General features: G+C 43.2%; 4 protein-coding genes across 5 annotated transcripts; 3 read left to right on the forward strand and 1 right to left on the reverse strand.

Annotated features, from left to right (window-relative positions):
- The first annotated feature begins 1248 nt into the window (after positions 1-1248).
- Positions 1249-12441, forward strand: LOC306920313 (cilia- and flagella-associated protein 53-like). Its single transcript, XM_079497029.1, has 8 exons — positions 1249-1417; positions 2338-2569; positions 4114-4185; positions 4692-4910; positions 6193-6409; positions 7081-7177; positions 9830-10065; positions 11113-12441. Exons 1-7 carry the CDS (start codon positions 1254-1256, stop codon positions 10059-10061), a joined length of 1233 nt encoding a protein of 410 aa, XP_079353155.1. The 5' UTR covers positions 1249-1253; the 3' UTR covers positions 10062-10065; positions 11113-12441.
- A 43282-nt stretch (positions 12442-55723) lies between these two features.
- Positions 55724-85963, forward strand: znf280d (zinc finger protein 280D). Of its 2 annotated transcripts, XM_079497718.1 has the most exons (18): positions 55724-55881; positions 60723-60857; positions 61314-61540; positions 63093-63201; positions 64478-64714; positions 65140-65214; positions 67630-67727; positions 70914-71083; positions 79591-79748; positions 80096-80196; positions 80309-80455; positions 80865-80999; positions 81206-81462; positions 81791-81931; positions 82023-82094; positions 82642-82757; positions 82856-82877; positions 83945-85963. In XM_079497718.1, the coding sequence occupies exons 2-18, from the start codon at positions 60731-60733 to the stop codon at positions 84546-84548; spliced, it is 2796 nt and encodes a 931-aa protein (XP_079353844.1). In that variant the 5' UTR covers positions 55724-55881; positions 60723-60730; the 3' UTR covers positions 84549-85963. The 2 variants fall into 2 exon arrangements, with proteins under 2 accessions (XP_079353844.1, XP_079353845.1); XM_079497719.1 differs by lacking the exons at positions 55724-55881; positions 60723-60857; positions 61314-61540; positions 63093-63201 and adding an exon at positions 63520-63683.
- Positions 85964-87266: 1303 nt separating this feature from the next.
- On the forward strand, positions 87267-96403 carry ddias (DNA damage-induced apoptosis suppressor). Its single transcript, XM_079497720.1, has 5 exons — positions 87267-87801; positions 89484-89645; positions 90487-90601; positions 92917-93242; positions 93640-96403. Exons 1-5 carry the CDS (start codon positions 87674-87676, stop codon positions 95447-95449), a joined length of 2541 nt encoding a protein of 846 aa, XP_079353846.1. The 5' UTR covers positions 87267-87673; the 3' UTR covers positions 95450-96403.
- A 3621-nt stretch (positions 96404-100024) lies between these two features.
- On the reverse strand, positions 100025-112312 carry LOC306919715 (anti-Muellerian hormone type-2 receptor-like; the record flags this gene model as incomplete). The annotated part of the gene is made up of 10 exons (XM_079496269.1): positions 112184-112312; positions 108546-108737; positions 106481-106645; positions 105916-105999; positions 103839-103909; positions 103435-103656; positions 102730-102844; positions 102156-102283; positions 101247-101400; positions 100025-100161 (listed from the first exon to the last, which is right to left on the reverse strand). The coding sequence occupies exons 1-10, from the start codon at positions 112218-112220 to the stop codon at positions 100025-100027; spliced, it is 1305 nt and encodes a 434-aa protein (XP_079352395.1). The 5' UTR covers positions 112221-112312.
- Positions 112313-144179: the final 31867 nt, after the last annotated feature.

Raw genomic sequence — 144179 nt, forward strand, 5'->3', positions numbered from 1 at the left:
CACCGCTGCTGGACAAGTATAGCACTGTCGAAGGCAGCGCAACTACTCCCCCCCCCCCCCCCCCCCCACACACACACACACACACACACCCCAGAGAGGGAGGAGAGAGAAGAGAGCGACAGAGAGACAGAGCACACACGTCTTCACGTAGGAACACAGATAGACAAAGACAGCACTTTCCAGTCCTTACCTTTTCTCTCACATTGTTTTCTTAGCTTTGTGACTGACCAATGAGAAGCAGATTGTATTGTCTGCAAAGCAACTATGTGTCTGTCACAAATAAAAGTTCTGTCCTGCAAGCCCATGTCATGTCAACACAGACAAGGCAGCTGTGCGCGCGGTGACTCCTGCAAATTACACTGACCCAATATTATTTTGTACAACCTAGCAAAGCATAACATATGATGGTTTGGAGAATAGGCTGGTCTCTCTTTTTACAAGACATACGCCATTGCATACAGGTTCTCAACCTTTTTAATTTCAAGGACCCCCATAACTCTGACAGTAAAACCAAATGGACCCATAACAGTCCCATTTGATTCCATTTGTACAGTATCAGAGTTAAAAGTTATAAAACACTCCATTTGGTTCCATTTGTACACTCTCAGAGTTACACACCTGTAGGGTCCACTTGGTTCCATTTGTACACTCTCAGAGTTACAGACCTATAATGGGTCCATTTGGAACCCCCTCAAGGAACCATGAGGGTCCCTGGATCACACCTTTGAGAGCCACTGCTTTAAAAAAATACATAACTAATATAGAGCATATTTGCTCAATTTAATGTTAGGCTACAGATTATTTTGACATCTGAATTTAACAGAACCGCCCACGCACGACACATGCACATGCACGACGTGCACGCGCATGTCCACATCCACATGCACGCGCGCATGTGTCCTCTTTTTGCTCATTCAGAATATGGTATGCCTACACACTTAAAATAATGCAAACACGCAAATTGCGCAAACGACTGCATCGACACCTGGCGTGGAACAAACGGGACGAACCGAGGCGCATATATGGAAAAGAACAACAACACTACACGCGCGCGCGCGCACGCGCTGCAACACAAAACAGCTGCATAAAACGCGTGTCACTGTGGACTTCTGTATCTGTGGACTTCTGTATCGCAACGCGGGGCAACGCAACTCTGGGATGAGCGGGCCGAAGGCCCGCGAAATTCTAGTAATATAACGTTATGTTAATCTAATATAATGAATCTAATATTAACCCTTTCCAGACTGCGCTTCATGCTACAGACAGAGGAGCAGGACCTGCAGAGGGAAATGGAGGCCAAGCAGGAGACAGTTCTGGAGAGACAGGCCCGGATGAGAGAGCGAGCACGGACTCTGAAGGAGCAGAGAGAGAGAGAGAGGCTGCAGCTGGTGGAGGACAAGATGGAGCAGCTGTGCAGGTATAGGGGGCGTCCCTTTTGGAAACCCAGCCAATAGGAAGACAGAGGCTTAAGTAATTTCAGCCCGTCCCTATTGGTCGTCTAAGAGCTCCCCTGCACTTTGGGGCCTTTAGCATGCTGTGAACTGGAGTTGTGGCTGTTGAAAAGCCCAGCCAATAGGAACACAGGGCTTGTGCTCCCCGTAATCACGCACAATTAGCGACGTAGTCTTTTCTCACCAAGTGAGCTGAGTGCCATAAAAAAGTCATAAAACTATGCCTATACGCCTGACGTTTAAAATAAACGGCGACATCACGCTGCCATCTGGTGGTAGCAAGGGGTTTGGGGAGTCATTTAATGCGGTAGTTCCGTGTCCGTCACAGAAGGGGTGTCGCTAATTTGTTGTGTGTGATGTTTGAGGAGGAAACGCACCTTGGCGACCCTCTTGGGTCCCAGCTGATCAGACGCCACTCTGCTATGCATTTTATTTTTGTTTTCGCGCGTGGGTTTTTTTGAGGGGCGCTAGCCCCTCCTACATCCAGCTTTTGTCCCCACAAACCATGTCTTAAACAAACATTAAATTCCCATTGACAATGAATGGAGAATTTTACATCATAGTGTCTCAGCAAACAGGCATAGTGTCTATTTTACGTCATGATGATGTATGATGATGAGAGCGCCCCTCACTTCACACGGGTATGATTATTTTTGAGGGGTGCTAGCCCCTCCTATATACAGCTTTTGTCCCCCACACGTCTCGACATTTGCCAATGACAATGAAAGGAGAAATTAGGTCAAATGTCCGCCAAATATGATGTAAATTTAACCAACCCAATCACATAAATGCAGTTGTTCATGAGATAATGTATGATGATGTATAATGATAAGAGCACCCCTCACTTCACACGGGTGTGATTTTTTTTTTGTCATTTCCGCTCCAGAGAGCAGAGCGAGGAGCTTCGCGCGACGCAGACCAAGCGCTGTCAGGACCAGGTGTGCGTGGAGCGCGCCGTGCAGCTGCGCAGCGCGCAGGAAGAGCACCGCCAGCGGCAGGAAGAGGAGGAGCTCTACGCCGGCCTGTGGGAGGCGGACCGGCTGGCCAAGGAGGGGCGGAGCCAGGAGGAGGGGCGGAGACAGAGGCGGAGCAACCAGGAGGACCTGGCTCACCTGCAGGTCGTTATCACTTTTTTCATTTTTTTTTCTTTTGTGACTTAAACAGATCGTGACATTTTTTCATATTTGTTTTAGGTTTTCTGAGCTCAATTGCACCAAAAGAAACAGAACTTTTAACATTCAGTTGATTTTCTGTGGTCTGGGGATTTCTGGCTCAAACAAGAGCTCTGATTTGCCTGTGAACTGTGATAGTCCACAAATCCCATATATGACATGATGCGCCAGCAGATGACGCGCAGCAGATGTCACTGTTGAGGGCATTTTGCCTGTTTTCATTGCAGCTCAAAAGGCTTCAGAACACACAGAGAAAACCACAGAAAATCCACTGAACATTCAAAGTGCAGGTTGTGTGGGTGTAATTGAGGTCATAAAACCTAAAAGTTTAGTTTAGTTTTAACTGTATTTTTTCTTTTTCTTTTTTGTTGTTGAAAGGGTTAGTTTTGTTTTATATTGTAACTTCAAAAAGCAGAGAAAATAGCAGCTGATGGAGAGTTGATAACTAAAAGGTGTAAAATGAAACGAAATGGACCCTTTTACCGTTCCATTTAAATTATTGTTAAACATCTGCATTAATTAATTTACAAGAAGTTTACACAATACCCAGTTAGAGAATGTAGAATAATAATTGTTATTTTGAACCTGTTATCTCTCCTAATGGTATAGCAACATCAATACAGCATGGAATTGTGGACAAATAAAAAACGTTATCCAACGAGAACAAAATATTCTTTAGTTTTGGGTCTGAGAGGCTAAATGTCATCAAATGGTGGTCCGTGGCTCAAATGGATCTGAGAGGCTAAATGTCATCAAATGGTGCTCTGTGGCTCAAATGGGTCTGAGAGGCTAAATGTCATCAAATGGTGGTCCGTGGCTCAGATGGGTCTGAGAGGCTAAATGTCATCAAATGGTGGTCCGTGGCTCAGATGGGTCTGAGAGGCTAAATGTCATCAAATGGTGGTCCGTGGCTCAGATGGGTCTGAGAGGCTAAATGTCATCAAATGGTGGTCCGTGGCTCAAATGGGTCTGAGAGGCTAAATGTCATCAAATGGTGGTCCGTGGCTCAAATGGGTCTGAGAGGCTAAATGTCATCAAATGGTGCTCCGTGGCTCAAATGGGTCTGAGAGGCTAAATGTCATCAAATGGTGGTCCGTGGCTCAAATTGGTCTGAGAGGCTAAATGTCATCAAATGGTGGTCCGTGGCTCAAATGGGTCTGAGAGGCTAAATGTCATCAAATGGTGCTCCGTGGCTCAAATGGGTCTGAGAGGCTAAATGTCATTAAATGGTGGTCCGTGGCTCAAATGGGTCTGAGAGGATAAATGTCATCAAATGGTGGTCCGTGGCTCAAATGGGTCTGAGAGGATAAATGTCATGGTGGTCCGTGGCTCAGATGGGTCTGAGAGGATAAATAAATAATGCTGCATAAATAATGTATTAAAAATAGGATGAAAAGGGTTGAAAACCACTGGATTAGTTTGACCTGTAATGACCCTGGCTCACCTCCAGGGGGTAGTGTGTTAATGAACTCTTCTGCTCACCTGTGCAGGCTCAGGTGGAGGAGGCGGAGCAACAGAGACAGGAAGCCAAGCAGCTCAAAGAACAGGAAGCACAACGTGTGGTGAGAGAGAGAGAGAGAGAGTGTGTGTGTGTGTGTGTGTGTGTGTGTGTGTGTGTGTGTGTGTGTGTGTGTGTGTGTGTGTGTGTGTGTGTGTGTGTGTGTGTGTGTGTGTGTGTGTGTGTGTGTGTGTGTGTGTGTGTGTGTGTGTGTGTGTGTGTGTGTGTGTGTGTGTGTGTGTGTGTGTGTGTGGCAGGCAGAGGACAGACAGAGACAGTGTGTGTGTGTTGTGTCGCAGAGGAGAGACAGTGTGTGTGTGTTGTGTCTATCGCAGAGGAGAGACTGTGTGTGTGTGTTGTGTCCATCACAGAGGACAGACAGAGACAGTGTGTGTGTGTTGTGTCCATCGCAGAGGACAGAGACAATGTGTGTGTGTGTGTGGTGTCCATCGCAGAGGACAGACAGAGACAATGTGTGTGTGTGTTGTGTCCATCACAGAGGACAGACAGAGTGTGTGTGTTGTGTCCATCACAGAGGACAGACAGAGTGTGTGTGTTGTGTCATCACAGAGGACAGAGACAGAGGCGCTGCGCGCGGAGCAGCAGCAGGCTGGCGTCCAGAAGCAGAGGGACCAGGAGGCTCGTCGCAGACAGCTGGACGGATGTCTCCGCCTGAAGACGCGCCGTCTGTCCCGCGAGCTGCGCGACCAGCTGGCCGTTGACGCCCGTCTCCTGGAGACGCTCTTCTCCCAGGACACCGACGAGGAGCAGGAGGCCGCGCGCAGGAAGGTGACGATGGATGGATGGATGGATGGATGGATGGATGGGTGGGTGGGTGGGTGGACGGACGGACGGACGGATGGATGGATGGATGGGTGGGCGGGCGGACGGACGGACGGACGGACGGACGGATGGACGGACGGACGGACGGACGGACGGATGGACAAAAAACATTAAAAAAAATAAAAGTTGAATTTTATATTATCGGTCCTTTAAGGCTGAAAGGATAACACAATAGTTTATTAGTCATAAAGTATGTAAACTACACAGAGGTACAGTCAGACTCTTCAGACTCCACCTTAGCCTGTGGTACTCGCCCTAGCCTCGAAGACCTTGCAGACTTATGCAAAATCTAAAAATGTGATTTAGACAAGCAGCGAGCTATGTATGCTTAGATGATTTTGATTTATATTTTTTTGATAGATTTGCACGACTGAAAAGACGAAACGGAAGTGGGGAGCTGCTTCACTTCCGCGTTATCGCTTTGTTCATGATCAGAGATTCCGTTGCTCCAGACTGTATGACTGGAAACATTTGAAAATTGCGGGAGGCAACAACAGTCTAGGTGTGCGAGACTAATTTACAACTTTCAATTTAGGCATTTAGCAGACGCTCTCGAGAGCGATTTACAGAAAGCAAGAACAACACATGGTAATACATCAAATACATAGGAAGAGTCACCAGTAAGACGCCTCAGGCGAGAAGCGACCGCAGGGCTGAGACACTCTACCGGAAAATGTCAATTCATTATGTCAGCACTACAGCGGAGCGGACAGACGGTAAAATCTCTACCAAAGTCCTGATGTCACTCGCTCAGGGCCGTAGAAGTTTCATTTTAAATTGGCTCATATAAGCATTGTGGTCTAAAAATAAATAAACTGTCTCAGCGATATTGTCAGGGAGGTGTCTCTGTGTCGTCACAACAGTGATATTCATAAGCAACCTAAGAGCCTAACATCTGTCTATATCTGTATAATGAAACTATGAGCGGCGGTGGCTCAGGGGTAGAGTGGCTGGATGCAAGGTTGCCAGTTCGAACCCGGGCTCCCCCAGAGTTAGTGTCGAAGTGTATCTAAATTAAATGAGTTTAGCCTTTGCATACGCCTGTAAGGTCGTCAAGGCTAGGGCAAGTGCTACGGCAAGTGCTAATACATGCCTAAATTGCGTGCGTGGTGTGTGGTGTGTGGTGCGTGGTGGAGCGTGCGTGGTGCATGGTGCGTGGTGTGTGGTGCGTGGTGGTGCGTGCGTGGTGTGTGGTGCGTGGTGGTGCGTGTGTGGTGCGTGCACGCAGCTTCAGCGGCAGCAGGAGGAGAGACAGTACCGCGACTACCTCCAGGAGGAGAGAGACGAGCAGAGGAGAGATGAGCAGGAGGAGGAGCTCCGCGTTGGAGAACAGCTCCATGACATCTGGAGAGAGAGAGCGGAGCGGAAACATCTGGAGGGGCGAGCAAGGAGCAGGCTGATGAGAGACGTGACGGATGTGAGACGTCTTCAGATCCAACACCGATGTAATTATGATAACTTAATATGATAATAATAATACTTAGGGCTGTCAAACGATAAAGTAGCGTCGCTGCTTCTTCACCTGGAAAGGAGCCAGCTTAGGTGGTTCGGGCATCTGGTTATATGCCTCTCGGGCGTCTACCTATGGAGGTCCTCGAGGCACGTCCCACTGGGAGGAGACCCCGGGGCAGACCAAGGCGCATTTGGAGGAATCACATCGACTCACTGGCCTTGGAACGTCTCGGGATCCCCCAGGAGGAAGTCACTAATGTTGCTCTGGAGAGGGAAGTCTGGAGCTCTCTGGTGGAGCTGTTGCCCCCGCAACCTGACTACGGATAAGCGGTTGAAGATGGGTGGATGGATGGATAATCACAGCTTAAAAAATAATGAATCATGATTAATCACCATTCGAACTATGTCCAAAATATGTATGTCATGTTTTTCTGTATATTGTTGTGTCATACGTATGTATGTAGTATGTATTATTATTCTTCATAACAATTGTGTGTGTGTGTGTGTGTGTGTGTGTGTGTGTGTGTGTGTGTGTGTGTGTGTGTGTGTGTGTGTGTGTGTGTGTGTGTGTGTGTGTGTGTGTGTGTGTGTGTGTGTGTGTGTGTGTGTGTGTGTGTGTGTGTGTGTGTGTGTGTGTGTGTGCGTGCGTGCGTGCGTGCGTCAGTGGATCAGAACATGCAGCTGCAGTTGGATGCAGAGAAGACTGAGCTGACCAGAACTGTCCAGGAGGTCAAAGTGTTGGACGAGGAACAGAAGAGATGGTACGTTTTAAACCAGAAGCAAAGATTTGAGTTAAAAAACGTTCACTGGGAAATATATATTCAAAGATTTGCACATATTTTCAGGATTTTTGAAAAATAGCAGATCTACAAGCTCAGATCTTGTAGATCTGCTATTTTTCAATAGCTAAAGTATAACATAATGCTTAAAACACCAAAAGGGGTTCTCGCCCTTAATGGGTTAAAAAGATGTTTAATAATTAACACTAAACACGGGTGATTTTCACCCGGACGATTATATTTTAGTACTTTCATAATGTTGCTGATGTCAGAGGTGGGCGGGTCTTTCAGTACCTTCATGATGCTCAGTGACATCATAATGTTGCTGATGTCTGAGGTGGGCGGGTCTTTCAGTACCTTCATGATGCTCAGTGACATCATAATGTTGCTGATGTCAGAGGTGGGCGGGTCTTTCAGTACCTTCATGATGCTCAGTGACATCATAATGTTGCTGATGTCTGAGGTGGGCGGGTCTTTCAGTACCTTCATGATGCTCAGTGACATCATAATGTTGCTGATGTCAGAGGTGGGCGGGTCTTTCAGTACCTTCATGATGCTCAGTGACATCATAATGTTGCTGATGTCAGAGGTGGGCGGGTCTTTCAGTACCTTCATGATGCTCAGTGACATCATAATGTTGCTGATGTCTGAGGTGGGCGGGTCTTTCAGTACCTTCATGATGCTCAGTGACATCATAATGTTGCTGATGTCTGAGGTGGGCGGGTCTTTCAGTACCTTCATGATGCTCAGTGACATCACAATGTTGCTGATGTCTGAGGTGGGCGGGTCTTTCAGTACCTTCATGATGCTCAGTGACATCATAATGTTGCTGATGTCAGAGGTGGGCGGCAGTGACATCATAATGTTGCTGATGTCTGAGGTGGGCGGGTCTTTCAGTACCTTCATGATGCTCAGTGACATCATAATGTTGCTGATGTCAGAGGTGGGCGGGTCTTTCAGTACCTTCATGATGCTCAGTGACATCATAATGTTGCTGATGTCAGAGGTGGGCGGGTCTTTCAGTACCTTCATGATGCTCAGTGACATCATAATGTTGCTGATGTCTGAGGTGGGCGGGTCTTTCAGTACCTTCATGATGCTCAGTGACATCATAATGTTGCTGATGTCAGAGGTGGGCGGGTCTTTCAGTACCTTCATGATGCTCAGTGACATCATAATGTTGCTGATGTCAGAGGTGGGCGGGTCTTTCAGTACCTTCATGATGCTCAGTGACATCATAATGTTGCTGATGTCTGAGGTGGGCGGGTCTTTCAGTACCTTCATGATGCTCAGTGACATCATAATGTTGCTGATGTCTGAGGTGGGCGGGTCTTTCAGTACCTTCATGATGCTCAGTGACATCATAATGTTGCTGATGTCTGAGGTGAACGGGTCTTTCAGTACCTTCATGATGCTCAGTGACATCATAATGTTGCTGATGTCAGAGGTGGGCGGCAGTGACATCATAATGTTGCTGATGTCTGAGGTGGGCGGGTCTTTCAGTACCTTCATGATGCTCAGTGACATCATAATATTGCTGATGTCAGAGGTGGGCGGGTCTTTCAGTACCTTCATGATGATCAGTGACATCATAATGTTGCTGATGTCAGAGGTGGGCGGGGCTTTCAGTACCTTCATGATGCTCAGTGACATCATAATGTTGCTGATGTCTGAGGTGGGCGGGTCTTTCTGTACCTTCATGATGCTCAGTGACATCATAATGTTGCTGATGTCAGAGGTGGGCGGCAGTGACATCATAATGTTGCTGATGTCTGAGGTGGGCGGGTCTTTCAGTACCTTCATGATGCTCAGTGACATCATAATGTTGCTGATGTCAGAGGTGGGCGGGTCTTTCAGTACCTTCATGATGCTCAGTGACATCATAATGTTGCTGATGTCAGAGGTGGGCGGGTCTTTCAGTACCTTCATGATGCTCAGTGACATCATAATGTTGCTGATGTCTGAGGTGGGCGGGTCTTTCAGTACCTTCATGATGCTCAGTGACATCATAATGTTGCTGATGTCAGAGGTGGGCGGGTCTTTCAGTACCTTCATGATGCTCAGTGACATCATAATGTTGCTGATGTCTGAGGTGGGTGGGTCTTTCAGTACCTTCATGATGCTCAGTGACATCGTAGAAGGTATATTTGTTTTCCTGCCCACATTCCTGGTTATTTCTACAGGCAGGTGTTTGGGTGAATTTCACTCGCGTTTAGTGAGAAAAGAGGAAAATCCTATACACCCACAATGGACTTTTTTTATTTAATTTTTCTTCACTGGACCATTCTCACATGTCTTAGGAATGGGTGGACCAAAGGAGAAGTTCCCAACTTAATTTTTCACTGATTTTGTCCCCCTATCTATTTTTCGTTTTTTTGTGATTCAAGAGTAAAAAAATATATATTGTTAAACATCTGCATTACTTAATTTTCAAGAACTCTACACAATTAGAGAATATAAAATAACTGTTATTTTGCTTGTTGTGGACAAAATGTTATCGATAACAAAATATTCTTTCGTTTTGGGTCTGAGAGGTTGAATCTCATCAAATGGTGGTCCGTGGCTCAAATGCCGAATAAATAATGGGCCTTGACATTATTTCTTTGCCCCCCCCCCCCCCCCCCCCCCCGCCAGTCACAAGCAGAGCTGTGAGCAGTACCAGCAAGATCTTCTGGCTCAGATGAAGCACCGCCAGGGTCTGCTGGAGGCCGACCGGGCTCAGACGGAGACGGAACACCAGCAGGGTCTTCTGGTCCAGGAGCGCTACCGCCACAAGATGGACGACATCTTGTCTCAGCCTCTCTCCTCCTCCTCCTCCGCTGTCACGTCTGTCCACCCCTTTAGACGCTCAGCGGTGCAGTGTTGATTTTGTAAGGCATTTTTTATTTTAGTTTGCGTCATTTTATAGTCATTTTACTCACCTGGAATGTTTCAGTGTTCGTGTAGTCGACGAAATATCATTGTCGACCACAATGTATTTTGGCGGGCCTTGGCGAAGGTTGGCGAAAGGGCCTTTCTTGTGTGGAGTTTGCATGTTCTTCCCGTGTCCCCTAGTGTAGGTACCCTCACAAAACAGTAATCCTGGTCTGTAAACTACCTCCCCCTGGCCTTGCCGGGGCGCCTGATGGAGGGGAAAGGAACTGGTTGGAAAAACGTGTTCCTTCCACGCTCTACGTCCAACCAGGGAAATTCCCCCCTGTCAGGTGTAAAGGAGCGACTTGGACACTCATGCATGTAGGAAGCATGAGTTCAAGTCCGTTGCTCTCCCCAGGTTGGTGGAGGGCGTGTAGAGCCCAGGATCACATTAGATAATTGACAGAGGGGGTGAAAAATGGGTTACATTATTATTATTATTATTTTTAAGATATATTTAGTCTTGTACTTTTAGTGATCATAGCTTAGTTTTCATGTGGTTTCCATTTAGTTTTCGTCAGTGTAAATAAGGTAGTCGACGAACATTTATAGTTTGACTAAAACACTGCAGCGATGGCGGAAAGTAACTGCGTTTACTGTTTTTAGGTGCTTTAACTATTTCCAGTACTTTTACTTTACTGCTCCCACCTCAGATCCAAATGTTGTACTTTTTTACTCCATTGCATTTATTTGAAATCTTTACTTATTATAGTTACTTGGTTTTTCATCATTATTACAATACACGCTTAATTTCGGCCATTTGAAAATAGCAGATCTGCAAGCTCACTTTTCTATTGAAAATCCCCACGGAGAAGTCTTATAGATTGTGTCATATAAGAACCAAAAATAAATTAATAAATACATTGGTATGTGACTGTGTTGTGTTGTGAGTGAAAGTGGTTCTCTAAGTGTTCTAGTTCAGTCACATAACTCACAAATAGATTGAACCGATATTTAAAGATGGCGTGCCATAGTTTTGTACATTTTCTGTTTTTTTTTTACAGAACCTTTCCCACGTACCGATCAGAATACTGGTGCAACAACCAACCAAACAGACAACAAACCGCCAGTACACGCAACAGGAGAAGAAACCGATCAGGCCGCATTGCTTAGCCCAGTTGATGATGGGAAATACATTTAGGCCTGAAATTTAAAAAATGTCTTCTAAATCCTGACAGTTTTCTGAAATACTTATGTTTCTGTATCAGTGGTGCTCAATATTTTATGTCAAGGACCCCAGAAATTATATGTAATTGGCCACCGACCCTATCTGAAAATATGTTGTTCCTGCAGGGACCCCTCCCAGAAGCAAAGATTTGAGTTAAAGAATATGTATTCAAAGATTTGCACTACATTTTCACGATTTTTCAAAAATAGCAGATCTACAAGCTCGTAGCGTGGCACTCGGTGCCAGGCTATGAGCTTGTAGATCTGCTATTTTTCAATAGCTAAAGTATAACATAATGCTTAAAACACCAAAAGGAACCTCACCTCAAAAAACCTCACTCATTGATTCACTCGTGTAGGCTACCAAAATATGTTTTAATTGGGAAAAACAAATGTATAATTTCTCAGGTCAAATATTGATATGGTATTAAACATGAAATTAATTAATTACAAAGTCTAATTAATTAGATTATTTTTAATCCAGTCCTAGCCCTAGAAAACGTATACATTTTTCCCGCAGAATCATCTAACTCCAGCAAATCACTAATATTACTAACAAATATTTATCTTATGTCGTCATATTTAGGGCTTTAAAACAAAAAGTGAACCTTGTTTTTAACATGGGCGTCAATGGGAAATTGTGAAATTTGTGTGCCTATTTCAGCATTTTTCAATATGATCCCCTACTTGGATTTCTTAGGACTTTTGCTATGTTATTACTAACATATTTATGAAACAAAACAAAGTTTAATGAGTTTCTGTTGCAATTCGTTTGAGGTTGACCCCTTTCCCCCCCTTAGATTCCCTGATTTAAATGTAGTGCCCTCTGTAACAGAATCTGTATGACAAAAAAAGCACTACTTTTATTAGTTATAGCCAGGAGGTGGCAGTGTGACTCCACCACGTTCCAAGGATCATAAACCAACAATCCTAGGCTTTCATTTTTCCAATCTGTGTACTAATTCTGATATACTGCTGATAATATTTCAATATTTTCCATACTCATATAAGAGGAATTAAAAAGGATGTCAAAAACAGGTCTCATTACTATTAGTTTTTGGACTATCTGTGTGAATTATTTCACAGTGTATTGTTTCATTTGTGGTGTTTCACGTTTAAATTCCCTGAAGTGTACTACTGTACTAATTAAAAGATAATTATATGTATTTATGTGAAGTATGTTATCATCAAATGAGGCCAGAGAAAACAAAGAAACACACGTCTGTCTGTCAGTATTTTAGTATTTAAAAAAATCACACCCGTGTGAACTGAGTGGTGTAAGGTCTTATATAGACTGATCAGCTGTGGTCTGATGTAATGTCTGACGTAATGAAATAACACCCGTGTGAACTGGGTGACCATAGCAACCGTGCTCATTTTTTGAGCGCAGACAGACAGACACGTAAACTAACAAAGCCAGTTGTAGGAGTGGTTTACACCACTCAAAAATAAAGGCTTAAACTGTTGATGCATGACCGGCAGAGCAGCATATCTGCATATGGAGCTGGCCTGTTCTGACATCACAATGATGTTCTGACATCACAATGATGCGCGACCTCGCCCTTTATTAGCCAATAATTGATGATCACACCTGATCACCCCCCAACGGGCATGGATGACCCCTAGATCTCCATATATGGAGCTGGCTTGTTCTGACATCACAATGTGGAATACATTTTGGGCATTTATATGAATGTAAATTTGCATTGCAGTGCAAACTGAGACCAATGAAATTGGTCTCAGTTTGCTTGTACTTTCCTTGAACTGTACCCAGTCCCACTCTACAAACTTGATATAATTCTCAATCAATCAATCAATCAATCAATCAATCAATCAATCAATCAATCACACACAAGGCTTTGTTTGTTCTGTCACCAATGAGACTTGCTAGCCTGGTTAACCTGCACTCCACCTTGAATACATTTCATTCCGTTCTGCGAGGTGATCGACCTGCAGGCTACAGACTTCCCACAGATGATATTGTGTTATTGTAACTGGCGTGCCAAGTATTTTCTTCTTTAAGTTGCAATAAATCAGGCTGATAAGATATAGCCTGTCACAGTACTCTTATGTGTTGACTGTGGAATGCGGTTGGCATATAAGGGGAGATCCATGGAGTGGCATTCTTGGGCTGCATTATACTATTGGTATGGCCTATATGTGCCTAATTTCATAATACGTTGCATATTTCTGTGTGTGTCATGGGATTTAATTTTGAATACTGTACATTTTGTTTTAATACTTTTGCAAATTGCATCTAAAATTCCAGATATCACATCAGTTATAGGCCTCATATCGATTTAATTAGAACTAGGGTAAATATTAGTCTTAAAATAATGTACAGATCAATTAACTGTTTTTCTTTCAAGTCAAGAAAACGAATTGCACAACAATTGTTATTTCCTATACTGGACTATGGCGACATAATTCACGAGAACACCTCTTTACTAATATATAATTATATATATATATATATGTTTGTTTTGAGGTGTGCTTATACCGTACGCACCATTGTGTTATGTATGAGTCATTGAACTGGTTATCACGCCAAGCTAGGAGACAATTCCATTGGTTGCTTTTTGTGTTTAAATGTTTTTATTTTAATTATCCCACATACCGATTCTCATCTGTTTATTCTCTAAGACATACTCAACATCTTTATTTTATTTGCCCATAATCTCTAGAGAGATAGGTAGGCGTGCTTTTAATTTCACAGCACCAGCAGACTGGAATGTCCTGCCCTTGTCTCTTAGATCAATTACTTCTGTTGATGCTTTCAAGAATGCATTACTAGTTCATCTTATATCTAGCTATTCTTGTTTTTGATTGCTCTTTTGTGTTGTCTTGAGACTATATCCTATTGGCATCATACTTGTTTATTTGCATTGAATGTCTTATTTCTTGTATTAATGTTGTATAATGTATTTTTTTTTCTCCAATGAAACTCTGGGGTTACGACTCGAGTATACTGATGTAGTGGGTTTGTGGTGGGTTTGTGATGGGGAAGAGCCTTTGTGTAATGTCTTTTGTTTGTTTTTGTTGCTGTATTGTTTTGTTGTACCCTGAGGAACCCCTTGAAAACGAGTTGCTGCAACTCAAGGGAGTATCCTTCAGTGAAAAAGTAGTTAGTATAGCCTATAGTTTAACCTGCAACAGACAGGGTGGGAGGGGGGGGGGGGGGCGTGAAGATATGTTTTAACTCAGGGGTGGCCCGGGGCATCTCCGGGGAGTGTGTCGCCGACCTTTGTTCATACCGAGCTAACGAGCTTGGCGCAAGCGGCGGCAAGCCCTTCAAAGTAGTCAGCTGACATTTAAAAACTGAAAAGTCGATTAAACAACAGTTAACTAAAGACGAAAACTGAGAATTTTCACCGAAAACCCAGACTTTTGATGACTGTTCACGGCCAAGCTACACCAGGCTTTTCTGGCCCCCGTAAAATCTGAATCCCCCCCACCGCCCCCCCGCCCCCCTTTTTCCCTCACTGTATATGTTTCTTTTCCCTTTTTACCTCCTTTATGATTAATTCCTGTTCTGTCCTTTGTCTATATAGAAGTGTCTATTTGTACGTCTCTAAATGTTTTTGATGAATTGAACATGGTGGACCCTATTGGAAACAAGTGTAATGCTTAATTGGGTCGTCCACTCACAGTTAACAGCCTTTGTATTGAGTTTGTGCTTGAAATGTACTGTAATTCTGCAAACTGTTAATACATTTTTCAATCAATCAATCAAAAAAACTTGCGCGTTTACCTTAAAAATCCAGTCCTAAAAATAGGACTGGACCTAACGGCCACGCTACACGGCCACGTTTACCCCCGCGCGTGCGTTTAATTTAGGTCCAGTCCTATTTTAAAAAACACACGCGCGGGACGCGTGTGTGTTTTTTGCACGCGTTTAGGGTAAACGCACGCATTTTGTGCGAGAAAAGCCTGGTGTAGCTTGGCCGTCAGCCGTTAGTCCTATTTCAAAATGGATGTGTGCGTGCGTGCGTGCGTGCGTGCGTGCGTGCGTGCGTGCGTGCGTGCGTGCGTGCGTGTGTGCGTCTCGTGTGTGCTGGCTATTCAACTATAGGCGCGAGACCGGCAGAGCAGGTTGAGCGATCAATTAACTGGAAAAGAGGGCTATGAGTACTGCATGCACATGATGTGTGCAGTTCATCCCTACCCCAATTATTGGGCCAGGTTTGGGCAGGTGCTGAGCAACGAACAGTAAATGTATTAAGGAAGAACAACACACACAGAACAACCTAACCAAAAATGTATTATTAGATAAAGACAATTCATTTAAATAAGGGTTTCGGCTTTCGGCCCATGCATAATGCCTACGGTGTTTTTGTTTTCCTTTTGTTTTTATATTGATAGGTAACCTGTGACATATTACTGCTATGTCCTTTTTTTCCTTTTCTCTTCATCGTATCTATTTCTTTCGCTATGTCATTGTGTCTGGTTTTACTTGTCTTTATGTTGTCCTAAGTGTTGTTTTTGTATCAGTATGACCACACCGTGGTGTTCACATAAAATTGGGCCATCACAATGATGTTCTGACATCACAATGATGTTCTGACATCACAATGATGTTCAGACATCACAATGATGTTCAGACATCACAATGATGTTCAGACATCACAATGATGCGCGACCTCGCCCTTTATTAGCCAATAATGATGATCACACCTGATCACCCCCCAACGGGCATGGATCACCCAGTCCCACTCTACAAACTTAATATAATTCTCAATCAATCAATCAATCAATCAATCAATCAATCAATCACACACAAGGCTTTGTTTGTTCTGTCACCAATGAGACTTGCTAGCCTGGTTAACCTGCACTCCACCTTGAATACATTTCATTCCGTTCTACGAGGTGATCGACCTGCAGGCTACAGACTTGATGACAGATGATATTGTGTTATTGTAACTGGCGTGCCAAGTATTTTCTTCTTTAAGTTATACTGCTGGTTGCAATAAATCAGGCTGATAAGATATAGCCTGTCACAGTACTCTTATGTGTTGACTGTGGAATGCGGTTGGCATATAAGGGGAGATCCATGGAGTGGCATTCTTGGGCTGCATTATACTATTGTTATGGCCTATATGTGCCTAATTTCATAATACGTTGCATATTTCTGTGTGTGTCATGGGATTTAATTTTGAATACTGTACATTTTGTTTTAATACTTTTGCAAATTGCATCTACAATTCCAGATATCACATCAGTTATAGGCCTCATATCGATTTAATTAGAACTAGGGTAAATATTAGTCTTAAAATAATGTACAGATCAATTAACTGTTTTTCTTTCAAGTCAAGAAAACGAATTGCACAACAATTGTTATTTCCTATACTGGACTATGGCGACATAATTCACGAGAACACCTCTTTACTAATATATAATTATATATATATATGTTTGTTTTGAGGTGTCCTTATACCGTACGCACCATTGTGTTATGTATGAGTCATTGAACTGGTTATCACGCCAAGCTAGGAGACAATTCCATTGGTTGCTTTTTGTGTTTAAATGTTTTTATTTTAATTATCCCACATACTGATTCTCATCTGTTTATTCTCTAAGACATACTCAACATCTTTATTTTATTTGCCCATAATCTCTAGAGAGATAGGTAGGCGTGCTTTTAATTTCAAAGCACCAGCAGACTGGAATGTCCTGCCCTTGTCTCTTAGATCAATTACTTCTGTTGATGCTTTCAAGAATGCATTACTAGTTCATCTTATATCTAGCTATTCTTGTTTTTGATTGCTCTTTTGTGTTGTCTTGAGACTATATCCTATTGGCATCATACTTGTTTATTTGCATTGAATGTCTTATTTCTTGTATTAATGTTGTATAATGTATTTTTTCTTCCCAATGAAACTCTGGGGTTACGACTCGAGTATACTGATGTAGTGGGTTTGTGGTGGGTTTGTGATGGGGAAGAGCCTTTTGTTTGTTTTTGTTGCTGTATTGTTTTGTTGTACCCTGAGGAACCCCTTGAAAACGAGTTGCTGCAACTCAAGGGAGTATCCTTCAGTGAAAAAGTACTTAATAGTATAGCCTATAGTTTAACCTGCAACAGACAGGGGGGGGGGGGGGGGGGGGGCGTGAAGATATGTTTTAACTCAGGGGTGGCCCGGGGCATCTCCGGGGAGTGTGTATGGACACTCTGTCGCCGACTTTTGTTCATACCGAGCTAACGAGCTTGGCGCAAGCGGCGGCAAGCCCTTCAAAGTAGTCAGCTGACATTTAAAAACTGAAAAGTCGATTAAACAACAGTTAACTAAAGACGAAAACTGAGAATTTTCACCGAAAACCCAGACTTTTGATGACTGTTCACGGCCAAGCTACACCAGGCTTTTCTGGCACCCGTAAAATCTGATTCCCCACCCCCACCCCCCCCCCCCCCCCCCCCACCCCTTTTTCCCTCACTGTATATGTTTCTTTTCCCTTTTTACCTCCTTTATGATGAATTCCTGTTCTGTCCTTTGTCTATATAGAAGTGTCTATTTGTACGTCTCTAAATGTTTTTGATGAATTGAACATGGTGGACCATATTGGAAGTGTAATGCTTAATTGGGTCGTCCACTCACAGTTAACAGCCTTTGTATTGAGTTTGTGCTTGAAATGTACTGTAATTCTGCAAACTGTTAATACATTTTTCAATCAATCAATCAAAAAAACTCTTGCGTTTACCCTAAAAATCCAGTCCTAAAAATAGGACTGGACCTAACGGCCACGCTACACGGCCACGTTTACCACCGCGCGTGGGTTTAATTTAGGTCCACGGCCAAGCTACACCAGGCGATTTTGCGCGCGTGCGTATGCGTTTACTGCGCGCGTTTACTGCGCGCGTACAGTGCGTTTGGATAGGACCAATATATGTCAATGATACCAGCTACACCAGACGCACGGATACCGCGGGCCATCCTACGCGTGCTCTAAAAATAGGATCGGTTCTAATTTTTTTACGTGCGTATGCCCCCATGTGCGCGTATCTACATATCCTCCCGGAAGGTCCCGCACGAATCCGCCGCCCGCCACATATCTGGTGTAGCCGGGGCATTTCGCACGCGTACTTCATGCGCGCAGTGCGCTTACGTCAAACGCACACATGCCCGGTGTAGCTTGGCCGCCAGTCCTATTTTAAAAAACGCACGCGCGGAACGCGCGTTTACGGTAAACGTAAATTCAACGCACGCGTTTAGGGTAAACGCACGCATTTTGTGCGAGAAAAGCCTGGTGTAGCTTGGCCGTCAGCCGTTAGTCCTATTTCAAAATGGCTGTGTGCGTGCGTGCGTCTCGTGTGTGCTGGCTATTAAACTATAGGCACGAGACCGGCAGAGCAGGTTGAGCGATCAATGAACTGGAAAAGACGGCTATGAGTACTGCATGCACATGATGTGTGCAGTTCATCCCTACCCCAATTATTGGGCCAGGTTGGGGCAGGTGCTGAGCAACGAACAGTAAATGTATTAAGGAAGAACAACACACACAGAACAACCTAACCAAAAATGTATTATTAGATAAAGACAATTCATTTAAATAAGGGTTTCGGCTTTCGGCCCATGCATAATGCCTACAGTGTTTTTGTTTTCCTTTTGTTTGTATATTGATAGGTAACCTGTGACATATTACTGCTATGTCCTTTTTTTTCCTTTTCTCTTCATCGTATCTATTTTTTTCGCTATGTCATTGTGTCTGGTTTTACTTGTCTTTATGTTGTCCTAAGTGTTGTTTTTGTATCCGTATGACCACACCGTGGTGTTCACATAAAATAAAAGAGTGGTGCAACAGACTCCCCCCCCCCCCCCCTGCCTTTATTGATAGACCGACCTACTTGGGAACGAATTCCAGTTGTACAGTATGTTGAATGTGGAGGGACAGCATGCCAAAAAGGTTTCCTTGCATGTTGATTCGGTATGCGGGCCGTGATTACAGTTATTCAACTGTGAATGTTGAGTTTCCAGAAATTGACAGCACGGTATTTGTCAGTCACGATATACAGTATAAATAACAGCTGCAACACCTGCACTCTGGAACAGAGTGTATGGTGATTGTGCAGAATGTGCACCATGGCTTCCACCACTCTGGTGATGCTGGTCCTGATGGCATCGCTGGCCAGCGCATTATACGGCGGCATCAACACCTTCACGGCCAGGAGAAACCCAGATGGGACGTTCAGGGTGAGGGCACATTTTTATCTATTTAGACCTGAGGACGATTCTAAAAAAAATGTCTTCTAAGGACCCCCAGAATTATATGTATTTGGCCCCCATCTGAAAATATATGTTGTTCCAGGGACCCGGCGCCCAGAAGCAAAGATTTAAGTTAAAAACATTCACTTTGAAAGAATATATATTCAAAGATGTGCGCCACATTTTCACGATTTTTCTAAAATAGCAGATCTACAAGCTCGTAGTGTGGCACTCGGTGCCGCGCTATGACAACAAAAGGGGTTCCCCATTCCCGTACAGAATGGGTTAACCTGACTATGCACGGTTCAACTTCTGCTTGTCTGGAATGATGCTTCTATTAATGCATCAATTACTGTACTAAGCCATAAGGACATAGTTGGAAAACAGGGAATTATTCTATTCTATTATTATTACACTATTGTGCTGAATATGTAAGACTATAGTTTTTTTTCAATGGAAATATCCTAACAAATGGGGTCGTATATTATAGCCGGGGACTATAGACTTTTTCACATTCAATGTTCTTTTCCCACAAATGAGTCTTGTAACATGGGGGTTGTCTTATAATCAGAGTCGTCTTATATTCGACACAATACATATTATTATTATTATAATTATTATTATAATTATTATTATTATTATTATTATTATTATTATTATTATTATTATTATTATTATTATTCAATTCAATTCAATTCAACTTTATTAGCAGACTCAGGTCCATAGGGATACATACACGGGGTTAACATACAAGAGATTATTATACAATAATTATTATTATTATTATTATTATTATGTATTTATGTTTTTACCAAATTAAACTTTTTTCATGCAAGGTTCTTAGAAAAGCACTATATAAATCTGAGGTAATATTATTATTACAGGATGCTGCGATTTATGATTCACCTATTATAGCAAACATAACCTTATCATTACTATTAACAATTATTATTTCTATATTTACCATGCATCTATTATTAATCATTAGTTTCTCCAGTTTTTTGATTACTTACCTTCTGAGTACAACTTATGATACAAAATCACAATGAGAAATACCTTCTGGAATAGGACGGACATTTTCCTTTTTCACCGATTTCAGAAAATAAACATATTAATGGACTCTTATTAATGGCCGCAGGAAAATGCATGCATGCATTTCACGAGCATGCACGCACGGACGCACGCACACACGCACGCACATGTGCACACGAACACACACGCAAGCACACACGCAAGCACACACGCAATCGCACGCGCACGCACTCACACACGCACACACATTTTCCACCGAGGTTGAGCCGGTTCGGTTAAAAAAAAATAGCTGCCGGTTCTGTGAAAGCACCAAGGGTTCCAAGAATGTAGAACAGAACCAGTTCTAGAACCACGGTTATATTTCGGTGGAAAACGTGCCGCAGTGTACTATTGCCCCGGTTACATGTTCATTAGTTAGACAGAAGACTGTAGGCCTACTGTACATTCCTTGCCTTGCTGTACATTCCTTGCCTTGCTGTACATTCCAAACAAACAAATAAAACGTTTTATGTCCTTGCTGACCAAGGACATAAAAAGGTTGTATTTGTTTGTTTGGTTATGTGGAGAGCATGTATCATGTAAAGTATATATTCACTACATATAGTATGACTTTCTTCCACAGGTGGTGATTCGCACTAAAGTAACAAATGATTGTTACACTTGTAGCTACAAGGGTTGTTGTCCCATTAATTCTGGCCTCGTCAACTTGAAATGTTACAGTGGTGACTGTGGCAACAGATCCGTTATTCACAGTGGCAGAATCGACAATGGCACTTCAAAAAAATACACACAAAAATACACCGAAAGTGCGACCGTCGTATCAACAGATGTCTCAAGTAACCTACCTTTTCAAATGAGGTGAGTTATTTTACTCAAATTATGTTTTATTCCACTTATTATGACCTTCACTGGTCCAACATAAGTTTGCTTAGGCCCGACTCACACCTTTACATCTAGCATACAACATTGATGCATGCTTGTTGTATGAGATGTATAGCTGATGCAAGCTCGCAATGCATTTCCAATGGGAGTCACATGGTTTGACACAACATTTGTGTTGTATGGCTTTTGGCTGTGTTTCGACTGCCCCCCTCCCCCTCATACAACACAAATGTTGTGTCAAACCATGTGACTCCCATTGGAAATGCATTGCGAGCTATACATCTCATACAACAAGCATACATCAGTCTGTTGTAAAGGTGTGTGTGACACATCTTGCCCCAATGCATTTCCAATGGGAGTCACATGGTTTGACACAACATTTGTGTTGTATGAGGGGGAGGGGGGCAGTCGAAAAACAGCCGAAAGCCATACAACAGCTTGTAGTCCAAAATGTGGACTACAAACCATGTGACTTCCATTGGAAATGAATTGGGGCGGCCAACAAGCATGCATCAATGTTGTATGCTAGATCGAAAGGTGTGAGTGAGGCCAAGCATGCGGACGCGGTATCACTCAGTGGTGGAAAAAGTAGTCAATTGTTTTACTTAAGTAAAAGTACCAATACTGCAATTTAGAACTACTTCGTTACAAGTAAAAGTACAGAATTGAAAATGGACCTGAGTAAAAGTACAAAAGTATCGGCATCAAAATGTACTTAAAGTACTAAAAGTAAAAGTACTCATTGTGCAGTTCAAGTTCAAAATGTGTACAAAATCTATTGAAAATAGCATTGTGAGCTTATAGATCGGCTATTTTCAAATGGCCGAAATGTATAGGGTTGAAGTGGTTAATGTATGTTTTCTAATCAAAATTAAAATCTCCAAAGTTTTCAAATAATTGTAGTGGAGTAAAAGTACACATTTTGGCTCTGAGATGTAGTGGAGTAGAAGTAAAAGCATTGGAAATTGGAAATACTCTAAATACCTCAAATTTGTAGCCTACTTAAGTACAGTACTTAAGTAAAAGTACTTAGTTACTTTACACCACTGGTATCACTTCCAAGTGCAAGTCACTCACAATGGCTGTTGTTTCGATATGCCAGGTATAGAGACATGCTGACTCTGGTGGATTTGGGAACAAGGTCTGACACTGGAACACCAAACAGCTCTCCAGTCATTAACAGTCTGCCATTCCTGAGGTCAGTTTACTACCTATACTGTATATGTAGATCTCTTTTTTTTTAATGTTCTGTTTATTCATTTTTTGTTTTTTACAAATAGTAAGTAGTAAATTGAGAAATACAAACAGAGTAATACAAATACAAAAAACACACACAACAACAAAACAACACAAATTTCAAATCAAGACAACCAAAGAACATAAAAAAAAAGAAAAAAAGAAGATATATATATATATATATATATATATATATATATATATATATATATATATAAAATAAAATAACAACTCCAATATAGTCAATATACAAATCAGTTCATGGTCACAAACATCATCCAGACAAGACAGGTTGGCTAGTCAGGTGACAGCTATTCAGGTTCAATCGAGGGCACGAGTGTAAGGCGGTCAACATGAGATAGAAAAGGCTGCCATGCTTTACTGAATTTGGAGATTGAGCCACGCAATGTGTATTTAATTTCTTTCCAATTTTAAAAAGTATAGTATGTCAGATATCCAACGGGAATGTGAAGTGGGGTATGTTACTGTAGATCTAAATAAATAATATGCTTGCACTGCACACTTTTTGGTTTAAGAGGTTAACTTACTTTCTGTTCATACTGCATGTGTGTTATAGATTTCCTGTTAACTGCCCAAGGTCATACAAGATGATGTTGACCGCCTTTGATCCTGATGGGGACCAGGTTCGATGCAGATATGGTAAGACCGGCACTGGCGAGTGTCACATATGCAAGCTGCCCACAGGCGTCTACCTGGATCCGGTTAGTGGAGTTTTTTCTTTCTTCTTTTTTTAACCCATTCAGGACGGGAACCCCTTTTGGGGTTCTTGTTGCTATATGTATAAGTATATTAGCAGCATAACATTTTTTTACATTTTCTTTCTTTCTTTCTTATTTTCTTATTTTTCCTCAGAAAACTTAGTTCAGTATTCAGAAGGTGTTTTTACAATCGGCCTCAGGTCCTATAGGAGCCCCAGTTTTAATTGTTTGGGGCTTTTGCCTTTATTGATAGATTACGCTAGTCTGACAGGAAATGGGGGGAGAGATGGGGGAGGTTGGAAAAAGTGATGGAAAAAGTACTCGAGTAAAAGTACAAAAGTATTGGTATCAAAATGTACTTAAAGTACCAACAAGTATACTCATTATGCAGAATGTCTCGTTTCAAGTTTTCAAACGTATAGAGAATATTTAGAAAACTGACTCGGGTGTGATATAATATAACATTTAAGGATCTTGTCTTCTATCGTCGCTCATCAGAATTATCTCATTTTAGGGTTGCGCATTGCAAACTAGCACTTTTGCTACACCTGGCGTCTCCAATATGATCGAGTTGGTGGTTGAGGATTTCCCAAGGCGTGACATCACTCTGACCTACACGGATGGCTCTCAATCACAAGTCTCCTCCCTGTCCACGTCCTCTCGTCCTCTGAGCAAGATTCCTCTACATTTCACTCTTCAAGGTAAGTAAACATGGTTGATGGTTGACAGCAGTGTTGTTTTCGTCGACTAAAACTATGACAAAAAATGTTCGTCGACTACCTTTTTCCACTGGTGAAAACTAAAATGGAAACAAAATGAAAACTAAGCTATGATGTTTAAAACTAAGACTAAATATACTCAAATTTCGTCAACAAATAAAAACTAGACTAAAATGTTAGGAGGGGACTAGTGGACAAGAGATCCAGTATTAAAGCAATAAGCCACGAGAGGTCTCAGGTTACCGGGTATTTTACAATGGCTGGGGGCGTAGGCAGCCATTGTAAAATACCCGGTAAGCTGGGGCCTCGAGTGGCTTATTGCTTTTCTAAAACGGTTACAAAGATATAGCAATATTAACCTAATAAAACTATTACATTCACAAAAGTAGCTACGCTTTGCGCCACCAGAGCGAGCCGCATCACTTCCTTGTTTTGCTGCAAGTAGGCTATGTGACGGGAGAATAGCGTTTGATGTCTTTACGGGGCCACCTGGAGCCACACATTCACAGTCATATGCAGTCATTCACAGTACAGCTACAGAGATGCGGAATCAGCTGCGAATGATATAAAGTGATTGAAGGTGTGGGTTATCGGTGAAATTTACACCGGTCACGTGACGGTAACCAGCCAATCAGAATCAAGTATTGGGACTACCCGTTTTAGAAAAGTCATTTTACACTTGGTTGCTTCCTGACAGCTCAAACACACAAAGACTATTCGTTTTCAAGTCATACACGGTACCAATTTCAAATATTTGTACTTTTTCCCCACTACAAATAGTGCTAACTTTGTGTGATTGCAGTATCTTCCAGCAGTGAAGTACCCCTTTAATTTTCACCTCTTGTGATTGGCCCATAGAGCCCCATTGTGAACCCGGACATGAAGAACTTTTGAGTATGGGTCCCCAGGATGTAGAAACTGCCGGATGCTAACTTGCATATGTTGAGCAATTTTCATAATTGGCATAATATGTGACCATACCATTAACAACCTATAGAAGGCAAAACAAAATATCAAAATTTCATCATGATTTATGTAGCATGTGACGAGTCATACTAGGGGCTTTCCATGATGCTGAATCCATTCCAAGCATTAGTTTTGCAACAAAAAAAAACACTCCTTGGGATAAAAACGGCCACAGCCACTTTTGCGCCCAAATGTGCTGACATCATCGGCTATGTCCGTTTTTAGCCCAAGGAGTGTTTTTGTGCACAGCTAATGCTTAGAATGTATTCAGCATCATGAAAACCCTCTAGTTTGACACGTCACATGTTTAACTTAAACCATGATGAAATCAGTTTCTACATGCTGGGGACCCATACTCAACATTTCTAACATAAAACGTTGGTGTACTCAACATGCCCGGGTTCACATTCTGGCAAGTGGACTATGATGCCAGATCAAATGTGACCAGATTTGACTGAGAGCCTGCCATCGTGCAACCTCCAGCTTTTTGCCAGAGGAGAAAAACTGAATTTATTTATATTTGATCCTAAATGAGTTAATAGCACATGCAGGCAGACTCTTCACATTCTAGAGCATGTCTGAAATAAATATCAGAGCTGACATCGACATGTAAATATGAAATAATGTAGCTAGGTGTAATGTTAGAGTCCACAGAAGTGAACCTTTCAAGCCCGTTTTCTCAATTCGCTGTTTTCTGCAAGACATTACTCTATAAGCCATATCTCCAAAACTGGTGGGTCAAACTGAACAACCAATATGTCAATTTGAAGCTATATGATTCAAACGAAAATTTAAAAAAAAATCCAATGGCAGTCCCTCAGTCAAATTTGGCCACAAATGTCTCTCATTAGTAATTATATCTATCACATTACTGTTGAGGGTGAAATAGATTTTCATTTAAATTGCAGTGGATTCTCCGGCTCCCTCGTGTGTAGAGGGAGTATATATACCGAGGCTCCTGCTTCCGACGCCCAAGAACGGAGAGCAACTCCAAGCTGAAGTCAACAAAGAGACAGAGATCAGAGTCAAAGCACAAGTCACTTGTGCTAAGTGCCTGTAAGACTAACGGGCCAACAACCTGTTGTGTTATTGACAAAAGTGTTTCCCGTTTAACCCATGCAGGGACGGGAACGCATTTGTGTAGCTCTTGCGTTTAACCACCACCGTGTTAAACTTTAGCTGTGAAAAATAGCAGATCTACAAGCTCATAGCGCAGCACCAAGTGCCGCGCTACGAGCTTGTAGATCTGCGATTTTTGAAAAATCGTGGAAATGTGGCGCAAATCTTTGAATATTCTTTCACAGGAGGGGGGGGGGGTGTCCGGGGCCAGGGCCAATTACATATAATTCTGGGGGTCCTTGACATGAAATAGTTTGAGAACCACTGATATAGAAACATTGTTTTTTTCTGAAAACTGTCATGATTTAGAAGACATTTGTAGAATCTGGTTTCATGTCTAAATGGGTTTAAGCATTATGCAAGATGAAATGTGTTAATTTGTTTTATGCAGAATCCATGATCTGTTCTTCAGTGGACCGCTGAATGTCACTAAGAGCACTACTGTACCACCAAGAAAGAAAACAGACGAGTTTGTTCTACGATGGACTCCTGTTCCTGATGACCTGGGACAACACTTCCCCATTTGCTTTTTTGTTGAGGCACGGTTTTTGTAAGCCAGGCCTCACATTCATTCCTCAGAGCAAATGTTTTTAACTCAAATCTTTACAACATATTTTCAGATGGGGGTCCGCGGCCAAATACAGATAATTCTGGGAGTCCTTGACATAGAAACACAGGTTTTTCAGAAAACTGTTTTTTTAACTGTTTTTTTGGTAAATGGTAAATGGTAAATGGTGCATTTATATAGCGCCTTTATCCAAGGCGCTTTACATAGATTGTGCATTACATTCACCCATTCACACACACACACACTGATGGCGGCGGAAACCATGCAAGGCACCAACCAGCACATCAGGAGCAATTAGGGGTTCAGTATCTTGCTCATAAGGACACTTCGACACTAACTCTGGGGGAGCCCGGGTTCGAGAATCAGCCTCAGGTCTAAATGGGTTAATATAATATGGATTCTCCAGGAGGGATTGAGGTTGGTAGATCATTGCTGTTACCCAATACACAAATGCCCATGTTTTTTCAAGATTAATAAAATCTTATGCAATGCCCTTGCCCAGAAAGTCATCGCTCCCCTTTTTACAGAAATATTAATGATTGACAATTTGAGAGTTTGGGACAAAAAAATGTATAGTCCATCCACTAGCCTATAGACCAAGTGGTGCAACGTAATACATTATTTATCATCAATTATCATATTTAATGCCCTAACTTCCTCACAGAACGTATTCTAAAACCCCCCACTTTTTCAAGATAAACCTTTTTACTTTTTACTTAATCAGACAATTAATGCATTTTCAGGCCGGAATACTAATATGTATCAAGGGCCATTCACGATAGAGAACTCGCACAGGATACAGATTACACAAGTGGTTATTGATAGTCTGCATGAAATTGGCAGCCCACCTCAAAATGTATTGGTGAGACACCTAGTTACGGAACAAACACCATACTATCAGAATTTTGTGATTTAACCAATATAACGAAAACCTTTTTGTTTTAACAAAGAAAAGTATAGCCTACAAAGCAGCCACATTTTTACATCAGTGATAATGCAGTCTTTAGGTGCATGCGGTCCTGCAGACCAGCCAGGGCAGCAAGCTTGAGAGGACACCACATTATGTCTGGCTAAAAGTAGCCTAGGCTACATGTATTGCAATTAACGTCTCCGAACTCAGCTACAGCCTGAGCCTAGTCAGTGAAATGACACTAATGACAATAATTGGGGCAATAATTGGTTGGTAGTGCTGTCGCTTCACAGCTAGAAGGTCCTGGGTTCGATTCCCGCTCGGGACGCTGTGGGCGCTGGCGGCGTGTCTCCTCCTCCGCGTCATCGGTGCCCATACCCGAGGCGGGGTTGGCGAAAGGGCCTTTCTGTGTGGAGTTTGCATGTTCTCCCCGTGTCCCCTACGGTAGGTGCCCTCACAAAAAACATGCAGTAATCCTGGTCTCTAAACTGCCTCCCCCTGGCCAGCCAGGGCGCCTGATGGAGGGGAAAGGAACTGGTTGGAATAACGTGTTCCTTCCACGTGCTAAGTCCAACCAGGGAAACTCCCCCCTGTCAGGTGTAAAAGGAGCAACATGGACACTCAGGCATGAAGGAAGCATGAGTTCAAGTCCGTTGCTCTCCCCATGTCCCCCATATATGGGACTAGGCTGGTGCAGGTGTAGAGCCCTGCAGGATCACATCAGATAATTGACACAGGGGTGAAAAATGGGTTACAAAATCGTGGGATAAAAAAATATATTTAAAAAATAGAAATTACACTAATTGAAGATGACGGTTGTTTGTCAAAATTGTCACTCATTTCAGGGATAAGAATGTCGATGTGTATCAATCTGAGATGAGGTGTGTTGGTGTGCAGGTGGTACAGGGAGGAGGTGAGTCTTTGTTGCTGACACAACCACAATTTTAAAGACACCATACAGTAGCAACAACAACCTAAATGTAGAACATTTATTTGAATTTGAAGTGAATATCTACATTCATTATAATCAGAGGTGTCACTGTTGAGGGTCGTTAAAGGCTACTGGGCTGTAAGTAGGCCCAGAGCCTTAGATATAGACAGAGTTACGCAAACTGCGTTCACTCAATGGGGCCAGTCCAAGTCCTCTTCTACATAGACTTCTATTGAAAATGGGGACTCGCGACTGGGACAAGTCCTGGACCGGAAGTAGGCAGAAATGCATTGGACTCAGGCAACAGCCCAGATTTAATGATCTTAAATCCCTTTATTTTAGATTGTTTTGTAGTAATAGTACAACATAAACATTAAAGAGACTTTAGTTGTTACTGTACAATACAAAAACAGTTCGTATATGCACACATGCCTAAAATAGCTCTTATTTGCGCCATGCACCCTCGTTGAAAACAATGTATTTCCAACTCCAGCTTGTCTCAGTTCAGGCTGCATGAACAGCGATCAAGCGCTCGGTTTCTGCCCCCTCTATATCGTAACTCTTCTATTAGATGGCTCTGGAGCCATAGGGTGCGTTCGGAAATGTGCACCGGGAATGTGGTCAGTTTGTTGAGTGTGGTGGGCGGTGACGTCACAGAGTGTGTTCAGTGTGCCTTATTTACGAACGACCACAGCTGTGACGCATTCACACCGACACCGGACAACCCCAGCTTCAGGGTAGGGTCGCTCAGTGCGGGCACTCGGCACACCCGGTGCGCAGCGCACTGGATTTTCGAACGACAACGCACCGAGTGTACTAAATAAACGAACGACAAGAGAGTCCTGACATTGAGGGGGCAGAAAACAGCCTGGTCACATGGTTCATGTACTCTTGCGAGCCCATCCAATGCATTCCGTAAACTTCTGGTGTCCCTATTCGCCAATAGAAGTCTATAGATGTAGAAGTCTCCAGGAAGGCCCCATGAAGTGAACAGAGTTGTCGTAACTCTGTCTTGCTCTGTATAGACCCACAAAAGAACGAACGCCTCTGACCTTTTTTGAGTCCACATATATGAGTCCACATATTCTATTATTATATCAATTATTTTAAGCTGAGAATTAAGCCATCCAGGATGCTGGCAGTGGTGAATCATGACAACTAAACCTTTGATTCTGGATGGCTTGATTCTAGGCTTAAAATAATTGATATAAATATTTTTGTAAATCTCTATGGGGAAAAATGAATGGCCTATTTTTGAATGGCAACATAAATATGCAACTATATGCTCTATGAGCAAGATTGAACACATAATATAGGCTACATGATATCTCCCATTAAAATTATTATGAGGACACACATTCCTAATGCTGAGTCACATGCATTCACTCAAACTACTACTATTATTATTATTATTATTATTATTATTATTATTATTATTATTATTATTATTATTATTATTATTATTATTGTTATTATTATTATTATTATTATTATTGTTATTATTATTATTATTATTATTATTACAATTATTATTATTATATTTAGACTACTGTAGCCTACATTTGGCATTCAAACTATTTGTAGACATACAGGTTTTACTAAAATAATAATTTTCCTCCCAAAACCTCTTATTTCAGTGAAAGCCAATGTGATTTGTAACGCAACAGCCATGACAGTAGAGGTGGAAAAATCCTCGTTCAAGGGACACTTGGGTCATCTACGACTAAATGATGCAAGCAACGTAGCCTGCCTCGTGGACAGCACTGGAAACAGCACTCACATCACCGCAGTAGTCCCCCTCAGTGGCTGCGGCACTCAGCTTGAGGTACAGTAGTCCCCCTCAGTGGCTGTGGCACTCAGCTTGAGGTACAGTAGTCCCCCTCAGTGGCTGCGGCACTCAGCTTGAGGTACAGTAGTCCCCCTCAGTGGCTGCGGCACTCAGCTTGAGGTACAGTAGTCCCCCTCAGTGGCTGTGGCACTCAGCTTGAGGTACAGTAGTCCCCCTCAGTGGCTGCGGCACTCAGCTTGAGGTACAGTAGTCCCCCTCAGTGGCTGTGGCACTCAGCTTGAGGTACAGTAGTCCCCCTCAGTGGCTGCGGCACTCAGCTTGAGGTACAGTAGTCCCCCTCAGTGGCTGCGGCACTCAGCTTGAGGTACAGTAGTCCCCCTCAGTGGCTGTGGCACTCAGCTTGAGGTACAGTAGTCCTCCTCAGTGGCTGTGGCACTCAGCTTGAGGTACAGTAGTCCCCCTCAGTGGCTGTGGCACTCAGCTTGAGGTACAGTAGTCCCCTCAGAAGCACTGCTCTAGATTAAGAACATCTAGAACATCTAGATCTAGAACAGTGCAGGTTTTCAACCAATTTCATATCAAGGCACGTTATTTATTTTGCATTTGAGCCACAGACAACCATTTGATCAGATTTAGCCTCGCAGACCCAAAACTAAAGAATATTTTGTCGTCGTTGGATAAGATTTTGTGGTATATAGCGTATAGGAGAGATATGGCAATATATGGAATGATTTTACATGCTCTAATTAAGTAGCCTAATGCAGGTGTTTAACAATAATTTAACTCTGACGGGTTTATGTGGTTTCATTTTAGTTACACTGTCAAGAGTTAAATATCTAATAAGGATCCATTTGGTTACCAACTCTCCATCATTCAGCTCTAGAACAATACTACACACAACTCTCTATAGTAACTAGAGAGCTGTCTGTCTGTCTGTCTGTCTGTCTGTCTGTCTGTCTGTCTGTCTGTCTGTCTGTCTGTCTGTCTGTCTGTCTGTCTGTCTGTCTGTCTGTCTGTCTGTCTGTCTGTCATAAATAACTATTGCAAATTAAATATGACCAATAAATAAACAGACTGCACTGTTCAATGTCTACTATACTTTACAGTCCATTAACTTGATGTTAGATAGCCAGCCTGCTACCGGTTAGATTAAGTCTTTACATTTCCATGCAGGAGGATGACGACAACCTCATATTCAAAAACTGTATCACCAACGTCGACGATGCCAAAGCCCTGATCACTCACAAGCACCTGCTGGAGGTGGATTTATACTGCAAGTACCCCAAGACTGGCAACGTGACCTTCGCGAGCTTCACCGCACACCGGAGCAACCTCACCGTCCAGGAGAAAGGCTTCGGCACCTTCACCTACCAGTTTGAGTTCTTCCACAGCCAGAGTTTCGCCTCCATGATGGACCCCAGCTCCTACCCGCTGGAGTACGACGTGGGGGACACCATCTACATGGAGATAGAGGCCACGTCTTTGGTCAACAACACCGAGCTGTTTGTGGAGTCCTGCAGGGCCGCGCCGTACGATAACCCCAGCTACCCCAATACCTACTCCATCATAGAACATGGGTGAGTGGAAAATAATACTTACTTATGGATGGTCAATTTAGTATAGCACAATACAGGTTATTGTGGTATTAATAGTGTCAGGCCCATTTGATATAGTCACATTAGCAGATGATAATTCATTCACTGACTGCTTTAACCAATTCTCTCACAGTATACACAGCATTCTTTTTTCATGGCGCTGCCACCCGAAACCCTGTCACTCCCATTTCAGGTTGTTTAGAACCATCTGTATGTTCACAAATTCACTGTACACATTCAAATGTAAATTATACATTAACCAAGTCAACCTGTCCTCTCTCTTTCCTCTTTATTTCTAAAAAATGCCAATATACCTCATGGCCACACCATCTGGCAACTCCGCATATACCACTATTGGACTAATTTTCATATCAACCACTCCAAACTCTTTTGCTATATCATTCCCCACCCGAGTGACCCGACCAAAGTTATCATTCTTTCAATAATGCTTTTGTAAGGTGGGAATCCCTGTGACCTGATGATTTAAAAGCCCCATGCATATACCCCTGGGGCTAAAGCTTGCACCACCCCTTAACCCTTATCCCTAAACTAATTTGCAATTTTTACTATTTTAAAAAAACCTTTTAAAATAGTTCAAATAGCCGATCTACAAGCTCACAATGTCTCGATGTAGATCGGCTAGTTGAACTATTTTAAAAGGTTTTTCAAAATAGTAAAAAATGGCAAATACGTTTAGGGATAAGGTATAAGGGTGGCGTAAGATGGAGCCCTATGCCTGTGCCTGAATTACGCCCAACTTTCTTTTAAAGAGCTGCTGACCCATATGCTATACTTCATAGCCACATATAGTTGGCCTCAAGCATGCACCAACCGTTCTTAAGAAGTTATTATAAGAGGAAATTTGTTCTTAAGAAGATTTTGGCATCCACCAATGTTTTCTTGATGATTGATTGATGATTTGTCCGTAGGTAATCATGGAATCATGTTTGTTTCTTTGTTTCTTTGTTTGTTTGTTCAGGTGTGTTTTATGTCTTTTTGTTTGCGGTTGCAACGTACCAAGGTGTAATGCATTTGTATTGATTTATTTGTGTTTGGTTTCAACCATGCAGGTGTGCAGTCGACCCCACTGTTGCAATTCTGTCACCACGGCATGAGAAACATTTCCAATTCACAATGGAGGCCTTCAAATTCATAGGATTGCATGATCAGGTGAACCGAGGAGATATGTATTTGTTTAAAGAAAAAAAAGGCTTCTTAAAACAGTTTTCTGAAAAATCTATGTTTCTATGTCAGTGGTGCTCAACAATTTTCATGTCGAGGATCCCCAGAATTATCTGTACTTGGTTGCGGACCCCCATCTGAAAATATGTATAGTTCCAGGGACCCCCCCAGAAGCAAAGATTTGAGCTAAAAACTTTCGCTCTGAAACAATATACCCAAAGATTTGCACCACATTTCCACGGTTTGTCAAAAATAGCAGATCTACAAGCTCGTAGCACGGCACTCGGTGCTGCGCTATGAGCTTGTAGATCTGCTATTTTTCAATAGCTATAGTATAACATAATCCTTAAAACAACAAAAGGGGTTCCCGCCCTGGTTAAAGTGGTATTGTTTATCATTGATGTTTCAGGTGTACATCAGCTGTTCCGTTATCCTGTGTGAAGCTGGGAACAACAACACCAGATGCTCTCGGGGATGCAGTAACTCCACACAGTCAGCTAAAGTAAAGAGGGAGGCTGTCATTCAAACGGCCAACCACTTCATTTCCCAGGGTCCCCTGCGCCTGAGACGGTCAACTGCGACTGAGAGCACAGGTAACAAACGTCCTGCATCCGTTACGTAAGGAAATAAAGGATCTCTACAGTATTATGATGACGGTTATAAAATGATGTTGCAACATTTGAGAGATTGTAGATTTGATTTGAGCATTCAAACCCACTGAAATATGAAATAAAATAAAAATAAAACACAATTTAGGTTTAGGCATAGTTTTACTAAGATTAGGGTTAGGATTAAGGTTAGATTTTAGGCATATTTTACTAAAAGTCTTCTCTAGTGCCCATGTCTTCCCAAACAAATGCCCACCCTTCCTGTATTCACAGATTGAGTATAGTATATATAGTACAGAGTACAGTAGATACTGCCTCATTACAACAGTTTCATGACAGCTCAACTAATGATCTAAAAACAATGTTTGCAAGCTGAAACAGTGTGGGTTTTTATTTATTTCTTCAGCTACCAGCAGCCTGAACCTGAACATGAACCTGGTCTTCATCGCTGGATGTCTGCTCGCTGCCGTCGCCATGATCTGTGTAGTGGCCATTTACAGAGTCCAGAAGACTGGGGTGAAATATCAACTCATGTCATCCACTGACAGTTAAGGCAGCAAAGTGACTGCATGGTGTCTGATACACGTTGCTCTAACGGCCAACTTTTGTACTCGTTATGTTAGGGATAATATCTGGCTAGGTGGTTATTGTCGGGAGATAATTCACAGACAGAGAGTTAATCACCCTGAAGGTGAATTATATAGGCATATGAATATATATTAGGCATATAATATATATAGATATAACACACAGAAACATTGAAATTAAGCAACTGAAAATGCACAAGTAAAAACAATTACATATTGAGGTAGGGCGATTTAAAAGCAGCACCCAACTGAAAATGTATTTTCTGATTATTAATTTCACTGAAATGCTTAGATTAAGTTGAATTTAAATCGGCACAAATTATGTATAAATTAAGGAATAAATTACTTCCTGTGAATATTCTAAAATTGTTCAAGGATAGGGAGGGACGCTATCAGTTAAGATGGGACCTAAACTTTCAACAACCCTGTGTCAGCACCACCCGGAAGAGCATGTGTATTTCTGTCTGTGGGGTGAAAATATGGAATGGCTTGACCGAGGATGTGAAACACAGCAGACACATCTCTCGATTCAAGATACTATTCAAGCATATCCTTTTGGCTAAATACAGTATTTCATAAGATAATTTGTATAACATATTTAACCTATGAGGATGATGATGATGATGATGATGATGATGATGATGATGATGATGATGATTATGGTAATTAATTTATAGGGATCCTGGTGGATCTCTATGGTGACACGGGGGTGGGTGGGGTATGGTGTTGGTTCTCGTCAATTGGTTATGAATCTTCTTGACGATGGTATTAAATTGTTTGGATTGTTTATTGTAATTCCTTCAATTGCTGTAACCACGTGAGGATTTTGATGTTCGTAGGATAGGCATTTATAAGCTTTATAAGATTTGATTTGATTTGATTTGATTTGATTTGATTTGATTTGATTTGATTTGATTTGATTTGATTTGATTTGATTTGATTTGATTTTTAGCACTATACAGTATAGAGCAATAGAGGGTATGCGCGTGACATCATCATCAAACCAGGAAGTTATGTAGGAACGCCTACTGAGTGTCAAAAAACTACTTTCTGGCCTTCACAGCCCATACATCCACACAGAAAAGTCATATCTGATTGCATTAAACGACATTAAACAATGTTAAACTCACTTTGCATGTTGCTTTGCCACTCGATTTGCCACTCGATTGCCATTCACTTTAAGCATGTGCATACTCTATACATTAAAGCATAAAAATAAAAAAGGGAAAGTGCCAGGAGGAGGCAAGAAGCCCTGGAGGCTTATACGAGGCCTCTACCTCTAAAATACAATAAAGACATTATAACAAGATATAAATCATTTCCAGTATACATGATTGCAGTATATAAAATATATATATAAACTCTACAACATGGGGAGACCCCACCCCTGTTACTGAACAAACACTGTAGCAATGATTACTAGTAGTATAATAGTATAGAGCTTTACCCTGTTTTAACCAAACACATTATACTTACAGCACCTTTAAAATGCCACTGAAGTGTTTATATGATCATTGAGATGCCTCCAAATATCGCATCTTATATATGTACAGTACAGCAGGGATCTCTGCTGGATTCTGTACATAATGGCCAGCAGAGAACGCTGTTGTCTGTTGTAAAGGAAGCTGCAATTTAGCAATGTTTCACAGCTTCAGATTCTACCATGATCAGGTTCAGGAATGTATGGGAAACTCACTATACCAGCATGAGGAATGGGGCTGAAGTGAAGGATCCAGGAGTCGATCATTCCCATCAATTCTGACCAGGACTGCTCCTCAATCCTGGGAGACTGTGCTGCATTTGTTAGTCAGGCTGCATCAGGGTGGTATACGTGCAGCCTAGGGCAGTGGTTCCCAAAGTGGGGTCCGGCCTGGACCCCTAGGGGTCCCCGGACCGGGGACCCCTAGGTGTCCTTGAGAGAGTTCCAGGGGGTCCCCAGCAAAATGATAATTATGATACAATATACAATATTACAATAATGATGAAATGATGATGAAAAGGAACCAAATGAACCCTTATGGGTATGTAACTCTGAGAGTGTACAAATGGAACCAAATGGACCCTAATGGGTCCATTTGTACACTCTCAGAGTTAAATTAACATTGATTTTAAATTATAAATTGGGGTCTCAGAGATAGAAATGCCATTAAATGGGGGTCCGTAGACTAATGCATGTCAAACCGGGGGTCCTTGAAATTAAACGGGTTGAGAATCACTGCTAGAGCCGTAAAAATCTTCTCTTATGGGGGTCCCTGGCATATCTTTTCAAATGGGGATCTAACGACGAATTAGACCGTTCCTCACCCAGGAATCAGCCCAGCTCCTAATCCAGACAACAGTCTTGTCAAAACTTGACTATTGTAATTCGCTCCTTACTGGCCTACCGGCATGTGCACTTAAGCCTCTCCAAATGATCCAAAATGCCGCAGCTCGTCTGGTCTTCAACCAGCCAAAATTCTCACATGTCTCCCCCCTGCTCCGCTCCCTGCACTGGCTCCCAGTCGCTGCCCGCACAGAATACAAAACTCTGATGCTGGCATTCAAAGCAACCAAAGGTATGGCTCCCCCATATCTTGCAAGCATGATTGAACCCTACAAACCCTCCCGCGCACTCAGATCAGCCAACGCAGGAAAGCTGGAAGTACCCTCACTAAAAACGCCGGGCCAACGCTCCACACGTCCCAAACTCTTCTCCCTTCTGGCCCCAAAACTGTGGAATGCACTCCCCGTTGCAGTCAGAACTGCGGCATCACTCCCAATCTTCCGCCGTAGTCTGAAGACCCACCTTTTCAGACTCCATCATGGCCCATAGCACTTATCCTACCCCCTTAGATAGCACTTTTTAGACTTAGATAGCATTTGAAACAGACTTATAGCATGTAATGTAGACAGCACAATAATTGCATTGTATATAGTCATAGCACATCATAGTAGCCTACATATGTATAGCATAGTATAGTATATATGTATAGTTAATATGTATAGTGTCATTATATAGATATGTTCTAGTTACGTTCTTAGCTTACGCATGTTTCTTGATAAATGCATTTTATATATGTGATGTATTCCCATACTTTTGTTCCTGCCTAATGTAAGTCGCTCTGGATTAAGAGCGTCTGCTAAATGCCTAAATTGTAAATTGTAAATTGTTATGGGATAATTAGTGTCAGTTTGGGGGTCCTTGACATGAAAAACTTTGGGAACCACTGGCCTAGGACACATGAGGCTACAGACTTCCCAAAACAAACTGGTCAGGCTACTATACTTGGCCTCACTCCCCGAACGAACCCACCTCACCCCTGCCCATTTTGATATAACGAATTGAAGTCTGTTCTGATTGACCAGATAATTTAATTATATTCTTTGTATGTTGTTTGCATGTTGTAGTTATTTTATTTTAAATACTTTTTTTTAGGGATGCACGATTAATCGGTATAGCATAATCGGAATAGGCCATATCAGCCATAAAAATGCCATATCGGTATCGGAACGGTCTCAAAATATAATACAGATTATTTAATCGGTTTTCACCAGCAAAAAAATAAATACAATTAAATTGTGTACGCATCTCATTCAGTAGTCATTCAGTTGTGAAAACAGACACTTGGTAAAGAGTATATATAGGCTATTATGTATTGATTGATTGAATACTTTATAAACAGGCTTTGAGCAAAGCCCCTAGGGCTTAGGCTTGTTTTCATTGTGGTCCTCTGTATAATATCGGAATCGGTCCGAATCGGTATCGGCGGATATGACCCTGCAAATAATCGGAGATAAAATAAAATAAAATAAAGTTCAACAAACCATGTGCAACACAGATTCGGCTGAAACAAGGGATTAAATTAATTTCGCTCCTATGCCACTAAAATGTGGAACGCCCTACCAACAGCCATAAAGACATGTGCAGGGCCAGATCTACCATATGGGCACTTTGGGCACGTGCCCCTGGGCCCACACCTCTTTCTTCCCATACTGTTCATGTTTTTTCCAATTTTTACTTTCTTTATGATGGTTTCCAGTCTTTTTTCATAGAAGTGTATATTTGTACATCTCTAAATGTTCTGATGAATTGAACATGGTAGACCCTATTGTAAACAAGTGTAATGCTTAATCATGGTGTCCTCCACACTACAGTTTCTATATTGACTTGTGCTTTCGTTTGACATGTACCCATTCTACATACCGTGAAATAACAAATTCCAATCAATCAACATTGAAAACAAGTCATATCTGATGGTTGGATGTGAATGAACACCTTTCAAAACCACGGTAGGCCTACAGTTACAGTTAACAAATCTAACATTACTTCATTTAAATTTGGAACTTCAAATGGTCCTCAGACCTCTAATCCTGAAACACTGTTAACATTGTATGACTCTAATACAGGGGTGGGCGACTTTGACGATGGAGAGGGCCACTATATATTTCCAGACTCACTCCAGATGGGCCACATTGCATATACTGTCGTAGCAAAAATAGACGGTCTACAAGCTGCGACGCGTTTTGAGCTTGTAGATCAGATATTTTTGCTATATTTGAATTGAAATCCTGAATTTTCTTTTCCTTCTATTTTTTCATCCCTCATTTTTTCATGCCTTTTACTAAATACAAACACATTGGACATAAAAAAGACAATAACATTAAGCTACTAATATAGACTGAGGTTTTTAAAGCGGGTCTAGTCATGTTTGTAATTGTAACAGCTGAAATCAATAAGATATCAGTATGCCGATATTAACCTGAGGGCCACATTAAGTGAAGGTGGGGGCCGCATAATGGCCCATGTACAGTATGTATGCTCTAATATATTTTCCCAGAATCCTTAAAGGTATATTCAGTGATTTGACTTAATCTAAATATCACTTATTTTTTCTTTTTTTCTGGATAATCCTCCCTACTATAGAGTGTGCTGACCATATAAGGAGTTCCTCCCTGTCCCCAGTGAGCCCCTGGGGTCAAAAAACCCTAGTTTCAGTTTTGGTGGTGGGTGGCAAAGCCTTCATCCAATCAGGATGAGAGGGGCCTTCCTCCAATCATGATCGAGTGGGGCAGGCCTTGGTGCACGTGCTGTTGGTCTGTTGCACTTCCCCCCACTGTAGAGCGTGCATGTGCACATTTTGTTACCGGGGCGGACTGGGTGGTTTTCCAAATCACTCAAATCACTGAATGCTCCTTTAAGTTAATTATACTGTTGTTGTTGTTGTTTATATCAGTGGTACCCAAAGTGGGGTCCGGGGACCCCCAGGGGTCCTTGAGGGAGTTCCAGGGGGTCCCCACCTAAATGATAGTTTAGAACCAAATGTTCCATTTGTACACTCTCAGAGTTAAATTAACATTGATTTTACAATATAAATTGGGGGTCCCAGAGATAGAAATGCCATGGGGGTCCGTAGCCCTAATGCATGTCAAACTGGGGGTCCTTGAAATGTAACGGTTTGAGAATCAATGCTAGAGCCATCAAAATCTTCTCTCACAGGGGTCCCTATCGGTAAATGCATTTTTAAAATAAATTATTTTATTATATTATATTATTTTATCTTATTCTGAACTATCTATCTTATAGAGAACTATTCCTTGATCAGAAACGACAGAAACAGGCATGGTGGTGGCGTGTGTATGTATATTCACAAAGACACTGAATATGTTACTCGTACTGACTTACAGCATGATGAAATTGAAACTGTGTGGGTTGAATTAATTTTCAAAAAGGCTAAATCAGTATTAGTGGGCACCGTCTACAGACCGCCTGACCAACATGGGTTCTATGATATACTTGAGGGGTGCTTAGCTGAGGAGGAATGTGTAGAGAAAATCCTGATTGGCGACTACAATACAGACATGCAACGTAAGGAAGCACCTGTGTTTAAGTCATTCAGTAAGTTCTGTGATCTACATAGTGTCAGTCAGCTAATTACCCAACCCACTAGAGTGTGTGATTCTACTCAAACTGTCATTGATCTCATTCTGTCCTCGGACAAATCCAGAATCTCCAAGAAAGGGGTTATTGTATGTGGGCTTAGTGATCATTTTATGATATTCTGTACCCGCAAAATACAAAAACTTAAGACCGGCTGCCACAAAACAGTCATATCAAGGGACCTCAAAACCTACTCTAGTGAGGTTTTTAACCAAGTATTGGAGAGTCTGGATTGGTCCGATGAGCTTAAAAGCACACTTGTCGAAGAAGCTTGGCTTGGCTTCAAAACCAAATTTACATCAGTACTGAACAACATGGCTCCTTTGAGAACCACCAGGGGCAAAACCCGCTCGTAACCATGGATGAATTCGGACATACTGGCTGCAATGAAAGCCAGAGACAAAAAATGCTCTGAATTTCTAAAATGCAAGTCAAAGCTAGCCAAGCGCTTCGACAGTGTTCGCCAAGCTCGTTTGAACAACCTAAATACACAACGAATCAAGCTACGAAACAGTGTAACTGCCATGACCAAATCAGCTAAAAGTAACTTCATTAATGATAAAGCTCAGGAAAACAAAAACAATCCTCATGAGCTCTGGAAGCTACTAAACAATCAACTAAGCTATGGTCAGAAACTAAAAACCAGATTTTCGAACATAAACATCAAATCGGACAACACTCTCATCACTGACAACCTTGATGTGGCCAACTACTTGAATATCTTCTTTACAAACATAGCAACAACTCTGGTTAACAAACTGCCCTCCCACTCTGGGCTCTTTGGTGTAGAGCACATTACAACCTTCTACAGAAACCTAGGTGTTTGTAAAGACGATTTTAAACTAGTTATGGTAACAACTGATGAGGTAATTAAGAAACTGAGTGCCCTCCAACCCCACAAGGCCACAGGCCATGACAACATTCCCTCCAAATTTCTCAGAGACTCAGCCATCTCTATAGCTCCAATCATCACCCACATAGTAAACCTCTCCATCAAACAGGGACAGGTCCCCCAAGATTTCAAACTGGCCAAAGTAACCCCCTTGCACAAGAAAGGGAGTAAATTAGACCCCGGCAACTACCGCCCTATTTCTATTCTTAGTTCCATCTCGAAAGTGATGGAAAAAATAGTCTATGAACAGGTTGAAAAGTATCTTGCCACTAATAAATTATTGTACGAGTTCCAATCTGGCTTCAGAACATCCCACTCCACTGACACATGCCTTCTCTATTTGAGCGACCACATCAAACAAGAGGTGGACGCTGGCAAATACTGCGGCATGGTCATGCTGGACCTCCAAAAGGCTTTTGACACCGTGAACCACTCCATACTGGTTAACAAGCTAAAAGCAATTGGTTTCGATAGCACATCAGTGAGCTGGATGCAATCCTACCTGGAGGGGAGAGAACAGATGGTGGAAGTGAACGGAACACTGTCCCCCCCCCTCCCAGTGAGCTGTGGCGTTCCACAAGGAAGCATACTAGGGCCTCTACTGTTCCTAATATATGTAAACGACATGACTTCAGCTTGTGACTGCAACTTGTTCCTGTTCGCAGATGACTCAGCACTGCTGGTCTCGGACAGGGACAAACTGCAGGTTGAAAATGCCCTCAGCTCTGAACTCGGTAGAATCTGCACCTGGCTCGCTGATAACAAACTATCTTTACACCTGGGAAAAACTGAATCCATTCTCTTTGGCTCTATTAGTAATCTCAGCAAGGCAAATGGCTTCTTGGTTAGAGTGGGTGACAATGTTATCACACGTAAAGATGAAATTACCTACCTAGGTTCCATCCTGGAGGCTAATCTTTCCGGTGATAAAATGGCCACCAACGTAATCAAAAAAGTCAACCATAGAACAAGATTCCTCTACAGGATCTCCTCACTGGTCAACAAAAACACCTTGAAGACCTTAACAGGAGCCCTTGTACAGGGTTTCTTTGACTATGCATGCACCTCCTGGTACCACAGCACCTCAAAGGCCCTTAAAACCAGGCTCCAGACTTCCCAAAACAAACTGGTCAGGCTCCTACTTGATCTAGCCCCCCGAACCCACCTCACCCCTGCCCACTTCGACAGGCTGGAATGGCTTAGGGTCGACGACAGAGTACAGCATCTTGCAATGGGTCTGGTCCACAAGATTCAATACACCACCAAGATACCCATGTACCTGTCTAGATACTTCCTTAATGTTAACGAAGTCCACACCCACAACACCAGAGGGAGTGCAACGAACCATGTACAACCCAGATTCGGCACAAACAAGGGACTAAATTCTTTTCGCTCCTATGCCACCAAAATGTGGAACGCCCTACCAACTGTCATTAAGACATGCGAATCCCTTGACTCCTTCAAAACCGCTCTCAAAGGGCACCTACGGATGGCTGCAATTCGAAACTGGCCCCCGTAAAATCTGAATCCCCCCCCCCGCCCCCCCCTTTTTTCCCCTCACTGTATATATTTCTTTTCCCTTTTTACCTCCTTTATGATGAATTCCTGTTATGTCTGTCTATAGAAGTGTCTATTTGTACGTCTCTAAATGTTTTGATGATTTGAACATGGTGGACCCTATTGGAAACAAGTGTAATGCTTAATTGGGTCGTCCACTCACAGTTAACAGCCTTTGTATTGAGTTTGTGCTTGAAATGTACTGTAATTCTGCAAACTGTTAATAAATTCTTCAATCAATCAATCAATCAAGCAATCAAACACCAAAAAGTCCCATCCAGCCACTAGCATTCATTTTAGTTTAGTTTTAGTTTGTTTTGAATATATATATATTTTTAATTAAGTTATTGGCATCAAAATGTACTTAAAGTACCCAAAGTAAAAGTGTCCTAAATGTATAAAAATCTTTTGAAAATAGCAGATCTCCCCAAGCTCACAATGTGTCGCATCGCGGCCCATGTGAGCTTGTAGATCGGCTATTTTCAAATGCCCGAAATCTATATATGCTAGGGCTATTGTATGTAAGTTTTGTAATAATAATAATCAAAATCTACAAATTAATTAGTAACTAAAGTTTTCAAATAAATGTAATGGAGTAAAAGTAGGCTGCAATTTTGGGATTTGTAAAAGTATTGGTATTGGAAAATACTCAAGTAAAGTACCAGTAAGACCTCCTTGCACGCATCCGCCTGGGTGATGGCAGACTGCTGGGCGGCTGGCACTTTGGCATGGGGGGTCAGATCAACATATGGAATGAATTCTGTACTGGCCATATATGGAGCGTGTCTTGAGTGTACAGGGTTTGATGAGGTCAGAGGTCAGATCAACATATAGAATGTCAGAACAGGTCAACTCCATATGGAGATGTAAGGGTGGCAGCGGGGGCAGTGTCTTGAGTGTACAGGGTTTGATGAGGGCCCAGCAGTAGGGCCGGGCCTTAAAGGACCACTTCACCACTTTTCAACCTATCTTCATATAATAGGTCCTCACTAATATTAATCATGATAAAATGGCACGATTTTTTTCTACTCAGTCTGTGTCTCATAGGAGGGCTGTGGGCAGTTTAGAAACCGTCCTCCAGTGACATCATCATTAGGCAGATTTTTTTTTAAACAAGATTTTTTTACAAAAATGTCTAGATTTTCATTATCGCGAGAACGATGGCTTCCATTTTTGCATTGCAATTTTTCAGGACTAGAAAGCCTGCAGTTTCTATTAGCTTGTATTCCCCATCGATGATGTCACTGGAGGACGGTTTCTGAACTGTCCACAGCCCTCCTATGAGACACAGACCAAGTAGAAAAAAAGTGCGCCATTTTTTCATGATTATTAGTGAGGACCTATTATATGAAGATAGGTTGAAAAGTGGTGAAGTGGTCCTTTAATCTTCGGGCCTGTTGAACGGACAGGTATCAGTCAAAAGGGAGACGTCGAAGTGGAAGGACAGGTGGAGTAGGATCAACATATGGAATGTCAGAACAGGTCAGCTAAGGGTTTGAGGTTTGAGGTCAGATGTAGAGTTGCTGGCCGGCTCCATATGCAGATCTAGGTGATGATCCAGTCTTCTCTATGTATATATCCAGGGTTTGATGAGGTCAGTGTCATGATCTTCATATATGGAGATGGCCATATATGGAGACGTGATGTCACGAGGCGTGATGTCACGAGGCATGATGTCACGAGGTGTGATGTCATGAGGTATGGACTGATGACTATATATGGAGGCGTGAGCCGCGTGACGCTGACTGACGGGATATGCAGGTTTTCATAGTAAACTGTGTATATCTCAACAAATACCTCAAACTTGTAGCATACAATACTTAAGTAAATGTACATAGTTATTTTCCACCACTGCAAATACAATGCTAAAAATATTGAACACAAGAAAGGGTTTGATTGATTGATTGATTGATTGATTCAAAATTGTATTCACAGTTTGTAGAATTTGGGTACAGTTCAAACGAAGGTACAGGACAAAAACTGGTATGAGGATAAAATCAGAAAAAACACTAAGACTTGTTTACATCAGGGTCCTCCATTTTCAATTTATCAGAAAGATAGGTAACAGGGTTACAGGTCAAGTGTAGTGTAGTGGATCGACAGGTCACTTGTACACCTTGGATGAGTGGGCATTAGGGATATGTGGGCACTAGGTACAGGGTTGCAGTTTCTTCTGGCACCTTGGTCGATTACCTTTGACCTCAGTACATTTTACTCTCAGTAGTAATTCTCAGTGGGACAACTGGGCACCTAAGTTAAAGGTAACATAAGTTAACATAAGTTAACTGGGCACCTGGACAACTTTGCACTGGGTACAGGTGGACTATAAAGGTCCCCACACACCGAGCGCGTTTTTCGGATTTCTAGTGGCGTTTCTCCATCGGTTTTCCGAAAAACGCGTCCAGTGTGCAACCACTTTAAGGGTCTATTCTATTTGGTTCCAACTTCCAAACTATCATTTAGCTGGGGACCCCATGTAACTATAGAGCAGAGCATAGAGCAGTGCATGGTTCATCTCAACCAGAACCAGTGGTCCTTGAGGAGGTTCCAGGACAGATTGTCCATGTCTTGAGCTAAATGATGGAAGATTGGTAATGGTAACCAAATGGATCTTTAACTCTTTGAGAGTGTAAAATTAAACCAAATGGACCCTCTTGAGAGTGTAAGATTTTACATTTATTGTTAAACATCTGCATGTTTAATAGGCTAAACAAGAAGTTACTTTGTAGATTTAGATTATTACAAAACATAAATTAAAGTTAATTAGAACTGTAATGATTATATTGTTGTCTTTATTGTCATAATACTTGATCTAGCCCCCCGAACCCACCTCACCCCTGCCCACTTCGACAGGCTGGAATGGCTTAGGGTCGACGACAGAGTACAGCATCTTGCAATGGGTCTGGTCCACAAGATTCGATACACCACCAAGATACCCATGTACCTGTCTAGATACTTCCTTAATGTTAACGAAGTCCACACCCACAACACCAGAGGGAGTGCAACGAACCATGTACAACCCAGATTCGGCACAAACAAGGGACTAAATTCTTTTCGCTCCTATGCCACCAAAATGTGGAACGCCCTACCAACTGTCATTAAGACATGCGAATCCCTTGACTCCTTCAAAACCGCTCTCAAAGGGCACCTACGGATGGCTGCAATTCGAAACTGGCCCCCGTAAAATCTGAATCCCCCCCCCCCCCGCCCCCCCCCTTTTTCCCCTCACTGTATATATTTCTTTTCCCTTTTTACCTCCTTTATGATGAATTCCTGTTCTGTCTATAGAAGTGTCTATTTGTACGTCTCTAAATGTTTTGATGATTTGAACATGGTGGACCCTATTGGAAACAAGTGTAATGCTTAATTGGGTCGTCCACTCACAGTTAACAGCCTTTGTATTGAGTTTGTGCTTGAAATGTACTGTAATTCTGCAAACTGTTAATACATTCTTCAATCAATCAATCAATCAATCAATGTCATTTTGGCTATCTGCATCTGTCTGTGTTGGGTGGTGGGGGGCACCGTTTTTGCACTTCTGCTGGCAGGTTCTCAAGACATCCATCTATCTATCCGTCCGTCCGTCCGTCCGTCCGTCCGTCCATCCATCCATCCATCCATCCATCCATCCATCCATCCATCCATCCATCCATCCATCCATTCAGCATCTTCAACTGCTTATCCGGAGTCTGATCACGACGCCAACAGCTCCACCAGAGAGCTCCAGACTTCTCTCTCCAGAGCAACATTAACTTCATCCCGAGATGGCCAGTTTGGAGATATGTCTATAATCCATCCATCTGGTCCTTAGTCTTCCCCGGGGTCTCCTTCCAGTGGGACGTGCATCGAGGACCTCCCTATAGGGAGAAGCTCGAGAGGCATCCTAAATAGATGCCAGAACCACCTAAGCTGCATGTCTCCTTTCCAATCAAAGAAGCAGCGCGGGTCTACTCCGAGTATCTCTCGCGTTACTGAACTTCTCACCCTATCTATAAGGGAGATGCCATGGCCACCCATCTGAGAAAACTAATTTTGGCCGCTTGTATCCGCAACAAATGAGTAGTTATGTTTTGAGGGGCTCTCCAATGTCTGGCTTTTGAAATTACGTCATATATATAGGCCTATGGCAGCCAAGTCTATGGATTTTTACAGTGCCTATAGAGCACTTTTAACAAATATAGAGTGGCAGCCAAGTCTATGAACTTTTAATGTGGTTTTTACAGCAGTAAACGTCATGTGACAACATGTGGTACAATGTAAGTGAGGCGCCCCTCACTTCACAAGTGTGATTTTTTAATCAACCGGTGAAACAACATGAACATTGTCCGTTGAGGGAGGAGTGGGTAGGTTTGTGTGGGGATTTGGGGGGTTCATAGTCTTTGGTACTGAAACTTCATTTAGTTTTGACAGATTTTACAGATTTTACACTTCCTAACATTTTAGTCTAGTTTTTATTTGTTGACAAAATTGTCAATATATTTAGTCTTAGTTTTAGTCATCATAGCTTAGTTTTTATTTAGTTTCCATTTAGTTTTCGTCAGTGGAAAAAGGTAGTCGACGAACATTTTTCGTCTTAGTTTTAGTCGACAAAATCAACACTGCTTTGGTGTGCTGTACTCAGCCTAACTCAATAAGTTGGGCTAAAATAAATACCATAAATGTCACACAAATAGTCCTTTTCCTAACACCAATGATATTTAAGAGAAAACGAATTGATCCCAGACGCCACCATGTGACCAGTATATGAACATTGTCAGTCGTCTCCATGTGTCCATTAAGATTTCAGCCCAATTTGACAGTGGTTGACCTCCAGTATAAAACAGTTCAGGCCGATGTGCAGCCTTCACACAATTTACAATTACAATGTACAATTTAGGAGACATACAAAAAGCAAGGTAAAAACATGCAGAGAAGTTAGAACAGTGTATTGCCTTAGTATTCATTGCAAACAGTTAAACCATATGTGAACAAAAATGATTAATTAATAAAACACAACAATATAAAACTGTGGTGAGCCTTATATACAGATAGAGTGGTCGATTGATAGTAGGCAGGCGGCCTTTATAATAAAATATAAACACAAATTATGCCTGACACAATGAACACCTTTTCACCCAGCCACTTATATGCTACAGTATACGTTACTTATACCCCTAAGACACCCCGTGAGTCATAACATGAACACATGTCTTAATTTTGGGTTATTGATTTAAATCGGTATGTTCTGCTATTGTTAAGTAAGGACGGACTCGCGTCTCGTTTTCTCTGAAAATAAAAACAATGCAGGCATGGCCTTCTCTGTACGGTCTGTAGCTACTAGCTACAGTAGACCTATGCATAACAGGTTACTAGGTGTGCAGTTTGTAATCAAAGCAGTGATGTGCTGCTATAAAGTGCTAATAAGTGGTGTGAATGATATATTCATATATATCGAACAATGTCGGCCCATCACAAATGATAGCCACAGACTCACCACCACCTCCCTTAAGATACACAAACAGTGCATTACACCACTAAATGGCTTGTTTTTAGCAGCCCTCGTATGTCTCATATGGGTTATAAGAAAAGTTGGGTAAGGAACCTATGGATGAGTCATCATCTCGGTCATCAGTGGCAATCTCTGAGGAGGAACTCTTCACAGGCACATTGAGTCTAACCAGAAGGGTCTTCAGTTGTACCAGCTTTGGGTGTTTAGAACACAGACCCTGCAAGATGTCAGAATGATTCTGAAGATATGGAATGGCTGCAGCTTCATCCTTAGTCATATACTTCTCTGTGAAGTGCAAGACGTTATTGATGAAGTCCAAGTGAGAGCAGCTTTTCTTAAAGTTCTGAATGATCTTCATGAATGAGAGCAGGCAGTCTTGTAGTGCCTGCCGGTGGCCTCTGTGGAAGACAAATGGCTGCAATACCTCCAGGATGGCCAGTACGTTTGTGAAGAACGCCAGGTGGTTCTGCTGTTTGGACTCTTGGAAGTTGAGGTGACTGTGGAGGAGCCCTGCAATCATAGGCAGGTGTCTGAGAAGAATGACAGGATGAGACTCTGCCAGCTTCCGACAGGCGAGGTTGGCATCAGACATACGTTTCTCAGGAGTCTCCGTATCAGCAAGCAATGTGACCAGGTGATGGACTAAGCCGTCAAGCTTGCTGGTAGTACCATCTGCTGCCACCACCTCACTGTTCAAGATGTCAAAAGGTGGGGTCACATGCTGAATGACTTCGGGGAAGTGCAGGTAGATCTGAAGCAGCAGGATCTGGCTTGGCTTGCTGATTGCGCTGTCCCCCGATTTATTTGTGCCGTTAATGAGGTATTCTGATATGTTCTTGACGCTTTCCAAGTTTCCATTGCAGCAGGACTTAAGGAGTGGCAGTCTGGACTGGATGAGGGAACTAGAGGCCTTGTCATTGAAGGTGTCATGGGAGGAGTTGCATCCGCTGTGCTCTGGCTCCAGTAGGATCAAGTCCACAAGACTGATGAGCTCCTCTGGGTTCAGCTGAAGGACAAACTTGTCCTCTTTTTGAAGGGTTTTCTGGCCCTGCCAGATACGTGGGATATGGCTGCAGGCCCACAGGAACTCCAGGACAGATGAAGGGTCCAGTCTCTGGTCTCTCTGCTTGCCGAGAAGAGCACTGATGCACTGCAGTAGAGTGGTCCAGTTGGACTGATGGATCAGTAGAGCCAGAAGGTAAGGTCTATATGCAGGTGTGCCTCGTTCTTTGTTGAGAGCAAACAGTAGCTTCTGCTGCATGTCTGGACAGACTGAAGCAACCTCTGGGTCGAGATGCTCAAGCCAATCAACCAACAGGCCTGAACTCGGTCTTGTTTTTACCAGCTCAGAGTTATTATTAGAATCTACTTCTTTTTTCAAAGGTCGCTCCTCAGAATCCTGGAGCAGCAGTGAAATGATCATGGCAGCAGAGCTAGCTGTCCCATTCTGTGTACTATTAGTCATTAGCAGGGATAGCAGCTCCTCCAAATAGGGTGACTTCACCTCCATCAGGCCCTGTAACACTTTGCCAATGAGTTCGGCCTCTGCAGTGCATATGTGACCTTCCTTTAGCATGGCTATGATGGTCCTCACAGGAACCTCAGTGTCGCTGCGATTAGCCAGAGTCTCGGCCAAATGAAGGAAACCTTTATGTACACTTCTGTATGCATCACTATGCTTGTGTGTGTGATTAAATTCAACAGCAAATGATTTGAGCAGGGTATGTAGTGGTCCAGCCTCCACAGTGAGGTTATTTAACCTGGTCATCATCTTTTCAGTGACCTTGGTAAACAGTGAGGAGAAAGCAATGTCCTGAGAGACAAGTCGTTTGTAAAGGCGAAGCTGATGCATCAACAGACAGGAGGTGGCATGGCTGTGGTGCATTACCAAGACAATATCCTTTGCATCATCAGAGGTGAGCAAGGTGTCCATGGCCTGAAGGAGGCGAAAGGTCAACCCAGCCTGCTGAATGTCACCCTGCTTGGCACGGAGCAGCTCCTTCATCAGAGCCTGCTGCAAAGCCATGGAAAGCTGGCTGGGACTCTTGGAAGTGGACCTGTCTGCTGTCTGCCAGCGAGGGTCTGCCTTTAAGGAGAATATCTGAAGCATCATGCAAGTGAGATTATCCTTAGGCCCAATCACAGGCATCTGATTGGCTGTGCTTGTTTTAACAGAACTATGGGGGTCTTCCGTGGCAACTCTGGCCTTTCTCACTTCCACTGCATCTCTGAGAGTCTTCTCTGCACTCTTGCTCAGTAGAGTGAGGAAAGTGTACCCCGCAGTGGCACCTCGCTGATGCTGCACCTCCACCAGGTTGGCCATGTATAGCTTGTTCATGATGTTCTGTTCCAAGGTATGTGGATCGGCCTGATCCAGACACTGCAGGAGTTTACTCATGTTGGATACCGGAATGCCAAAGGACTGGACAAACATTAGCAGTTGCTGAGGCTCCAGGCGTTGCAGAGCTGCATCAACCATTTGAGAAACCTCCGATTGGATCATCCTCAACTTCAGCCAATTGGGCAGCAGAGGGGACTCTTCTGAGCTGCCAACCCGGAAAGCAGTCGGGAGAGGCTTCTTGTTAGGAAACCAAATGTTCAACATATTGTAGAAGTCAGCGTCTCCTTTAGGTGGACCCAGGGTCAGTAGAATGACTATAGCATGGACGACCATGATATGCATTGTGGCAGTCTCCCCTGTAGTCCAGCGTAAACACACTACCTGGTCCTGAGATTCTGAGAGGTCCTTTGCCTCCTTGGTCTTCCTCGTCCTCTTGGTCTTCCTAATCCTGTTGATGTAGGTGGAGAAGATTGCTAGAAAAGCAGAGAGCACTGCCTCGGGCCTACAGGAATGCTTGGAAAACATGATGGTGGAGCGTTCAATGATCAGCCGGGCCATGTTCAGAGCCAGTTTAGTATGTGATGCTTGCTCTTCCACTGGTGCATGCTGGGATAAGTAGATGACATAGGCACTGATGGTCTGTGGATCCGTCTCGATGTGAATGGCCTGCTGCAGTGTGGAGGATAACATGCGTCTTACAGTGTCAAATGGAAGCTTTGGGAGATCTTGCCAAAGCCACTGGTACCCTGGTAAGAGCTTAGCATTTGCCGAGTCCTCTTCCATGAGCTGATCCCACTGTTTTTGTCCATCTCTCAGCCTTCCCTCTGTCAGCAACAAAGACAAGCCCTTCATGGCTAGGGTTCTTGATGCCACCTGAGAGCATTTGAGTCTCTGCAGGAAGTAGTCCAGCACTTCACATGTCTTCCATTCATCGGCCTTAGGGCCCGACAACATATTCCGGAGTCTTATGATGAGCTGCCCCTGCATATCTTGCCTTTGGCTCTTCTTGGCTCTCTGCTCATGGCTCTCTGCTTCATCCTCAAGTTCAACTGGCAAGTTGTCATCTACCGCGACGGAGAGAAGGAGTTCACACAGGCGCTGGACAGAGAGAAGGTCCAATGATCCCTCACAGGACTGGACCAGGTCAGTCTGCAGCACTGCTGGGGGACCTTCAATAGGAACCACTAATGGCTCTTTAATGGAGGGTGATATCATTGCCCTCTTGTACGAAGAAGCTGCAGCATTAGCAACGACTCCGAGCTGGCCCAGGGTTATCCCCGGAGGTGTGGAGGATAATTTTGGGCGTTTGGCTAGGGTGTTTAACCCAGAAGATGGCAAGTAAGTTGTTCTTTTACGGTTGTTGGCTATTAAGCCTACAGGTGTTGTCCGCAATATACCAGCAAGTGCCTTCAGAGGTGTAGGGGAAAGCTTGGGGTGGTTGGCTATGGTGGATATGCCCAAAGATAGGAGAGGGGAATACATATTTATTTGACTAGTTAAGCCCTTGGGTTCTACAACAGCAGGTGCTTTGGACTTTCCGCTTTGACTCTTTGACCCCAAAGCTATGAAATCCCCAGCAGGAGGATGCCCTCCAGTTGGTTTGACATAGGAGCGTCTGAATGTTGTGGGATGCATAGCATTAGGTGCTTTGTTCATTCCACCTCCACCATAGCCGTTTGCCCCGAGAGGTATGAAAGCTCCCGAGGGACGATTCCCTGATGGCTTTGTATTAGGGTATGTGAGGGATATTTGCTTTGGCCGATTCATCATTAGACATGATAATGATAATGCAACATTGTGCCACTGTTTAATATGTTATTGACCCACCAACACATGTGATGTCAGACCAGGAATCTGGTATAATCCATATAAGGAGATCCCTTGCATCATAATGACATCATAGAGACATAGACGATAATATGACAACGGGTGCAATGGGAATTGCATCATATTGCATACAGTAATTGCATATATCTAATGCGCAAGTGTTTTTAAGGGGCGCTAGTCCCTTCTATAAACAGCTTTTGTCTCCCCACGTCTCAAGATTTGCCATTGACCACAGTAAGAGAATTCCGGTCAAAAGTCTGCAAAATTTTGTCCCCGCCCGTCTCAAGAATTCCGCTAAATATGACGTAAACGTAAATGAAACATCAAAACATTAAAAAGCCATTGACATTGAAGGGAAAACGTACGACCAAACCGGCTAACCAATCACATGTTGGTGGGAGTGCTTGGCCAATAAGGGACCACCTTATGTACCTTATGTAGCAATGTCAAATGTCCGCTAACATAAATTGATGTACGATGACAAGAGCGCCCCTCATTTCACACAGGTGTGATTTTTGAGGGCGCCAGCCCCTCCTATACACAGGTTTAATGTTTCAATGTTTGTTTTGTAAACGCCATTGACAATGAAGGGGACATTTACGTCATAATGTGCCTCATTACGTCATATTGTCTACTCTCTTTATTGTTAATGCCGTTTAATTTGGCAGTTTGTGTTGGCAGAAATATTAAACGTTGTATATTAAAGCAGAGCTTTAATATACAACGGTAAAGTCCCATCAATTGCTTTAAAAATAAACAGATAGGCCTACCAATGTTTATTTTGCCTGTCGGCCAAGGAAGGCCAGCCCACTCTGTCATATAGGATGCAGTGATGAGTTCTGTAAGGTTCACCAGATATAAATCGCAGAGCAGAATGATAAACTTCATCCAAGGGCTTGAGGACTGAAGGAGCAGCTTTTCTATAGATGACATCTCATAGAGCGTCGCAGTCCCGCCCCCTACCAGGGCCCAGGAAATGATTCCCTGTTCATTTTCCTCATAGACATTTCAAAAAGTATTTATTTAAAGACATTTTAAGCCTCGTACAAAGCCAACTCTAATTGTGACAAATCACACTTTTTTTGTTGTTTTTCTTCTTTGTAATTATTTGTTTGGTCCAAATTATTGTGTTTGTTGTCATGATTTGTCACAACTCGAGTTGGCTTTGTACGACGCTTATAAGGTCTTGAAATAAATACTTTTTGAAATGTCTATGGGAAAAATGCATTGGGAATTATTTCCTGGGCCTGGGCCTGGGCCTATGTCATGAAAGGGGGCAGTCCCGCCCCCTCGAGAGACCCGGAAAATATATCCCCGTTCATCTTCCTCATAGACTTTTCAGAAAGTATTTATTTAAAGACGTTTACGCCGCGGACAAAGCCAACTCTTGTTGTGACAAATCATGACAACAAACACAATTTTCCGGGCTGAACAAATAATTAGAAAGAAGAAGAAAACAGCAGGTTACAACACTTTTTTGTTGTTTTTGTTCTTTGTCATTATTTGTTTGGTCCAAAATATTGTGTTTGTTGTCATGATTTGTCAAGACAAGAGTTGGCTTTGACGCTTATAGGGTCTTTAAATAAATACGTTTTGAAAAATGCATTGAGAACTATTTCCTGGGCCTGGTGTCGTCATGAAAGGGGGCGGGACTGTGACGCTCTATAGTCCACAGAAAGACTGCTTCAATAACTCTTTTACTACGGAATTGGGAAACTAGCTCTGTTCCGGTAGAAAAAGCCAATTTCTTGCCTTAGTTTACAGACAAGATTGTCTATATGATATTTATTTTAAATGCCTATAAAAGCCATTCAAAATAAAAATAATAATAAAAACAAAATTCATGCCTATAAAAGTTCAGTGGTTCCCAAAGTGGGGAGTCCCATGAGGCAGTTCCAGGGGGTCCCCAGCTAAATGATAGTTTGGAATGGACCATTACGGGTCTGGGGTCCATTTGGTTCCATTTGTACAAATTGGGGGTCCCAGAGATAGAAATACCATTAAATAGGAGGTCCTTTACTAGCCTAGAAATGCATGTCAAACTTGGGTTCTTGAAATTAAACGGGTTGAGAATCACTGCTAGAGCTGTAACAAATCTTCTCTTATGGGGGTCCCTGGCATATCTCTTCAAATGGGGGTCCGCAGGCTAAATGAGTGTCAATTTGGGGGTCCTTGACGACATGGAAATGTTTGGGAACCACAGTGGCCTATAGTTTTTGAGTGGTGTAACCACTCCAAGGAACAGCAATGTCCGTGTTAACCTATGTGACATGTGTTAACCTATGTGTGTGACTATGAGTACCAGTAGGGGCAAAAGTGGCGCTGTTGTGCCAGAAACAGAGAGAGAGATAGTGCTGCACTGTTGCTTGCTAATGAGTAGCCTGGGCACCATTTCATTTCGGTATATGATCCGGGCGGGAGCGGATGATATCGTTACGTCATGTTGTAGTATTGTTTTGTAGTCGACAGGCAGGAACAACAAACCCGAACTTCCTTTTCCCTCAAACCATTTTTTCTCAATAAAAGCTGCAGACTACGAGAGCTTTTATTGTTATTCTTCCGGTTTCGTGTTTGTTGTTCCTGCCTGTCGACTAGACTATAAAACAATACTACAACATGACGTAACGATATCATCCGCTCCCGAACGGATATAGAGCGTCGCAGTCCCGCCTCCTACCCTGGACCAGGAAATGAAACCCAATGCATTATTCTCATAGACATTTCTTAAAGTATTTATTTAAAGACGGTTACGCCGCGGACAAAGCCAACTCGAGTCGTGACAACTCATGACAACACAAACAATATTTTGGACCAAACAAATAATTAGAAAGAAGAAAAAAACGGCAGGTTACAACACTTTTTTTGTTGTTTTTCTTCTTTGTAATTATTTGTTTGGTCCAAAATATTGTTTGTGTTGTCATGAGTTGTCACGACTCGAGTTGGCTTTGTCCGCGGCGTAACCGTCTTTAAATAAATACTTTAAGAAATGTCTATGAGAATAATGCATTGGGTTTCATTTCCTGGTCCAGGGTAGGAGGCGGGACTGCGACGCTCTATACCGAAATGAAACAGAGACCAGGCTTTCCTCCGAGGTGGTGGAAAGCCTGGTGAGGCGAGGTTAGCTAATGAGAGAGAGAGAGAGAGAGAGAGGGGGGGAGGGGAGGGGAGTTGCACCACTCAGTTCACACGGGTGTGATTTTATTCACTGGGCTATCCTCAGATCTGGTCTAAAGCCCGCCTACTGTATAAAAACGAATGGGATTAATTTTTCCTCACTGTGATTGGTTCCGCGAGAAAGCGTCTACTTCCGCCTCCTCCCCTAACTCCTCCCCGCCCGCCGGGTCTGGAGTTTTTTTCTTTTTTCCCCTTCCTACTAGGATACTTCTCTTGGCCAACCGAGAGTCTAGCCTCAGCCTGGTGGGTCAAAAAAAATACACCACAATCCTTGAATCCTATGCGTTTGTCTTTTGGCGGCGGCTAAAGGAACGTTATTCGCTCGGCATTGAGTCGTACCTCGCGCCGCCGGGTCGCCGGGCTATGATCGAGGTAAGCTGAACGTTATCAGGTTTAGAAATTAGAACGCCATTCCTTTGTCTGGAGGATGGAGAGAGAGATACGGACTAGAGACACAATAAGACGCATTCTACCCTACCCACCCAGCAGCCACCATTGCCCCACATAATGCTAGTAGACATAGCTTCGAAAGGTGTTGCTAATGCTAACGTTAGCCTATAATTATTAGGACTATGCTTGTTCCTTTTGGCGTTTGCTTATGTTTACAAAAGTGTGAGGATGTCGACAGAAATTAGCTTTTTTTTGGTGCACAAACGTGTGAATTCGGCTGTATTTAATGCAGCGTTATGAGGAAACGTTCTATATTAAGCATGGACGCTAGCATTGCCGTGGCACTGCGCTAGCTAACGGCTAACCTTAGCCTTGAATTATATAGTGCTGCTCGTCCGGAAATAGCCGATCTACAAGCTCACACCGCGTCGCATCGCGACGCGTTGTGAGCTTGGAGATCGGCTGTTTTTGGCGCGCCACACCACACGCACCCCTACTAGAGTCTGAAGGCTAGTATGGACCAGAGGCTAACGCACCCCTTTAGCTGTAATACAATGTGTGATCATTCCATCGTACACCGCCCCAGATGTTATGTTATGCAACCTTTATGGCTTATTGTGTGTATCTATGAACATTAGAATGGAATGTTCTGATTGATTGAAATAGTTATTAACAGTTTGCAGAATTACAGTACATTTCAAGCACAACTCAATACAAAGAATGTTAACTGAGTGGACGACCCAATAAAGCATTACACTTGTTTACAAGAGGGTCCACCTTATTCAATTCATCAAAACATTTAGAGACGTACAAATAGACACTTCTTTATAGCCAAAGAACAGAACATGAATATATCATAAAAACGATGAACTCTGAAAACGGAGGACCCCTCATGTAAACAAGTCTGCTTTTTCTGGGTTTTGTTTTATGATCCTCGTTGCATCATTTTGTATTGACCTGTGCTTTAGTTTGTACCCGCACTCTGACTCCTACAAACTGTGAATACAATGTTCAATCAATCAACTCGACTTTTTTTTGATTGAAAAATGTATTAACAGTTTGCAGAATAATTACAGTACATTTCAAGCACAAACTCAATACAAAGGCTGTTAACTGTGAGTGGACGACCCAATTAAGCATTACACTTGTTTACAACAGGGTCCACATGTTCAATTCATCAAAACATTTAGAGATGTACAAATAGACACTTCTATATAGACAAAGAACAGAACAGGAATTCATCATAGACGACTTTCCTTCACATAGAAATAATACTAATAATGACACGAAAGCGAAACCACAACAAACTGAATACAATGTTCAACCAATCAACTCGTGTTGTTGACTTCTTTCACATAGACATATAATAATAATAATAATAATAATGACACGAAAGCGAAACCACACAAAGAGAAATCTCTTCTGATGAATTGAAAAGGGTGGACCCTGTTGTAAACAAGTGTAATGCTTTATTGGTGTTGTCCCACAGTTAACAGTTTTTTGTATGGAGTTGTGCTTGAAATGTACTGCAATTCTGCAAACTGTTAATAAATACTTCAATCAATCATGTCAAGTTGATTGCCCCTCAGTCAACATGATATGACCACCACGTGATCCATGTGATCATAACAGTTTGGGAAGGATGTGTTTGCAAACATGATTATCTTTTCATATTCTACAAACCATGCACTGAAATCTGTTATGCAATCAATCAGTGTAAAACAGGCCTTTAAACATTATGTGACATTCTACCAGAAATGTATGTATACATTATATGATTCTGTCGTGGAACTGTTAAGGTTAATATAACTTTTATAATAAAAAAAAATGTCTAAAACGGACTAGATCATCGATTTTCTGTGCATTCTTCTGTAAAGGAATATGCAATTCATTAGGTGCTCGGATCTTTTTTTCTTTACTTAAAAAGACACTATGCATTATCCCCCTGCCAGTCACTGCCGCTAGAAGGCGCTATTCCCCTGGTTGAATGTTTGTGGGGTTGTTGAAATCAGCGGGAAAAGGACGTTCTGTTTGATTGTTCCTGCCTGTCGACTACAAAACAATACTACAACATGATGTAACGATATCATCCGCTCCCGACTAGGGTTGGGATTCGGAACCGGGTCCATTTCAGACCCGGTTCCGACATTGCGGATCCGGAGCCGGTTCCATCGTTTTTTATTAACGGTTCCCCAAACGGATCTCATCAGTCGTCATTTAGCTCCGCTGTGTCTGTGCATGCATGCAAGCAGAGCCAAGTTACTGGGGTGACGTCACCCAACCTACATGAGTGAGTTAGTGGGGTCGGGGAGGATACGCCCACTATTCTGTGCATTCAGCGACCGCCGCGGAGCGACTGGGACAGTATGTCGAAGAGATCTCCAAAGTGTGGTTAACAGAGAGGGAAATGACTCTGAGGCTGAGCACGCAAGTGCAATAAATGCGATTCTATAGTTCCCTGGCTGCAAAGATTGTTGCAACTTGTACCAGTTGCAGTTTTGCACCACGTCCACATTGAGGAAACATCTCAAAATCAATATGCCTACACGAGTCCACAACTCACGAGAATAATCTAGGCACATCGCGTGTGTGAGCCATGCGGAAAGCCGTGCCCGCTCTCCCCGCAACTCCACCACAGCTAGCCGGCGGGGGACGAGGATGATGCAAGGCTCGTTCACTTTCCCCAGGCTAGTAACGTAATAGAAAATAAAAACTACTGTCGTCTACAGAGCTTTTCATTAGGCCGCGGCGTATTGTACAACTGTTGTTAATGGTGTTAATTTAGAACGCCAATGACTCGACGTCTTTCTGTCTGATATTTTATGAATCACGTTAACTATAGTATAGAGCCAAATCAATTTGTCTGCACTTATAAGCAACTCAACTGCTTTTGATTTGGTTCTAAATTAATCGCGTGGCTGTTGAGAGCCCAGCGTTTAGGTGCATACCTCCATAGATTGATTACTTTATGAACAGTTTGCAGAAAAAAGCACAGGAACGTAGCCTACAGTTCAATACAAGGTCTGCTAAAACGATTTTATAATCCAAGAAAGCACTATGGCTTGTTTCCATTAGGGTAAGGGGTCCTTCATATTAAATTAATCTGAACATTAAAGACAACATTTGTCACCACAACAATATCATTATTGCAATGTGTACTGTAGGCTATATTTAATATACAGTACAAATTGCAATATACAGTACAAATTGCAACAATGATATTGTTGTGGTGTCTAGCTGGTGGTGGTGGTGGTGAAGTTTAAATAATAGTGCCACACTGCCACCTCATAATTGTAAAGTGTATTTTCAATAATTGAATTAATGAATGTGTGTTTATTATGTACTTGGTTAGGTTAGTTATAATATCAGCATAATCTATGTCAGAAAAAAAGGGGAAAAAATAATATTAGGATCCGTTAAGGGAACCGTTAGGAACCGGAACCGTTAAGAGGGATCCGGGAAGGATCCGGAACCATTAAAATCCTAACGAATCCCAACCCTACTCCCGACCGGATCATATACCCGAAATGAAATGGGAAATTCATAAGAACTGTGTTATAAAAATAGACAGAGCCTGACACTGCAATTTCCTCAGCTGTGTGGCTGTTTGTTGAATAGCAGGAAGACTGAATAATAATACCTAAACATAATTTTACAGACCGGTATATCGCACCGTATTTTAACCCATTCTGAACGGGAACCCCTTTGTGTTTTAAGCATTATGTTATACTTTAGCTATTGAAAAATAGAAGATCTAGTGCCGCGCGACAAGCTTGTAGATCTCTTATTTTTTTTAAAAATCGTGAAAATGTCTCGCAAATCTTTGAATATATATTCTTTCAGAGCGAACTCAAATCTTTGCTTCTGGGGGGTGCCTGGAACGCCATATTTTCAGATGGGGTCGGCGGCCAATTACATATACATTTTGGGGTGCTTGACATGAAAATGTTTGAGAACGACTGATATAGAAACATGGGATTTTCAGAAAACTGTCATGATTTAGAAGACATTTTGTAGAATCGAGCTCAGGTCTAAATGGGTTAACAAATCACAGATTGTGTACCTGGCCTGATGAAAGTTTTCCGTTGGGATATATATTTTTGCTTTAACCCATTTTGGGCAGGAACCCCTTTTGGTGTTTCAAGCATTATGTTATACTTTAGATCTACAAGCTTTAGATCTACAAGCTCATAGCTAAGAGCTTGTAGGTCTGCTATTTTTGAAAAATCGTGAAAATGTGGCGCAAATCTTTCAATATATATTCTTTCAGAGTTCAAAGTTTTTAACTCAAATCTTTGCTTCTGTGTGGGTTCCTGGGTCAGCGGCCAAATACAGATAATTCTGGCTGTCCTTGACATGAAAATGTTTGAGAACCACTAACATAGAAACATGGGTTTTTCGGAAAACTGTCAGTATTTAGAAGGCATTTGTAGAATCGTCCTCAGGTCTAAATGGGTTAATCCATGCACTTTGAGTGTTTGCGTGTGCGGGTGTGATAACGTGGTTTTGTGTGTGGCAGTCTTGCTATGGTTCCAGCACTGAGCAGTGTGCAGGAACCAATATGACTCCACACAGAGTGATTTGTGGTTCCTGCCGACAGGGCCTTTAAAGGCTTTGGGTTCCCTGTGCGATGGTGCCATACATGATGTTACAATTACACTCATCTTTATTGCTGCTATGATGCGGTATAAAGAGATAAATGCAATGTATATAGAGCAGGGGTCTTCAACAGGGGCTCCGGGACCCCTAGGGGGTCCTCAGAGTTACTACAGCCAAATATTTGTGTGATAGGTGGATCATGTATGTTTGTCATGCTTTTCCAGGTTTCATCATGTCTGAACTGTTTATGGAATGTGAGGAGGAGGAGCTGGAGCCATGGCAGCAACAACAACAAATCCCAGAAGTCACCTTGGTGGATGATGATGATGATGATGAGCCCATCTTCATCGGAGAACTCAGTATGTCACCGTACAGTTGCCCAGGATGTTTTATTACACACAAACGTACAACAATGCAAGTTATGACATTTAGTGAAATGAATGATTGCAATTGCCATGCAAGACTTCCACAATGTGTTTGTCTACAAAATGTTATGTTGGGCTGGGCGATATGGACAAAACCAAATATATCTATCTCTTATTTATATAATGTGATTTTTTATTAATGTGCAAAACTAGCTAAAATAGCCAAGCTTACATGCGTTGCAGCATGCTAGTGAGCTTGTAAATGTGCTATTCACGAACGTCTACAAAAACAATAATAATCATGCAAGTCTTTATGGGGCTTTAACTGATTAAAACCAGGAAAAGACTAATACCATCATGATATTCAAAATCCCAGATGATATCTAGTTCTCATATCAGTATTATTGCCCAGCCCTAACAGCAATATTGTTTGAACATTTGTGTTTTCAGCCAATAACCAAAGGAATAATAAGACTGCACCTGTTAAAGGAAAGCTGGCAGGAAAACCAGGGTTGGCGCCCATTGCTCCTGTCCGGGGTCGCCCCGCTAGGGGTTCAGTAAAGAGGACTCCACCTGACCCTGTGTATATGCCTGGCAAAGGAGTGAAGAGTGCACCCGTTAGTACCCCAGCTATGACAGCAATAACTCGACCGCAACCTGTTATGGTCAATAACCAGGTATGTTGTTGCTTTTGTAATGACTTCCAACTCAATTGGCACATATCCGATGAGCACAAAATGTTTACTGTTGTCTAATAGGCCTATCTCACAGCCCCCTTTCCACGCCCCCTTCCGGTAGCTAGTGGTGTCATTTAACATTAGGCATTTACACTTTTTTTCTCTGGAGAATCTAAGTACATTTCCTAATGTTAAAATGTCAAAGACCGATAATAATATGAAGACAACACAATGGTATAACAACTCAAATAAGTAGAATAAACCTTACCTTTACAAAACGGTAGTTTGTGGCTTGTGAAAATACCTCTTTTAACATAGAAGTATGGACCGCAGAAAAAACAACATCATTAGCTCCAAAAGGGGGCGGGGAAATGCTGTGAGATAGGCCTATTGCTAGTCGTGTATTGTCAGTTCCCCCATCATTTATTTGAGTGGAGATGTTCAGAGAACTGAGTGGGGTGGGCTCTGTTTTACATGCACACTAATATGCCCATCTTACATTGATGATGATATTGTGAATGTTCAAATGGTCATGGATGCCTTTTCTCTAATAGCCAAAATTGAGCTCAAGTCTTGATGTTATCAAAACCATATTTAGACCCAATCGTATAATCGATCAAAATGCACAGTCTTTCTTGAAACTAATTGGCAAAATCACTGCCGTTGGAAAGAGCTGAAACAAATATACTACAATGCCAAAAGCATGCGCTTTGAATTGGAATTACCTAGGATGACGCTTTGACCATGGCTTCGTGAGATCCTCTCTTGCACATAAATTTTTAAAGTTAAGTTACTCACTGTCGATGCGTCCATGCATCTTTGTTAGCCTTGGATCACTATCATAGATGTATTTTATCGAGTCCGACTTTTACTTTCAAGTTTCATAGATATGCAAATGTCATAATCGATCAAATTCATCTATGATAGTCTTGATCCATCTTTGTGAACGTCTGCAAATCATCTTAGAAAAGCCATAACCCACTGTAGCAGCTACAGTATGTTATGCCTACGGTGTAGCTGTAAGAACAAAACAAATTCCACTGAGCCAACAGACATGGTGCACGGTGTAGCCTAGTCCTACTACGTTACTGAAACCTTTGTGACTCATAGAAAGCTGTTACCCTAGGAGGCCGTTTCACAGGAGAGACACAGCAGAGCATGATAACTCAGCCCAATTCATACTCCGTTGCGCGACGGTGTCGCACACCTATACTGCACAAGCTCACATATCAAAACATAGATTATAATTTTCATAAAAATGAAGCGGTCTCGACCCAAAGCAAGCCGTAGTGTGCTGCCACAGTTAAATGCATATAGGCGGGGGAAACACTGATAACCACTTGACTGGTGTTGTTGAGGCCACTTTGACGAATACTGTAGAAAATAGACCCTGGCTTTGGTGATACAGAGATGTTGTATGAAATGTAAATGCATTGTTTGTATATCATTGGATGAAGACTAATTTAGCAGGGCTCAATCTCAGGGAAACTTTGAAAGTTGTCGGAAGAATCCTACATTAAAAATCTCATCCAGATTTCTTTCTGTTTCTTAGGGCTTTATCGTGACCCCTTCCGATTTGTCAAGTATGTCGACCAATAGAGAGCTGATCACCGCCCTTGGCAAACAATACCCCCCTGGGACAACATTCACAATTTTTCCAGGTAAAAAAAGGGGGAAAAAAATGGAAATGTATGTATCCATTGGTGAAACTTTGATTGCAGTATATTAAACAGTTGTTTACTGTCTGTGGTATAGTTTAATTTCATTACTGGTTAACCACATTAAAGCTAGGGTCCATATTCCGGGGCATATCCGGGCAAGCCTTGTAAGCTTGTAGATCAGCTATTATAGTTGTGTAGAAAAGGCTCTGGCAGTGGAAAAGTACTGAGCCAATTGCTCCCCATGGCAACCCCAGCCTAGGCTTGATTAGGGGAATTCCATACACCTGCTAAAGCCCCCACACCTGTATCTTGATTAGAGCAGTCTCCAAACTCCCCACTCAGTCACTCTCCAGCCACTCACTCACTCACTCACACAGACAGTCATTCCAAGCAGAGACTCTCCACTTCACCAGGACTTTTCCTCCTTTCCACCGTTCAAGATCACTACAGTCCTTCCAATGTGTGTGCGTAAATGCACATATGTAAGTTTCCTTGTACTTTGAGTTAGATGTTTACAGACAGGTGAATTTATACTTTAGTTGTATTAGGAGGAATGTTTGTGAGCCATGTTAATTCCTAGCCTCCATTAGTCGTGTGCATTATTAGCCAATGCTCTGTGCATTTAATGTCAGTTGGTAGTTCTTTAAGCCAAACTGTGATTTATGTTTATGATGATTGCATATTGATGTTGAATGTTATTCCTGTCTCTACTTGTAAACTGTATATTGATATTATTATTATTATCTTCTGTTTTAGACCACACACACATCCAATGTTATGCCCATGTACCTTGTGTTACCAGTAAAGCATGCTGTGATTTCAAGTCCTGTGTCCGTGTTCTGATCGACACCCCATACTGGTGAAAGTATCCAAACCACCCACCGTACTCCACTACAAGTTGAATCTTTTTTGTGTGTGTATATATGGTTTAACCCATTTTGGGCGGGAACCCCTTTTGGTGTTTTAAGCATTATGTTATGAAGAATTGCAGATCTACAAGCTCAGCGCGGCACCGAGTTCTGCGCTATGAACTTGTAGGTCTGCTATTTTTGAAAAATCGTGAAAATGTGGCGCAAATCTTTGAATATATATATATATATATATATATATATATATATATATATATATATATATATATATATTCTTTCAGAGTTCGGTGGCCAAATACAGATAATTCTGGGGGTCCTTGACATGAAAAAGGTTGAGCACCACTGACAGAAACATAGGTTTTTCAGAAAACTTAGGATTTAGAAGACATTTTGCACTTGTCTTTCAGCGAGCCAACCGCAACTTCTGCAGCCCATGAGTCAGGCCAGTGTGTTACCTGGAGTTGTCCACAGGCCTCAGGTGCAACAAATCAACAACAACATAGTGACCTTGTCCAACGTTCAGAGCCCTGCCGCGTATTCAACGGCATCTCAACTGGCCAAACCCAATCAGCCCACCATGATGCAGCCTGTGCAGACCTTCTCTGCAGTGTCTGCACCCATTAAGATGGAGACCAACAGAATTGGTATGACTTGGTATGCTTAGATAAGATTTGTTGAATGAATAATTGGGTCGCACACACCAAGACATCAGTTCAAAATATTTATTTCATTTTTGAACAGGGACAAACGTTTCGGCTATCCAGCCTTCATCAGTGTGGAAACACTGCTGACTCCATTAGTACAAACGTTTTGGTTATCCAGCCCATCAGTGTGGAAACACTGATGGGCTGGATAGCCGAAACGTGTGTCCCTGTTCAAAAATGAAATAAATATTTTGAACTACAGTCTTGGTGTGTGCGACCCATACCGTTATTTATTTGATATGTTTTGAACGGGTAACGCACCTAAAGTCAGAGCGCGGTGGTCACATGAAGAGTAATTTATTGAATAATTTAAATGTACCTGGTCAAACTGCTAAAAAATGTATACATGGATTTTATTTTCACAGATCAAACGGCAGCCAAACGGAAATTTGTGACGCAGCAAAGCGAAAGCCTAGTAAAAAGGACAAAAGTGGATTCGGGTACGTTACATTTAACATAAATTATGATAGTATACAGTTTCACAATGAACCAATGAATCAGCTGTTTAACTAAATGCACAACAGGCGTGTAGTAATGTTCATGCCTCTTAAGAAATACCTTTTTTTTTGTTGCATCATTTCAATTGGAGATGCATGAGGGAACAGGTCTATAATGTTACATTGCTTCGCATCGCCACACGTTCATTTGTAGATGATCTTTTAGGCCATTTATGCATCAGCTCCAGTCTGGTTGTGCGCCACCATGTCGCCAGGCGGTGCGCACCGAAAGTAGCAAAACCAAATGCAGTGATGTAAATAGGTTTTCAATGTAATGGGTCCCGGGATGCACAGGTGGTCATTCAAATGAGTCCCAAAAAATTCTTATGAGTCCCCAAAAAAATCACACCTGTGTGAAGTGAGTGGTGCAACTCCGTGAGGGGGTTCGTGGGGGGGGGGGGGGAGTTCCAGACCCCCAGGAATGCGCCCAGGGGGCCGGGCCGGTTCCGGCGTGCCGTGCCGCGTCCGAAACGGTTGAGAAATGACAGTTACCGTGTGGCAGTCTCTCTACAGTAGTCTACTGTACCCTCTAGTACTGTACTGTCACTGTAATGTATTGGCACCCCCCGAAAGCATCATATATACAGTTAATACGTGCGTGTGTGCGTTAGATTGCGCACAGATGGTGAAAAACAACCATGCTATTTTTGTGCTCATACCCAGACACACACATAGCTCCGTAAGGGAGTGGTTGCACCACTCAAAAATAATAATAAAACATTTTTTATAAAAAAAAATATATATAAAAATATCAAATAGGCCTATACAGTATATATTTTTATGTAGGCTAGTAGTATTAGCAAGCACAACTCAGTAAGAAATACTAATAGTGGGCAACAGTGGATTTAACGTAGCTTAATATACCAACCAAAAGTTGCAGTTGCAATTATTGTACTTAGCCAAAATGCAAATAGGTTTGCCATTGTGGATGTAAAATAATTTATTTGGAAAAGTGGAACTTAGAAGTCACTTGAGTCCCTGTCTACAGGGAAGAATGGCAGCTGCAAAAAAGACAGATTCACAAGCTCTCAACGCGCGGCGCGTTGAGAACCTGCAGATGCGCCTGTCTCTGCAGCGCCGTTTACAACGTGTTGAGAGCTTGTAGATCAACGTGAACGAACCCTGACACCAGCGCTGCAAAAACAAACGCGTTGAGAACCCGCAGATGCGCCCATCTCTGTAGCGCCGTTTGCAGCGCGTTGAGAGCTTGTAGATGTGTCTGTTTTTGCAGCGCTGGTGTCAGGATTCGTTCACGTTACAGGCGGACATGAAGTGAAGTTCAATCAGTGCGTTGAATCAGCAGCAACAAGCTAATAGCCAACACCACCACCACCACCAGTCTGTTAGCATAGCTTGTTGCTAACGATTTGTCACTCCGTCTTTTTCTTTTCTCTCTTTTATTATTTTTCCCCCCGACTTCACGGGTCGCGCATTGGGTTGTGATGAGACCCGATGTTGCAGCCTGTGTGTGACCGAAAGAGTGCTAGACTTCCACGTAGAACAGTGTGTCTGTGTGTGACCGAAAGAGTGCTAGACTTCCACGTAGAACAGTGTGTGACCGAGAGAGTGCCATAGTCTTCAGTGCAGCCAGGATAAAGTTGCGTCCACAGGATGCAGAGCCTGTTGGTTTATTGCGTCCCATAACTATAAAGTGCGTTTTGGGACGCAAAACGCACCCTATTTACATCACTGCAAATGGAGCGGACCCTTACAGATCTGTAACGCTGAGACCCCCTTTCCACCGGTTGGTTCCCAATGGGAACCGGTTCAGTACTTTTTGGTTCTTAGTCCATGAGCCAGAGCTCCAAAATTGGTGGGAAAAACTAGACCTATATTAAATTGTGTATAGGATCAATACAAGTAAATTAATACATGATAACCCTTCCACAGTAGTAGCTTTTTCATATTTTCAATTATTTTGCATATTTTCCTACATAATGCCTCATTTGCATATTTTTTTATTTGTAATACAATAAATCATTGTCTTCGTGTAAGTACTCAATTGGGGAAGTTTCATTGTGATAACAATCTAATATACGTATGGTTTTGCCCACTCAATTCATAATTAATGTTCCAATTTTGGAGCTCTGGCTCATGGACTAAGAACCACAAAGAACTGAACCTGTTCCCATTGGGAACCAACCGGTGGAAAAGGGGCCTGAGTGTACTAATGGACCTGTAGTGTCATTTGTACATTCTCAAGAGTCATGGGGGTCTGTGGCCTAATGTATTCTATAAGACAACTAGTGGTCCCATGTAACAGTTTGAGAACCACTGATGTAGGAGACGTCATTGTTGTAATCTTTGCAGTGTTGTGGTTGCATGTTGATGGTGACACCGCCTATTGACTTTCCGTAGCGGCGATCAGTGTGGTCGACCTAGTGGAGGGTGGTGGAAGCTGCCCGAGATGCAACATGGAGTTCCATCAACGGGACCAATTGAAATATCACATGAAGGTGAGTGAAAACCTTTTAGGAAACCTTACGTTTGTCTTCCTAGAGGTTTTCGTATTTCAGTATGCTTTTTACAGCGTTGCTCCTATTACAGTAGGAGGCGGAAGGAGCAGCCCCTCTTTTTGGCAACCTTTTTTTCCTGTAAAATATTGATGAATTAAAATAATGTGGATAATAAAAGTGGTTGCTGTGCCAGAGATGCGCATTCCTGCATATAAAAGGCAATATTGGCCTTGTATGATACCAATCATTTTAAAAACAGAATGACCAATAATCTGTGTGTGCTGGTCTCTAGTGTATTGGCAAGCATTGTGAATTAAAAGGGATACAAACAGAAATGTCAATACTAGCAGCTATAGTTTTTTAAAGTGTACTGTATCCCCAGAATCTAAATAATTTGTTACCGTGTTGTTGTAATATTGCAGGTGAGGGCCCGCTATTATTATGGTGCTGATAACCTCAGACCCCAAACCTAAATGATAGCAGTTTGAGTGAGAAAATGATGCCGTACCAATACATCGGCACGGGAAGTGAAATATATATTTTCCCGTCGATACACTGTTATTCACTATTTATTTGCATTCTATGTGTGGTGATTTATTTTTTTAAGTGGTGCAACCACTTAACATTACGGAGCTTTGTGTGTCTGGCTGCCCGGGTCTGTCCCTGGCTGCCCAGGTCTGTCCCTGGCTGCCTGGGTCTGTCTCTGGCTGCCTGGGTCTGTCTCTGGCTGGCTGGGTCTGTCCCTGGCTGCCCGGGTCTGTCTCTGGCTGGCTGGGTCTGTCTCTGGCTGGCTGGGTCTGTCTCTGGCTGGCTGGGTCTGTCCCTGGCTGGCTGGGTCTGTCCCTGGCTGGCTGGGTCTGTCCCTGGCTGGCTGGGTCTGTCCCTGGCTGCCTGGGTCTGTCCCTGGCTGCCTGGGTCTGTCCCTGGCTGGCTGGGTCTGTCCCTGGCTGGCTGGCTGGGTCTGTCCCTGGCTGGCTGGCTGGGTCTGTCCCTGGCTGGCTGGCTGGGTCTGTCCCTGGCTGGCTGGCTGGGTCTGTCCCTGGCTGGCTGGCTGGGTCTGTCCCTGGCTGGCTGGCTGGGTCTGTCCCTGGCTGGCTGGCTGGGTCTGTCCCTGGCTGGCTGGGTCTGTCCCTGGCTGGCTGGCTGGGTCTGTCCCTGGCTGCCTGGGTCTGTCCCTGGCTGGCTGGGTCTGTCCCTGGCTGGCTGGGTCTGTCCCTGGCTGGCTGGCTGGGTCTGTCCCTGGCTGGCTGGGTCTGTCCCTGGCTGCCTGGGTCTGTCCCTGGCTGCCTGGGTCTGTCCCTGGCTGGCTGGGTCTGTCCCTGGCTGGCTGGCTGGGTCTGTCCCTGGCTGCCTGGGTCTGGGTCTGTCCCTGGCTGCCTGGGTCTGTCCCTGGCTGGCTGGGTCTGTCCCTGGCTGGCTGGCTGGGTCTGTCCCTGGCTGCCTGGCTGGGTCTGTCCCTGGCTGGCTGGCTGGGTCTGTCCCTGGCTGCCTGCCTGGGTCTGTCCCTGGCTGGCTGGCTGGGTCTGTCCCTGGCTGCCTGCCTGGGTCTGTCCCTGGCTGGCTGGCTGGGTCTGTCCCTGGCTGCCTGCCTGGGTCTGTCCCTGGCTGCCTGGGTCTGTCCCTGGCTGCCTGGGTCTGTCCCTGGCTGGCTGGCTGGCTGGGTCTGTCCCTGGCTGGCTGCCTGGGTCTGTCCCTGGCTGGCTGCCTGGGTCTGTCCCTGGCTGCCTGGGTCTGTCCCTGGCTGGGTCTGTCTCTGGCTGGCTGCCTGGGTCTGTCCCTGGCTAGTGGCTGCCTGGGTCTGTCCCTGGCTGGCTGGCTGGGTCTGTACTCTGTCCCTGGCTGGCTGGGTCTGTCCCTGGCTGGCTGGGTCTGTCCCTGGCTGGCTGGGTCTGTCCCTGGTTGCCTGGGTCTGTCCCTGGTTGCCTGGGTCTGTCCCTGGCTGGCTGGGTCTGTCCCTGGCTGGCTGGGTCTGTCCCTGGTTGCCTGGGTCTGTCCCTGGCTGCCTGGGTCTGTCCCTGGCTGCCTGGGTCTGTCCCTGGCTGGGTCCCTGGCTGACTGGGTCTGAGCACGTAAATAGCGTTTTGGTTGGTTTTCACAACCAAGTGTAACTGTTTCACAGCCTAATGGCACCTACACACTGTAGTAGTTTTAAAGTTGTCGGCGAGTCATCAGATCGTTATGTATTTCACACTGCAGGAGTCTTTTTTTTTTTTAAATCGGCTGTCATTATATCTTTGTTGCTTTCACACTAAACGATTGATCGCCGACCAGGGATCACACACTGCAAGAGTTCACCAAGATGCGATCCAGACCCGATACATATAGGCAGTGGCTACATAATTTTGTTTTTTATTCCAATTAATTTTGACATGCACGTGCAAGATGCCGTGATACAAGCGTGAGACCTACACAGGGTGCATCTCTCTCGCTCTCGCTCTCGCTCTCGCTCTCTCTGCGTGCCACACACAGGAATAGCCATGCAGGCTACACACAGGGCGACATGTTTGTGATAGCGCTATAGCGAGACAGGACGTTATAATCTTGAGTTTCATTAAATATTAAATAACTCTCTCTCCACACACACACACAGCGCACAAGGTTTGCTCTGCACTGTTGATTCCGATACGGTGTTATCAACATTATTCAAGTGAAATGAGTAACGGCAATATTGGGCTAATATAGGCTACCAATATGTACGACACAGGGATTTACCGACGGAATGAAGGTTATATATATATATATATATATATATATAGGTATATATATCTAATCTGGTCATCTATACAGTCGACAGACAGACAGATAGACAGCAGTGCTGTGAGCAGTGTGCTCTCATTGGCTGTAATACAGGCCTTATCGGGGCGCACCACTTACTTCACACAGGTGTGATTTTTTTTAAATTCTGTTCATGTGTTTCCTGCAGACCTGCACCACCAGTGCTGAAAACACAATCCTGTGCATTTATCATACCATTTTGTGACTTTGATTAATGTTGGCCAAAATCTTATCTTTTTTCCACATTGTGTTGTGGATTAATATATATCTTTCTGGGGCTATTGTAAGTCAACCATTTGAACCTAGGTAATCAATCCTGTCTATGAATGAAGTTGTTCTTTTTGTAGGTTTATTAATTCAGATGATATCAGACAGAGGATTAACGTTTGTGAAACATGTTTTGTGTCTTAGATTTGCACCGCCACTGCTGAGGACCCTGCAAACAGCAACAAGCGCATCATGCTGGTGTCGGACTTCTATTATGGCCGATACGAGGGAGACCCCCAAAAGCAGCAGACTCAGAAAACCAATACGACGTTCAAGTGCCAGACCTGTTTGAAAATACTCAAGAATAATATCAGGTATGTACGTGTAGTTAGTACACATAATTATTATCCTGTGACTGAATTGAAGTGTTGTGAAATCTTGTAGAACTTCAGATGGCCATGATTGCCATGTAGAACGTATGTTTGCACGGATTTATAGCAGTTGTTTAACCCATTCTGGGCGGGAACCCCTGATGGTGTTTTAAGCATTATGTTATGCTTTATCTATTGAAAAATAGCAGATCTACGAGCTTGTAGATCTGCTATTCTTGAAAAATCGTGAAAATGTGGCGCAAATCTTTGAGAACGTTTTAACTCAAATCTTTGCTTCTGGGGAATCCCTGAAACAACATATTTTCAGATGGGGGTCGGCGGCCAATTAGATATATTTTTGGGGGTGCTTGACATGAAAATGTTTGAGAACCACTGACATGGAAACGTAGAATTTTCAGAAAACGTTCAGGATTTAGAAGACATTTGTAGACTCGTTAAAGCAGAGGTTCCCAACCACCGGTCCGCGGGACACGTGCCACTGGTACGTGAGAGGGGAATACCAAGTTTTCCCGTCGTATAAAAATCCATTTGAAAACACTGAGAAAAGAGAGAGGACAAACACCAGACCTGATGGCCGTTGAGTGTAGAGCGCGACACTCAATCACCCATTGGAATGCAAATGCTTGCCTTTCAGGCTTTTTTTGTATCCTACTCATCTCTTTGAAAACGCTTCTGATTGTGCGGCGGGGGGCGGACGGACGATGGGGACGACGACACACCAAACGGCGGTGAAAGGTTGACTCGTCCGTTCACTGACTGATTTATAAACGGCTTCGAGTCAGTGTTACTTCCATGTTGCGTAGCACTGTCCAATCCTTGGTATCTTTACCGCTCATCATGTATGCTCTGCGGGCAGCAGCAGCTGTAGGATATTTTGTCACGATCGCGCTAATGAAACCAAACGCTACACGGTGACGTTACAGGATTATATATTTCATGTCAAAACCAAAAGATGATGTTATCCAGGTAAAGTAGTGGCCTAATGCCTAATGTGTCACTCTGCATGTTTAACTAAGTTTTCCACATGTCCAAAGCAATTTATGAAAAAGACATAAGCCTAACCCTTTAAAAATAAATCATACTATCATTGTTGATAATATAACGCCATTTAGGTCAATGATATATAACAATAATAGGCCTATAGCAGTGGGTAGCCTATTTAAGGGCCAGTCAACTGTCTTTAAACTGTGAACTGTCAGCCGGTCCGTGACAATATAAAGGTTGGGAACCCCTGCGTTAAAGGACAACTTTAGTTTTTTTTCAACCAAGGTTCATGTTTTAGGTTGTTATTAGAGAAAGTAAAAGATGATATTTCTTCATTTACTGCTTTCTTTCGTTTTAGCAATTTTTAACAGGGGGGCGGGGGCATTCGAACATGGGGCTAAATATGTATTTCTTTACAACATTTTATGGCGATTTTCTTTTATTATTTACAATAGTTCTACTGGCCACAAAAGATCATGGGATCTACTGGTGTGAAGGTAGAGTTACTGGGGGGCTCCCATACTGTGTGTTGTAGGCTAATTCTGTTACCGCCTCCTTCACACCAGTAGTTCCCATGATCTTTTGTGGCCAGATGTAATGTCCTGGGGTCTAGTAGGACTATAGTAAATAATACAAATGCAAATGATTATTTTTTTTAAATAAAACATAATTTACTTTCTCTAACAACCTAAAACATGAACCTTGGTTGAAAAAAAACAAAGTTGTCCTTTTTAAAGGGGCCGCATATGCATAGGGCTAAAACCTTGGTGGTCTGAGCCACCACTAGATGGTGCTGTTGCACAGTCAATGAGTTTTAATGAGAGCCACATTAATATTATGTTTCTTTAGAAAGAAATGCCCATTGGCCACTAAGAAAACATGGGAGAACTGCCTCCACTCTTCCTCATCACAGTTTTCCACCTAGATGGATGACTATCGGTCCAGGCATTTTCCCTCGTGGGCCTAAAGATGAAAAATGACTGCTAGTTTAGGTGACACAAAAGAACTGCTCCTTTTGATTCAGAACATTGCCAAAAAAAACAAAAAAAAGCCCCTGTAAGCTGCTTTTAATGAGGAAACACATTTGTACTACAACCACACTCTTGCGGTAGAGGTCATAGTTCACCCGTCTGCTCTGGGAGCTGAGGTAGCACAATGTACAGGCTGAGAAATGGGCCGTGCCTGTAGTCGGGGCAGCGGTGGCAGCTGGAGGTGAACAATCTCATACAGTAGACATCATTAAGCAAAACAAAAAAGCTTTTGTTTAATTGCTGGTATTATAACAGCCATTATACATGCTTAGAGAACGGGGGAGCAAGGAGAATGGTTAATTTGTCTTTGTCTTTTAAACCTTTGGGATGCGAAACGTGTTACATTGTTATATTACATCGTTGCTCTTTTTAGTTAGCTCTTTTTTGGTTTGTTTAGTACATGTATTGGTATGCATGTGAGTTGTGGTCACATGGTGGAAATTAGGGCTGGGAGCTATCGATTATCTTAGGAATTATTCAGTGCGTTCACTTTTTTTTGATTAATCGAATAATTTTGTATAATGGTCTAACTCATTAGTGTGATTAACCACTTAAGGAGAACCATTTTATATTTTGTCGTGCAACGGTGTCGTGCAACAATTGCCAGAATAGCTGTAGTATGTATGCATGTAGTACTCAAAACGCATCACGATGCATTGTGAGCTTGTAGATCCACCATTTTATGTGTTTTTGAAAATCGATTTACACTATTTTGTTTTTATATGTGGTGTTTTTATATCCCTGGTGGAAATTATATTCTGCCTAATTTAGTCAAGCCCAAGCTGTGATTTAAAAAATCACACCCGTGTGAACTGAGTGGTGTAAGGTTTTATATAGCATGATCAGCTGTGGTCTGACGTAATGTCTGACGTCTTCTGATGTGATGATTTGTGACCATGAAGTTGATTCAGCTGGAGTTTTTGTCCGATGTGAGGTATTATATAATAGTGGAGGAGTTAAGACACTTTTAACTTCAAGTCATGCTACAGAGGTCCCCTTTGGTATGGAAGTACCTTAGGGTCATAGGAAAAGTTTTATCCAAAGAGACGAGTTGCTACACCCTTCATTTCGGAAATATTCACGTTTTTCAAAATGGCCACCGACAATGAACCACTATTAGACCAGACCACATATCTTTGCCTCTGTTAGAGCTATAATAATAATATCGGTGTCAAAGTGTCCATTTTTAGGGTCAAGGAATCCAATGAAATAGATTTCAAGACAAAAAATCCCATCATTTTCTCGTTACCATGACAACAGGGTTAAAATTTGCAAATTTCATTCAAAAAAAAAAAATATGTTTTAACAGGGTAACTTTCCAACCCCTGATCCCCTAAAACTTTAATTTAGTTTTCCCTTTGGCATGGAAGCACCTTAGGGCAATAGGAAAGAAATTATCCAAAGAGACAAATAACATCACTCTTCATTTCTGAAATATATGCATTTTTAAAAATGGCCGCCACCATATACAACAATACAGCATAGCCCATATCTTTGCTTCCGTTAGAGCCATGATAATAATATTGGTGTCAAAGTGTAAAATTTTGGGGCCAAGTAATCCAATTCTATAGGTTTCAAGGCACAAAAAAACAATCCTTTTCTCGTTACCATGACAACAGGGGTAAAATATGCAAATGTAATTCAAAATACGTTTTAACAGGGTAACTTTCCACCCCTCCCCATCCCCATAAAACTTTAATTTAGTTTTCTATTTCATCATGGAAGTACCTTAGGGCAATATGAAAGAAATTATCCAAAGATACAAATAAGATCACTCTTCATTTCAGAAATGTGTGTTTTTAAAAATGGCCGCCACCATATACAGCAATACAACATATATATCTTTGCTTAAGAGCTCTAGTGATAAAATTAGTGTCAAAGTGTACATTTCTGCGTCAAGGAATCCAATTAAATAGGTTTCAAGACTAAACAATCCAATAGTTTTCTCATTACCATGACAACAGGGGTGAAATATGCACATTTCATTAGAAAAATACGTTTTAACAGGGTAACATACCCCCTCCCCCTAACACATTTATTTACTTTTGTATGGAAGTACCTTAGCAGGGCAATACAAATTAATTATCCAAAAAGACAAATAAGATCACTCTTCATTTCTAAAATATATGCGTTTAAAAATGGCCACCACCATTTGAAGTATACAACAGAAGCAAAGGTATGGATCTTTGCTTCTATTAAAGCTATAATGGTACAGTTCTTGTCAAAGTGTACATTTTTAGGGTCATTACAATGAGGTTGCAAATCCTAGTCAATCAATCAATCAATCAATGGGAGTGGTGTGATTGGGAGTAACAATCTCCCTGATCTGAACCCGAGTGGTGGCTTGTTATTGGATTTCTGTGCTAGTCATGGACAGACCATAACAAACACCATGTTCGAACATATGCTCATAAGTGTACTTGGTACCAGAGCAGCCTATGGCCTAAGATGATCGATTTTGCCTCTGACCTGAGGCAGTATGTTCTCGACACTCTGGTGAAGAGATGGGCTGAACTGTCAACCGATCACCATCTGGTGGTGAGGGTGAAGTCTGGACAGACTTGGCAAACCCAAGCATCTAGCGCGGGTGAACTGGAGACGTTGGGAGGAGGCACCTCCGGCAGGACTTCTCTGGCATCCCTGCATGTGGAAGTTGGGGCCGTTGAATGGGAATGGGCAATGTTCAAAGCTTGTATTGCTGCGGCTGTGAGCTGTGGTCAGAAGGTCTTCGAACACCCTGGTGGCCAGGGAAGCTGTCCGACTGAAGGACTCCTATCGGGGTATGTTATCCCGGGGGACTCCAGCAGTTGCAAGGTGCCGACAGGCCTGAAGGTCAGCAGCCAGTTAAGCAACTCCACAGTGGCAAAGCCCCAGGGATTGATGAGATCCATCGATAAATACTAAAGGCTCTGGGTGTTGAGGGGCTTGGTTGAGACATCACTGCACAAAAAGCATGGAATATGGATGTGTATATTGCCAGAAACTCCCGTTAAACTTTCCAACAAACTCCGGTAAACTCCCGAATTGTACCATCACACCTGTATATTACCGTATATTAACTATATGCCCGCTAAACTTGAGCAAGTGCCCATAATAAGGAGGGTCCGGCCGATAGTCGAACCTCAGATTCAAGAGGAGTAATGTGGATTCTGTCCTGGCCGTAGAACAACTGACCAGCTCTTCACTCTTTCAGAGATTTCTGGGGAGGCCTGGGAGTAGGCATATCCAGTTTACATGTGTTTTGTAGATGCAGGTTGCAGGAATATGGGTTGAGGGATTTGTTGTTGAGGGCCATCCAATCTCTGTACACCCAAAGCGAGAACATTGTCACGTGTGTTCGGCAGTAAGTTGGATTTGTTTCCTGTGGGGGTTTGCTTCCACCAGGGCTGCGCATTGTCACCTATCCGGACCCATCTGTCCGAGACCTTCAACTCTCAGTGGATTCTTTTTTGGTTGAGTGCACAGTGGCTAGGATCAGGATCAGCATCTCCAAATCTGAGACCAGGAAACCGCTGAATTGTGCATACTGGGCAGGGAACAATACTTTGCCCTAGGTGAAAGAGTTTAAGTCTTATTCACGAGTGAGGGGAGGACAGAGCAGGAGATCAGCCAGATAATTGGAGCAGCAGTAGTGGTATTGCAGTCGCTGTACAGCTCTGTTGTGACAAAAATAGATCTTAGCCAAAAGGCAAAGCTCTCTGTCTACCGAGCAATCTTCGTTTCTACTCTCACCTATGGTCATGAAGTGTGGGTCATGACCCAAAGAATAAGATCGCGGATATACTGTAAGCAGCCAAAATGAGACAGGTTGCCGGTGCCGGCCTCTCTCTTAGAGATAGGGTGAGAAGTTCTTCTTACAACAGGTGTAACTCTCAGGTGATAGCAGTCAGAAAGATAAATATACAGTCAGACAGACACACAGAGTAAATAGTCATATGAAGAAGTTTTTTTTACCACCTGGAAACCTATTTGATTAATTGACCCCATAAATGTACACTTTGAGTCCAATATTATTTTAGGAGTATATAATTTAATAATTTATATTATTTAATTTATAGTGACTAGGCTATGTGACAACCAGGTATAGTCTGGTGACCACCGGAGAGACGGTGGTCACCTCGGTGAGGCCTTTAGGAGGGCCATTCAAGCAGCAAGCGGAGCCCGCAGCACCACCTTCCCGCTCGGGTGGAGTCTGCAGAACCATTGCCCACCACTCCTGAATGAAGTGTCTGGTGCTGGGACTCTGGTGTATGCACAGGTCCTGGGCCTGGTGAGAGCAGGAGTGGGCCTGGTGAGACGTAGGAGGGGCCTGGACAGGAGTCAACCCACAGAGCCTAGTCCTTCCATGCGCCAGGAGCGTACCTCCCAGCCTTGGCAGAGTAGTTCTAGAGTAGTTCCAACAGATTGTGTGGCCCTGGTCTTGCCCTAGTGGGACTGATTGAGGGTAGCTACTGGGACGTAAGTCGAGACTTGATCACCCCGGCTGGGTCGCCTGAGTGAGGGGTATGAGGTTGGTAGACCCGAAACACCGATGACCTCAGGATACATCACTGAGGATACCCTGTTGTCATGGTAACGAGAAAATGATTGGGATTGTTTGCCTTGAAACCTATAAAATTGGAATCCTTGACCCCAAAAAATTACACTTTGACACCAATTTTATTATTATAGCTTTAACAGAAGCAAAGATATTGGTTCTGCTGTATATCTGTAATTGGTGGCGGCCATTTTGAAAAACGTGAATATTTCCAAAATGAAGGGTGTAGCAACTCGTCTCTTTGGATAAAACTTTTCCTATGACCCTAAGGTACTTCCATACCAAAGGGGACCTCTGTAGCATGACTTGAAGTTAACAGCTTAATTTTCTCCACTAACTCCTCCACTATAAGGTAAGGTATTATATAGCCTGATCAGCTCTGATCTGACGTAATGAAATCACACCTGGATGTGATTTCACAACTGGCTTTTTTTGTGCAGAGAAAATGAGCATGGTTGCTACGGTCATCCAGTTCACCCGGGTGTGATTTAATTACGTCAGAAATTATTTTGAACATAGCAACCATGCTCATTTTTTCTGCACACAAAAGCCAGTTGTAGGAGTGGTTTACACCACTCAAAAAGAAAGAAGCTAAAGGGCAGGGTCGGAGTCATTTTGAACAGTGAAGGGTGTGACAGGTGTTCATATTAATTGAATATTAACAATTATCTAGATAATGCTTAAATGTGACCAGATTTGACTGAGAGCCTGCCATCGTGCAACCTCCAGCAGAGGAGAAAAACGTTTTTTTTAATCCAAAATGAGTTAATGGCACAGGCAGACTCTTCACATACTAGAGCAGGGGTGGGCAACTGGCGGCCCGGGGGCCACATGCGGCCCCCACCTTCACTTAATGCGGCCCTCAGGTTAATGTCAGAATTCTGATATAATATTGGTTTCAGCTGATTACAATTCCACAATATGCAAACATGACCCGCTTTAATTACTTCAGTCTAAATTAGTAGCTCAATGCTTCAACACAAGTATAATTAAAGGCATTTGAAATGACATAAAAATATTAATTTTCAGGATTCTGATTAAAAAAATAGCAAAAATTCAAGATTTCAATTCGAATGTAGCAAAAATAGCCGATCTACAAGCTCAAAACGCGTCGCAGCGCGACGCGTTTTGAGCTTGTAGATCGGCTATTTTTGCGACGACCGTAATATATGGCCCTAGGGAGTGAGTGTTGAAATATAGTGGCCCTCTCCATTGTCAAAGTTGCCCACCGCTGTACTAGAGCATGTCTGAAATAAATGCCAGAGCTGAAATTGTAAATATGAAATAAATGCATAAACATAAGTGAACCTTTCAAGCCTGTTTCTCAATTCGCTGTTTTCTGCAAGACATTACTCTATAAGCCATATCTCCAAAAATGGTGGGTCAAACTGAACAACCAATATGTCAATTTGAAGCTATGATTCCCTGCTTTCATATGACAAAACGAAAATGCAAAAGAAATCCAATGGCAGTCCCTCAGTCAAATTTCAAATCACACTGTTGGTTTTGATTTAAGATGGCTAGTGAGCGAGTCACCCTACTAAAAAAAAGCCTACTAAAAAAAAACATCACACAAGATTATTTGCTCGCTTGGCTGATAACCTCCTGAGATCATGTGTGCGTGTCAAAGAGTTGACCCATTTTGGCGGGAACCCCTTTTGGTGTTTTAAGCATTATGTTATACTTTAGCTATCGAAAAATAGCAGATCTACAAGCTTGTAGCGCGGCACTCTGTGCCACGCTACAAGCTTGTAGTTCTGCTATTTTTTTAAAATCGAGTGAACGTTTTTAACGTGGGGGTTAAAAACGTGGGGGTCGGAAGGCCAATTACATATAATTTTTGTGGTTCTTGACATGAAATATTTTGAAAACCACTGTCATAGAAAAGGTTTAAAAGTGGTTAAATGACCCTTTTTTTTCCCGGTGGCGTTTTGCAGATTCATGAACCACATGAAGCACCACCTGGAGTGGGAGAAGCAGAACAGCGAGAGCTTCGAGAGCCACACCACGTGCCAGCACTGCTACCGCCAGTACTCCACGCCCTTCCAGCTGCAGTGTCACATCGAGAGCGCCCACACAGCCGTGGAATCTTCAAGTAAAACACACTATTATTGTGGGGGGGGGGGGGGTCCTCTCAGAGTTATAGAGGTTATGCGCGTGACATCATCATACCCGGAAGTTATGCAGGAATGCCTACTGAGTGGCCTTGACAGCCCATACATCCAAACAGAAAATTTGATTGCATTAAATGACAATCACTGTTTCAGAAACCTTAGGTCAGGATTTGGAGGTTTTAGAATCGGCCTCGGGCGTAAATGGGCTAGGCGGGGGTCCTAGACGTGAAAAACATTGAAGACCACTGATCTATTCTCTCTAACAAGACGGGAACCCACCATCATAAATGAAGATTAATCTTTCTATCGTTTCCCCCCCCCCCCCCAGCAAACTGCAAGATATGTGAACTGGCATTTGAGTCGGAGCAAGTGCTTCTGGAACACATGAAAGACACCCACAAGCCGGGGGAAATGCCCTACGGTTGCATGGTACGGTGCAAATAAAACAGACTGATTGTGTTGTGTTGTGTAGACGTGCATTATAAACGCATCACTCACTTCACTGCAACTTAACACTTTGTTTTTACTTAATCCTCAACAGGTGTGCGATTTTAGGTCCTCTCTCTTCTCTGATGTGGAGAACCATTTCCGAACAGTGCATGAAAACACAAAGGATCTGCTCTGTCCCTTCTGCCTTAAAATTCACCGAACTACTCATACTTACATGAATCACTACATGAAACATCAGGTAAATGGCTGAAATTCATAAAAAGAAAAAAGGTGCCTTTTAAAAAGAATTGGGGTTCTGACTCACCTGGAACTTTGCCATGTTAGGAGATCATATTGGGCTCTGGCACCTTAAACCAGTGAATGGTATAATTGGAAGAGTTGTTGCTCACTTTTGTGTTCCCTATTATCTCCAATGCTACGGCTGGATTGATTTTGTTGTCTGCTGAACACCTTACTGTAATAAATAAAAGGCTGACAGTAATGCCTGCTTCTCTTCACCTGTCCCAAAGGAGCAAATTAAATGTATAAATACCCATAGAAAAATATATTGTATTTTTTTATTTTTGTCTAACGATATGAAACGATAATTGTATTCCTCCTCAGTGAAGCCAATCGGTTTGTTAACAGTTTTTTAATTTTGTTTCCAGAGAAAGGGAATCCATCGATGTGGAAAATGTAGGCTGAATTTTCTCACCTACAAGGAGAGAGTAGATCACAAGTCTCAATTCCACAAGACCTTCAGAAAGCCCAAAGCTCTGGAGGGCCTCCCCGCTGGAACAAAGGTCCGACACTGAATGTTATGAATGTTTCACAATTGTATATCTGCTGTATTTCTCAGATGTGCGGCCACCTTGTTTTTTCAAGATTTCCTCTGCAGACACTATGAATGAGCATGTATCAAAGCATGGCATCTTCATCGTTCAAGTTACACTGTCAAAAATCTAAAAGGAATTCAATATTTCTGGGCTTGTCTTTTCCTTTTCTCTAGGTGACGATACGTGCCTCCTATTTAGGGAAACAGCCCGGAGGACCCAATCCTCCTCCTCCTGACCATTATGTCAACCAAGAAACAAAGGTTGCAAAACCGCCCGCCAAAGTTGAGAGCAGCCCACCAAAGCTTGTGTCTACTGTGGCTGTCTTGGCAAAAATGGTGGAAAAAATGAAGTCCAAGAAGACAACGGAGGCCAAGAATGATAGTAGCGTAAAGCGTAAAGCAAAGACCAACCTGGTACTGAAGAATCTCAGGTTGGTCCACTGTACAGCACACTTAGTCACTTAACCCATTTAGACCCGAGTTAAAAACATTCACTAGATTATATATTCAAAGATAACATATTTTCAGATTGGGGTCACGGCCAATTACATATGTTTGGGGTTCCTTCACATTAAATTGTTTGAGCACCACCGATACAGAAACATAGGTTTTTCAGAAAACTGTCATGATTTACAAGACAATTTTTTGTATTTTGACCTCTGGTCTAAATGGGTTAAACCCTATTTACTTGGGTGTTATACTATTTTTTTTTTAGGTGTTCATACCTTTTTTTCCCTTTGCATTTCCTTCCCTCTGCAGAGTCATGGGTGGCGCTTACACATGCATCGAGTGTCATGCACAGATCGGTGACTTCTTTTCTCATTATCCGGTGATGGTGAATTGTGGTGCATGCAAATATCGGACAAGCTGCAAAGAGTCCTTTGCGAATCATATGATAAGGTACGTAAACATGACCTTATTTAAATTACCAGCACCCTTTTTTTCCCCATTTGCCAAGTGTTTTAACTGCTGTTTTTGTCCCCCATGTTAGATTTCATAGTAGCATCACCAAAAAAGACAGAAAATGGAAAACGGATCGCCGGAAATCTCGAACTGTGTTCAAGTAAGTGAAGTCAAACTTTTCGTAGGATTCGTGAGCATATTTTCTGGGCGGGAACCCCTTTTGGTGTTTTAATCATTATGTTATACTTTAGCTATTGAAAAATAGCAGATCTACAAGCTCATAGCGCTGCACCGAGTGCCGTGCTACGAGCTTGTAGGTCTGCTATTTTTGAAAAATCATGAAAATGTGGCACAAATCTTTGAATATATATTCTTTCAGAGAGAGTGTTTTTAACTCAAATCTTTGCTTCTGGGTAGTCACTGGAACAACATATTTTCAGATGGGGGTCGGCGGCCAATTAGGCCTACATATATTTTTGGGGGTCCTTGACATGAAAATGTTTGAGAACGACTGACATAGAAACAGGTTTTTTTCAGAAAACTGTCAGGATTTAGAAGGCATTTGTAGAATCGTCCTCGGGTCTAAACGGGTTAAATATCGACTGCAGCCAAAGTAACATAACCTAGATGTACATTATGTACTATGTTGCACCATATCTGTTTGGAACTCGACCGGAATGAAAATTATGCTTTTTGCTCTTTTGCAGATCAACCCTGGTCTGTCTTAACTGTGACCTTACTACAAGTGTAACCAATGGTGATGCAATGACTAAACATTTAATTGAAAAACCAAGTCACGTATGCAGAGTACTTCAGGAGAAAGGTATTACACTTTGTGCAGTTGAACACCAATAAGCATGGTACAGTATGTCTTTGTGCAGAGTCCCTTTAAAATGTTTCTCTTGTTTTATACTCCTGCAGATGTCAAAGGTGACGATGGAAGGTGAGCGAGGACTCCCAGTCATCCATGGGATGTACTGGCGAAAAGATCATGCATTTGCCAAATGTATCTCGGATTCTCAGAAAATGGGTTAAAATATCAGCCTGAATGGACAAAAGGGATATAGAATATCTGATCCAGCACAGTTACTGAAAATGCACACTTTGTGATATAGTTTTGGCCTTTGGCGATGCCCGCTGTCTCTCGTACTTGTGTACTTTCATGTTTGATGCATGGATGTTTATTCTTAGGGGTTTATAAGTCTTGCCGAGCCCTGTGGCCCATAGAGCGTCGCAGTCCCGCCCCCTACCAGGGCCCAGGAAATGATTCTTCGTTCATTTTCCTCATAGACATTATAAAAAGTATTTATTTAAAGACCTTTAAGCCTCGTACAAAGCCAACTCGAGTTGTGACAAATCATGACAACAAACGCAATGTTTGAATATATTCTTTCAAAGCGTTCGTTTTTTAGCTCAAATCGTTTCGTTTTTAGCTCCAAAATAATTCTAGGGGTCCTTGACATTAAATAGTGTGAGAACCACTGACATAGAAACATGGGTTTTTCAGAAAACTATCAGGATTTAGAAGACATTTGTAGAATCGTTCCCAGGTCTAAATGGGTTAAAGTGTGATTACCTTTGAGGGGATTAAGCATGTTTACCTACACCCATTAATGATAATACATTTTATTTATAAGGCGCCTTTCAGGGCACTCACGGTCGCCGTACAACAACTTAAAAACAGTTACAAGTGTCAACCAGACAGGGACAGGGTTAGTATTGAGCGAGTCAGAATGGCAGTGCTTTGTTGTCTGGTGCATTGATGTACATCCCCTGGACATGACGCTAGTATGTCGCAGGGAGGCGTTGGGTCCCTTTTTTTATACTCTTTGGTATTACCTGGCTGGGGGAATCGAACCCCAACCTCCAAATCTCAGGACTGACTAACTGCAAGGCCACTGAGCTGGTTATTTTTTCAGGGGTTACTCCCTGTTTTATACTTAAAATACATACATTATAAGAAATGTACACTGAAAATGTTCTAACTAGTAAATTGTCCTTTTCATCTAGGCACCCCGCGTTGGTGGAGCCAACGACAAAGGTGTTGTTCATGGTCGCGTCTGCTGCACAACCAAAGGCGATGGACACGGCACACGTTGAAGCTGGAGGTGGTGATCTTCCATACGAGGAGGTCACTTTTGAGGGCAACGAGCAGGTCACTTTTGAGGGAACCGATGAGGTCACTTTTGAGGGAAACGACGAGGTCACTTTTGAGGGAACCGACGAGATCACTTTTGAGGGAACCGATGAACAGGTCACTTTTGAGGGAACCGACGAAGCATTGAAGCAAAGCTCCTCGGTTGCTGACCGGCACAGTGACCCAGTGGAACCAATCCTCGTAGAGGACGACGCCGAGGAGCGACAGAAGCCGTCCGAGCTGCGCTGTTCGCCGTCGTCCGCGGGCGGTACGTTGGGTGTTGCGGATCCTTCCGAACAGTCTGTGGGAAGCTCGGTGGGCCACGATGTGGGAGAGCAGGACACCACCGTTTCCCTCGAAGCCCCCATGCCTGTCCTGGACTCTCTGTCCAATCATATTGTCGTCCTTGACGATCCAGTATATGACGGTGACATTCCCCATGTCGAACCAGAAAGTTCTGCATATAACATTGAATAGAGAAACAAGTAGCGCATTAGGTATGTTTTTTTATTATTGTGTTTTACTTCTTTGAAGAAAGACTATCACTTGCTACTTAGGGGTGTAAGGATACATTTTAACAGCGATGCGATACGTATCATGATACATGGTTGACGATGCGATACATCGATGATATTGGTTAATTTGTGGCGATGCGATTCAATGATTTAAAATCTATAGTGTAAAAAAAAAAATCTGTGTGATGGTGAATAGTGCAGGTTTATGGGAAAATGTATGAATATGGATATATAAATAATCAGTGATTCTCTGGCAAATACATAGACATTATATTTGAACACATGGACAAACCTGTACCTTGACATGAACACAGAGAATACACACTTATCGATACACCAAGTACAGCGATATTCTATTTTTCTTAAAATTGCTAAATACAATGCACAAGTCCTTAGTATCGATACAAACGATGATTTGCATTGCAAAACGATTCGATACCGATTATTTGCAAAGCGATACAAAGTCAAATGATACGATATGTTGCTGTTTACATTTCGCTTCTTGAAATTAAAATAGTTTTTTCGACGCAGTTCGATATCGTTACACCCCTACTTGCTACCAATGTCCTGGATATTTGTCATTATTTCATTTTATAGATTTTTTTTTGTCTAGCCACCTTCAGCAGCCGGACAACCTACAGTAGTATCACTCTTGTTCACTAAATATGGTCAAGCTTAAATATTTTGTGAAATGTGTTTGACATTATTAATAAAAAAAAAGGAAATGCTTAAAAACCAATAATCAATTTCCTCCAGCTGCAAGTTATGTTTTCAATTGAAAAATTGTGAATGTTGTCCCAGGGGGGTATTGTTTGCCAAGGGCGGTGATCAGCTCTCTATTGGTCGACATACTTGACAAATCGGAAGGGGTCATGATAAAGCCCTAAGAAACAGAAAGAAATCTGGATGAGATTTTTAATGTAGGATTCTTCTGATAACTTGTCACCTTACAAAGTTTCCCTGAGATTGAGCCCTGCTCAATTAGTCTTCATCCAATTATATACAAACAATGCATTCTTGTTGTCACTATCACACCAACTCTTATCAGAAATGGCCAAGGCTCATATACTAGTCACAACGTGATACGTGAGCTCGGTAGATCTATTTTTTTTAACCCAATTGCAACAGAAAAGGAATACAAGTGTTCATATGGTTAATCAGAGGATTTTAGGACTCATTCACTTTTCTGGTGCATTTTTGGTGTACAATTTCAAATCTAAAGTTGTATGAATAATAACTAAGCTGCTTTTTTATTTTATTGTATCCTCTTTTTCTTAGTTGTAGTTTTTGTCCTATTGGTGATTTGGAGACCCTTGAGTGTTTTTTTTTATCAAACTTTGTTTTCGCTTTTGTAAATAAATTCGACATAATCTTGGACTAATTTCTTTGTTTTTAGGCCGTTAGGGCATTGAGTACTGTAGAGTAGGTTGACTGCAGCTTGCAATTATATCTGAAAAATGTATTTATTTTATTCACCATGTCCTGACGTTCTGTTTTTGACCACCAGGTGGCGATTTAATACTAGAGGAAATAATGCATGTGAAGTAACATCGAATGTTTCAAAAACAATGTTACTAGAAACAAAATTTCAAGACATTTTACTGGGTGCTTGCCAAGTCTGCAGCATTTGAGCCACGGACCACCATTTGATAACATTTAGCCTCTCAGACCCATTTGAGCCACGGACCACCATTTGATGACATTTTAGCCTCTCAGACCCATTTGAGCCACGGACCACCATTTGATGACATTTAGCCTCTCAGACCCATTTGAGCCACGGACCACCATTTGATGAGGTTTAGCCTCAGACCCAAAACTAAAGATTTGTTTTGTTTTTGTCCACGCTGTATTTAGGAGATAACAGGCAAACGTTCATCAAAATAACAATTCTTCTACATGTTCTAATTGTGTAGACTTCTTGTAAATTAAGTAATGCAGATGTCTTGAGAGCGTAAAATGAAACCAAATGGACCCAGTGAGATCTAAGGGTCCATTTGATTACCAACTCCATTATTTAGCTGGGGGGACCACCTTGACCACCTAGGAGGTATTGGACATTGTGATGCCAACGTTTAGAAGATCTGCTTGGTATGCCCACACTGAAGCCATCCTCCAAACACTGCTGTGCTCGAAGTAATCAAATCAAGGTTTATTTATATAGCACATTTAAAACAATCGAGATTGACCAAAGTGCTTTGCTGCCCAGGCTAACCAAGGACTGATTTCAGCAGGATGAGCCAGGTCGACCCAGGGCCAATCTGGGAACCCATCAGCAAAGAAAAGAAAAACAGCACCCACTGCTCACAGAATCTGTTCTTGAGAGATTAACCCGGGGTATCCGGAGAACTCGCCAGTTATCCGACTTGTAAATAAACTCCCCTTACCCCACTCACTCACTGTGAAATCATTGGCACTGTAAAGGAACTTCTTTCTTTCAATGTCCTTTCCATATTTGTATTTTCTGTTTTGGTGCTTGCACTGCTTGGTGCTATAATATAATCCATGTGTTTTATTCTGTGACTGTCACTCTGTTGTATTCCTTTATCATGCCTATATTTTCACTTTATGTCAATCAATGGCATTCTAATATGTCTTGATTTTCATACCCGGCCGGTAGTAGGAACTATAGAAAGTAGGAACGGGCACGCATGAGGACCACTTGGCACTTACATCCCATCGAACTGCCTTCCGGGGAGCACCGGATAATATACGGCGGTTGATTTGATTGATTCTAGTCATTATTATTAACCTCTTTGCATTAGTTTGGGTGAAGTGAAGTTACCGTAGTTCATGATCATAAATAATAGTACCTGACGAAGACATGCTGTGGGTCGAAACGTTGTCCTCTTGACTTACTTCAAATAAATGACTCTTTGGGAGCTGTAGAACCAACAACAGTATGCGGACTTCCTTCCTTTCCCCATACATAAATAATAGTTCTACCTTGAGGTCGGCGTGTTGTTGAATCGCCTTGCATGTTGTTGGTGTGCTGCTGTAGCTGTTGGCTTCTTGGCGGCAGCGGAGGAGGACAGACAGACGGGTACATATTTGTACTAGTCGTATAAATGTCCTTTATTAAACATCTTCATGCCCGCCAGACGGGCTCTGGTGGAGTGTGTGGTGTTGTCTGTTCAGAAGAACCAGGGCGGCTGTGTGTTCTATCCCTGCTGCAGACAGTGCTTCTCCAGGATAGACGTACGGCACGATTCGGCAAGGTAACAAATAATAAAGCACCCAATTTGCTCATTTTACTGTATAGCCCTATACGGTATATGGAAAATATATCGAAACTGGCCCCCGTAAAATATGAACCCACCACCCACCGCTTTTCCCCCTCTGTATATGTTTCTTTTCCCCCTTTTACCTCCTTTATGATGAATTCCTGTTCTGTTCTTTTTGGCTAAATGTGTTGATGAATTGAACAAGGTGGACCCTCTTGTAAGCAAGTGTAATGCTTTATTGGGTCGTCCACTCACAGTTAACAGTCTTTGTATTGAGTTTGTGCTTGAAATGTACTGTAATTCTGCAAACTGTTAATACATATTTCAATCAATCAATCAATCAATCTGTATAGATGGAATGGAACATAGCCCCAATTGCACCTTCTTACACTAAATTGTGTTGTGTATATACTAAACATAACCTACTGTGAAGCTGTTCACATAAAGTTTACCTAACTTTGCTACTACAGGGAAAACAACATGCACATGTATTATGTTACTATTATTGTATTACACTTTGATTGCTCTTTCTTGCACTCTATTCTTGTTTGCTACAGTGTTTGCTGTGGTTTTGTTGTTTTTTAATGTTATGCTGCCTATCTATGCTGCTGCATTCCCAAACCTTTTCATGCCAAGGACCCCCAAATTGACACGAATTAACCCGTGGAACCCCCCATTTGAAAAGACATGCCAGGGACCCCCCATAAGAGAAGATATTTTCTAGCAATGATTCTCAACCTGTTTAATTTCACGGAACCCCCAGTTTGATATGCATTAGGCTACAGACCCCCATGTAATGGCATTTCTATCTCTGAGACCCCAATTTATATTGTAAAAACAATGTTAATTTAACTCTGAGTGTACAAATGGAAGGAAACGGACCTGTTTGGTTCCATTTGTACACTCTCAGAGTTACAGACCCATAAGGGTCCATTTGGTTCTTAACTATCATTTAGCTGGGGACCCCCTGGAACTCCCTCAAGGACCCCTGGGGGTTCCCGGACCCCACTTTGGGAACCAGTGCTGTAAGGAAGCCAAAATAAAAAATGTACTGTACCTGTCTTGTACACAAGATGCAACAAAGTACAACCTTGAACCCATTGATCGATTGATGTATTTATTAATTAACAGTTTGCAGAATGGGTACTCACAGTCCCTTATCTATCTATCTATCTATCTATCTATCTATCTATCTATCTATCTATCTATCTATCTATCGTGTCTTTATCTGACTGCCTATGCGCAATACATATAATGATTTAGGGATGCACTGAAAGGGGAATTCTTGGCCGAAACCGAATATAGGAAACAGTTGGCCGAAAACTGAATACCGAATATCCAAATATGATTGATATTATATATCTTTTTTTACTACCATTGCTATCATGGCCATACCTTAAAGCTACCTGTTTTATGGCAAAATAAATGGTTATGTCAAAACTAACTTAAATAATAATCACTATTATGGGTCCATAAAACATTTATTCAGCTCTTTTGAATGCATACACTATTGCATACACTATTCGGTGATATAATTTCTGCCTATTCGGGCCGAAACCGAATAGGCCGAAAATGCATTTTTAGCCATTTTCTGCCGGATATTTTCTGCGGCCGAATATTCGGCGCATCACTAATATGATTATCTGATATGATCTCTCTCTTTCTATAATCTCTAGATGCATATGTTCCAGGTGTGGCTCCAGCTGTCTGAGGCAGCAGGTTGACTACAGGTATCGTCTGTCAATGACGGTGGCTCGGGACAGGTGCATATTGGGAATGACAGTGTTTGGAGGCTGTCTGAATGCACTCTTTGGCATTCATGCCAGTGGTCTGCAGAGGTAAGAGACTGAATGGGAACTGGAACATACGTAGCAATGGATGTGTGAGAGAAGTTTGAACTGGTGTCTGAAACAAACAAAAAAAAAAAAGAAAAGGCAACACAGAATCAGGGTACTTTATTAAGGTTTAAAATGCATTAAACTTGACTAAAGTACCCTGATTTTATATCCACCCTCTTCTCTCTTTTTCCCCCCCTTTTTAAAAAAACGTTTTTGAGTGCTCGGATCGCCCCTATTTCTTGTACCGTATGTGACCTAAACTAAGTCATTGGATTTATTTTTCTTTCCATTTTTGGTTTTTCATGTCATATGAAAGCAGGGAATCATAGCTTCAAATTGACATTGGTTGTTCAGTTTGACCCACCAGTTTTGGAGATATGGCTTATAGAATTATGCGAGTTGAGAAAACAGGCTTGAAAGGTTCACTTCTGTGGACTCTAACATTACACCTAGCTATATGTTTAAGCATTTATTTCATATTTACGTCATATTTTATGTCAATTTCAGCTCTGACATTTATTTCAGGCATGCTCTAGTTCTATTATGTGAAAAGTCTGCCTGTGCTATTAACTCATTTTGGATTAAAAAATCACAGGATCTACTGAATGTGAAGGTAGCCTACTGGGGGGAAACCACACTGTCATAGGCTCAATATGTCAGTTTCACACTTTCAGTAGATCCTGTGATCTTTTGTGGTCAAATATAATTTCTTGGGGTCTAGTAGGACTATAGTAAATAATAAAAAAAAAAAAATCGCTAAAAAATATAAAAAATACATATTTAGCCCCATGTTTGAATGTGAAAATGTTTCCCGTTTGTCTCCATTTCTCTTCATGTATAGTTTGGTTGAAGACTCGGACAAGTCGGTTGAACTTGAATCACCAGTCAGATCTGCTCTGTTGTTCAAGGCTGTCGAGGACTGTTTCATCGGCAGACATTTCATCTTTGGAATAAAGGTACGACGAATGGTATCCTGGTGACTTGATGGGACTATGGTGCATTCTACAGTGCATATGCTCTGATACACTGATCATACCAAGGGTTCCCAAACTTTTCAGCACTGTTGTTTTTGGCAGCAAAATTAGATTTTAGTTTTAGTCATAGTCTCTTAAATAGTTTTTCATTTAGTTTTAGTCACATTTTAGGCACCTGGAATGTTTTAGTGTTAGTCTAGTTTTAGTCGAGTAAATATCATAAGATTTTAGTCGACTAAATCTACAGTTGATCTGGTCGACTAAAATGCCGTCGTAATGGCTGTTTTTACCCTAGTTTTTACACTAGCCGATCTACAAGCTCACAATGCGTCGCAGCGCGGCACGTTGTGAGGTTGTAGATCGGCTATTTTCAGCATGTAACCAAGTGTAAAATAACTTATACTGGATCTCTTGTCCACTAGTCACTTCCTAACATTTTTGTCTAGTTTTTATCTGTTGACGAAATTGTCAATATATTTAGTTTTAGTCATCGTAGCTTAGTTTTCATTTAGTTTCCATTTAGTTTTCATCAGTGAAAAAAGGTAGTCGACGAACATTTTTCGTCTTTTTGACGAAATCAACACACTTGCTTTTCAGAAGCATTAAGCTAATCATTATTTTGGCTACCCACCAAAATAATTTGGGGACCCCCTGGGTGCCGACTCCTCCTGACCCCCGGTTTGGGAACCACTGAGCTATAGCAGCGGTTCTCAACTTTGATGCTGGGGTTCCAGGGGATTATTAATAGTTGGGAACCAAAATAAACCCTTACAGTCCTGTAACTCTTAGAGTGAACCATCCAGCAGTGGACCCTAGGGTCCATTTGCTTCCATTTGTATACCCTGAGATTAACGCAGGGGATTTTACTGTGTAGTAAAATCTCTAAGGGAGATCCAGCCACCCGTCGAAGAAAACTTGTATCCGCGACCTTATTCTTTCCGTCATCCTGACTAGGGTTGGGATTCGGAACCGGGTCCATTTCAGACCCGGTTCCGACATTGCGGATCCGGAGCCGGTTCCATCGTTTTTTTATTAACGGTTCCCCAAACGGATCTCATCAGTCGTCATTTAGCTCCGCTGTGTCTGTGCATGCATGCAAGCAGAGCCAAGTTACTGGGGTGACGTCACCCAACCTACATGAGTGAGTTAGTGGGGTCGGGGAGGATACGCCCACTATTCTGTGCATTCAGCGAGGCTGAGCACGCAAGTGCAATAAATGCGATGCTATAGTTCCCTGGCTGCAAAGGTTGTTGCAACTTGTACCAGTTGCAGTTTTGCACCACGTCCACATTGAGGAAACATCTCAAAATCAATATGCCTACACGAGTCCACAACTCACGAGAATAATCTAGGCACATCGCGTTTGTGAGCCATGCGGAAAGCCGTGCCCGCTCTCCCCGCAACTCCACCACAGCTAGCCGGCGGGGGACGAGGATGATGCAAGGCTCGTTCACTTTCCCCAGGCTAGTAACGTAATAGAAAATAAAAACTACTGTCGTCTACAGAGCTTTTCATTAGGCCGCGGCGTATTGTACAACTGTTGTTAATGGTGTTAATTTAGAACGCCAATGACTCGACGTCTTTCTGTCTGATATTTTATGAATCACGTTAACTATAGTATAGAGCCAAATCAATTTGTCTGCACTTATAAGCAACTCAACTGCTTTTGATTTGGTTCTAAATTAATCGTGTGGCTGTTGAGAGCCCAGCGTTTAGGTGCATACCTCCATAGATTGATTACTTTATGAACAGTTTGCAGAAAAAAAGCACAGGAATGTAGCCTACAGTTCAATACAAGGTCTGCTAAAACGATTTTATAATCCAAGAAAGCACTATGGCTTGTTTCCATTAGGGTAAGGGGTCCTTCATATTAAATTAATCTGAACATTAAAGACAACATTTGTCACCACAACAATATCATTATTGCAATGTGTACTGTAGGCTATATTTAATATACAGTACAAATTGCAACAATGATATTGTATTATTTTCAATAATTGAATTAATGAATGTGTGTTTATTATGTACTTGGTTAGGTTAGTTATAATATAAGCATAATCTATGTCAGAAAAAAAGGGGGAAAAATAATATTAGGATCCGTTAAGGGAACCGTTAGGAACCGGAACCGTTAAGAGGGATCCGGGAAGGATCCGGAACCATTAAAATCCTAACGAATCCCAACCCTAATCCTGACCCACACTTCATGACCATAGGTGAGAGTAGGTGTGCATCATCTCTTCCCATGCTGATGTCAGGATCTGATCTGTAGGTAACGGATGATCTGTCCCTCCCTGTAGGTAACGGATGCAGAAAACGCTCCATTGTTTGGAAGGCCTAGCCTGCGTGATTCCTCCGCCGCCAGAGAGACTGCCCAGTTCATTGCCAACCAGATAATTGTCCCCAGAGGTACAGGGCAGGGAGGCTACACTGTGGTCAGTTACTACCAGGCTCTTCTTCAAAGGGCTAGTACAGAGCGTAGTCCTCTCGGCTCAACCGGACCATTCGTAGCTTCCAGGCCCTCGGCAACAGCTCTACCGCCGGTCCCCTGCCAGCATTCACCATCCAGCAGCTTCAATAACACAACACTCCCTGCCTCGGGTTTGCTTTCCATATCAAGGCGAAGGTACATTTATTGTCCTCTTTAAAATTGAAAACCCGTGTGTGTGTGTGTGTGTGTGTGTGTGTGTGTGTGTGTGTGTGTGTGTGTGTGTGTGTGTGTGTGTGTGTGTGTGTGTGTGTGTGTGTGTGTGTGTGTGTGTGTGTGTGTGTCAAAGATATTTGATGTACTGTAGAGGGAAAACATTGACCTTTGAACTTTATAGACCATTGAAGTATAGAGCCCTTTGGAACCGCATGGTCCACTAAGTACTTATATAGGTACATGTTTTTATATTTGAACTAATTTAAATTTTGAATGTATTTGTTTTGTATGTTTTGTTTTGTTTTTAATTTGCAGATCCTTGTTTTGTTTTGTTGCTAGTTTGCTATACCATTGTATCATTTCATTTCCCCCCCTATAGATCACTAAACGATGAGCACATCCTTAGCCCTACCCCGCCCTGGCAACAGTCCCTGGGACTGATCACGTCGTCGGCGGAGCAGGAGGAAGGCTGCGGTACTCCGGCAGGTTCAGGTCAGCGTCCTCCTCCAGACCACCAGACACACTACAACCCCAGAGCGCTGCACGCTGCAGCCTGCAGCCGTAGAGGCCTCAACCAGGCTAAACACCAAGACACGGATCCTGCAAGAGTGCCGTCGTCATCACCCTCCCCGTCAGCCTATCGGAGTAGATCCTCGTGCAGAGCCTCTCCTCCGGCCTCTTCCTCTATCCGCGAGGTAGATGAAAACACCCCCGCCCTGCACGCTTGGCTCAGTCCCTCCCAGCCCGCAACCAGCAGGACCGTACCACTCGGCTTCGGGACGAGGGAGGGTTCTGATGACGGAGAGCAGCAGCAGCAAGCGAAGGAACAACAAGCCAATAACGCGGCTTTGTCGGATTCAGGGACCTGGGAGGACATTTTCTCTGAGAGTCTGGGGCTGTTCTTATGCGAGGAGGACGACGGAGACGTACACGATGGATTCTGTCAAACCGACCGGACAAATTTGGTTTCTCGTTGTCGGGGAGTCGCCGCTCGTGGCACGCCATTACCTGGACACTCGCAAGCCGTTGCCTCGGTTTGTCAAAGTAACACTCGGTTGACGGGCACTCACCCATTACTGGAAATCACCAATCCAGTGGACGGAAGAATCCATGGCGTTGACCTCGTGCCGAATCCTTCGCCCAAGACGTCGTACAGACATATCGGTGGGAATAAGAACGAGTCTCTGAAGGAAGGGGAGAGTCCGTCCGCATCTTTCAGTAGAGACGAGGAAGAGTTGTCGCCGGTCGGCTCACGTGATCAGGACGGTGCGTACGACTGCTCGGCAGACCTTTTCAACAGCTCGCTCACGCCGACGCCCAGAACTCAAAGAAACGCAGACTCGCACATCGGAGAAGCTCATCTCCTGCAGCCAACGATCTTGTACACGCAGATAAGTCACAACAAAACGGCCGCCTTGGATGAGGACTCGCTAGCGCCCACGCAGGAAATGCAACGTGACCGTTCCTACATAGCAGACACACAGGGTCAGAATAATGATGCCAAAACGGCTATGGAGGATTGTGATCATTTCCACTGTCTGGACTTTATCCCACCCTCCCAGTCTACTCCTCTAGTGAAGAGAGCTGCTCATGCAGGGTTATTTGTTCCCACACATGTGAACCGTGCGTCGGGTTTATTGAATTCTCAACCCGACAGAGTGGATTCCTACAGTTCACACGTGTGCACGCCACTGCGAACTGCTACGACCATTCGTAGGTTGAACAGTTTGAGAGCTCATCTGCGCCAAACAAACTGTGCCGAACAAAGCCTGCCGTTCGGTGTCAATCCTAGGAAACGCAGCCGCAAGTCAAAGCACTCCAAGAGCAGCTTTTGGAGGCTGGATCAGAGGTCCAAGCACAGTGTCGTCATGGCCCAGAAAGGACCGGCTGAGAAAACGGGACCAAACCTCGCATGTGTCTGCGACGAGACTGTGCATGACGGGGGATTATGTGACGATGCGGACACGCTGAGAGGGCAACAGACGGATACACAAGTAAACTATATAGACATGATGACTACAACGCCATCAAAGACAGAGATAGGCAACAGTGTCTGTAATAATAAGACGGGTGGCCATGAGAACACACCAGGTGGAGAAGTCAATCTGGACGGGTCTGTCGGACACTTGGCTGATGAAGAGAGTGAGGCCTATGATGTGTCCAGAGACCTGTTCACTGACTCATTCTAGCTTGCATGGTGTTGTTGCAGTTTTTAATTTAAGCCCTCTGTTTTGTAATGAATTTCCCCCATGGGAATCTAATGAAATCAATCAAACTTTTTGCACAGGAATGATACATATTTGCATCGATATATTAGACATATGCTTAGGAAAGTTCTATGAAAAATAACATGTAGATCTTGTGAAGGGCATAAATAATGGATAATGGTGAATGAATAATGATTGCGCTTGTAATACTTATGTACGTACACAGAAGGTGATAGTAGACATTTCATATTGCTATTGGTATTGTATTGTATTGTACACAGGAGCTAACGGGAGCAAAACAACAGAATGGTCGCAGCAGTTGTGGCTTTGGTAGTGTGTATTTCATTGAATATGTGATCAGCAGCACCTCCTGCTAGGATGGTATAGTTTATGGACGGGCTGGGGATTGGGATGAGAAGGGGTTAGCGATTATATTTCCTGCTCGCTTCTTGGTCCAGCTGCAGCCAATCATCCTAAACTGCTGTTGTCTGCAGAAAGAGCGTAAATATATACATGTACGGTAAACAAACTGCTTCTGCAAACATCTTGGTGGGTATGTTGAGAGTGGAATTAACAAAATAATTAAGGTGATTTTTAAAAGATGGTATTGTAATTTCAATGAAATTGATCATTACACATGGCATCATTGAATTTGCTTGTTTATTTAAAGTTATGTTTTTTGATTTTATATTTATTATATTAATTTCCTTATACCACCGCCACTTCCAATGAACTGTTGAACAAGGACACCTTCATGTGTCGCATTGTCAAATGTATGGAATTTTCTGGATTCTTTGTTTTTACTCATTAGATTTTTTTTAACTCTTTGGACATAATAATTCGAAAAAACAAAATGTATGTACGAAACAAAAAATGAAGTAATATTTACTTGAGTCATTTTGGGGGGACTGAATGGCTGGAAAATGGAAATGAAGAGTTTACATAGTACACATAGTGCATGCATAAACTTTCCTTAATGATTAGATCTGGTTTCAGTATTCATTTATGATATATTTATATTTTTATTTAAGGTTATTTTTGCAGTCAGTTTGTATTGGGGGTGGGGAGGGGGGTCAGGGCGGGGGTCGTGAGACATGGCCAAAGCATTTCCGGTGTTCCCCAGACAAAAACGTTGAGAACCGTAGTACATCTGGTGGTCTTGAGTTTCATTTTACACATTTTGCACTTGAGCACATGGGTAGAACTAGAAAAAGTGCCCCTCGGGGGACACAGGTCTCCACCGGGACAGGTCAGATTATGCCCTCCTGGTGGCGCTATAATAGGCCAATGTGAAAAGGGTGACATTTGTTCTTATGCCTTTGATTGCAATTGGGTGATTTGAGGCATTTTGTTCCAAAAATGTGTTTTGCAAAAATCCACCTGTTGGTGGCGCTATAACAGGCCAATGTGAAAAAGGGTGGGATATATTCCTTAGCCTAGTAGGAAAGTGCGAGAAAGATGTCGTAAATTGCACGCTGCGTTCATGATTTGAGGCTTTTTGTTCAAAACGGGCCAGTCCTGCAAACTTTGAAAGCCAATGTTTGCCAATTAGGTTGGAATATGAAATATCGGACAGATCCGTCTTGAGCACATGACTATAGAGATACTGTGTAACGATTTGCGGGATTTTCGGACAAAATCTGGAGGAGTAATAGCAAAAAATGTGGTTTACAAAAGTCGGCCTCCTGGTGGCGCTATAACAGGCCGTTCAGGAAGATTCGCGGCAGAGGTTCATTGTTGGCATCCAGGGAGTGTGTGTGCAAAATTTGGCATGGATCGGGCCAACGGTACCAGAGATTAGCTGGTAATGGACGGACGGACACACACTAACGGACAGAATGCAAAACATACTCTCTCCCCATGCCTTCGGCCTGGTGGAGACGATAAGCATTCGTTCGTGTGTAAAAATAAGTAATTAAATAACGTAAAAAAGTTATCTAAATGGATAAATGCCCAAGTCCATGCACTGGAGTGCCCAAGTCCATTCACTGGAGTGCATGGACTTTATAAAGTGGACACTGGACAAAAATCCCTGCTATGTATCGACTAGTGTGACATACGCACATGTCCGGGGAGACCTCCTCTACAACACCACACTGTCCGCTAAGCAGCAGAGGTGTAAAACTAAAATTGGCACGCCATACAGCGAGGTGAAAGGTCAAAAACTATCCCATTTCCAGACTAAAGTCAACTAAAGTGGACACTGGACAAAAATCCCTGCTATGTATCGACTAGTGTGACATATGCACATGTCCGGGGAGACCTCCTCTACACAGTGTGGTGTTGTAGAGGAGGTCTCCACGGACATGTGCGTACTCCGTGTGTGTGTCCGTCCTTCCGTCCGTCTGTGAACAGCTAATCTCCGGCACCGTTAACCTGGTCGATGCCAAACTTTGCACACACACTCCCTGGATGCCAACGATGAACCTCTGCCCCACATTTTCCAGAACGGCCTGTTATAGCGCCACCATGAGGCAGCTTTTCACAATTTTTTCCTAAAACTGCACCGATCTGCGTGAAACGTTCCATGCACACTCCCTAGAGGCCAAGGATAAACCTTTGACCTGCATTTTCCGCATCTGCCTTTTATAGCGCCACCAGGAGGCCGACTTTTGTAAAACACATTTTTTGATATTACTCCTCCAGATTCTGTCCAAAAATCTCACAAATCGTTACACAGTATCTCTATGGTCATGTGCTCAAGTCGGATCTGTCCGATATTTCATATTCCATCCTAATTGGCTATAATTGGCTTTCACAGTTTGCAAGATTGCCCCGTTTTGAACAAAAGCCTCAAATCATGAACGCAGCATGCAATTTACGTGAAATCTTTCACACATTTTCTTACTAGGCTGAGGAATATATCCCACCCTTTTCACATTGGCCTATTATAGCGCCACCAACAGGTTGATTTTTGCAAAACACATTTTTGGAACAAAATGCCTCAAATCATCCAATTGCCATCAAAGGCGTATGAAGAAATGGCACCCTTTTCACATTGGCCTATTATAGCGCCACCAGGAGGCCACAACCTGACCTGCCCTGGTGGAGACCTGTGCCCCGAGGGGCACTTTTTCTAGTTACTAATTGGGATCCTGCTGCATCTCCTGAGTTAATACCTGAAAAGTGTTCACCTGAACTGTAGATTTAACAAAGTGGAATGATCCAAGTCATTTCAGTATACCAAAGTAACAAAACTAGTCGGCAACACAATTGTCTTTCAGTGATCAATATTTAAAATGAAGCATTTACATACTACTACTGAATAGCATATATGCAAGCATTTGTAAGTGAGAAAGCTTAAAGGTATATTCAGTGATTTTACTTAATTCAAATATCACTTATTTTTTCTTTTTTTCTGGATAATCCTCCCTACTATAGAGTGTGCTGACCATATAAGGAGTTCCTCCCTGTCCCCAGTGAGCCCCTGGGGTCAAAAAACCCTAGTTTCAGTTTTGGTGGCGGGTGGCAAAGCCTTCATCCAATCAGGATGAGAGGGGCCTTCCTCCAATCATGATCGACTGGGGGCGGGCCTTGGTGCACATGCTGTTGGCCTGTTGCACTTCCCCCCACTGTAGAGCGTGCATGTGCACAATTTGTTGCCTGGGCGGACTGGGTGGTTTTCCAAATCACTGAATGCTCCTTTAATATAAAGGCAAACTCTTATCCAAAACTTACTTCAATGAACAACTCAACCTTGTTGAATACAGTACATGCCTAGATTACAAAGTGGCTATTTGGAAACAATATCATACAATAGTAACTACAGTTGGGTGCCACCGATATTGTCCCTTATCATTTGACCCATTTAGGCCTGACCTCAAAATGTTTAAAAATCCTTCTAAATCCTCCATTTTTCTGAAATAAATATTTTCTCGATTTTTCAAAAATAGCAGACCTACAAGCTCGTAGCGCGCCACTCAGTGGCGCGCTATGAGCTTGTAGATCTGCTATTTTTCAATAGCTAAATTATAACATAATGTTTAAAACACAAAGGGGTTCCCGCCCAAGATGGGTTAACTGTCCTTTTGCGCAGATCACGCAAACCTCAGCAAAAAGAAAAGGACAATATCGATGGCCTCCAACTGTATAGTTGAACTGAAGGGGGTGGTATGGGTAAAGAGGCCTGGATCTGAGAATCAGAGAGTCACAGGTCTGTCCATGTTAAATCTCTGGGGTCTGGTATTTTGTTTTAAAATACAAAATGACCATCCTTTTTCTCCGGGACTGACATCTCTGACTCCAGAGGATTAAGAGAGAGTAATCTGTTCACCACACATTGAGCTTGCAGCCGGGCTTGTGGTTCGTGATCCCAACAGTCTGTCATTATTTCCTGCAGTGCAAATCCCTGAAAATAACATTCAGTTGGACATTAGTTCTAGTTAACACATGGGTTTTATTTATTCAATATCCACTACATTTACACATAGGCTATATATTTTGTTTATGTTATCAAGGTTATATTAATTTCATTTGTTTGGTACACTTTTACACTCTCCGAGCTGAGCTAAATTAACATATATATATATATATATATATATATTGCAATTAGTGGAATTATACCTGGTGACTCTCTTTCCAGTGTGGGGGTATGGAGGGCCTCTTTTGCATCTCATACACATACTGGATGAATTGCATTCCACTGGGTCCAAGCTCAGCTTCATAAGGCATGTAATGCTGTGGCACCGGGCTACCTGCAGATGGAGACATTTCATCAAAAAGGAATGGACAGTTAACTGCATTGACCACACAGACAAAAAACAAAACATTAAACAAAAACATAATATACCTTGTTGATTGTATCAAAGTCAGAATACTCTTATTTCAAATTTCTTCCCAAGTACTTCTCCATCACTGGAGAGGGTGGTTATGGCTGCCTGGGGCAGGCAAGGCCTAGGCTACTATCTGAATTACACAAGCAAGATCAGGTGTAGACTAGATAGATAAAGTGCCCCTCGGGGCACAGGTCTCCACCAGGGCATCAGATTGTGGCCTCCTGGTGGCGCTATAATAGGCCAATGTGGAAAAAAGGGTGTCATTACTGGGTGTTCTTACTCCTTGGATGGCAATTGGATGATTTGAGGCATTTTGTTCCAAAAATGTGTTTTGCAAAAATCCACCTGTTGGTGGCGTTATAACAGGCCAATGTGAAAACGGTGGGATATATTCCTGCCTAGAAGGAAAGTCTGTGAAAGATTTCACGGAAATTGCACGCTGTGTTCATGATTTGAGGCTTTTTGTTCAAAACGGGCCAATCCTGCAAACTTTGAAAGCCAATGTTAGCAATATGAAATATCGGACAGATCCTTCTTGAACACATGACTATAGATTTATTGTGTAACGATTTGCGGGATTTTTGGACAGAATCTGGAATTTTGTTTTTCAAAAGTCGGCCTCCTGGTGGCGCTATAACAGGCCGTTCTGGAAAATTTGGGGCAGAGGTTCATCGTTGGCATCCAAGGAGTGTGCGTGCAAAATTTGGCACCGACTGGGTTAACGGTACCGTAGATTAGCTGGTAACAGACGGACGGACAGACGCGCACAGACACACACACACACACGGACGAACACACACACACACACATACACACACACACACACAGGGGGGGGGGACAATAATGGTATAACTGCAAATCTTCATCTACAGTGACGTCTTTTAGTATAGACCAGTGGTTCTCAAAGTGGGTCTTCTAGGGACTTTCCCTGGCTAAATATGTTAATATGGCATTAGTATAGTTTAATGCCTATAACCAGAGTTTATATGGCCAAAATGTTTTACCATCAAACATGTCTGAGCAGCGCATCCAGATCTCCCAGAGCAGCAGACCCAGAGCATACATATCCGCCTCCAGGAAACAGTACCCACGGTCAAGGTGCACATAGCCATCCAGCATCTCCGGCGCCATGTAACGCAATGTACCAACTCGCTGAAGCTGGAGATCGATAGAGAATTGACAATAGTAGCTCTGTATTAGATACAATGTACAATAAATAAAGTCTACATCATTATTATTATTATTATTATAAAAACAATACATGTCCTTGGTTGGAGCAACAGTCTCTAATCTGTACAAGCTGAGAAACTATTAAGTGTACGACTAAAGGAAACACATCATTGTGTACAATCCAATGAAACTACAAATTTCAACTGTTGCGATTTTGGTATGATCAGATCAAATGCTATGTCGTGACCCCAAGTAAATCTGAGGCTGGGGAAAAAAAGCTTTGAGTTTTTTGGACCCTAGTCATAGAATGATCTACAGACCAAACTTAAACTGCCATTTGTAATCCCCCTAGTGAGTTTTAACCAGTCATTGCTCCTGCTTTGACGTATAGCAAACAGTGTTTCTCTAGTTTTTTAGTGTATTAGCAAACCTCATTGCTTTTATATATTAGCCTTTATTGGTCGTGTTATTAGACTTTCCTGTTTTTCCTGAGCTTCTTAGGATGTGGGTACTGTATTTATGATTTGTATATGTCTGTCCCTGTTTTTGTTTTGTATTTATTGTTACTGGCATAGCTGTGTTACATTATTTCTCTTGGCCAGTTCACACTTGTAAAAGAGAATTCAGTCTCAATGTTCCCTGGGTAAACCCTGCAACTCTTATCATTCCATGATGTACTGTTGCCTCATACCATCAGTACAGAAAAGAACATAACAATGGCTGCACGTGGATGTGGAGCTTACCTGATGTCCGGTGGATGGGCCAATGACGGTGGAAAAGCCAAAGTCACACAGGGCACAGGAGCCATCTGCTCTCACAAGCACATTGGCACTGCTGAGGTCTCTGTGGGCCACTGCAGGTTTGTGCACACCTGCATGGTGTGTGTGTGTGTGTGTGTGTGTGTGTGTGTGTGTGTGTGTGTGTGTGTGTGTTTGTGTGTGTGTGTGTGTGTGTGTGTGTGTGTGTGTGTGTGTGTGTGTGTGTGTGTGTGTGTGTGTGTGTGTGTGTGTGTGTGTGTGTGTGTACAACAACAATACAATTATATACTGTATATCCACACACAGACACACATGCATGCATATACTGATGATCTGGATTTCTTGGCGTACCTATTTTGGGCACGTCATTATTGGCACATATTTTTCACACATTCCCAAAATGTTACAAGCTAATAAAGTGTCACTGCAATCCAATGTGAGCTTAGATCTGCTATTTTTTCTACCCGCTGTACAACGAAGTATATGCATTAAGTCATTAACAGTTTTTACTACCACCACACGCACGCACGCACACCACGGTTGTTCTATGGTCTATTACCCTGTCTGTGAAAGTCAGAATGAAGGTAGGCCAGTCCCTGTGACAGAGACAGGGACAACTTCAGTGATGACACCCAGTCACTTGTCGTCTTAGAAAGAAAGGAATGGAGGGAACCCTATCATGAACAAGACACCAACAGATAATGTGAACGCTCACCACACATGCAGCCAGCAGGATAATTACAGTAAAACTAATGACTAAAACTGTAATTGGGGAAAAGATTTAATAAAAACCTAAATAATAATAAAAATGTGTCTTTATATTACAAAACAATCTATAACTATTGTTATAGATTGAAACTGTATTGTGTGTTTACAAAACTATAACTAAAACGAACTCGAATAATAGAGAAAATGGCAATGGTTTTAGTCTTTGTCAGTAGGCCTATCCGATATTCTTCTTAGTAAATAGGGAAAATAGCCAATATAAAAGTTTACAACAAAAGTTCACATTTCAATGTGTTGTGAGCTTGTAGATCGCCTATCTTCACTATTAGCTTTTTGAATCTCGCCCCATGGCCCTGACTGCCGCATATTTCAATAAAATTCTTAAACTAACACTAAAACTAATAAAAACTAAACCAAAACTAAGCATCTTCAAAAAGAAAAGGCAAACCCACTTTAAAAAGTGAAATTTAAACCGAAATGGGAAACTAAAAAGTTTAAACAAAATATTACAAATACAATCAAATTAATGTATAATAACCTTGGCAGCCAGTTCCAGAACAATCATCCACTCTCCACCCTGCAGACCGCTCCCAGCACCCAGGAAGTGGACAATCCCAGGGTGATTCAGCAGTGGCAGTTCATAAACCAGCTTCTCCGAGGTGAACTCGCGCTTTCTAGCTGCAGGGAACACCTTCACTGCCACCAAAGCTCCCTGATACTTCCCCTGCCATACTGTTGCAAAATAGCCACGACCCACAATCTAAAAAAGGATATGAATAGAACCGAACAGGTTTATAGATAACACATGAGATACCCGATACTTCAGAGCAAAAGTTCAACCTAAGCACTGTCTTACTGTAAAAGATGGAATCATCAAAACCCTGCTATAACATTATACTTGAAGACTATTGAACGTGGAATACAAATCAGCCTTTCTCCTACCTGTTGCAGCTCTATGTCGAAGCAGTCAATCTTTGGCGATTCCAGTGATATAATAGGATCATGGTGAAGATCTGAGATCATAAAAGTGATTGTGAGCAAATTAATTGCTAGAGAAAATACAACTATGGATGATGTAATTCATTCATTCATTTTAAGCGAATCCTGGTTGGAAACTAGAAAAGTGCTGGAGTAGTCCGGCAGCAGAGGTGGACGGGTGGGAAATTTGGTCTTTTTTAAAGCATACGGAAAGTTTGACATTTTTGACAATTTTGCCTGCCATAGGATGTTAATGGTAGGGTCACAAGAAACCTACTATAAAAAAATTGCTCAATACTGACAGCCGGTCAGCAAGTGGATTCATGAATGTATGTATATAAATATAGACGATATTTTATGTAGGCCAATAAAAAAGACTATATACCAAATGTCCCACTTTAAACAAAAGAAGCCTGTCGGCTGCCAGACTAGAGTGATACTTCAAAGTAACAAATAAGTGGATATAAAGGGAGTGTTGTGTACCAAGGTCAGCTCACAGGAGAAACGAGTGAAGATGTGCCAAGGTTAAAGATGTGGGAAAATATGTCTTAAAGGTGTTTGAGCAAACATCCCCCCTTTCCTCACTAATTCATTTTATACAGCCCTTCTGATAAGAACGTATGACCAAGTCATTCTGCGTTGAGATAGTCATTCGGTACGTTGCTTTGTCTGTAGCAGTGGTGGAAAACATTTTGTACTTAAGTAAAAGTCTACAATGTAACTAAAGTTTTCATAAAGTACAATATTTGCCTCTGAGATGTAGTGGAGTAAAGTAAAAGTACTGAAAATTGGAAATACTCACTTAATCCATTGAGACCTGGAACGCATCCATGTCACGTTAGCGTTTAACCACATTAACCATTAACCCATTTTGGGGCGGGAACCCCTTTTGGTGTTTTAAACATTGTTATAATTTAGCTATTGAAAAATAGCAGATCTACAAGCTCATAGCGCGCCACCGAGTGGCGCGCTATGAACTTGTAGATCTGCTATTTTTGAAAAATCGTTAAAATGTGCCTCAAATCTTTGCGAAAATTGTCATGATTTAGAAAATTTCGATGTCAGGCCTGAATGGGTTAAAGTAAAAGAAAATACCTCAAAATTGTACTTAAGTACAACACTTGAGTAAATGAGTAAATGCTTTACACCACTGATCTGTAGAAGATGATTGAGAAAAGAATGGGAGTGACAGTAGTGGGTTGCTATCAAAATCTGAAGAATCAAGACAACAGACTCTTCTGTGTGTATGTCCATCCCACACTTGTAATCATCAGCTGCAATCTCACACTGGTAGCCTTGGACACTGGTTCTCAACATGGGGTCCAGGGACCCCCAGGGGTCCTTGAGGAGTGCCAGGAGGTCTCCAGCTAAAGGACTGACCAAATGGACACTTATGGGTCTACAGCTCAGTGTACAAATGGAACCTCATTTGGACCGCAATGGAAACAAGCTAAGCTTTTTTTCTTTATCCTTTTGAATATGGTGGGTCAGATGTATATTACATCATGTGACATGTTTTATTTCATGATCAACCAATCAATTGTACGCTTTTCTTTTGGTTAAAATAAGTTTCTATATTCTCATAGTACTGCTAGTATTGCTAAAATAGTGTTTGCTCCATAACAGGGGTCACCAATGTCTCTCCAGATCAGTAAAAAGAAAATCTTAAAAAAAAAAGAAAATACAATTTAAGCTTATACTGTAATTGGGTTATCTCTCGTGATTGGATGACATTTTCCACCCTCCTGAAAATCAATGTTCTCTTTGTTAAAGAGCTGGCGAGATGAGGAGTCAGATGAACTGACTTTTTGTTTTAAAAATATATCACTTAATTAATCTTCAAAATCTTTAACACTGAGAATTGTACAGAAAACAAATCATATGAAATGGGCGTCTGTGGCCAAAACAGTAGCAATGTTGGTGCTGGGCAGCTTCAAGACACGTACTGTTATTATGAAGGAAGGGCATACACAAACATTTACTGCAAAGATGGGAATAATATACCAGAATGCGTTTAAACCATGAAGGATCCTACTGTTACCCTTAACACTACAACGATGTCTCCACTTGACAGCCACGATGCACAGGACCAGAAAGGTTCCAACAGGAATAACAATGAAAGCAACTGTCAAAGAAAAAGGGAGAAGAAAATTTAAAAAAAGACAGACAACACTAAATAAACAAATAAAGCCTGATCACACTGAGCTTGCAGATCTTCTATTTTCAGTGTCGAACACATGATATGACGAAGTATAAATCTTAATGGGAACGGAGTCAACAGACTGCTGTTTCAAGAGTGTGTACTGTGTAGGTACCTACACGACATAGGTACTGCCCTTTTAGTTTGATTAATCTAATAAGGCAGGACATACGCTTATCTGAATGGCTAGAGACACACTGAATGTCTCATATGGAGGAGACATAAATAAATCAGCATACAAGAATATCAAAGAACAACAAAAAAACAATATATGTGGCTCACATTCTTAATAGGCCAAAATAAAACATTTGACAGAATGATAATACACAATTACAATGATCTATCTATGCGCTACGTGTATTTAAAAATGAAAAACTGGAACGAGCAATTGGATACATTATAATACCTTTAGAATATGAATCAAGCTGTTTGTCAGGCTCTTCGTCATCTCGGCTCCATGTCAGCTGTGCATTACAGAGGTCTACGTTGCACTCACACACAACCATGATACCACGGCGAATGGAGCCCTGGCAGGTTGCAGATGGACAAGACTTCTGAACTATAGAACAAGCTGTAACAGACAAACAAAAGCTGCTCCTTAACGGCGGGAACCCCTTTTGGTGTTTTAAACATTATGTTATAATTTAGCTATTGAAAAATAGCAGATCTACAAGCTCATAGGAGCTCCTACGAGCTTGTAGGTCTGCTAATTTTGAAAAATCGTGAAAATATTTATTTCAGAAAACTGGAGGATTTTTTTAAAATCCTAAATGGGTTAAGCCCCATATGATCAGTGGTGGACAAAGTACTCAAATGTTTTACTTAGTAAAAGTATCAATACTGCAATATAGAACTACTTTGTTACAAGTAAAAGTTCATAATTCAAAATTTACTTGAGTATAAAATTTACAATTTACAATTTAGGCATTTAGCAGACGCTCTTAATCCAGAGCGATTTACATTAGGCAAGAACACAAGTATGGGAATACATCACATATATAAAATGCATTTATCAAGAAACATGCGTAAGCTAAGAACGTAACTAGAACATATCTATATAATGACGCTATACATATTAACTATACATATATACTATACTATGCTATACAAATGTACTATGATGTGCTATGACTACATACAATGCAATTATTGTGCGGTCTACATGACATGCTATAAGTCTGTTTCAAATGCTATCTAAGTCTAAAAAGTGCTATCTAAGGGGGTAGGATAAGTGCTATGGGCCATGATGGAGTCTGAAAAGGTGGGTCTTCAGACTACGGCGGAAGATTGGGAGTGATGCTGCAGTTCTGATTGCAACGGGGAGTGCATTCCACAGTTTTGGGGCCAGAAGGGAGAAGAGTTTGGGACGTGTGGAGCATTGTCCCGGCGTTTTTAGTGAGGGTACTTCCAGCTTTCCTGCGTTGGCTGATCTGAGTGCGCAGTATAAAAGTATTGGTATCAAAATGTACTTAAAGTACCAAAAGTAGAACGTACTCACTATGCATGCAGAAGGTCTCATTTCAAGTTTTCAAATGTATAAAAATCTTTTGAAAATCTGCCACGCATTGTGAGCTTGTAGATCGACTATTTTCAAATGGCAAAAATGTGTATAGGGCTGAAGTTGTTAATGTGTGTTTTGTAATAATATTCAAAATCTACAAGGTACGTTTTCAAATAATTGTAGTGGAGTAAAAGTACAAATTTTGGACCTGAAATGTAGTGGAGTGGAAGTAAAAGTATTGGAAATTAGAAATACTCAAGTAAAGTACAGATACCTAAAAAGTGTACTTAAGTACAGTACTTACAGTAAGTAAATATACTTAGATACTTTCTACCACTGCCCATGATCAATCGACGCTTTAGTCAGCGTTGCACGCCTAAAATAACAACTCTGCAAACTCACAATGTGCCGCATGCACGTCACTGTGAGCAGTGAGATTGTAGATCTGACATTTCAGGCTTACGACAGCGCATAGATTTTTCATTTATGTGCAAGATCCACTTATTTTGCCTACACCCAGTAAAATCCTTTGTTTTAATTTCAATTTGAGAGTGCAAAAATGCTCCAGTAACGTCCATTTTTATATTTGGTTGCACTCGGTTGTTGCACTCTAAAAAATAGCAGATCTACAAGCTCACAACGCATCTGTAGATCTGCTATTTTCAACATGCAACGTGTCATATATATATATATTCTTATTTACTAAAATAATAAAATGACTAAAACTAAATTAAATTTTATTCAAAAGACTATGACTAAACTTTAAACTAAATCAAATTTTGCTGTCAAAATCAACACTGGTGCCAGGGTTGAGTATACTTTGTCCACCACAGCTTACCCATCAGGTCGAGTACAGGCTGGTCATCGACCAGAACGTAGTAGACCACAGCTTACCCATCAGGTCGAGTACAGGCTGGTCATCGACCAGAACGTAGTAGGCCGCACAGCAGTCTGTGTGTGCACAGCTTACCCATCAGTTCGAGTACAGGCTGGTCATCGACCAGAACGTAGTAGGCCGCACAGCAGTCTGTGTGTGTGCAGGTCTGCTCTGAGCCGCTCACATTGCCAGCCTGGATGGATGCCATGTGCGGCTTCGTCCTGTTGTTCTTAAATGCACAGCGTCTCCCCTGAGCACGCTCTACCATACACCAAAAGATGCAGCCTGCACAATCAAATTACTCAGTGTTAACTTAACTCTGAGAGAGATTAACTAACTCTGAGATTTGGTCCATCATAAGAATATATTATATGATGATTATTTAACTATGAGAGTCGGGTCAACCGGGTCAACCATAAGACAGCCATACAACAAAAAAATGCATCCTGCACAGTCAAATTCTCAGAGTTAATTTAATTTAACTCTGTAGCCAAACATAACCAGACAAAACTGCCAGAGCTAAAACATATATAGTCTGGCCATGCCAGCTATGTGGGCACCTCAATGTTAAATTGGCATTTTTTCCCCCAAAAAGTAAAAAAGAAACATACTGTGTGTGTGTGTGTGTATATATATATATATATATATATATATATATATATATATACACACACACACACACACACACACACACACATATATATATACACACACACACAATTATATATATATAATTATTTATTTATTTTCCAAAAAGAGAAGTAAACCTTCCAAGGGACTGCACACTACAGGGAATAGAGACCAACTTACGGCATTATCAACTTATTTATTAGCATGACGCGTGCTATGACATATATAAAGAATTTGGAAAATGGTCTGACCGTTTGAAATTCAAGGCCAAATATTTTCTAAAATAGTTACAAATTGCTACAAAACATGTGGCTACTATAGCCAGCCAGTAGCCAGTAGCCAGCCAGTAGCCAACAAGAAGTTAAATGTAGGCCTGATAATAATGTAGCCTACCATGCATCTACAAAACTCCATCTTCACATTACTTCAGACCATTTTCAAAACTAATTATTTTACATTTTGGAAACAATAGTCAATTAACACTGAGGTGCCCATAGTGTAGGCTACTTTTCCTGTATACTGTAACTCTGAGAGTTAAATGGATGGAAATTTCCATCCAGAGAAGAAGCGAAATGGTGTGTGGTGTAAATAAAATAATTTAAAATATTTAAATAAATTGGATAGTTTTTCCTTCCCTGACATTTTGTTATTATTGTAAAATATGGTGCAGTAATAAACACATCTACATGCCCAATATACAATATACTATGACAATACATACTGTATATGTATTATTATGTAGTATATTGTATAGAAATGTCTTATCTCGATATATTTATTTCAATGTATGCCCCGTTTAAATAGCGAAAATAGCTGACATTGAAAATGTAAGTTTTAAGCATATGTGTGTGTGTGTGTGTGTGTGTGTGTGTGTGTGTGTGTGTGTGTGTGTGTGTGTGTGTGTGTGTGTGTGTGTGTGTGTGTGTGTGTGTGTGTGTGTGTGTGTGTGTGTGTTTAGAATTATTGAACCAAGAAAAAGTATCAAGAGCATAACAGTAATAAGATCTTGTGACCAAATGATGACTACATTGGATCCATTGAAACACAGTTCTAAACACAGTTCTAAAAGTGGGGTTGAGGGGTTTCCAGGGGAGTCAAAATGATTGATAATTTCACTACTAAATTATAATCAACTCTCTCCATTGTTATCTATCCATCTACAGTAGGCTACAGACAGTAGTAGTCTGTACTAAATGTACAATAATCTTCTCTCGTGGGACGGTGGGAGAACGTATTGTCAAATGGAATTACACGGCCAAAAACACATCAATTTGGGAGACTACTGTAAGAAAACACACAAATCCAGTATTCACTCTAACCCAGCTTCCATTTAAATAGCATGTGTTTCCAGTCATAATATACAGTATTCAATGTGAACCAGACAATGCGTTGATACCAGGGCAGGAATTTCACGGCGGCCACGGCGGCCATGGCCGTCGTTGCCCCTCTCTTTGGCCGTGTGCCCCTCGAAAAAGTATATGCCCATACGGCCACAGTGGCCGTGGTGCCCCGACCGGCGCCCACAGAAGTTCATTTTACCGTTTATCGCAATTTTCCAGTCATTAAGGTAACCAATGTTCCCCTCACGTCCCGCGCAGAACAAATTTGTGTTGTAGTTGTGTTGCCATTTGCAAAGTGGTTTGATTATTTTGCGGTACTTTGCCTTAATAACTACCCCCGCTGCCGCTGGTCGTCATGACGCGCGCATACACACACACACACACACACACACACACACACACACACCCGCACGCCTCCTCCTCCGCGCCACACATACACGCACTGACAGAGTAAACAGAGGGCATTTAGCCCACACGCTGCCTACTAGTGTAGCTAATCTAGCTATCCGGTCAAACTGCAACTATCACTCAAAACAAAACAATGTTTCCTACAGTTGCGACAGTGTGGCGGTCCTACGTCACATGTATTAACGTTGGTCGGACATGGTCCAGCTGATTTCCTTTTGTCTAATGCGAAACAGCGTGGCTGTCCATACAAGGAGGAGATCTACCGAATCTATCTAGCCCACCAAAACAAACACAAATGTACTTTTGCGTCGCATTATGGATAGCGACAGAAAGACACCATGGATATAATTAAACAATTGTTCCCCTGTGCACAGCACACACTGTCTCCAGGTAAGAACAAAAAACTGATTTGAAGCTGCACTTTCACTTTGTGTTGACTTACTGAGTCCTCAGTCCTGCAGCGGTGCAGCCCCACAATGGAGAAATTATCTTATCTGTCACTAACCTCTCTACAATGCCATGTTATTCAATATATTAGTTTAGCACAAAATATAGGCTTTTCTAAACCAATCCCTTATTCAAAAGTTATGTAGGCTGTCATTGTATTTTATGTGAATTAACTCAGTTTAACCCAATGATCCTCAGCCATTTAAATTTCAAGGACCCCCAAATTAAATTTATATTAATTAGCCTAGGGTGACAGCCTGACAGGGTCCTAGGCCATTTCATTATGATTTTCATCTCTGGACTGGGTCCCCAAAACATGTTTACAATATTTTACAACAGTAGCTACTTATATTTTGTTATTTAAAGCTGTGATTATTTATTTAAGAAGCACTGTTCTGAACCAATGTTCATCGGAAAATCATTTTTTAATTGATGGCCTTCATGCCCTGGCACTTGGCCTTGTGCCCTTAAAAAGTTGACCACACTAAAGGCCAAGTGGCCTTGCCCCTAAAAGGATGAAATTCCAGGCCTGGTTGATACACTTTTGCACCTTTTGTCTAACCTCATGTAAATAGCTGTACCTGCTGGTGTTTGCTATGTGTATAGATGTAGATATTAGACTTTTTCCCCTCCTTGACATGTTTTTCTTTATAGTTAGATTGTTCTTCCTTGCTCTCCCTGACCGCCCCACCTCTTAATTTCTCTTTCTGAAAACCACAAAGATGATAGAGCTTGCACAAAAAAACGTATTACACCCACTTCTTTACACCAGTAAACCTGTGATGGGACAATAAAGTTGATCCTGATTCTGAGTACAAAATTAACAATAAGACCACACAGCATGTGCAATTTGAAATGATGGTCATGTCTAACGGCACAGAGAAATGCATAGTCTACTGTACTTACCGACGGCTGCGAACAGCGTCCATCGATGCAGGTTCATGGTCAATCTGAACGCACACTGGCCAGGGAGTGTCCATATCAGCCATGGGAAAGAGGGGAGTCAAACTTTTCTCACGTCACTCCCACTATGACACAGTTGCGCCCATACTTGCGTGCACGCACACACACACACACACACACACACACACACACACACACACACACACACACACACACACACACACACACACACATTTTAACTATTTATTTATGTCCACACAAAGGATATGCATACAAGAACACAAATATTATAGGTGCATTAGAGTTACATCTGCTGATCTGACCTCATCAAACCCTGTACACTCAAGACACGCTCCATATTATGGCCAGTACATAATTAATTGTCTCCACCAGGCCGAAGGCATGGGGAGAGAGTATGTTTTGCACTCCGTCCGTGTGTGTGTCCGTCCTTCCGTCCGTCTGTGAACAGCTAATCTCCGGCACCGTTAACCTGGTCGATGCCAAACTTTGCACACACACTCCCTGGATGCCAACGATGAACCTCTGCCCCACATTTTCCAGAACGGCCTGTTATAGCGCCACCATGAGGCAGCTTTTCACATTTTTTACCTAAAACTGCACCGATCTGCGTGAAACGTTCCATGCACACTCCCTAGAGGCCAAGGATAAACCTTTGACCTGCATTTTCCGCATCTGCCTTTTATAGCGCCACCAGGAGGCCGACTTTTGTAAAACACATTTTTTGATATTACTCCTCCAGATTCTGTCCAAAAATCTCACAAATCGTTACACAGTATCTCTATGGTCATGTGCTCAAGTCGGATCTGTCCGATACTTCATATTCCATCCTAATTGGCTATAATTGGCTTTCACAGTTTGCAAGATTGCCCCGTTTTGAACAAAAGCCTCAAATCATGAACGCAGCTAATCTCCGGCACCGTTAACCTGGTCGATGCCAAACTTTGCACACACACTCCCTGGATGCCAACGATGAACCTCTGCCTCACATTTTCCAGAACGGCCTGTTATAGCGCCACCATGAGGCAGCTTTTCACATTTTTTACCTAAAACTGCACCGATCTGCGTGAAACGTTCCATGCACACTCCCTAGAGGCCAAGGATAAACCTTTGACCTGCATTTTCCGCATCTGCCTTTTATAGCGCCACCAGGAGGCCGACTTTTGTAAAACACATTTTTTGATATTACTCCTCCAGATTCTGTCCAAAAATCTCACAAATCGTTACACAGTATCTCTATGGTCATGTGCTCAAGTCGGATCTGTCCGATATTTCATATTCCATCCTAATTGGCTATAATTGGCTTTCACAGTTTGCAAGATTGCCCCGTTTTGAACAAAAGCCTCAAATCATGAACGCAGCATGCAATTTACGTGAAATCTTTCACACATTTTCTTACTAGGCTGAGGAATATATCCCACCCTTTTCACATTGGCCTATTATAGCGCCACCAACAGGTTGATTTTTGCAAAACACATTTTTGGAACAAAATGCCTCAAATCATCCAATTGCCATCAAAGGCGTATGAAGAAATGGCACCCTTTTCACATTGGCCTATTATAGCGCCACCAGGAGGCCACAACCTGACCTGCCCTGGTGGAGACCTGTGCCCCGAGGGGCACTTTTTCTAGTTTTCTCTCTTTTCTGTCCTCTCGCTTGTTTTCTTTTGCTCTCGTTTGGTTGTTTTTCTCTCTCTCTTGTTTGTTTACTTAAATAAAAATACTCAAGCTCTTTAATGACGTCTAGATACTTCCTTAATGTTAACGAAGTCCACACCCACAACACCAGAGGGAGTGCAACGAACCATGTACAACCCAGATTCGGCACAAAAAGGGACTAAATTATTTTCGCTCCTATGCCACCAAAATGTGGAACGCCCTACCAACAGTCATTAAGACATGCAAATCCCTTGACTCCTTCAAAACCGCCCTCAAAGGGCACCTACGGACGGCTGCAATTAGAAACTGGCCTCCGTAAAATCTGAATCCCCCCCACCGCCCACCCCTTTTCCCCTCACTGTATATGTTTCTTTTCCCTTTTTACCTCTATGATGAGTTCCTGTTTTGACTATATAGTTGTGTATATTCGTACATCTCTAATTGTTTTGATGAATTGAAAATGGTGGGCCCTATTGTAAACAAGTGTAATGCTTTATGGTGTCGTCCACTCACAGTTACCAGTTGTTGTATTGAGTTGTACTTGAAATGTACTGTACTTCTGCAAACTGTTAATAAACCAATCAATCAAACACACACACACACGAACACAGCAACATTGGGCTAATATAGCTACCATGTATGACACAGGAGTCAGGACAGGGATTTACCCAAAGAATAAAGGTTATATTATTATCATCTGATCATCTGTCCAATCCATACAGTCCACACAGTCCACACGACAGACAGACAGACAGGACACGGTCGGGTTGTGTGTCCAGTATCAGTACGCCAGCAGCAGCACAAACAAATAGTTCCATCATGTGACAGAGAGGTCAAAGTTGAACCAACGTTGTGCTATACGGTAGAAATAGGTCAACAAGACAAATGATGATAGTTTTGTGGATCTGAGCACGAAAATAGCATGGTTGTTTTTCACCACCTGTGCGCAACCTAACACACACACAACCACACACGCACATATTAACTGTATATATGGTGATTTCGGGTGTGCCAGTACAGTTGCAGTACAGTGACAGTACAGTACAGTAGAGTAGAGGGACGGTAACGCTGTCATTTCTCTACCATTTCGGATATGGGGCGGCTCGCCGGAACCGGGCCGGCACCCTGGCCGTGGTCCTGTGGGTCTGGAACTTCCGGGGGACCCCCACACGGAGTTGCACCACTCACTTCACATGGGTGTGATTTTTATTTTTAATGAGTGAACCCCAAACCCCCACCACCACCAAATTACCATAACTGCTTAATATTCACCAAAACCCGAGAAGAACTCCCACCACGGGACACAACCAATCAGACCTCCCACCACGGGACTCAACCAATCAATGAATACCTTTACAACCATGAATGACAAGTAGTCTTTGTCCTGCAGCTTTAAGTCCACACATCTGATCTAACAGTCCACACATCTGATCTAACAGTCCACACATCTGATCTAACAGTCCACACATCTGATCTAATCAACACTTTAAAGAACCAAGAGTAAAAGTGCAGAAATGTCCTGTTTCAAGTCTTCAAAATGTAATCTTTTGAAAATAGCCGATCTACAAGTTCACAAGGTCTCACAGTGTGACACATTGTGAGCTTGTAAAGCAGGACACTGGTGTTTCAGAACAAACAGCTGTTGAAAAATAGCAGATCTACAAGCTAGCTTGTTTGAAAAATCGTGAAAATGTGGCCCAAATGTTTGAATATATATTCATTCTTTCACAGTGAACGTTTTTAACTCAAATCCTTGCTTCTGGGGGGGGGGGGGGGGGGGGGGGGGGGGGGGGGGGGACGACACCTGGAACAAAATATTTTCAGACGGGGGTCGGCGGCCCCAAATACTTATATTTTTTGGGAGTCCTTGACATGAAATTGTTTGAGAACCACTGATATAGAAACATGAGGGTTTTAACCCTGTGAGAACCACTGATATAGAAACATGAGGGTTTTAACCCTGTGAGAACCACTGATATAGAAACATGAGGGTTTTAACCCTGTGAGAACCACTGATACAGAAACATGAGGGTTTTAACCCTGTGAGAACCACTGATACAGAAACATGAGGGTTTTAACCCTGTGAGAACCACTGATATAGAAACATGAGGGTTTTAACCCTGTGAGAACCACTGATATAGAAACATGAGGGTTTTAACCCTGTGAGAACCACTGATATAGAAACATGGGGGTTTTAACCCTGTGAGAACCACTGATATAGAAACATGGGGGTTTTAACCCTGTGAGAACCACTGATATAGAAACATGAGGGTTTTAACCCTGTGAGAACCACTGATATAGAAACATTGGGGTTTTAACCCTGTGAGAACCACTGATATAGAAACATGAGGGTTTTAACCCTGTGAGAACCACTGATATAGAAACATGGGGGTTTTAACCCTGTGAGAACCACTGATATAGAAACATGGGGGTTTTAACCCTGTGAGAACCACTGATACAGAAACATAGGGTTTAACCCTGTGAGAACCACTGATAAAGAAACATGGGGGTTTTAACCCTGTGAGAACCACTGAGTTAGTTGAGCTTATAGGACTAGATATTACAATCCCTTAGATAATCAGAACTTGGCATCGAGTGGGGTGTGGAGGGGTAAAAGCTTCACTGAGGTCATCAGGTGGGCACCCTCCTTCATAGGTGTTTCGTTGATAGGCCCACGACACCTCCAAAGGGCTCAACGGCGACACCTGGCGTCCCAGGTGTGCCCCCCTCAGCTTTTACCCCTCCATAATCATTTTGCAGCCCAGTTGGGGTCCTTTCTCTTGATCCATAGCCATCTGCTGCTTCGTTCAGCAGCCTCTGACAGCGACTTGACGGCTTTGCGGAACGCCTGTCCTCGCACTCCCATCCCCTTAAGAAGCTTGGTTGTGGACGTAGCAACAAATCCTCTACACCCGACCTCAACCGGAAGCACCTGGGCACGCCAGCCACGTTGTTCTGCCTCGGCTGCTATGTCAGAGTACTTCAGTTGTTTGCGTTCATATGCTTCACCAACTGCAGCTTCCCATGGTACAGTTAGTTCAACAATGAATACCGACTTCTGGGCGGTTGACCACAAGACCAGGTCCGGCCTGAGGTTAGTTGTAATGATCTCAGGCGGGAAGACGAGTTTCTTGTCTAGATCAACCAGCATCCTCCAGTCTCGGGCAGAGTCTAAGATGGTTGTTTCGACTCTTGCAGATGGCTTTGCTGGGGGTTGTCCTGCTCTTACAAAGGGGGTGGTGTTTGAGTGTCTGGGCATTGGTGGAGGGAGGGCATTGTTGGTAGCTCTTCTTCCTTCCAGGGTGATCGCCAGTTGTCTTAGGACCTGGTTGTGTCTCCAGGTGTAGCGGCCTTGGGACAAACTGGTTTTGCACCCGCTGAGGATGTGCCTCAGTGTTGCAGGGGTTTGACAAAGTGCACAAGAGGGATCTTCTCCATACCACTGGTTTAGGTTCTTGGGCGTGGGAAGAACATCATAGGTGGCTCTGATGATGAAGCTGATTTGGCTTCCTTCCATTTCCCAAAGATCCTTCCATGTGAGCTTCCGATGCTCCATGTTTTCCCAGCTAGTCCACTGGCCCTGTTTGGACTGTGAGACCGCCGTTGCGCATCTGTCTGCCTCCTCTTGTTGCCGCACCTGAGCAACCACCAGCTTTCTCCTCTGGGTTGATGTTGCCTTGTGCCATGTGGGTCGACTTGTCGCAAGTCCAAACCCACCTCTTCCATGCTGCACCTGTCCTACAATGTCTCCATGCCTGAGAGCAGATTTTGCTTGCTGTACGGCCTCAGATGGGATCCATTTCCTTCCTGTTACCAGTCTGGGAGCAGCCGCTCTGATCGCTTCATCTTGAGACTCGGTCAGAGTCATGTTCAGCCTCACTTTGGTGCATTTAAACTCCTCTGTGAGGCTAGAGACGGGTAGTTCCAGGGCACTGTGTCCATACAAGCCGATGTTGCTGAGGCAACGCGGGAGGCCAAGCCACTTCTTGATGTAAGAACTGACCGTCCTCTCCAGCTTCTCGACTTTGGTCATAGGGATCTCGTAGACCGTTAGAGGCCACATCAGACGGGGGAGCAATCCAAACTGCAGGCACCACAGTTTCAACTTGCCAGGGAGCAAGGTCTTGTCAATGTTGACAAGGCCTTTGATGGCTTCTTCCCTCAGCTGATCACTCTGGTCTGAGTCTTTGAGGCTCGCGTTGTACCATCGCCCCAGGCTCTTGACTGGCAGCTCTGACACCAACGGGATGGGTGTGTCCTCGATGTAGAACCTCTGGTCCACGAGTTTTCCCTTGATGATGGATATGCTCCTGGATTTGCTGGGTTTGAACTTCATCCGTGCCCATGAGATGTTGGCATGAAGCTTTCCCAGCAGACGTTTGGTGCATGCAATGGTTGATGTCAAGGTGGTCATGTCATCCATGTAGGCACGAATAGGAGGCAGACGCTGTCCACATTGCAGACGTTCTCCTCCCACAACCCACTTGGAAGCACGAATGATCACTTCCATTGCCATGGTGAAGGCTAGTGGTGAAATGGTACATCCAGCCATTATTCCCACTTCCAAAGATTGCCATGATGTTGTGTATTCTGTTGTTTTGATACAGAATTGCAGATCTCGGAAGTAGTTTCTCACCAAGTTTGTGATGGTATTTGGGATGTGGAAGAAACTGAAGGCTGTCCAGATGAGAGAATGGGGGACGGATCCAAAAGCGTTGGCTAGGTCGAGGAATAAGACGTGCAGGTCTCTTCCTTCCCTTTTGGCAGATTGGATTTGGTGCCATATCATGCTTGTATGCTCCAAGCATCCTGAGAAACCAGGTATGCCGGCTTTCTGCACAGATGTATCAATCAAGTTGTTTTTCTTGAGGTACATTGTCATCCTTTTAGCAACAATGCTAAAGAAGACCTTCCCTTCAACATTCAGCAGATTGATCTGCCGGAATTGATCGATGTTTGAGGCATCCTTCTCCTTGGGGATAACCACTCCCCCTGCTCTTCGCCAGGCTTTTGGGATATTTTGCTTCGTCCACGTCACCTTCATTTGCCTCCACAGAAAGCGTAAGACGTTTGGGGAGTTTTTATACAGACGGTATGGAACTCCATTTGGTCCTGGAGCTGAAGCTGCCCTTGCCTTCTTCACTGCTTCCTCGACCTCACTCCATCTTGGGGGACTGTCGTCCAGCTGGTGTTCTGGTTGAGGAAGTGGTGGCATGTCTGGTGGTATCTCCCTCTGTTCCAGTCTTTGGCTGTCTGTGTGAGTTGTTTTCAGGTGATCCTCTAATTCCCTCTTTGGCACCTTAAGTGACCCGCTCTTTTCCTTTATGAAGAGTCCTTTCACAAATCTGAAGGGATCCTTGTAGAAAGATGTTCTCGCCCTTTCCTTCCTCTTGCGTCGAGTCCTGAGGTTTTCAGCTCTCCGCAGTCCTCCCAGGCGTCCCTTCAGATCTGTTTGCAGGAGGTCAATGCCCGGTCTTTCCTCCAATGAGGCTCTCTTCCATTGCTTCCTCAAGACCCTTCTCTCTTTGACAATGCGCTGGATTTCTTTCTGCCTTCTGGACATGGGAGGGGTTGTTGGTGTCATGTCCTTCCTTCCTGTCTCTTTTGTTCCGAACCTTTCTGCTCCGTAAAAGTAGATCAGATCGCCCATTTTCTCCAGTTTCTTCTCCACTGTTCCTTTGATTCCGTCTAGGATCTTGATCAGGTCTGCATCGATTGTTGCCCACTCTTTCTTGCTGCTGGACTTTGGCCACTTCACATGAGGTCTGTGGCCTTGAATGTTCTTCTCCAAAGCAGGTTGCAAGTGACTTGGTTCCAGGTTCTCCAATATTGTGCTTGAATTATTTTCAGCCACTGGGGTACTGATGCTCGGTGGACTGTGGGTTAAATCCTGCCGCTGAGCTTCACTCGCCTGACTTGACCTTTCTCTCAGGAGATAATGATCAATGCGAGGTCCCGGCCTCACTTTCTTCAAGCACTTCATCCGCCCTTGATGAATTCTTAGGCCTCTGATGGATGTTACCTTGGACCAGCCACAGCAACATACTTGGCACTCCTGTCCTTCAGCTGATGATGCTTGTGTTGTGCCGATTATCTGGTTCGTCGTCGTGTTCATTCCAGGGTCAGTTACCGGGTTGTCAGCCGATGAGTCATCTTCCGCCCCCGCTCTCGCAGACTCTAGGGGTGTTTTTCTCTTTAGACTTTTCGTAGCAATGAGGGGTGGCCTTTGTGCACTTATCAAGCGACGGAGCCTGCCATCATGGATAGCTAGTCCATGACAGCCCCGTTGGGGTCTTTCCTCACCTGTCAGCTGTCTTTCCAAGCCGTCACATGGTCTTTCCCTTGTTGTCAGCTGCACTTTCACAGCAGTCACTGGATTTCTCCAGCTTGTCAGTTGAGCTTATAGGACTAGATATTACAATCCCTTAGATAATCAGAACTTGGCATCGAGTGGGGTGTGGAGGGGTAAAAGCTTCACTGAGGTCATCAGGAACAGGAACTGATACAGAAACATAGGGTTTAACCCTGTGAGAACCACTGATATAGAAACATGGGGGTTTTAACCCTGTGAGAACCACTGATACAGAAACATGGGGGGTTTAACCCTGTGAGAACCACTGATATAGAAACATGGGGGTTTTAACACTGTGAGAACCACTGATATAGAAACATGAGGGTTTTAACCCTGTGAGAACCACTGACATAGAAACATGGGGGTTTTAACCCTGTGAGAACCACTGCTATAGAAACATGAGGGTTTTAACCCTGTGAGAACCACTGATATAGAAACATGAGGGTTTTAACCCTGTGAGAACCACTGATATAGAAACATGAGGGTTTTAACCCTGTGAGAACCACTGATATAGAAACATGGGGGTTTTAACCCTGTGAGAACCACTGATATAGAAACATGGGGGTTTTTCAGAAAACTGTCAATTTTGTAGAATCTTAGGTCTAAATGGGTTAAAACATGTCAGTAGTTTAAAACATGTCAGTAGTTTAATTTTTTACCTTCAGCCTTCAGTGAGTTCAGAGTGAGCAGCCATGATGTGACGAGGAGAGCCAGCGCTGTTACCACACGCATCTCTGCAGTCAGCCTGTCAATCAGCCTGTCAGCGCGTCAACCTGGGAGAGCAGAGAGAGAGAGACTGACTGGCAGCTGCTCTTGTAGTCCCTCCAACCACAAGGAACGGGGTCAAAGGTGCAGGTGACAACACACGCACGCACGCACGCACGCACGCACGCACGCACGCACGCACGCACGCACGCACGGCACGCACGCACGCACACACGCGCACACACACGCACACACACGCACAGTCTCATGACTTACTGTGTGAGCTGTGATGAAATCAGCACTCTAGATTGGACTCATTGATTGATTGACACATAGGCCTATAGCCACTGACTACTAGATGAGTCAGTGGTTTTCAACCTTTTTCATATCGAGGCCCATTATTGAGTGGTGTAAACCACTCCTACAACTGGCTTTGTTAGTGAAGTATGCGGCGAACCAGCGACGCCCCGGGTGACCTCAAGAGCCCCTGTCATCGCGCAGCAACGCCGACAGCCAGCCCAGGCTGCCCGCCAGAGGAAGAAGAAAGGCCCACGAGCAGAGGGACACCGACGGACGGACAGGCCCCCCCCCAGATGGCCGTCTCCGAGCGAGCAATGGAACGACTGGGTTCCCCCTCCGCCAGGCCATCCGCCCTACGAAGCAGAGAGGTACGGACCGGACGGGCCATACCGGCCTGACACATACCCAGGGCACGAGGCCTATCGCCCTCCAGCAGAGGCCTACCCCCCACTGCCCCCACCAGCCCAGCCAGTATACTATAATCCTGGGCCAGCCCACGGGTCATATCCAAGCGCCCGCGGCCGCTATTAAAGTGACAATGGACGAGATGCTGAAATGATGTGACACGTTATATAGTGTTGACCATTAAAATGCAAATTCCCCATTTGTTACAACTGTGTTGAATAACATGTGTTTTGTATTTACATATGTTATATATATACTCATAATACAGTGATCGTGGTATGGCAGTTGAAGGGTTAATGTGTTTGTGTCATGTGTAAGTGTGATAACTATATACATTCACCTTGCTATATTATTGTAGGCACAGTACTGTCTAGTAAACTGGACGAGATGACCTTGTGCTAGCCGCCTGTTCGGTGAGGTTACCATCGGGCATAAGAGAGGAGACGCATGCACGTGCGGGCTCGCTTGTGCATGTGTCTCTAGACGTAGTGTTGGGATAACCTCCCCAATTGTGACGCTATGTTTCCTAAAGTTGATATATAGGTCTGTTTTATCGGCGAGGCTCCCGGATGCGACTTTTGGCTGAAAAGAGAATTATTCTCTCTATCTCTCTATACCTTGCTCGTTAGAACACTGATTCTTTGTGTGCTATCTTGTGAGTTTTTGAGACTGCCTTCTCTGTTCTGTTTCTCTTACTCTGTGCATTTTCTGAATAAATCCTCACTTTTTTATATCGTCTTCCTTTATACCATTTTGAGCCATTCCTGTGCAGACTTAGATAGTTTTTTGATCACTTTTCCAGATTTTCATATTTGAAGGTGAGTGAATTAAAAAGTGAATTGTATCACTCGACCCCCCCCCCCTCTCCGTGAGCGGGCAAGGGTCAGTGAGAAAGAGGCCCACGGTATAACGCCGGCTTCAAAGTGTACCAGCCCGGGCTGTGAGTAAATCACCCGGCTGCCGCTGCTGTCCGAGTAGCTGTATGTGGGAAAGGGTGCCTGCTTGTTCTCGTTTAACCCTTCGACTTCCAGGCCTCACAAGGGTCCTGGATGAACGGTCAGACAAGACAGAGAATTGCATGGCACCACCGTCCGCACAGCCTACAAGACAACAGATCTTACACACAGTAAAAACAAGTGTTCATGTATATGTCATCTGTCTGGTGTTCAGTAACATTATTAATGACCCCTCTATATTGAGCGGCCGTTAAGGGAGTGAATCGAGGAGTGTGTTAGTAGAAGCTTTCATTGGTGTGTCTCTGGGCTCTGAGTCAGGTGTATGGTATTATAATTTATTATCAGGCATTTTTAATAAACATGATACGCATATTTCATATGACGTTCAGCAGAGGAATTCCATCCTATATTACAATTGAAAACATGTGCCCAAAAGCACGCACAGGAACAAAAGGCACCAGCTACTACGTCACTGACACGCTGCAACACGCTGCAACACACACTGCAACAACACACTAACACGTCACACACTTACCCTCCGCGTCGTTGGTTCCCTATCTCCTCATGTCGCGCCGCACGGCCACAATCGACACCAGCCGCGTAAAAATTGTCATCGCACTGCCACTAAAGCCGGCTCCCGTCCACACTCGCAAACAATATCAATATCAATAATAAACACAAACACGCCACAAGCACCGACACCCCCGCCTAATTTGTTGCCACGTCTATGAAAACAAGCACAGAAAAAATGCCATTCAACACGCTACTTACACACACTACCACTCGCTTACAATACGCGGACCTGGCAACACTACATTCTCTCTCCCATTTGCTCAGAGCCCACCACGTGACCCACACAGGGAGGGAGACGATTGCGTGATGCTTCTATGTACAGGATTCTATAGGTCACCACTTTTGGTGTGACACACATACGGCTTCTGTTTACTAATATGCGTTGTCAACACGTGCTGAGTTGACAAACATTGACCGACTTCGGAGAAGACTGATAGTTTCTCCTTTACTACTTAGGCTGTGGAAGTATTCACACTAGGCAACTTTTGCATTTATTGGCATTGCCAATTTGGGGAGAAAAGGAGGACGAGGAGGTGATCAAGCTCCACAACACCACATTGGTAGGTAGCCTCAAGGCTGCATTTATTTGCCTTCTTTTTCCTCTCGAGGCTGCATGGGATGATGTGAACCCCTCCAGCAGGCTAGGGAGCACCGCTCCGGTTAGCGGAAAATGACCGCGGGGTGCGGGTTGCCAGGTTTTTTTATAAGTAAAGTATTTACATTCAATTACAAAAACATATATATATAATACATTTTAATTTACGTCATATTTAGCGGCATTTCGACCTAATTTCTCTGTTCTTTGTCAATGGCAAATATTGAGACGTGTGGGGACTAAAGCTGTATATAGGAGGGCCCTCAAACACATTAGTTCATAACTTTTCATCGTGCTCCTAAAAAAAAAAGTGGCATTGACAATTTGGGGAGAAAAGGAGGACGAGGAGGTGATCAAGCTCCACAACACCACATTGGGAGGTAGCCTCAAGGCTGCATTTATTTGCCTTCTTTTTCCTCTCGAGGCTGCATGGGATGATGTGAACCCCTCCAGCAGGCTAGGGAGCACCGCTCCGGTTAGCGGAAAATGACCGCGGGGTGCGGGTTGCCAGGTTTTTTTATAAGTAAAGTATTTACATTCAATTAAAAAAACATATATATATAATACATTTTAATTTACGTCATATTTAGCGGCATTTCGACCTAATTTCTCTGTTCTTTGTCAATGGCAAATATTGAGACGTGTGGGGACTAAAGCTGTATATAGGAGGGCCCTCAAACACATTATTTCATAACTTTTCATCGTGCTCCTAAAAAAAAATGTGTGCTACTAGCCGCAATTACATACACAGTTAAAATAATAAGAAATTTGCGCCAACGACTGCGTCGACACCTGGCGTGGAACAAACGGGACGAACCGAGGCGCATATATGGATAACAACACTACACGCGCGCTGCAACACAAAACAGCTGCATACAACGCGTGTCACTGTGCACTTCTGTATCTGTGGACTTCTGTATCGCAACGCGGGCCAACGCAACTCTGGGATGAGCGGGCCGAAGGCCCGCGAAATTCTAGTATTATACGAATGTATAGCGTGGAAGCGGAGAATTGTATACGTGTGTTGCCTTTCGCGAGATAGTGTGAGACAGTTATCTCGGCTGTAGAATTCCACTACAGTAAGTCATTGCTGAGACATTTTAGAAGACGGATAGAAAGCCCTAACGAATCGGGGGCCGTCACTTAGCAACTGACGGTGTACCGAGGTTAGGCGAGAGAGGGCCGGGGTCTAAGGTAGACCCCAGCGGAGAGTCAGTGCTCTCTCTTATTACAGTTAGTGCAGAAAAAATGAGCATGGTTGCTATGTTCACCCTGTTCACCCGGGTGTGATTTCATTACGTAACTGGCTTTGTTAGTCTGTGCAGAAAAAATGAGCATGGTTGCTATGTTCACCCTGTTCACCCGGGTGTGATTTCATTGTGTAAACCACTCCTACAACTGGCTTTGTTAGTCTGTGCAGAAAAAATGAGCATGGTTGCTATGTTACACCTGTTCACCCGGGTGAACAGGGTTTTTTTTCTGTGCAGAAAAAATGAGCATGGTTGCTATGTTCACCCTGTTCACCCGGGTGTGATTTCATTACGTCAGACATGATTTCATTACGTCAGACAGGCTATATAAGACCTTACACCACTCAGTTCACACGGGTGTGATTTTTTATTCTGCATCTGAGCCACGGAACCACCATGTGACCCCTCTGAGCCACGGGACCACCATGTGACCCATCTGAGCCACGGAACCACCATGTGACCCATCTGAGCCACGGGACCACCATGTGACCCATCTGAGCCACGGGACCACCATGTGACCCATCTGAGCCACGGGACCACCATGTGACCCATCTGAGCCACGGGACCACCATGTGACCCATCTGAGCCACGGAACCACCATGTGACCCATGTGACCCACGGAACCACCATGTGACCCATCTGAGCCACGGAACCACCATGTGACCCATCTGAGCCACGGAACCACCATGTGACCCATCTGAGCCACGGGACCACCATGTGATGACATTTAGCCTCTCAGACCCATCTGAGCCACGGGACCACCATGTGATGACATTTAGCCTCTCAGACCCATCTGAGCCACGGACCACAATGTGATGACATTTAGCCTCTCAGACCCATCTGAGCCACGGAACCACCATGTGATGACATTTAGCCTCTCAGACCCATCTGAGCCACGGACCACCATGTGATGACATTTAGCCTCTCAGACCCATCTGAGCCACGGACCACCATGTGATGACATTTAGCCTCTCAGACCCATCTGAGCCACGGAACCACCATGTGACCCATCTGAGCCACGGGACCACCATGTGACCCATCTGAGCCACGGAACCACCATGTGACCCATCTGAGCCACGGGACCACCATGTCATGACATTTAGCCTCTCAGACCCATCTGAGCCACGGACCACCATGTGATGACATTTAGCCTCTCAGACCCATCTGAGCCACGGACCACCATGTGATGACATTTAGCCTCTCAGACCCATTTGAGCCACGGAACCACCATGTGATGACATTTAGCCTCTCAGACCCATCTGAGCCACGGACCACCATGTGATGACATTTAGCCTCTCAGACCCATCTGAGCCACGGAACCACCGTGTGATGACATTTAGCCTCTCAGACCCATCTGAGCCACGGACCACCATATGATGACATTTAGCCTCTCAGACCCATTTGAGCCACGGAACCACCATGTGATGACATTTAGCCTCTCAGACCCATTTGAGCCACGGAACCACCATCTGATGACATTTAGCCTCTCAGACCCATCTGAGCCACGGACCACCATGTGATGACATTTAGCCTCTCAGACCCATCTGAGCCACGGACCCACCATGTGATGACATTTAGCCTCTCAGACCCATCTGAGCCACGGACCACCATGTGATGACATTTAGCCTCTCAGACCCATCTGAGCCACGGACCCACCATGTGATGACATTAGCCTCTCAGACCCATCTGAGCCACGGACCCACCATCTGATGACATTTAGCCTCTCAGACCCATCTGAGCCACGGACCACCATGTGATGACATTTAGCCTCTCAGACCCATCTGAGCCACGGACCACCATTTGATGACATTTAGCCTCTCAGACCCATCTGAGCCACGGACCCACCATGTGATGACATTTAGCCTCTCAGACCCATCTGAGCCACGGACCCACCATCTGATGACATTTAGCCTCTCAGACCCATCTGAGCCACGGACCACCATGTGATGACATTTAGCCTCTCAGACCCATCTGAGCCACGGACCACCATGTGATGACATTTAGCCTCTCAGACCCATCTGAGCCACGGACCACCATTTGATGACATTTAGCCTCTCAGACCCATCTGAGCCACGGACCACCATTTGATCACATTTAGCCTCTCAGACCCGACACTAAAGAATGTTTTGTTGTCGTTGGATAAGATTTAGTCCACAATTCCATCCATGCTGTATTGATGTGTTACCATAGGAGAGAACTGTATTGATGTGTTACCATAGGAGAGAACTGTATTGATGTGTTACCATAGGAGAGAACTGTACTGATGTGTTACCACAGGAGAGAACTGTATTGATGTGTTACCATAGGAGAGAACTGCACTGATGTGTTACCACAGGAGATAACTGTATTGATGTGTTACCACAGGAGATAACTGTATTGATGTGTTACCACAGGAGAGAACTGTATTGATGTGTTACCACAGGAGAGAACTGTACTGATGTGTTACCACAGGAGAGAACTGTATTGATGTGTTACCACAGGAGAGAACTGTATTGATGTGTTACCAGGAGAGAACTGTATTGATGTGTTACCATAGGAGAGAACTGTATTGATGTGTTACCACAGGAGAGAACTGTATTGATGTGTTACCAGGAGAGAACTGCATTGATGTGTTACCATAGGAGAGAACTGTATTGATGTGTTACCAGGAGAGAACTGTATTGATGTGTTACCACAGGAGAGAACTGTATTGATGTGTTACCAGGAGAGAACTGGAAAATGTGATTATTCTACATTCTCTAATTGTGTAGACTTCTTGTTAATTAAGTAATGCAGATGCTTAACAATAATGTAAGTCTTGAGAGTGTAAAATTAAACCAAATTTGGTTAAATTTTTTCACTCCCAAGAATTAAAGATCTGCAAGGGTCCTTTTGGTTACTCTCCATCATTTAGCTCCATGGGGACCACCTGGAACCTCCTCAAGGACCCCTGGGGGTCACCGTACCACATGGGGACCACATGGAACCCCGTCAAGGACCCCTGGGGGTCCCCGTGTGGTCACATGGGAACCCCCTCAAGGACCCCTGGGGGTCCCCGGACCACATGTGGACCACATGGGAACCCCCTCAAGGACCCCTGGGGGTCCCCGGACCACATGGGAACCCCCTCAAGGACCCCTGGGGGTTTCTTTTGAAAATAGCCGATCTACAAGTTCACAATGTCTCACAGTGTGACACATTGTGAGCTTGTAAAGCAGGACACTGGTGTTTCAGAACAAACAGCGAAAAACTCCCAGACCACAGAAAATCCACAGAATGTTCAAAGTTCAAAGTTTCAAGCATTATGTTATACTTTAGCTGTTGAAAAATAGCAGATCTACAAGCTCATAGCGCGCCACTCTATCAGCTTGTAGGTCTGCTATTTTTGAAAAATCGTGAAAATGTGGCCCAAATGTTTGAATATATATTCTTTCACAGCGTAGTCCCTCCAACCACAAGGAACGGGGTCAAAGGTGCAGGTGACAACACACGCACCAACACACGCACGCACGCACGCACGCACGCACGCACGCACGCACGCACGCACGTGTGGCCCCCAGCCTATAGTTGATATTAACCTGCGGGCCGCATTAAGTTAAGGTGGGGGCCACATGTGGCCCTCAGGCCGCCAGTAGCCCATGTATGGGATAGGGGATACATACAAAAATAAAATAATAATCTTCTCCCTGTGATGTGGCCCCCTCAGTGGTTGTGGCTCTAAGCGACCGCTTATACCGCTTATGCCTAAAACCGGCCCTGTGTGTGTGTGTGTGTGTGTGTGTGTGTGTGTGTGTGTGTGTGTGTGTGTGTGTGTGTGTGTGTGTGTGTGTGTGTGTGTGTGTGTGTGTGTGTGTGTGTGTGTGTTTTGAGCGAGAGAGAGAGACTTTGCATGCACGTGTGTGTTTGATAATCAAATATTAATTCTGGTTTTGGTCTTACTTTGTTTATAAATCCAGACTCAAATTAGTATTGCCACCACCAATAAGAGCAACATTCACTGGAGCAGTGGAACTGGAACCCCCATGTTGTGTTGGTTGTAGCCTACTTGTGTTGTTGTTTGCTATAAATATGTATTGATAGGCCTACATAGCATCATCAAAATCACCACCAGTCCCCCCTGGTATTGGTATTATTATCACTAACTGTACTGAAATGAAGGCATGAATGAATGGCCTGGAAGTGGGAGCCCTTTTTTCTTTTTGAGTGGTGCAACCACTCCTATATAGACAACTATGTGTGTCCCTGGCTGGCTGTCTGTGTCCCTGTGTCCCTGGGTCTGAGCACGGAAATAGCATATTTCAGGCCGGAACCGGCCGGAACCGGCCTGGCCCTCTGGGTGTGTTCCTGGGGGTCTGGATGTTCCGGGGACCCCCACACGGTAACTCTGTAATTTCTTGACAGTTTTGGACGCGGGGACCCCCACATGGGTGTGATTTTTTTTTTTAACGAAAATTACGTTTTGGTTTAAGTAACAGACTACATATGCTAATATAGGCTACGTCACGCCCAGCTGTCAACACATTGCGTTCCTGAGATTATTCGTTGACGTAAGCTCAGCTGGTGGTGACTCGACTCGTACTAACCACGAAACATTAAATATCAATAAAATTAAAATAAACGTAATTAACATTCAGTTTCTGTTGTGCGACGGGCAGATGCAGCCACCCCGCCTACCCGGAAATGTAGTCTCTGGGTTGTTTGGCTCGTTTCTAACGCTTATTTTGTTACTCTTTGGGTATATTTGTACATTTCCACCTTCACTCGATGCTTCATATCCATATGAGTGAAAAGGCCGGGGTGATCGGTTTATTTTTCAAACACAGTTCTTATATGAGGCGATCTAAAATCCCCCTATGGAGATTACAATGCAAATAAAAAGTAGACGAACCTGTGGATTTACGCCCTCTACTGACAGTGACGTCAGGACTTCGGTGCTCTATAGCTAAAGTATAAGATATTGCTTAAAGGACAACTTCACCACTTTTCAACCTATCTTCATATAATAGGTCCTCACTAACCCTTGGAATGGATTCAGCATCATGAAAAACCCCTAGTTTGACACGTCACATGCTACTTAATGCATGATGAAATGTATAGGTTATACAGTAGGTTGTTTAATGGTATGGTCACATATTATGCCAATTATGAAAATTGCTCAACATATGCAAGTTAGCATCCGGCATTTTCTACATGGAGTACTCCACATGCCTGGGTTCACGTTCTGGCAAGTGGACTAGAGTTCTCAACAGTCCCTACCTGGGCCCTCATCAAACCCTGCACTCTCAAGACACTGCCGCCGCTACCACCCTTAGATCGCCATATATGGAGTTGACCTGTTCTGACATTCCATACATTGATCTGACCTCATCAAACCCTGTACACTCAAGACACGCTCCATATATTATGGCCAGACCTCATCAAACACTGTACACTCAAGACACTGCCCCTGCTGCCACCCTTAGATCTCCATATATGGAGCTGACCTGTTCTGACATTCCATACGTTGATCTGCCCTCATCAAACCCTGTACACTCAAGACACGCTCCATATATGGCCAGTACAGAATTCATTCCATATGTTGATCTGACACCCCCCCCCCCCCCCCCCCCCTAGGGAACAAATGTTAGAAAGTGGAATAGTCAGGAGACCAAAAGCTTCCACAGTAATTCTTAATACAATAAGGAAGGGTTTATTTGCATAGAAGAAGGAAAACATAAAACTACAAGAGAAAAAGTTACATTGTTTTACTTTATTTGATAGACAGGAACAGTGGGAGAGAGACGGGGTGTGTGTGTGTGTGTGTGTGTGTGTGTGTGTGTGTGTGTGTGTGTGTGTGTGTGTGTGTGTGTGTGTGACCAAGTGCATGCTATACTGGCAATGGGAAGTGGTATTATTAGCTGTGTGTGCGTGTGCAAGGGAGACCCCATGCCCACTTCAGGCAGCTGTGTGATACATGAGCTCTGGCACCGAGCTCCTGGTGAATGGAAACACACATGACCATGTGTGTTTCATGGGTCATGTGTCTGTGTATGTTACGTCACATCAGCATTCAACTGTCTGGCTCGCGGTAATGTCACGTTGAGGTGTGTGTGTGGGGACAGTGGGTCAGTGGCACAAGCGTAGCATCAGCTACAAATACAACCCAGGCTTCAGTTTCTATGTGACTAGCACAGTAGTCTTTTTTTTTCCTAATTATTTTTTATCACGTGATTTTGCAACCCCTTTTTTTGTGAATTATCTAATGTAATCCTGGGTGCTACACTTCCTCTGCCAACCTGGGGAGGGCAGCGGACTGACCTCATGCTTACTTAATACTTATATGCATGAGGAGTCCAAGCTGCTTCTTTTCACGTGGAAGGAACACGTTATTCCGACCAGTTCCTTTCCCCTCCATCAGGCGCCCCGGCTGGCCAGGGGGAGGTAGTTTAGAAACTATGCAAACTCCACACAGAAAGGCTCTTTTGCCAACCCTGCCTCGGGTATGGGCACTGATGACAGCACATTGCAGTAGTAATTTCTATAGGTCGACTAATATTATGACGAAAAATGTTCGACTACCTTTATTCACTGACGAAAACTAAATGGAAACTAAATTAAAACTGAGCTACGATGACTAAAAGTAGAACGTAGTAGAAAGTAGATCCAGTAGAACTAAAAGACAAGTCATTGACAGATCTACAAGCTCAAAACGCAGCGCGACGCGTGGTGAGCTTGTAGATCTGCTATTTTCAGCAAGTGTAAAATGAGCCATTATGACGGCATCAAGGCCCGCCAAAATACATTTTAGTCGACTAAATCAACTAGATTTAGTCAACTAAAATCTTATGACATGACTGACTGACTAAAACTAAAATCTAAATGTGCTGTCAATCAACACTGATCACAATGCATTTCTTCTGTTAACCCATTAAGACCCCAGGCCCATTCTATAAAGGCCTTTTATAGTTCTGAAACGTCCGTGCCAACTGCCAAGGACTCTCAAAATGAAATGCATTTGGTCGTGGACACACCCACACCTGAACATGTTTTGTGCCATGGGACCGCCCCCCAGAAGAGTGGATTTGTGTCGAAAGATTCAAAATTATAGAACCCTTTTCAAGATTTTTCAATTTGTATTAGATGTAATGTTAAAATAACAGACCACCACTGCTCTCTAGCAATTTTCCCACTGCCGTGCAAGGGGTGTAGAATTCCCCGGAAATAAACAAAAAGACTAAAATGACACTTTGTACCATTTTAATAAAGCAAGACAGAGTAACTTCTTCTTCTACCGCATTTCCGGGTTGTGACTGCGCCGATCCACTCGGATGCATTTTTATTTCATGACAAAAATAGTGCATTTTAGAGAGAAGCTATGGGGAACTGAGCTTTGAGAATATACTTTTACCATTTGGGTCTATAGGCTTTGTGTCGGTGAGTAGTTACGTCCTTTGTTTATTTTCGGGGAATTCTAAACCCCTCGCACGGCAGTGGGAAAATTGCAGTGGGAGAGCAGTGGATGGATGGGTGTCCGGCAAGGTGTCAGTGAGAGACTTGCTGCTGACGCACTGGACCAGGACTATGCCGTTGGACAGCACTGCGAGGGGTGTGTCTGTGTAACTTTAGAGCCAGTCGCAGTGGAAGATGTGCGAGGGGTGTGTCTGTGTAACTTTAGAGCCAGTCGCAGTGGAAGATGTGCGAGGGGTGTGTCTGTGTAACTTTAGAGCCAGTCGCAGTGGAAGATGTGCGAGGGGTGTGTCTGTGTAACTTTAGAGCCAGTCGCAGTGGAAGATGTGCGAAGCACGTGCTTGGGCGAAGGGGGAGAAATGTCTTAGTAAGGAGATGTCAACACAGCGTCACTCAGCCGTGGGCCTGGCACACTGCTACACACTGGCCCTGCCATCTACACATCCCAGCCCCTCATAGAGCTCCCATACATAGAAAGGGACCAGTGTTGTTTTTGGCAGTACATTTTAATTTTAGTTTTTCATAGTCTCTTGAATAGTTTTCATTTAGTTTTAGTCACCGGCTATTTGCATGCTGAAACATCTACAAGCTCACAATTGTGAGCTTGTAGATTGGCTATTTTCAGCATGCAACCAATTGTAAAATGACATATAGTGGATCTCTTGTCCACTAGTCGCTTCCTAACATTTTAGTCTAGTTTTTATTTGTTGACGAAATTGTCAGTAAATTTAGTCTTAGTTTTAGTCATCTCAGGCATGTGAACACCCCCAGACAGTTTTTAAGTTGCTTGATTCAGTATTTAGATATTTAATATTTATTTTAGCTGCCCTAGCTGCTTCCTATACAAACTCATTATGAATTCAAACTCCATTTTAACCATGCTAGATTCATCAAAAACACTCCTTTTTTTGACTGATATTGTCCTAATACATGAGGGGGCCGTGTTTTTTTTTCTCCTCCGGCCTCTTCCTGGAGGAGGTTCATTTCCAAAAGCAAAATAATTATTAAAAATAAATAAACTGTAAATGAAGACGGCGGGGGCAGTTGAAATTAATATCAAATATATAATTTTCTGAATCGAGCAACTTAAAAACTGTCTGGGGTGTTCACATAAGTAGTTGATAAAATTACCACAAGGTTTTTTTTAAAGTGAAATATCCCTTTTTAATACACAAAGCCCTTAGCCCTTACTTAGTGGCAGCGGTGGCCGAACGGATTGCGGAGCGGTCTTGATACCGGAAGGTCGCCAGTTCGAATCAGCGGTCCGACACGTTAAAATTACCACCGCTGAAGTGCCCTTGAACAAGGCATTGAACCACTACGATGAAATGTTCTATGAGCAGGGCCTGGCTGGAAACAAGTTCTTGAGCTTAGCCCAGATACAGGGTACAGGGTAAATATAGTAATCATTTCATTTCATTTCATCCATCACCGAGCACGCTGGGTACAATATACGCCGTAGAGTGCATAGCTGAAATTTGTAAAAAAAAAAAAAAAAAAAAAACGCTCAAGGAAATGACGTTGACGCTTTCACAAATCTGTTTATATTCTCCATGAATGAAACAAGTATTGTGATTGGTCAAAAAATTATTGTACCCGGGGGAAATTCATCTGACGGATGTTCCGTCCCAACATTTCCGCCTTATATTGTGACCAGGCTTTTCTCTTCGCAGATGAGTAAGGCTGCATGGGACAGAGGCTAATCACTGAGTAGAATTATAAAAGCCCCCATTAAATACATTTAATTGTGTCTTACAATAGCCTAAACCTAACATTTATATGAGGGAATAAAGTCTAAATTCTTATGTTATTCTTTTGGGCATTTTTCATCTGTTTATTAGTTTATTTGCTGGTGGCAGGAGAGAGTGGAGAATTTTGGGCGGATCTGGGATCGAACCGGGGACAGCTCACTGCTGCCGCTGAGGCAATTGCATAACAGGATTATTTTCATTTTAAATGTTTTCAGCAAATGTTCTACATGAAAAATGAGTTTATTCACACACACACACACACACACACACACACACACACACACACACACACACACACACACACACACACACACACACACACACACACACACACACACACACACACACACACACACACACACGCAGAAAGACAAATAGTGCAACTAGCCATACTACAATCTCACAACATGTTGATGCATCGGGAGCTTGTCTACCACATCTGTAGTGTAATGCAGGTGTGCCTTGAGATTGTGAATCAGCTATTGACATTTGAAAACCACTGGCCTAGCACTTTGAGATCAGCTTCAAATGTAAAGTGCAATATAAATAAAATTGTATTATTAAAATGTATTGCATGCCTATTCTATGCATTCTAACTCTGGCAGTATCCAGCTAGTTCTCAGTGGCTGGCATGGTCTCAGCCCAGCTGTCCTTAATAGGCTATGGAGATTCTGACGCTGGCCTCCGGTACTCCCTATTTGCAGCTGTCAGCCTTCGTCATGCGGTGCTCCCAATATGAAAAGCGTGTGATGGTTTTCCATGTTGCGTAGACGCCAGACTACACTATATACTGCAGGCTGCACTGATGCGGCTCACACTGTACAGGAGTCTGTGGGACTTGGTGCGGACCAGAGAGGGAACTCTAACTACACTTTACTGGACTGTGGTGGGAACATTTAGTTGGCTTGAAACAAGATGGAGGTAAGAACATTATATATTCTACTTAAGAGACTAAACTTTTAATTCCATTTGCAGACCAGGGCCAATACAAAAAATTATCCATAGTATAGTGCATGAACTTGGGAATGCTCTTAAATTGATGATACACTGACAGCATTATCAGCAATGACTATGTGCAACACTGTTGATAAATGTGAAATTATATTATATACTAAATAACATACTTGGCATCTGTGGAGGCCAACCACATCTATAATAGTGGACATATAGGCTACGTAGCATGTGAACAAGTATACAACATATATATCAACTAGCATCTAAATGATCTAATGTGGGTGTAACCGGGTGATTAAATGATCTATATCTAATAATCTAATCATGTTTGGCAATGATTTTCTGGCTTGTGTGTGGAAATGTTAAGGCTCTGTGTGTACTGATGGCAATCATTGGTATACTAATAGAGTGTAATGTCCAGTATTGTCTTGAGAGCTCTTTATTACAAAAAATAAAATGCATTTTCAAGTTGGGATTCAGGATGCCAGTTTTATCCAATCAGATACAGGATAAAAAAGTGACATTGGTTAAAAGAAAAAAATGGTATTCCAAACTGAAACTGCATCTTTTTGTTTACTAGGGAGCTGGAGAGATAGCGTGTTACTGACTCACACATGGAACCAAACGGACCCTGGCGGGTCTGTTTGGTTCCATTTGTACTCTCTCAGAGTTAAATTAACATTGATTTTACAATGTAATTTGGGGTCCCAGAGATAGAAATGCAGTTACAATGGGGGTCCATAGCTTAATGCATGTCAAACTGGGGTGTCCTTGACATGAAAACGGTTGAAAGTGACTGCTAGAGCCATACCAATGGGGGTCCGCAGGCTAATAAATGTCAATTTGGGGGTCCTTGCCATGAATACGTTTGGGAACCACTGTCCTAAGTGTCAAGTATATAGAAGAAGCAGGTAGGGCAACCCTATAGCCTATACCTGCTGTCTCTGTCAACAATGTTTTTAGTGCCTCTGTTTTGTATTCTTCAGGTGACTCCTTATATCCAGGATGTACGGGGCCATGCAGACTCCTTATTGGCCAGCCTGAACCTCCAGAGAGACCTGGCTCAGTTCTGTGACTGTGTCATCAGACAGAGCTCTGCACAGCTGTTCCTGGCACACAGGTGGGCAACGTCACCTTGGTTTTAATTTTACAGAGAGGGCCACAAATAGCCATCAATATATATATATATGAGTGCAGTGCACTCATATAATTTTTTAAATAGAACATAATTGTATATAAAATTATGAATTAATATGCAACAATTAGCAATTTTGGTAAATTGTTATCAGATTCCAAATTATCTTAATTTTGCCATTGTTCCAGGTGTGTCCTAGCAGCTTCCAGTCCAGTCTTGGCCTCTTTGCTGGCCTCTAATGGCACCCTTTTGGAACTGCAAGTTCCCTGTCTCTCTGACTCTGTGCTGAGGCTGGTTCTCGACTACATTTACACCGGGGATCTGCCGCCGCCTGCTGCCCAGCAGCAGTACTGCAGCCTGCTGACTGCTGCCAGCTACCTGCACATGGACAAGCTGCAGCAAGACCTGGAAGCCAGACAAGGGACCGACACTGATGACGGGGATAACAACTTGACTACTTCTAGTACGCCTGCAAAGCATTGCAGTAGGATTATGAATGATCAACCGTTTTCAGAAGATGTTTACAGTGAACATACCGCCGTAGAAATCTATACTAGTTTGTGCGAAAACTCTATGGGGCAACAGGACCATGCATTTTCCGCTCAAACCTGTGATGAGACTCACTCAGCTAAGAGATCTTCCTGCTTAGCATGCAATGGAAATAACTGTAGTAGTGGTAGTGACGTACTTCTAAACACCACCGGTGCTGACGACCTGATGGGCGCGCTAGGACGGAAGGAGAATGGTGGTGAACTCCGTTCAGCCGCCACCGATGACCCAGAGGGGGCGCCGAGGAGCACGGGGGAGCTCGGACCCAGCCGGCGTCAATGTAGTCGGGCAAGAGAGGCCTGTCAAGCCTCCTCCTCCTTCTCCAACGGTCTCTCTGTCCATCATCACAGAGGAGGAGGTGAGAGGTCTCCCACCTCCTCCTCCTCCTCCTTCTCCAACGGTCCCTCTGTCCATCATCACAGAGGAGGAGGTGAGAGGTCTCCCACCTCCTCCTCCTCCTCTCCTCTGAGCTGCAGTGCGGTGCCTGTCATTTGTCACAGCGGCAGAGCCACAATGCTGCAGCCGGCGGAGACGGCCACCCTGCCGCATTTCTGCCCAGGACTGCGGAGCTCTTCTGGGGCCAGCATCCCCAGCGGCGCCCCCGTTCCTCCACCACAACCGGCGAGTCCAAAGGAAGGAACACACAGTAACGCCAGTGGTGCTGGTTTTAAAGACGTCAACCGGCCTTTGGCACCAAATCAGCACGGCGGAGTTGGCACACAGAGTTGGAATTTCAACGAACAAAGCTTAGATGGCTGTGGAATACAGAACTTCTATTTTCATCATAGAGGCAAAGCCCATTTTGGAGTGCGGCACGAGGACAATTATAGTACGGAGTGTGGATTAACCCCGAGGACAGATGTCAAAGACCACCTTGTTCACTGTGAGTCACTGCGGTGTGACGACGATACAAAACATCCCAGTGATGATGCATTACCACCGCATGAGGATTACAAAACTGAGCCCAATGCGGAGGATTACAAAGACTCAGATGATGAAAAACGCCCCCCAGTGGGATATTTTTATGTTTCCACGACGACCGCAGAGGCATGGAAACGGGGCTCAAACATAGGAACATGTGAACATCAATATGACCATTGTTTCGAGGGAAGGAAAGAGAGAGAGAGAGATGGAAACTTGCATAGAACCGAATCCAGAATGGACCACGTCACCTGTGGCCACCTGAACCCATCTAGGAAACATGAGAGACCAGAGAGAGAATCTCACACAGCTCTGGCCGGTGACACTTCCTACGACCCGACTTACTCATACGGCGGACATCTCCAGAACCAGGAATACACCCAGCAGACACACGCACTCTCCTACACACACCCCGAGTCCCAATACCCTCAGCACAGCCGGCATACCCATCCCCCACCGGACCACTCAAACCTGCCCGGCGAGTGGGGAGTAGGGGTGGGAACGCGCTCCGGCCTGAATCGCAGTCCTCTGACGCAGCCCTGGAGCGGGGTGGCCAAAGAGCAGCTTTTCCTATTAGACATCAGCACTGCGCCCGCTCGATACCTGGTGTCCCATGAGGCTGGGGGAGGAGAGGGCAGGGCTGAGCTGCAGACCGGCGACGGTGTTGTGGGCGGCGCGGTTGACAGAGGAATTGGAGCACAGGTGTGCCGCGGGCTGGACGACTACAGTGACGGAAGGGTCGCTTCTCCGAGGGAGGAGAGCAGTACGGACTCCTCCGCTGTCACGGACGGCGAGGAGAGAGGTCCGTCTACCATGCCACCCGATCTTCCAGTCTACACGTCGTCGGCCCCCGCCACGCCGTCACCCACCACCTCGCTCGTCTCAGCGCCGCGCTGCAGCGCGGTGGCGGCTGTCATCGGCGCGTCGCAGGCCCTGCTTCTGCAGCACCCTTACCACTGCACTCTGTGCGACCGATCCTTCAGCCAGCGGGGCTCTCTGAACAGACACATGAGGAGCCACCTGGGCGTGAGGCCCTACCCGTGTCCCCGCTGCCCCATGACCTTCTCACGGCAGTACCGCGTCACAGAGCACATGCGCGTTCACCAGCGCTGTGGCCCGGACGAAGAGCTGCAGAAACCCCCCGCCCCTCCCACCTGAAGCCCCTCCCGCCTGAAGAAGATGTTGTGATTTAAGCAAAACAAGACTTGTCCCGCTCTTATGGGTGATTTATACTTGGTTGAGCGCGAGTGTAACACTGACAAATAAGCCGGTCTACAAGCTCGCAGTGCGTCACTGAGTTTGTCAGCTGACGAGAATAAACAAGAGGTGATTTTTTGGGGGGAATGGTCATCGGAAAATACAACAGACCATCTGAAACGTTTACTGAAACGCAGAGGATTCCGTGTCCTGGTCTAAATAAACACTGGAAAATTTAGAAAAAAGTTGTGAGCCATCTTTGTTGTATGTCTATCTGTGGCTCTGGCTCACACAGGTACCAGAGAGGTTGTCCACTTAATCAATTAACACGGAGCCCGCCAGAAACGTAGTAATCGTAGAATTAGCCCGCCAGAACCGTAGCCTACGTTTTCTAGGATTTATAATATTGAATCCATGTTTTGATCTGATCGAATCATTAGCTGCCGCTCGTTAGCATAACAGTGTAAGTGGGACAGTGGCCGCGGCCATTTTGAAGATGCGCCTGTATCTCCAAATCGGAACAATGAATGTCGTTTCTGGTGAAAACAAGGTTTTTTGAATGACCGACAGCAGGCGCTGTGACACCCGGTTACGGATATTTGGCTCTTCAAAATAAGGGATGCAAGCGGAAAACCGTGGCAATGCGCGATCAATAGATTAATAGATCCTGGCACCCATTGTCTTTAAGAAGGGCCCAAACCAGCAGAAATTGCAATAGTGATATTTCATGGTTTCTGTTGGTTCTAATTCTCTGGCTAAGTTTCACCATTTTATAGTTTCACGGTCTGGGTGAAATGGTGTGTAATGGAATGTCTACTTATCCAACTTATTTATTGTTTTCCTAAGTTTTACTGTACCAAAGATATTCTGTTCTGTGCCCCATTTCAATGCAAGGCCGGTTCCTTATCAAAATGATAGCACTGCAGTAACCCATGAATGATCTCAAATCATTGTTTGGGATGTATTCAGAGAGCAACAGATGTACAGACTACACACGCACACACCACCACCTACTGTAGCCTACAAGGTATACATCCAACTGTAACTATGGCTCTTTTTAACCCTAGAACACTAAACATGGGTGATTTTCACCCGGACGATTATATTTTTGCAATTTTCATAATGTTGCTGATGTCTGAGGTGGGCGGGTCTTTCAGTACCTTCATGATGCTCAGTGACATCATAATGTTGCTAGCCTCGGAAACCCAGAAGTTTTTATTTCCAGGGAGAAAAAAAAGTCTGGGTCCGAGTCCACTTCAAATTGGCATAGAGTAGCGCAAACGTCGATCACTCTCTGCTGATTTCTGATCGTCTGCACCTTTGTTAAATTGACGCACACACGCACACCCGTACACACACACACTCCTCTCTCTCTCTCTGTCGCTCTAAGTAATTAGTCTCATGTCCAGCAGCTGCGCACAGTTTCTGCCGGCGGATCCTGCCGGGAGCTGCCTATGCCATAGAAAGCATAGGTGAGTTCCAGGCTATTATGTTGCTGATGTCTGAGGTGGGCGGGTCTTTCAGTAACTTCATGCTCAGTGAATCATAGAAGGTAGGTTTGTTTCCCTGCCCACATCCCTAGTTTTTCCTACAGGCAGGTGTTCGGGTGAATTTCACCCGTGTTTAGTGATAGTGTGATAGAGAAAAGTCCAATACACCCAGGGCCACAATGGACTTTTTTATTTTTGTATTCACTGGACCATGTCTTAGGAATGGGTGGACCAAAGTTCCCAACTTCATTTCTCTTTTTTTTAGGAATATTTTAAAAATAATATGCACATTTTTCACCGATTTTTGCCCCCTCGTGATAGGGGCCCCCCATGAAATCTTTGTTTAGTTTTTTTGTGAAAAGTCATGAAGAAATATTAAAGAAGAGTACCTCAAGTTGCCATTTATTGCTGTACTGCAATATATTTTGATGAGAAATGTTTTTTATGGAATATTTTATATTGGGTAAAATATACCCGTCTTTAGTGATGGTGTAACAACAAATATGTTTAGTGTTCTAGGGTTAAGAATATTTCAGGGCAGAGGTTGCTATTGGTCATGTGCAGTGACTGGTTGAGCTTCCAAGAAGTACCAACACTTTCGTATCACTGCAGTGCTTTGTGACTAGTACCCTACATGGAAATGTGTCAAAATTCGTATGACAGAATTGTGACGTTCAACAAGTTGTAGCATTATTCTTCTTACAGAGTCACAAACAGAAGAATTAGCTTCAGCAGAAGACTATTCTGGAACTGATGCATATATTCACAAGCTAATGTAACGGTCTAAGTTAAGATGTTACAACAAACAAGATTTGTTTCTCACTGTATATATTTTTTATTATCTTATTGTTCTTTATTCTCTTACTTTGGGAACAAGTCCCAATAACATTTTGCTGCTTGTACTTTGGTTGGTGACAAATAAAACATTCTTGATTTTTGATTCTGTTGTATTAACTAACCATTCATAATATACTTCATTGACAGGGCTGTACTCTACGAGGGGTCTATCTTTGGCATCCTCATTTCTTCCCTTGACACTAAACCCCTTTGCAGAAAATAGTCGATCTGCAAGCTATTTTGGCAGAATGTCTGCCTATTTTGGTGAAATGTTCTATTATTATGACATATAAGGCCCAGAATAGGGAAGCTAGGGTTCAAGTGTTTAACCGATCAGATCAGTAGGCAGAGATATCTGATGGCCTCACTACGTGAGACTGATATATTGGGATCTGACAATAAGGTCTACACAAAATTAGCCTGTCACAATCATGCGATCTATAAATACTGTGTGTGTGTGTGTGTGTGTGTGTGTGTGTGTGTGTGTGTGTGTGTGTGTGTGTGTGTGTGTGTGTGTGTGTGTGTGTGTGTGTGTGTGTGTGTGTGTGTGTGTGCGCGTGCGTGCGTGCGTGCGCACATTGACAAGAGAATGCTATAATAGGAAAATTAATGCTTTCATAACTGTGTATGTGCGTGTGTGTGTGTGCGTAATCCGACCTCTTGGGATGGTGACACCCACATCCCCAGTAGTTTCTACGACCAGGATTGTGTACATATAGACCAGCAAGACAGAGCGAAGCGTGCACGTTGTAATATTGTATTGTGTCCTGGCCCCCACCCCCTATTGAGCACCCATACTTGGATTTCCTTCCACCCTAAAGCAGTATCCGTGTGCGCATGTCTCTAAGAGAGAGAGAGAGAGAGACCGAGAGTGCTATTACATGCTGTACTTTATGTTGGATGTAAGCTGGATTCTCAGGCTCGGATTAGTACATCTTTTGTGTCTGTGTTTCAGGCTTCAGGAAGTCTTGTTTTCAAATAAAGCTGGTCTTTTACATCACTCTGGGTTGCCCTTCCCACAAAATATTTCACCCTTCGCTACAGTAGCCATAGAGTACAGTACCAAAACCTTTGCCTTTTATATAGGTTGTTAACACGATGGACGCCAGATCGCCTCGCAACCCGTCAGATGACGGGTTAAGTTTTAACCCCGGAGGTCGCCAAACCCATCAGATGGCGTGTAGTAAGGGTTATATTAGTACCATGCAGCCAAAGCTCAACACTAACCTTCTGCATGTTCTGCCCAGGCTGCTAGACAGCGCCCACGTTCTTCCCATCGTGAGGAACAATGCGTGCGGCTCCCAATAGGATCCACTCATTGTCGTTTCTTTGTTGCTTGTTTTCTCTGAAAAATACTAAGTTGTTTTAGTCCAAACCGCCCGGCGTTCAGATGTAAACAGTGATTTCTGATCGCATCGCGCCAGCCATGTTAATGCTTGTGGTGAAACCTGAGACATGACGGTTGCTGCTCGAAAAAGTTTTAGCGTACTCTACTCATTGTATTGGGCTGTATTGACGGTAATATATATTGCTGGCTCCCTGCGGTCATTTCAAATGGCCAGCATGAGGCGCTGAAAGTGTTAATGGTGCCCATATGGACAGAAGGTCAGAAGGTCGCCGGCTCGCCGGCAGTGTTGTTTTCGTCGACTATACTATGACGAGAAATCTTCGTCAACTACCTTTTTTCACTGACGAAAACTACATCAAAACTAAATAAAAAGTAAGCCATGATGACTAAAACTACGACTAAATATACTGTCGATTTTGTCAACAAATTAAAAACTAGATTAAAATGTTAGGAAGGGACTAGAGATCCAGTATAAGTCACTTTGCACTTGGTTGCATGCTGAAAATAGCCGATCTACTGCGACTAAAACATTAAAACATTAGACATTAGACTAACACTAAAACATTCCAGGTGACTAAAATGTGACTGAAACTAAATGAAAACTATTGGAGAGACTATGACTAAAACTAAATTTGCTGCCAAAAACAACACTGTACACGGTGGTGATGGTGAAAGAATACACAATTGGTCTGCCTGTGAGAAATGGCATCTTGTTCATGCCACTGTACAGTATAGTCATCTGTCATTCGCTCGGCAGGCTCTACCGGTATTATTGCTTTGCTTGTGGAGCTGTGGAAGGCTCTCACTTCCATTGGCTAACACAGGGACGTGCAGAGAGTGTTAGAGAGGCAGGGGCTTTAGAATAGAAAGCACAACTCGTAGTCCCGATGCCAAAAATACTTGTATTTGCAACGTTTCGACAAACAAGTTGCCTTCTTCAGTGTATAGAGGAGAAACAGGGGCTGAAATCCCGTAAGAGGGCACTTTTGGACAAAAAAATAGCGACAATAGCAGATCTACAGGCTCACAACGCTGTGAGCTTGTAGATCTGCTATTTTCGGGTCGCAACCCTGCACTCTTTATCTACTGGAGATGCGGTGTGCGACGCCAAAATGTTGTTCAACGCCAAAATGTTGCGTTCCAAGTTCAGGAGACTTCGGAAAAAAGCAATTCTCCTGAATTCTGCATGCCTTCCGGAATGGCATGGAAAGGAATGGCATATTTGCATCTCTTTCACCATAGTAGATGCTGCATTCATGGTCTGGAAAGGGCAGTTGTTTTACAGACGCGGGAAAAGGTCCAGGGGCTCACGCCCCCTTTGATGTCTATGTGGGCACGTCCCTGGGCTAACATTGAAATCAGAACAGCCCCCTGAGGCTTCTGTATTCACACCAGCACCGTTGTGAATCAGTCATCATCTATATCCCTGAATAGAGCGGCCACTGGCTACAGGTACTACTTCAACAATTTAAACATAATGTTTTTAGAATAGTCTTTTTTCTATTTCTTCAGTGCTACTGCTAGAAAGACAAGGAAGTGAGGATTTTTTACAGGCAAGATAAACATGCAAAACATCTATG

The sequence above is a fragment of the Electrona antarctica genome (genome assembly GCF_951216825.1).
Source record: "Electrona antarctica genome assembly, chromosome: 3".
In the NCBI taxonomy this organism is placed as follows: Eukaryota; Metazoa; Chordata; class Actinopteri; order Myctophiformes; family Myctophidae; genus Electrona; species Electrona antarctica.

Excerpts from the sequence above, each read along its gene's own strand:
- ddias (XM_079497720.1), top strand. The coding sequence starts at position 87,674 with ATGCCCGCCAGACGGGCTCTGGTGGAGTGTGTGGTGTTGTCTGTTCAG. Across the intron at positions 87,802-89,483 it reads GTACGGCACGATTCGGCAAG|ATGCATATGTTCCAGGTGTG; the intron begins GTAACAAATAAT and ends TATAATCTCTAG. Across the intron at positions 89,646-90,486 it reads CATGCCAGTGGTCTGCAGAG|TTTGGTTGAAGACTCGGACA; the intron begins GTAAGAGACTGA and ends CTTCATGTATAG.
- znf280d (XM_079497718.1), top strand. The coding sequence starts at position 60,731 with ATGTCTGAACTGTTTATGGAATGTGAGGAGGAGGAGCTGGAGCCATGG. Across the intron at positions 80,456-80,864 it reads ATCACTACATGAAACATCAG|AGAAAGGGAATCCATCGATG; the intron begins GTAAATGGCTGA and ends TTTTGTTTCCAG. Across the intron at positions 82,878-83,944 it reads GTCAAAGGTGACGATGGAAG|GCACCCCGCGTTGGTGGAGC; the intron begins GTGAGCGAGGAC and ends CTTTTCATCTAG.
- LOC306920313 (XM_079497029.1), top strand. The coding sequence starts at position 1,254 with ATGCTACAGACAGAGGAGCAGGACCTGCAGAGGGAAATGGAGGCCAAG. Across the intron at positions 1,418-2,337 it reads AAGATGGAGCAGCTGTGCAG|AGAGCAGAGCGAGGAGCTTC; the intron begins GTATAGGGGGCG and ends TTTCCGCTCCAG. Across the intron at positions 2,570-4,113 it reads AGGACCTGGCTCACCTGCAG|GCTCAGGTGGAGGAGGCGGA; the intron begins GTCGTTATCACT and ends TCACCTGTGCAG.